Below are 144,179 nucleotides of genomic sequence, written 5' to 3'. Positions count from 1 at the left end.
CTGCATACGACCGAGGCACACAGGGCCAACACCCGGCATCATGGTGTGGGGAGCGATCTCCTACACTGGCCGTACACCACTGGTGATCGTCGAGGGGACACTGAATAGTGCACGGTACATCCAAACAGTCATCGAACCCATCGTTCTACCATTCCTAGACCGGCAAGGGAACTTGCTGTTCCAACAGGACAATGCACGTCCGCATGTATCCCGTGCCACCCAACGTGCTCTAGAAGGTGTAAGTCAACTACCCTGGCCAGCAAGATCTCCGGATCTGTCCCCCATTGAGCATGTTTGGGACTGGATGAAGCGTCGTCTCACGCGGTCTGCACGTCCAGCACGAACGCTGGTCCAACTGAGGCGCCAGGTGGAAATGGCATGGCAAGCCGTTCCACAGGACTACATCCAGCATCTCTACGATCGTCTCCATGGGAGAATAGCAGCCTGCATTGCTGCGAAAGGTGGATATACACTGTACTAGTGCCGACATTGTGCATGCTCTGTTGCCTGTGTCTATGTGCCTGTGGTTCTGTCAGTGTGATCATGTGATGTATCTGACCCCAGGAATGTGTCAATAAAGTTTCCCCTTCCTGGGACAATGAATTCACGGTGTTCTTATTTCAATTTCCAGAAGTGTACTTCGATTACCTTCCATTCTCAATCCGTAGTCTGAGCCCATTAGATGGTTCAGTCCACTCAGCACATTCTGTAATTCTTTTCCACTTTCACTGAGGATACCAATGTCATTAGCGACTCTTGTCATTGATATCCTTTCACCTTCGACTTTAATCCCAGTCTTGAACCTTTCTTTTATTTCCGTCATTGCTTATTGAGTGTATAAATTGAACAGTATGGGCGAAAGACTACACTCTTTTAATCTAAGCACTTTGTTCTTGGTCTGCCAGTCTCATCGTTCCCTATTTATTCTTGTACCTGTTGTATAATACCCTTCTTTCCCTGTAGCTTGCTCCTGTTTTTCTCAGACTTTCGAACATCTTGCGCCATTTTACACTGTCGAACGTTTTTTCCGGGTCGACAGATCCTATAAACGCGTTTTGATTTTTATTCAGTCTTACTTCCCTCATCAACTGCAACGTCACAACATTCTCTCTCGTGCCTTTACCTTTCCTAATGCCAAACTGATCGTCATCTAAAACATCCTCAATTTTCTTTTGCATAATCCTGTTCATTATTCCTGCCACGAACTGGGATTCATGATCTGTTAAGCTGAGTGTGCCACAATTCTGGCACCTGGCAGCTCTTGCAATCTTGGTAATGTCTAAGATATTCCCATTGCCTGTGGGCTGCCGGACTACCTCCTGAAGACAGATTCAAGAAAACCTGTTCAAAAGTACTTCACATGACCGTCTGTCTGTACACCAAGAAATCAACCCACAGATAACCAAGTCTATCCTCGGTAAGTCTCCTCCAACTACACTCCTGGAAATTGAAATAAGAACACCGTGAATTCATTGTCCCAGGAAGGGGAAACTTTATTGACACATTCCTGGGGTCAGATACATCACATGATCACACTGACAGAACCACAGGCACATAGACACAGGCAACAGAGCATGCACAATGTCGGCACTAGTACAGTGTATATCCACCTTTCGCAGCAATGCAGGCTGCTATTCTCCCATGGAGACGATCGTAGAGATGCTGGATGTAGTCCTGTGGAACGGCTTGCCATGCCATTTCCACCTGGCGCCTCAGTTGGACCAGCGTTCGTGCTGGACATGCAGACCGCGTGAGACGACGCTTCATCCAGTCCCCAACATGCTCAATGGGGGACAGATCCGGAGATCTTGCTGGCCAGGGTAGTTGACTTACACCTTCTAGAGCACGTTGGGTGGCACGGGATACATGCGGACGTGCATTGTCCTGTTGGAACAGCAAGTTCCCTTGCCGGTCTAGGAATGGTAGAACGATGGGTTCGATGACGGTTTGGATGTACCGTGCACTATTCAGTGTCCCCTCGACGATCACCAGTGGTGTACGGCCAGTGTAGGAGATCGCTCCCCACACCATGATGCCGGGTGTTGGCGCTGTGTGCCTCGGTCGTATGCAGTCCTGATTGTGGCGCTCACCTGCATGGCGCCAAACACGCATACGACCATCATTGGCACCAAGGCAGAAGCGACTCTCATCACTGAAGACGACACGTCTCCATTCGTCCCTCCATTCACGCCTGTCGCGACACCACTGGAGGCGGGCTGCACGATGTTGGGGCGTGAGCGGAAGACGGCCTAACGGTGTGTGGGACCGTAGCCCAGCTTCATGGAGATGGTTGCGAATGGTCCTCGCCGATACCCCAGGAGAAACAGTGTCCCTAATTTGCTGGGAAGTGGCGGTGCGGTCCCCTACGGCACTGTGTAGGATCCTACGGTCTTGGCGTGCATCCGTGCATCGCTGCGGTCCAGTCCCAGGTCGACGGGCACGTGCACCTTCCGCTGACCACTGGCGACAACATCGATGTACTGTGGAGACCTCACGCCCCACGTGCTGAGCAATTCGGCGGTACGTCCACCCGGCCTCCCGCATGCCCACTATACGCCCTCGCTCAAAGTCCGTCAACTGCACATACGGTTCACGTCCACGCTGTCGCGGCATGCTACCAGTGTTAAAGACTGCGATGGAGCTCCGTATGCCACGGCAAACTGGCTGACACTGACGGCGGCGGTGCACAAATGCTGCGCAGCTAGCGCCATTCGACGGCCAACACCGCGGTTCCTGGTGTGTCCGCTGTGCCGTGCGTGTGATCATTGCTTGTACAGCCCTCTCGCAGTGTCCGGAGCAAGTATGGTGGGTCTGACACACCGGTGTCAATGTGTTCTTTTTTCCATTTCCAGGAGTGTAGTAATGCACGATCTGGGCATTTTTGCGATACCGACGAACACGGTTTTTGAACGACTCTACAACTCACATAGCAGAATCGAGTGGCCGGTAAAAACATCCAACAATTAACTTGGTTTCACCTGGATCTGTTATATGTGACCAAATAACTTCACTGTCACACTCAACTTCGACCTCAAAAGAGAATATTTTTGGGACCTTTAATGAACACTCCCCCTCCTATGTCCTCTAATCTGTCTTTCTAATATACGTTCCATGTCAGGCTAAATACACTACTGGCCATTAAAATTGCTACACCAAGAAGATGACGTGCTACAGACGCGAAATTAAACCGACAAGAAGAAGATGCTATCATATGCAAATGATTAGCTTTTCAGAGCATTCACACAAGGTTGGCGCCGTTGGCGACACATACAACGTGCTGACATGAGGAAAGTTTCCAACCGATTGCTCATACACAAACAGCAGTTGACTGGCGTTGCCTGGTGAAACGCTGTTCTGATGCCTCGTGTAAGGAGGAGAAATGCGTACCATCACGTTTCGACTTTGATAAAGGTCGGATTGTAGCATATCGCGATTGCGGTTTATCGTATCGCGACATTGCTGCTTGCGTTGGTTGAGATCCAATGACCAATGACTGTTAGCAGAATATGGAATCGGTGGGTTCAGGAGGGTAATACGGAACGCCATGCTGGATCCCAACGGCGTCGTATCATTACCATTCGAGATGACAGGCATCCTATCCACATGGCTGTAACGGATCGTTCAGCTATGCCTCGATCCCTGAGTCAACAGATGGGGACGTTTGCAAGACAACAACCATCTGTACCAACAGTTCGACGACGTTTGTAGCAGCATGGACTATCAGCTCGGAGACCATGGCTGCGGTTACCCTTGACGCTGCATCACAGACAGGAGCGCCTCAGATGGTGTACTCAACGAAGAACCTGGGTGCACGAATGGCAAAATTTCATTTTTTCGAATGAATCCAGGTTCTGTTTACAGCATCATGATGGTCGCATCGGTGTTTGGCGACATCGCGGTGAATGCACATTGGAAGAGTGTATTCGTCATCGCCATACTGGCGTATCAGCCGGCGTGATGGTATGGGATGCCCTTGGTTACACGTCTCGGTCACCTCTTGTTCGTATTGATGGCACTTGGAACAGTGGACATTACATTTCAGATGTGTTACGACCCGTGCCTCTACTCTTCATTCGATCCCTGCGAAACCCTACATTTCAGCAGGATAATGCACGACCGCATGTTGCAGGTCCTGTACGGGCCTTTCTGGATACAGAAAATGTTCGACTGCTGCCCTGGCCAGCACATTCTCCAGATCTCTCACCAATTGAAAACGTCTGGTCAATGGTTGCCGAGCAACTGGCTCGTCACAATACGCCAGTCACTACTCTTGATGAACTGTGGTATCGTGCTGAAGCTGCATGGGCAGATGTACCTGTACACGCCATCCAAGCTCTGTTTGACTCCAAGCCCAGGCGTATCAAGGCCGTTACTACGGCCATTGGTGGTTGTTCTGGGTACTGATTTCTCAGGATCTATGCACCCAAATTGCGTGGAAATGTAATCACATGTCAGTTCTAGTATAATATATTTGTCCAATGAATACCCGTTTATCATCTGCATTTTTTCTTGGTGTAGCAATTTTAATGGACAGTAGTGTAGCGCAAAACTTTCCACGTCGTGTTTCAGCCAGCTCTCGGTCCCGAAAATAATTTGAGTGCGAGAACTTTCCTCGAGGGTAGTAAACCCGGAAACTTTGTTACGAATACTCTGACAGTTTAGTGATCAAATTTTGATAGTCGAAGTACTCTTAACGCGGTCTGGCCTCCCCCGCTGTGCAACAAGTGGCGGATGTTCATTGGAGTATGTCAAACTCCCGCCTTGCTTAAAAAATCCTCATGTGCACTCCACAAGTACTCTGCCACCCGAGTGGCTGCTTCCTTTGTGTAGCACTCACCTAAGATATCAAGAGGAATCCTACAAATCCCCAGCCAACAAGGCAGTTATATAAATCTGCAGCCAATGCCGCTACAAAGTCGGTGAGTCCTCTGGTTGAGACCCTCAGCTCCAAACCACTCTGGGAACAACGCTGAAAATTGCCAGCTCTGCTTGCAACCTATGCGTGAGACCTACAACCTTTGCCTCTTCCGTCAATCGCCTGTATGAACTGATGATGGTTTCAGAACCAATGCGACACGCGTCGTTGGTTCCGACGTGAGAGGCAACTTGCAGACGACTGCACCTGACCGCTCCATAGCCACACGCAAGGCTACTTTCACATCTCGGATGAGGTCCACATACCGATTGGACATAGGCTTTCTTTCCAACCTTGAACGCTGTTTGCCTAAGGGGCTCGATAATGAGCCTAAAGCAGGAGCTCCCAATAATTAGTTACGCTTCCCTCCCTCCTCCTTCAGTATGCCTGCTCGGACTCTGCTGAAGGAGCGGCCAGCTATCCACTCCACTCAGTAAGTGAATAGGCGGGGCCAGACGACCACTCTGGCCATCCATTTCGAGCAACGTGAACGCGTTACCTCCTGCCACTCCTTCTTCTATGAGAACGGACCACCTCGTCGGATGCTCTAGGAGGTGCCTCGGTGAAAGAGCCAGTGGGCGAAATAAATGATACTTGAGGTGTCCTTCGCGACGTGCCAGATCATCCGCCACCGCTACGTCCAGAGACAGCAGCCTGAAGGTGACTCACCACAGCAAAAGCACATTCATCTGTTCACAAACTGTGCCCAGAACATTTCAAAGTATATCTCTTCCTCTTGTGATTCTTGAACAGAATTTCGGTACTACTAGCTGAAATCTATCGCAGAACTCAATTAGAGTTCCTCTTCTCTCGTTCCCGTTCCTCTTCTCCAGTAAATCTTCGTCTATACCTTTCCCTACAATCACATTACATTTTCATCTCCCTTTACATAAAGTATTACAGTTTCACTACCCTCATATACTTCCACTACTTCTTCATCTTCGGCTCTCGATATCTGCATGTATACCTGACCTAATGGTATCGGTGTTTGTTTGCAGCCGATTATGACCAGAGCAGCCTTATCACTGTACTGTTCGCAGTACCTCACTCTCTGCCTACTTTTCTATTCATAACGAATACTATAGACGTTATGCTATTTTCTGCTGCTGTTTATATTACCCTATTCTCATCTAGCAGAAATCATTGTCTTCTTTTAATTTCACTTCACTTATCCCCACTGTATCTAGATTGGGCCTTAGCATTTCCCTTTTCAGATTTTCCAGCTTCCCCACTAAGTTCAAACTTCTTACACTACACACCACAACTGGTAGAACGCTATACTGCCGTTGGTTATTCAGTCTGTTTTTCATGGTCACCTCCCCTTGACAGAACTAAATGGGGGACTAGTGCGGAATCTTTTGCAAACGGAGAGATCATCACGACAGTTTTTTTTAATTACAGGCCACATGCCCTGTGGATACAAGTTACGTGTCTTTAATGCAGTGGTTTCCATTGCCTTCTGCATCCTTGAATCCTCATGTCGTTGATCATTGGTGATTCTTATGATTTTTTGCGGCAGTTTCCCATCTCTAGGGCAAGAGAGTGCCTTGAATCTCCGACCATTCCTCTACCCTCTTTCACAAGGCCGTTGACAGAATGAGGGTGAGTTTTTATGAAGGAACTCTTCCCCGCAATTTGTTGATGATTTTCATTCAACGTTCAGGCAGTAGTGTGGTACAAACCCAGGACACAGGGCGATATGAAATCTTATCAAAGATTTTAGTCTTAGACTACAGGTACATATCTAAAAAAGAAATTTATGGTAATTAATTTTCAATATATTCTTATGTGGTTAATCAGCTACCACAGTTTTAGTTCTAGAAGGGGCTCAGTCAGCAAGAAAATCACTGATGACACAGGTAGGTGGAAGTTCAGCACTTGCTCGAGCGACAAATTTCGTAGGTTCCTGATTTCCTTTGAAATGGAGAAACGAACCCTTGTGGATAGAGAAGCTATCCGGTAAATCTACAGAGCAAGAACCAGTTCGTTTTGCCTATTATCTTTTTTTTTACCAAGGGAACAACAGTACACCAGCTACAGCAACACACTTTTCCAAACTAAAAAACAACAAGCTCAAGGAAATAACAACTAATTCCTATAATCGGAGTTTCCTTCGACTATATCCGTACTACTGTTCCGCCTCGAGATCGGTATTTAGCAGCTGCAGCTGGTAGATAGCCTTAAGCTGCGACGTATCACAATCGTTGCGACAGGGAGGATGGACGAGATAGCACTCCGCTGGACCAGCCGATCTTCTCCGCACTCGGCGAGTCGAAAACTGCCTACTGAACAGCCCAGGGTGAGAGGATATTTCAGGGACTATTTGCACACACGTGGTCGCCAGGAAATAGTTCGTTAATCGTCGCACCTCCTTGCTCTGCTGCTGGTTCATACCCTCTCATGGACGTTGGCCACACTTACGTGTTTCTTGTCAACTGTGGTACTTGCTTGTAAACACTCTTGCGTCGGCCAGACTTCGCAGCGGAGTCAGCAATCCGCATCGCTGGTCTATTTGCGGTGATGCTGCTGCAGTAGGCGTCTGTGGTGACTGCAGCACTACCTTTCCTGGGACCGTCACGCAGAGTATAACTGGCTATTTCATGAATACTGCAGACAAACGAAACTGTTTACTGAAGCTGAACGTAATATCATGACAGTAACGTTAAATGTTGGCAGTTGCACCTTGTAACGCCGACAATGCATATTCTCCTATTTCCATCTATTGCACTGCAAATTTTTTTCCTTATTTACCTGAAGATATAACATTTCTGTGTCTTTGTATATTGTAATTGTTTTACTATTTGTATATATATTGTAACCTCCCCGTAAAAATGAAAAATAATATTCAAATGTTAATGGGAATAGAGCTAAGTGTAACCTTCCCACAAATTTTGAAAAGATAATTTTTAAATGTGAATAGACATCGTGCTAAGTGTAACCTCACCGTAATTATTTTTAAATGATATGAATTGAATAAAAAATGCAAATAGTGCCAAATGTTAGCTTCCCACAGTAATAAAAGTCAATGATAACAAAAATGTGCAAAAATGTTAAGTCACCACAAAATTAACGTTAAGATCAACCTGATAAATTTTATAAGGTCATCTGCGCTGACCTTTGGCCCTGTGCAATAATCAACCTTATCAAATTGATTCTGGGAGGAAAAGCAAAGGAAATATTGTTTCAATTGTAATGATTATTTTCTTAAAAAGATTGCTTTGAGAACAACATTATTATTGGGGCAATTCTTGAACAAATTAATTACAGTTAAGATACATTACATTATCAGATGTGCGCAATGCTGCTTCATTACCTTATTTAAAAATATACCTCGTCCCAAACCTTGACCAGAGGCCCATGTCGACGCCCGCCGACTCCTCACACACAACTCCGACTGTCTCGTGCGCGCTACTAGCACTGACTGAACTACATGCTCTCGCGACTCGCTACGTACAACTACTTTCTCGCAACTGAACTGAACTCTCGCGCGGTCAAGCGCAGACTAGCAACGATAAATAACTATCTGGTCAGAGATTCTGTCATGCCTCGCCATCGCTGCTACTGAATACATACGTGTTTCATAACCCTCCACTGGGGGGGGGGGGGGGGGGGGGGCAAAAATTTGGCAGCGATGGTGATTCATTTGAACTTGCCATGAGCAACAAATTTTTTCGTAACTAATTAACTTTACAATTACAGCATATATACAGATATAGAACATGAAGGAAATATGGTGCACATGCATCAAGTACAAAACATATTAGACAATAACAAAATGTGAGTACAAAACAAATGACATAAGTGCACATGTACTGCAGTTCAGCAAATCGAAAAAAAATGTATAGGCCATGAATATAAATGATATTAGCAAAAAATGATTTTCACTATGTTACAAGAATTAGGATAGGAAAGGGAAGGATTGCATCATGGTTGTAGCACTTTAGGTTGCACGCAGCTGCACTGAAAGTCCACATCTTTCCACAGAAGTACAACACCAAGTGAGACAATTTGAAGTTCTTTTCCCAGAAGTATTTATCAACGTAGCCAAGACACTGAAATGTCGTAGTAATATTCCATGTTTTCATTTTGGCAGTACATTAGGTACACCAAACAGTGGGACCATAATAACGTCTCCATCGCTCACGGTGGTGGACAGCATGTCGTGTCAACACCACGCTCTTACAAAGGCACTCCAACGTAGAATTAGTGCAAAAACCAAATATAGTGCTCCATGATCAGGAGGATGTACAGGACAAATGGATATTGCAGTAATTCAGGGTAGTGAGGTCAGAAGGTGAAGGACATTAAGTCACATACTAGTCTTCATTAGAAATTACATTATTAGTTTGCGGCATTCATAGCCCCGTTATGGAACATTTCTGTACCATGTATGTAGTATTACAGAAAAATGTTCATTAATCGTTTTACATAGAATATTTGCATCCATTCTCTAATTACAAATCATCAGAAGTCATTACTTAAAACAGGAGGTAGTCAGTAATAATGTCGATACTCAATCATTGGTCATCCAAATACAGTCATCATTTCTCAGTTACAAAGCATTATTAATTAGTAGCATTCATTAATTAATCATTTGTCATTTCAATATAGTAATAGTCAGTAGCCTTCTTTTCCTAATTACTAAGCATTATTAAATAATCGCATTCTTTTCCCAGTTACAAAGCATGATGTATAGCCTTCATTTTCTAGTTACAAAGCATAATTAGTAGCATTCTTTTCCTAGTTACAAAGCATTAAATAATCGCATTCTTTTCTCAGTTACAAAGCATAATGAATAGCATTCATTTTCTAGTTACAAAGCATAATTAGTAGCATTCTTTTCCTATTTACAAAGCATTAAATAATTATTGGTCATTTAAATACAGTAATTAGTAGTATTCATTTTTCAAGTGACATATTTTTCATAGCTGATCAGCATTACGCAGAACTCTTTTAAACTGGTATCATTATTTGGGACTTGCAATACATTTTTTTTGTTAGCAATGCATTGCGTTGAGTAATTATAGTGGAAAGCAAGAGAGAAAAATTTGCTTCTGGGTTGTTGGTGTAAATGAAAATGTGTAACGTCATTCGTCATAAGTCAGCTGTGGCAAGATTATGAAACAAGTAGAGTATATGTAATCACATTCATACATGACAATGATTTAATGAACAACTGCTTATAGCACATTAATTTCATAAATAATTTCTCCTGCAAAAATATACAAAAAATGGATTGTTAAGCTGAAAGAAGAAATGCATTTTATGCTGAAAAGTAGTGAACTTCGAATTAACAGGTAGTGAAACGTGTATAAAAATGTGTTCCATAGCTGTCCTTTCCAAAACCTTCTGTCATTATACTATGCAATACAACACCTGCTGTCAAAGCACACTGCAACATATACTTAAATAACTACATAGCATAAATACATAACTTCAACAATATCCTCACCTGTAAAGAAAAACTTCATTATCCATAGTAGCATATTCTTCATCATTATTCATCAGCATTCATTATCATCTGCAAAAAAATCACTTCATTACTCATTGCATAACTATTCCTTATCTCTAGCATATTTCATCACTAAAACTAAGATGTGTAGTTCTGTCTGACAGCCTGCATCAATCGCTTCGTATTCTGAAAGAAAAAATTCTACGATGTGTATAGTATATTCTTGTTAATGCTTGTTAATTCTGATCCATTTACTCTTCCTCATAAGGTTTTTGCATCTTCTTTCGTTTATTCCGTAGGTGAAATTCCCATTTCTGTTTAATTTATTTCCTTTACTCGTTATTTCCTTCTGAAAATGATGAACAAAGATTAATGTCTTGCATTTAAATCACATACCCATTAGATAAAACCTGGTTTATAGGAACATAATTAAGCATACAGCATAACATGACAGAAAACGTAATATGTCAAAGACATTGACAGTGTTCAGATGCAAAAAGTGTACACAGAATATCACAATGCAGCAGCAAAAAAAAAAAAAAAATAAATGTAAAACAGTCACGATCTTGAGATGTCATAGGGGAAAAAAATGTCAAAGTCTACTGGTGTTTGTTATATCTTAACCATTTCATAGTGCATACAAACAAAACATGAAAACAATCGTACATACATAAACAAATGATGAAAACTTGCCAAGAAAAAATGCGATAATCGTCAATAAGTAGTCATGTGAATATAATTGCATAAGTAGTCATAAAATGTGTAAGTTCATCTGGAAAAATTTGCACGGTCGGATGTGTAACGACAAGAAGAGCATAAAGGCGAGAATTAAAAACTTTAATGTAGAAAAAATTTCATAAATATTGATATGTCACTAGATAACATTGCATAATTATTCATAAGATACGTAAGTTTCTCTAAAAAAAATGTGCACAGACTGATATGTAACGACAAGAAGAGCGACCTGCTAACCTTACCTTGGCGGGCACTTGCCAAGAAAAAATACGATAATCATCAGTAATTGTTCATGTGAATATATTGCATAAGTGATCATAAAAATTAGTAAATGGCATTACAGTGTGATAAATCATAAAGTATGTTCATTCAATAAAGGGTTTAATGTTGGAGACATGGTGATTGCCTTTACTTTTTCTGGTTCTCAGAGTTTCGACGTGTACTACATTGGGGTGAGGAATGCTGCGAATCCGATATGGACCTGCGTATAGAAGTTCAAATTTACTGCACTTACCTTTTATTCTGCTGGATAAATAGTGTGTACGTACTAATATCTTCTGTCCAATGTGAAAGTCACGGCGTATACAAACTTGTTTTTGCTGTCTTCTCCGGCGCTCTGCGGCACGTTTGATGTTGTTCAGCGCAATGTCAATTATTTCGTGGTGTCGTAATCGACGAGATGTAGGAAAATTTACTAATTCTGTAATTTTGTTTGGTGGTTCAACGTTTTTCAGTATAACAGACGGAGATAGCATAGTGGATTCATTTGGAATGGAATTAATTACATCTTGGAATGAGAATATGTGTGTGTCCCAATCAATATGTCTTTTGTGGCAGTATATTCTACACAGTTTACCAATTTCTTTCAATAATCGTTCACAAGGGTTCGAAGAAGCATGGTACCTGGATATATAGATCGGAGAAATGTTTCTAGCTCGTAACATGCGTGTCCATATAGCAGATCGAAATTGTGATCCATTGTCGGAAATTACTTTCATCACATGCCCTACATGAAATAGAAAATGTTTTACAAATGCTTTCGAAACGGTTTTATCAGTAGCTTTGCGTAACGGAGTGAAGGTAAGAAATTTTGAAGTGAGTTCAACAGTGACGAAGATGTAGCAAAAACCTCTATTAGTTCTGGGAATCGGACCAATAATGTCTACAGCGACCATATGTCTCAATTTAACAGGTACAATGGGATATAATGGAGGAATATGTGAAGTTGTGTCTGACTTAGCTTTCTGGGAAATTTTACATGTTGGTAAAATAACAGTTCTGTCTCAGTATAAGAAAACATTTACTGGCTCCGTAATGTGCGTAACTTAAATGAGTGTACCAGATTAATTTGTTAACCAGTTCGTCAGGAATGCATAATAACCAATTGTTGCTGTCAGGATGAGAGCGGCGAAACAGAATGTCATTGCGTACAGTGTAATGGTTCCTAATCATAACATTATTCTTGTCTTGCCAAAGGTGTTTAATTTCTTTCCACACGTTGTCTTTATTTTGCTCTTTGCTATATCCTGTAATGACGATGAAATAAAATTTTCAAATGCAACTTGCTGAATGTACATGGCGCTGAAATTTGCTTTGCAGAAGTTGGTTGCGACGTCTTGCTGATTGTTGCTGAGTGAACGAGATAGTGCGTCTGCTATAACATTTTGTGTGCCGGGAATGTGAACTATTGTAAAATTAAATTCCTGTAAATAAAGCTTCCATCTGCTTAATCTGTCGTGAGTAAATTTAGCTGAAAGTAAAAATTGTATCGCTCTGTGGTCTGTGTAAACGGTGGTATGTCTGCCATAAAGAAAATGTCTAAATCTCGTGAAAGCCCAAACAACACATAATGTTTCCAAATCTGTAACGGAATAATTTCGTTCAGCACGTGACAGAATGCGACTTGCAAATGCGATGTTTTTAATTACTGTTGGCCATCTTCTTCAATTTCCTGAAAAATATGTACGCCCAAAGCGGTGTTAGAACTGTCGGTGGCAATGGAAAAATTTCTGGTAAGATCTGGGTGCGATAAAAGTGGTGCATTCAACAAAGCATGTTACAGGTTCATAAATTCAGAATGTGCTTGCTTATCCCAGGACCAAATAGTGTTTTTACCTGTTAATTGGCATAATCTAGGTGTGTCTAAAGCAGAATGATGAATAAATTTACGAAAAAAGTTAATTAAGTCCAAAAAACTGCGCAGTTGTTTCTTCGTTGTAGGAACAGTAATGTCACGTAGAGCTTGAAGTTTTTCCGGATCAGGCGCAATGCCTTCTGCTGAAATTACGTGTCCAAGAAATTTTATAGAAGTTTTACCAAAATGCGATTTACTGAGATTAACTGTGAGTCCTTGTGCATGAAAGGTTTGCAACAGTTGTTCTAAAATCAGATTGTGTTGAGACCAGTTAGCTTCTGCGATAAGAATGTCGTCTACGTACGTCGTGATTCTGTCTTTAAGTTCTGTCGGAAGTATTGTGTTCAAACCGCGAATAAAATCTGCTGAAGAAATAGTTAATCCGAATGGTAATTTGCAAAATTGATAACAGTCACCAAAACAGAGAAAAGCTGTATACTTTCTGCAATTCGGATGAACTTGAATTTGCCAAAATCCCGATTTCAAATCTAGTGTGGAATAAATAGCAGTACCATGAAATTTCTGTAGAAGTTCCTCTAGTGTCTGTGGTCGATTTGTTTCATGAATAATAATGTCATTAATGTGACGCGAATAAAGTACGAGGCGAAGTGAGCCATCTTTCTTCTTAACAATATGCAGCGGGTTTATGTACGGACTAACTGCCGGTTCAATAATTCCTTGGTCAAGCATATCCTGCAATTCTTTTTTAACCTGTTCTCGGTGGATATATGGAATGGGATAATACTTTGCTTTAAATGTGTCGTGCTGTTTGACTTGAAATTCATACATAAATCCGGACATAGTACCAGGAATGTTGTCAAAAACTGGAGCTTGCTGTAAAAGAATTTTGTGTAGTTGCGTGCGTTCGTCGTCTGTATTTGCACTGCTTTGTTTAACTTTATCAGAAATCATCTGCATTACGTCGTAGTCAGCTTCGTCTGGAGTATTATAGTTATGTACGTACGTATCAGTGAACAATGTGGAATTACAGTCTATGTTACGTGTTGCGGAAATGACCTCTGTACGATTAATTGTTTGTTCTTCCGCAGATAATGAGTGCTGAAATTCTAAAGCTAATTGCACATTTTCGTCCTTCAACATTAAATAAGAATTTTGAAAATCAATAACTGTGTCGTGTTGTGCCAGAAAATTCGTACCTAAAATAACGTCTGTTGTCAATAAAGGAACAATCCAAAAATTTGAGTGAAAAGTATGACCTGCAATACAAAATGATAAATGTGTCTGCAATTTAACGTCTACTCCTTTACTCGATACAGCTCCTTTTACTTTCGTTTTGCCTATTGGTAATGTAGGATAGGTATTCTCTTTATTACACTCGTTGAAAGTTTCTTCATTTATTACTGACATAGGTGATCCGGAATCGATTACTGCTGAAAATTTCGATGAACCAATAATTTCGATGACAGGGTGTGAAATAGTTTTCTGACCAACTGGACTTTCCTGTAAAAGAGTGTCTCGGATGTCGTCAAAAGTAATAACATTTTCGTGAACAACATTTTGCGTGTCAAAAGTAGTGCTTGTGTTACTGGAAGATGCGACCTGTACAGTATCTAGTCAGATTCTATCTGACGTGTTATTATTGTCAGGACGATTCTGTGGCATTTCGACTATTTGAACTGTTCTATTATTTCTTCCAGACGTATTACGCTCTGGGTGATACCTACTGTCGGGTTCATTCATGAGAATGTGTTGTTGCTGATCATTTTGCTGTTGGTATGACCGGCTGTTGTTAGATGTACGCTGAAAATTGTCCTCATTATTTTTACGTCAGTCGTAATAGTCATTCCTATACGGTGCATTGCGATAGGAATTAAAATACTGTGTTTTCTGTACGTAGTTTTTCCTTTGCTGCCGTGCGTTACTATTTGTTGTACCAGGGACTATACGTCCACGCGGCGAAACATTAAAGTTAGGTTGACCTTGTGCATTACATTGTTGGTTAGGTATGCTAACCGGCTGACTTTCATGCTGTTGTGGTGGAAAACGTCTATTGTTACTAAAATGTGGTTCCTGTTGCTGAAAATTTTTACGATATGGATAATTACAATTTTGCCTGTTATTAAAGTTCTGGTGGTTGTCGTTCCTAAACCGTCTGTTACTTTTACTATTGAAATTACGTGACTGATCGTAATTACTGTAAGTTTGTTGACCTTGGTTATTATGTGAAAAATTTTTGTTCACGAAGGAATAATCCGATTGTTGTACTTCCAAGAGCTGTAACAGATCTCTGAATGCTGAAATATTTTCCTTTTGCTGACCCATTAAAAGTGACACTCTTAATGATCGTGGCAATTTAGAAACACATAATTGAATGAGTGCAGATTCACTATATGGTTCACTTAAGTACTGGTTTTGTTGGACCATATGTTCAAAAAATTGCGTGACACTGGGAAAATTTGTGTTCTCATAATTCGGTAAACTAATTAGTTGATCTTTAATTCCACGCTGTGTCGTCTTCGACCAATACGCTGATAGAAAAGCATTCTGAAACTCTTCTACCGAATAGCATTGTCTCGCGATCGGTCTCATACGAGTTGCCGGTTCGCCTTCCAAAAAACTTCAAATAAATTCAAGTTTATGCGTTACGGGCCAAGTCGGTGGAAAAGCAAAGCTAAATTGTTGAATCCAATCCAGTGGGTGAATCTGTGTTCTGTCATTTTTAAACACTTTAAATTTTCTCACTGACAGAAAATGTTTGTAATCGAAATTATCGTCTCTGTATGATGGAACAGGTTCAGTATTGTAAGAGAATCTATTTGTCTGTGTCTGTTCGGAATCTAAGTCCCATACTCTCTGTAGATTACCCAAATTATACGTGCTGCGTGAGTCCGACAAATGTTCGCAAAGTGGCGTCTGCTGTGATGTGTTAAACCCTGAAACATTTTTTATCTCAGTTACTTCTTGCTGTAAACTTGACAATTTTCTACGCAATGTGTTATTAGATGAATCTATCTCATTAATTGTCTGCTGTAAATTTTGGAATTCAGGTGTTTGGTTAAACGAAATCGGTGCAGTATCGTCTGATTTATTGTCATTAGTACTTTCTATAACATCAATACGACTGGCCAATTCATCATATTTTTCAGTCAGTATTTTTACCTGATCATTGGTTTTAGTGTCAGAGGCATTAATCTGTTTTTGCAATTTACGTGTAGTTTCGTTCAGTTTTTTAATGTCAACTTTGACGACGTCGGAATCCTGTGTTAGTTCTAATTGTTCGAATCTGTCTGTCACTGTATGAATATCTGCTGTGTGTGTATCTGTTTTTGATTTAAGATCAGAAATTTCATCACGTAATTCTATGTTCAACTGTTTGATGGTATTAATTTCGTCAGACACTGTAGCAATATTGTTGTCTACGTATGTTTTTGCCTTCGCAAACAATTTACGTTTGTCTTCTTGTCTCTGTGCTGTGATTGTTTCCATTACTTGACGTTTTACTTTATTTTGATCCTGTATAAATTTGCGGAAACGCGTATCACTGTTTTGTATGTGGTGATTAAAGCGCTCGTAAATTTGAGTGTTCTGTTGTTCGAATTTCGCGTCTATCTTTGCATCCATTATGCGCGAAAGTTCTGCTGTCATTGCTTTAAACTCGTCGCGTAATTGCGTAGCCTTTTCAGAGCATTGTTTAGCGACTGCGCTAATTTCGTCTCTAAGTGTTTCTGTTGTAGCTGTTTGCATTTCCCTTAATTCTTGCGCAACAGATCTAATTTCTTCGCTACTTTTTCTTGAACTAGCCTCAATTTCCTCGCGTAACTGTTCCTTAGTGCCATGACACTGCGTGGCAATGGCTTTAATCTGTTCACTTAGCTGTCTGGAATTATTGTCTAATTTTTCATTTAACTGTTTGGAATTGTTGTCTAATTTTTCATTAAACTGTCTGGAATTGTTGTCTAATTTTTCATTTAACTGTCTGGAATTGTTGTCTAATTTTTCGTTAAGTTCGTCTTGTTTTTCATTCTGTTGTTTGAAATCTTCCCTAAGTTTTTTGAGATCTTCACTCTGTTGTCTGAAATATTCTTTAAATTGTTTATCTTCGCTATTTTCATTAAGTTGTTTACTCATTTGTAGCAACAATGCCATAATTGGATCCGACACAAAATTAGCATTTCTATTCTCTGTGCTGTTTAATGGTGGATCTGGAATTGTCTCGCTTTCTGTAACCATTTGGTTATTCTGGGATTTACAAAAAGGTTTGCCAGTCGAATGTACACTGTCGGTCACTATTTCGGAATTAAATGGATCTGTCGTACTTTCAGTACACTGTCCATTTTCATTAGAAAAATTTGTCTGTACGTTATTTGAATTTTCCAAACCGGGTGTGTTAAGCTGGGCAGCGCTCATTACAATAGGGCGCCCCGCGTCATCAATTGTCGTCAAATTAACAGAGGACACAATCGAGTTCGTTTGTTCATCATGAAGATAAAAATCATCATTAGTGGTTGGAACGCACTGATTGTTAGTGAACGCAGGATTGTCATCATTACACTGCGTATCACAAGTACTATCGGTGAAGTTGTTTAAGTCGGTAATTTCATTCATAATACCTCGCGATACACTATTCACAGTCTTTCGCGGCATTTTTTACAATAGTCACAATTATTCACAAATGAAATAAGCACAATACAAAAAGCAACAAACACAAATACAACAGAGCAACGAATTGCCGACGATCTGAGGAAAGAAAGTCATAAAATTAGTAAAAGCGTTGCGCCAAATGCTAATTATATTAAGTAAATAAGAGCAGATATCTGGCTACTTATCAGAAGATTCTCAAAGAAATACGATCCTGGTCCGGATGTCGCCAAGTGTAACCTCCCCATAAAAATGAAAAATAATATTCAAATGTTAATTGAAATAGAGCTAAGTGTAACCTTCCCACAAAATTTTGAAAAGATAATTTTTAAATGTGAATAGACATCGTGCTAAGTGTAACCTCACCGTAATTATTTTTAAATGATATGAATTGAATAAAAAATGCAAATAGTGCTAAATGTTAGCTTCCCACAGTAATAAAAGTCAATGATAACAAAAATGTGCAAAAATGTTAAGTCACCACAAAATTAACGTTAAGATCAACCTGATAAATTTTATAAGGTCATCTGCGCTGACCTTTGGCCCTGTGCAATAATCAACCTGATCAAATTGATTCTGGGAGGAAAAGCAAAGGAAATATTGTTTCAATTGTAATGATTATTTTCTTAAAAAGATTGCTTTGAGAACAACATTATTATTGGGGCAATTCTTGAACAAATTAATTACAGTTAAGATACATTACATTATCAGATGTGCGCAATGCTGCTTCATTACCTTATTTAAAAATATACCTCGTCCCAAACCTTGACCAGAGGCCCATGTCGACGCCCGCCGACTCCTCACACACAACTCTGACTGTCTCGTGCGCGCTACTAGCACTGACTGAACTACATGCTCTCGCGACTCGCTACATACAACTACTTTCTCGCAACTGAACTGAACTCTCGCGCGGTCAAGCGCAGACTAGCAACGATAAATAACTATCTGGTCAGAGATTCTGTCATGCCTCGCCATCGCTGCTACTGAATACATAAGTGTTTCAATATGCATTTATGTCGATTTGTAATTGGTTTGTTTTGTGAATATTATTTGTATTTATACGCTGGGTCTGGCCTAGGGAAAACTATACTATCGAACGATTACATCGATAGGTCGTGTGGCGAACCAAAGTGTTTAGGATCTTTGGTAGTGTTAACTCTGTCGCGTGGAGCGCGGGCAGAGGGAGTCTGGTCGGAGTAGTGCAGTGGAGCAGGTGTGTTGTGTGACGCTCCCGCGAGTTGCCGCGCGTTCGGGGTTGGGCAGCATGTAATTGCGCTCGACTGGCTATAATAGTTTCTAGCACGGTGTCGCGGACGGGAAGCATTAGCTGGCACACATCAAGAGCCCGTTTCGCCTGGTGACCGTGTCGAGAAGAAGGCGCGCCAGCATCCAGCTTCTGCAACAGCGACGGCCGACAATGAGTGACTATCGCCACCTCCTCGATCGACGACTTCAAACCTTCAATCAACCAACAAGGAAGACTAAAAGCACGTAAAGTTTCAGAACTGTATGGCAGACCTCAGCTTTTAAAATTGTTGCATCACAAAATTACAGCAACTTAGCATGAACCTTTGTTGCTCATTGTCCCAATTGCATTGTCAAGCAGGGTCCCTTCCTTTTCCGAAATGAACCCGAGTGTCGTTGAAATTCAAACGTCAGCATTAAAATAATATAACTCAATTTCACTGCTTTAATTTCAAAGTTCAGTTAAGGTATTCATAGGTGGCTACAATATTTAAATTACACGAGCACAAATTAAGACTGCGAATTTTGTTAGCATATTTTAGCTTGCCTGTGACTGCAGCTCAGCTTGGTACGTACTAAATTTTACTATTGTTAATTGTTCAGAATCATTTAATTCAAGTTCGAAGTTAAATCTCTTATTTCTAAATTGCGTAGATTCAAGTAGCTTTTGAAATGATTGTTGAGGTAGCCCAAGACTAACCTTAATTTACTGAATTTCGTAGTGCTTCAGAAACAAATCTCACTATTAATTTCAGTCACTAAATTAACTTTCAATTTTCCGGTTTTATTAATTCATTTGCTAAATTAAGTCAGAGTGTAGCGAAATTTATTACTTCTGACAAACTTTCAGTTTTCACACTACACGTGTCAACCTTCAGTTACCACGCTTCTAGTGCTAATTATATGTGTAATAACCTTTCTTTTTCTGTTACTATAGTAATTGTCCTTAGGACTGGCAACCGTAATTTCCCACAAATCTCAAATATCTAATTACGGCTAGTTAATTGTTAACGTAACGGCCGCACATTTACTTTCTTTATTAACTTTACCCCTTTTCAAAATTAATTTCCACCAGTTTCATTTGAATTTTTCCTCTCATTTAGATGTAACCCTTTCCTCCCTCTTTACCGACAGATTAACTTCGGTGACGATTGCTTTTCCCAAATTTCCATTAGGTACACGCGGTTTAATTTTTTCACTGTCATTAAGGTCGATAAGAGAGGGGGAGGTTACAACCTTTCAAACTCAAGTTTAAACCAAGTTTTCGCAAGCATTTATTATGATTTGTGGGTTATTTTGTTGAGGCGGGATCTAAGGGCTAGCTGGAGGAAATGGACTCACTGTAGTTACCCAAGTGTGAAGTAACTGCACTGTTCCATGGAAACTGAAGCTTTGGTTACAGTGTGGCTATCTGACTTTCATACCTTGAACTGCTAGCAGTATTTTCTTATGAGATTACCAAGGAAGTTGCAAGGACGTAAGTGGGCGTCGAATGTGGAACATTTGCGCTATTTGTTTTCAGTCCAGAGGACTGGAAAAGGAATGGACAAGGTACAGGGACACAGTACTAGAAGTGGCTAAATAAAGTCTTGGAACAGTAGTCTGTAAACGTAGGATGAAGCAAACAGCTTGGTGGAATGACACAGTCAAGGCAGCCTGTAAAAGGAAAAAGAAGGCGTATCAAAAATGGCTACATACTAGAACTCAGGTAGACAGAGAAAGTTATGTTGAAGAAAGAAACAAAGCCAAACAGATAATTGCAGCATCCAAGAAGAAATCTTGGAAAGACTTTGGAAACAGGTTGGAGACTTTGGGTCAAGCTGCTGGAAAACCATTCTGGAGTGTAATTTGCAGTCTTCGAAAGGGAGGTAAGAAGGAAATGACAATTATTTTGGACAGGTCAGGAAAACTGCTGGTGAATCCTGTCGATGCCTTGGGTAGATGGAGGGAATATTTTGAAGAGTTGCTCAAGGTAGGTGAAATTACGAGCAGTAATGTTCCAGATTTCGATGTAGAATGGGATAGGAATGATGATGGAAATAGGATCACACTTGAGGAAGTGGAGAAAATGGTCAACAGATTGCAGTGCAAAAAAGCGGCTGGGGTGGATGAAATTAAGTCGGAACTCATCAAATACAGTGGAATGTCAGGTCTTAAATGGCTACACAGGATAACTGAAATGGCGTGGGAGTCGGGACAGGTTCCATCAGACTGGACGAAAGCAGTAATCACACCAATGTTTAAACATGGAAACAGAAAAGATTGTAACAACTACAGAGGTATCTCTTTAATCAGCTTTGTGGGTAAAATTTTCTCAGGTATTGTTGAAAGGAATATGCGAGTATTAGTTGAGGACAAATTGGATGAAAATCAGTGTGGGTTTATGCCTCTCAGAGGTTGTCAGGACCAGATGTTTAGCTTACAGCAAATAATGGAGAAGTGTTACGAGTGGAACAGGTATCTATGCTTTATAGATCTAGAAAAGGCATATGACAGGGCTCCTAGGAGGAAGTTACAGTCTGTTCTACGAGATTATGGAATAGGAGGCAAACTTTTGCTAGCAATTAAAGGTCTTTACATAGATAGTCAGGCAGCAGTTAGAGTTGACGGTAAATTGAGTTCATGGTTCAGAGCAGTTTCAGGGTAAGACAAGGCTGCAACCTGTCTCCAATGTTGCTCATACTATTTATGAATCATATGCTGAAAACAATAGACTGGCTGGGCGAGATTAAGGTATGTGAACACAAAATAAGCAGTCTCGCAAATGCGGATGACTTAGTTGTGATGGCAGATTCGATTGAAAGTTTGCAAAGTAATATTTCAGAGCTAGATCAGAAATGTAAGGACTATGGTATGAAGATTAGCACCTCCAAAACGAAATTAATGTCAGTGGGAAAGAGATATTAACGGATTGAGTGCCAAATAGGAGGAACAAAGAACAGGTGGACAGTTTCAAGTACTTACGATGCATATTCTCACAGGATGGCAACATAGGGAAAGAACTGGAAGCGAGGTGTAGCAAAGAAAATGCAGTGAGCGCTCAGCTACGATCTACTCTCTTCTGCAAGAAGGAAGTCAGTACCAACAATAAGTTATCTGTGCACCGTTCAATCTTTCAACCAACTTTGTTGTATGGGAGCGAAAGCTGGGTGGATTCAGGTTACCTTATCAATAAGGTTGAGGTTACAGATATGAAAGTAGCTAGGATGATTGCAGGTACTAGTAGATGGTAACAATGGCAAGAGGGTGTCCACAATGAGGAAATCAAAGAAAAACTGGGAATGAACTCTATAGATGTAGCAGTCAGGGCGAACAGGCTTAGATGGTGGGGTCATGTTACACGCATGGGAGAAGCAAGGTTACCCAAGAGACTCATGGGTTCAGCAGTAGAGGGTAGGAGGAGTCGGGGTAGACCAAGGAGAAGGTACCTGGATTCGGTTAAGAATGATTTTGAAGGTATAGGCCATCAGAAGAGGCACCAATGTTAGCACTGAATAGGGGATCATGGAGGAATTTTATAAGGGGGACTATGCTCCAGACTGAACGCTGAAAGTCATAATCAGTCTTAAATGATGATGATGATGATGATGACATAGTCACCAAGATGACGAACTCATTGCTGCCAATAAGATGCCAGTTTCTTGACTCCGGCATTGTAGAATGTTGGTCTTTGTTGACAGAGTCACTACCTCACTTGTGCTTGCACCGCTTCATCACTATCAAAGTGAAGTCCTCGAAGTTGTTCTTTCAGTTTTAAAACAGCTGAAATTGGCTGGGGCCAAGTCGGGACTGGATAGAGGAAGACTGATGACAGTGGACCCAAGGCGTCGGATTGTTGCAGATTTCGCCGCTCTCTTGTGTGGTCTGGCATTGTCATGCTGAAGCAGAGGGTTCTGCATGTGTTGGCGAACAAATTTTAAACTCGATTACAGCACATTGTTTCTAACGCACCAAGATAGTTAGGTTACACACCATTAACGGCCACATAGCATGTGGCTCAGGACCAAACTCTTGGAGCAATGATAAAAAAAGAACTTTTTTAAGATAAGACCGCTTTTGCTGTTAGGCACGACCTGTTTCACAGAATTTTAGCTACATCGTGAGCTGCAATATGATCAAGTCATGTTCCGATAGAGAAAAGAGATTGGGATGACACAGCTTTCAGCGTCAACAATTTTTTACTACTTTCATGTGAGTCATTAGTCTTCTGACTGGTTAGACGCGAATTCCACGAATCCTTCTCCCGTGTCAACCTCTTCATCTTAGAGCAGCACTTGCAGCCTGTGTCTTCAATTATTTGCTGGATATATTCCCGTCTCTGTCTTCCTCTATAATTTTTACTCTATACAGCTCCCTCAAGTACTATGTCGTATCATCCTGTTGCTTCTTCTCGTCAATGCTTCCCACATAATCCTTTCCTCTCCAGTTTTGTGCAGAACATTATCAATCCACCTAATTTTCAACATTCTTCTGTACTGCACATCTCAAATGCATTGATTCCCTTCTGTTCCGATTTTCCACAGTCCATTTTTCACTACCATACAATGCTGGGCGCTAAACATACTTTCAGAAATTTCTTCTCAAGTCAAGGATTATGTTTGGCACCAGCAGACTTCTCTTGACAGGAATTCCCTTTTTGTCAGCGATAACCTGCTTTCGGTGTCCTCCTTGCTGTGTCCGTCATGACCTATTTTGCAACTTAAGTAGCAGACTTCCTTAAGTTCGTCTACTTCGTGACCATAAATCCTGATGTTAAGTTCCGCGCCCTCATTTCTCATACTTTTAATTACTTTCTTCGATTTACTCTCAGTCCACATTCTATACTCATTAGACTCTTCTTTCCATTCTGCATATCCTGTAGTTCCTCTTAACTTTGACTGCGGATAGCAATGTTATCAGTGAATATTATCATTGATATCTTTTCACTCTAAATTTTAATTTCACTCTTGAACGTATCTTTTATTTCCGTCATCGCTCTCCTTCGATGTATGGATTGAAGAGTTGGGACGAAAGACTACATAGTTCTTTTACACACTTTTTAACCCGAGCACTTCATTTTTGTCTTCCTCTCTTGTTATTCCTTCTTGATTCTCATACAAGTTGTATATTACCCGTCTCTCCTTATAGCTTATCCTTTTTTCCTCAGTATTTAGATCATCTTGCACCATTGTACATTGTCGGACACTTTCTCCACGTCGACAAATATTGCGAATGTGTCTTGATTTTCCTATAGTCTTGTTTCCATTATCAACCGCAACTCAGAACTGCCTCTTTGGTACCTTTACCTTTCCTGAAACCAAACTGATCGTCATATAACTCATTCTTAATTTTCTTTTTCCTTCTTTTGTACATTACTGCTGTGAGCAACTTGGAAGTGTGAGCTGTTAAGCTAACTGTGCGTTAATTCTCGCACTTGTCAGATGCTGCAGTCTTCTGAATGATATTTTTCCGAGATTCAGATGGTATACCACCAGAGTCATAGATTCTAATCACCAACGTGAATAGTCCTTTTGTCGCCACTTCGCCCAATGATTTTGGGAATTATAATGTACCGTTATCTATCCCTTCTGCCTTATTTAATCTTCCGTCTTCCAAACCTCTTTGATTTTAATACTGTATTCCATTTCCCTTCCATTTCGACTCCTATTTCTTCGTCCATCACCTCATCAGGCAGGTTCTTCTCCTCACAAAGGCCTTCAGCGTACTGTTTCCACGTATTCGCTCTCTCCTCTCCATTTAACTGTGGAATTCCCACTGCACTCTTCCTGTTATCACCCTTGCTTTTAATTTTACCGAATGTTGTTTTGACCCTTCTATATGTTGAGTCAGTCCGTCCGGCACTTATTTCTTTTTAGATTTATTCGCATTTCACCTTATCTTCCCTACATTTCCTTTTTATTTCATTTCTAAGGGCCCCGTACTTCCTTATTCCTGAATTTCCTGAAATATATTTGTACTTCTGTCTTTCATCGATCAAGTGAAGTATTTCTTCTGTTAGTCATGGTTTCTTCGCAGTTACCTTGTTTCCTAAGTTTTTCTTTCCCACTTCTATGATTGCCCTTTTCAGAAACGTTTATTCCTCTTCAACAGAATTGCCCATTCAGATACTCCTCATCGCAGTTTCTATAGCCTTAGAGAACTTAGGTGCATCTTTTCATTCCTTAGTAATTCCGCATCCCACTTCTTTGTGGATTGGTTTTCTTGCCTACTCTCCGTCAATATCAAACTGTGATCTGAGTCTATATCTGCTTCTGTGTACCTCCAGTATGTGATTTCGGAATCGTTGCTTGACCATGATGTAATACAACTGAAATGTTCCAGTATCTCCCGATCTTCTCCAAGTATACATCCTCCCTTTGTGATTCTCGAACAGAATATTCGCTATTGTTGGCTGAAATATAATGCAGACTCAATTTGTCTTTCTCCTCTCCCATTCCTAGAACCAAGCCCACATTCACAAGAAGCCCTTTCTTTTACTCCTTCCACTACAACCGTATTCCAGCTCCCCAAGACTATTATATCTTCATCTTCCTTTACGTACTGCATTACCATTGAATACCCTCACATACTTTCTCTGTCTCTTCATCTTCAGCTTGCGACATCGGCTTGTATACCTGAACTAACGATGTTGGTGCTGGTTTGGTGTAGATTCTGATGAGAAAAACTCCATCAATGTACACGATACCATACGATATAAACGATATTGCAGTGCCTGTGTTATTCTGATTACGAAGCCGATGGTAGTCCTTATTTGCGAATTCAGTCGATGTCCTTCACTGAATTGTTCACTGACCTGAATTCCCATTCATAACGTATCACATTCCCGTTATGCCATTTACTGCTACTGTTGATATTACGCTATAGTCATCTGACTAGAAATACTTGTCTTTTTTGCATTTCACTATATCTAGCTTCAGCCTCTGCATTTCCCTACCACGTTCAAGCTCCTGATATTCCTCGGCCCGATTCTTGGAACGTTATTTTTTCGTGGGTTATCCAATTTTTTTCTGATGTTCACATACCCCTTGGAAATCCCCTCCCGTGGTTCAGAATAGGGGATTATTCTGGAATCTTTTTGCATTGGAGAGGTCATCATGACACTTTTTTCAATTACAGGCTACATATTCTGTAAGTACATACCACGTGGCATTAACGCTGTGGTTTTCATAGCTTTCTGCGTCCTCATGCCGTTGATTGTTGCTGATTGTTCCACCTTTAGGGAGTTTCCTACCCCAAGTGCGAGAGTGTGTGTTGAACTTCTGTCAGCTCTCCGGCCTCTTTGACAAGGCAGAGTGAGTGTTATTTCTTATGCCGGAAGTCTTCGGCCGCCAGTACTAATTATTTCGTCCAAAAGTTAAGAGGTAATAGGGTTCGAATCCTGGGCAGAGGACATTTTATATGTTATTCAAAAACGCTATCACTAAACCACGCGCCGTTGTGGAGCAGACTTTACATGTGAAACGAGATAGAACACTCCCAAGATAGAATGAGTAACAATATCTGATGATTAGCGGAGCCCCATGTACCAAAATAGTGGTCAACTACGTCCCACATTTCCCCACAGCAAGCTCGCGCACTGGATTGTGTACTTACAGGCTGTGATTCAAGACCTAACTCTTCGTATCGCGGGAGCGTTCTATCTTATGTCGAAATGATGTATCCTGATTGTGGCTGTCCTGACTTCAAAGTCTGCTGGGTTTAAGTGAAGGAGCAAATATATGCCGTTATCGGGATCCTGTAATCTACATCTTTAACTAAAACATATTCTGGTCCAAATTAATAAATGAGCTTAATCACCTTGCGGGAAAAAGCGTATACAAATTTTAATAATAAATGAATTTCTTGACAATCCTTAAAAGAAAAATTAAAAATTAACGCTGTGGAGCCGCTCGGGATTAGCCGAGCGGTCTAAGGCGCTGCAGTCCTGGACTGTGCGGCTGGTCTCGGCGGAGGTTCATGTCTTCCGTCGGGCATGGGTGTGTGTGTTTGTCCGTACGATAATTTAGGTTAAGTAGTGTGTAAGCTTAGGTACTGATGACCTTAGCAGTTAAGTCCCATAAGATTTAACACACATTTTGAAGGCTGTGGAACGATCAGGAACAGCATTTACAAAGTCCTTAAATTGACTTTCACCCACCGGGTTGGTATAGGCAGACAGAACCGCACGTAACAACAGAAAATGGTGGTAATATCACAAAGGATCGATCTCAGCCGGTAGAAGCACACAAATTTAATTACTTAGCCAGCTGCTCTAACAACAGGAAACGGATACCTCTATTTGCCACTGCTTTCAGCAATGAAATAGTACGTCAAAGTAACCCTTGCTTTGAATTAGTTGTCAGTTAGCCGCCTGATACCAGGCATTTAGGACTATACAGCGAGGCCCAATGCACTCTTTATGACTTCTTTAACATGTACAATGACAATAAAATCTTACGTTCCCCTATAAAAAACGAAGTTGTATGAATAAAATTCTCATTAACGCAGGCGCACACACACACACACACACACCCACATACAGACACACAAATTAAACTGATTGCAAAGCAGCGACATGAAATGCAAACCCGCAAGGAAGATTTAAAACAAATCTCTCACAAACACAGCCCATTCCTACTTGGACCTCCATGAAGGGCAAGTATCCATGAGAAGCATTGGCGTCAGCTCTGATTCCTGTGGTAGGCGTGGTAATCAATGCAGCCCGGCTTTTCAGTCTCGAACGTTCTATAAGAATGGAGCATTTTTACTCCACGCCAACTGCTAGGTTATTGCTCTGTACATGTGTGAGATTACCCCCTTTTGTACAAGTATGGGAACGTCCATGTAAACCCAACAGGGGCAGGACACGAAATAACGCCGATTTCGATTTTAATAGTGTTTTAATAGTGTTTAAACGTGTAACGAGAGACATAACACGAATAGCACGTATGAGCACCAACGAGCCACGCACCTCCACTAGTTGGCCGGCCGGTGTGGCCGTGCGGTTCTAGGCGCTGCAGTCTGGAACCGCGTGACCGCTACAGTCGCAGGTTCGAATCCTGCCTCGGGCATGGATGTGTGTTATGTCCTTAGGTTAGTTAGGTTTAAGTAGTTCTAAGTTCTAGGCGACTGATGACCACAGATGTTAAGTCCCATGGTGCTCAGAGCCATTTGAACCATTTGAACCTCCACTAGTTGCCGCAGCTACTCACCTGGTACAGTTAACAACATATAACGCATACATACAGAAACCCACGATGCGTGATCAAAACAGCCACAAACAGTCCAATACAATTAACTGACGAGCGCCCTCTTTCCCGCTTGTATGCAAGGCATGGAAAGCCCGGTGGCAAGGTGCCACGTAACAAGAATGACGGAACTCAGGACACCTACCGTAACCTCTCTCCTATGCTGCTGCTCGGCGGCATATCGTTGCCGCCTTGCGAAGCGCGTGCACCGGTGCTCAGCAAAGACGTTCCCGAAGACAGGCTGTTACCAATTTCGCACACGTACCGCCTATATATTGCACGCGCTCGGTGCAGGTATATTACATATGTGAGTGAACCATTGCAACTTTCTGGTTGTCAATTCTTAGCCGAGATTATTCACCTATGTAATAATATTCCATATTAATGTGGAAAGGCAAGTAGAAGAAAACTTAATAACTGCTTATTGACAATTTCCATTCTGAAAAGATTAATAGTTATGAAACACTAATATCGGAAAATTACCTAACTAAAACTTGACTTAATTCCAGCAGCCAGGATATCCTGGTGGCTACTTGATTCACATTTTAGGCCTGAACCTTGCCATCTCCACATGTACTTGGCGGTTATTTCAAAACAGCTCACCTTTTCAATCCCTTGCATGGAGATTTGTATCTGTGATGTTCAGGGATCGAGTCCAGGTATTGTTTTTCGCAAAATTTTTTTTCCCTCGGAAATTTTCTGATATTCCAGCAGATACACATGCGTCTCATTACTACTATATATAGGAATTTGCGCCTGGGATGCTTTATTTCGGATCTAGCTTTTGGTATTTTTTTCATTTTACAAACATTTTCTGTACTCACAATTACACAAGCGTGTCATTACCTTTCTTCACTTCATTACATCCCTATTTGCTGATTTGTTTCTCAGTGACAGTGAAATTTTCGTTTTTTTCGTACCACAAGTCTCTCATGGATCCTATGACGAAACACTCGTCATTTGTATTCTTCTTTCCATTTTTTTCCCAAATTTCTTTATCTGCACTTGTTTCTGCTCCAAGATTCTTGCGTATTACACGTGCTTATTCACTTTTAAGATTCTAAGTTGAAGTTCACAGTGAGGCGTGATAGACGGGTGTTGAAGCGCTCTGGCGGCTATTGGGGGGAAAATGAGAGTTGGGCCCCGTGGCGATGAAGACGATAATTTGCAGTCGACACGGAGGGGAAGCGGATCGCTCGGTGTGTGGGAGAGGAGAGTCAGAAAGTGGCGTTGCTTGTTTGTCGAGAGTCCAGCAGGATAGCTTGTGCGGTTGGCACCTCACATCACTGAAGCATTGCTTTTGGTTTCAATAAGATTACTATATGCGGACCCTAAATCACACGTTTGGGTGATGGTGATTGCTTCTGTTTCTAGTAAAATATGTTCTCGCCTCTGTACTTGCAACCCCAGTGGACTTCTCTGCAACATAATTGCCACATTGGGAAGAGACTGTTAGTTGTATTTTGCAGTAAAAAGGAAGTGATTGGTACGTTACCCTGTTCCCGAGCAGTGACGTCAAACTTGACGTTCTCAGGCTTCAAGTTTGTCATTCTATTAATTTTCTGCTTGGCATGTGTTCTTCAAAGTCCTGGTTCAAATGGTTAAAATGGCTCTGAGCACTATGGGACTCAACTGCTGAGGTCATTAGTCCCCTAGAACTTAGAACTAGTTAAACCTAACTAACCTAAGGACATCACAAACATCCATGCCCGAGGGAGGATTCGAACCTGCGACCGTAGCGGTCTTGCGGTTCCAGACTGCAGCGCCTTTAACCGCACGACCACTTCGGCCGGCTCCAAAGTCCTGGTTTATACTGTTGCTGCCTATTTCGTGTACCGGGAATCAGGTTATATATTCTTTAATCCGTTTGCCCTGCTCAAAAGTTTAAAAAAATTGACTATGCTCCCTTCTCTGGTGGACAATAATAGTATGTAACATTTAATGTATAAGTGCTGTATGAATTTAATTACTCCAAGTTCGTAAATCTTGGCATTCGTGTGACTCTGCCGTAAGCCAGGATAATAATCAAGGCTTGTCATTTAAATGTTTTTAAGGTAAGGTTTTAAAATCATTTTTATATTTTTAAATGAGTGCTAATTTGCACTGCTGTAGGCGCCCCGGTGGTCCTGGTCGCCTACGGTGGACTGGAGGCCGAGCAGTGACCTCTCCAGTTGTCAGGATGCTAGGAAATGACTGTGGACGCATCAGAAACGCCAAAGAAACATTGTTAATTCATGACACATTTATTCCGAGTACAATGTGGCCCGCGTAACACAGGCTGGCTGAGCTTGGTGATATCAACGACCTTCCCCGAGTCCTCGCTGACCCGTAGCAATGACACCAGCTCCAGGGCGCACCAGTCTTGCTAGCCCAGCGCCGCGCTCTGTGACATAGCGTGGAATGCCCTTACTTCGGCCACGCGTGGCTGGCGGCGCTCGGCTGGCCGGACGGCGGACAGCCGGCCGCTGCACGTAGGAGGCTCCGGGTTGGAGACCCTGCACTGTCGGCGAGAGGCGTTCTCGTAGTGCGGAGTGTACTCTATCCCACCCCGTCTTCTTCCCTGCTCCTCCTGGTGGCTCGTCCGCGGTGGATGGACGGAACGGGCTGCAATCCCCCAGTGTCTTCGGCTCACCCGGTTGTGACGGCGGATGCACAGAGCCTAGGCCCCGCACGATCTCGACGACAGCTCACTGATGTGGTCAGCATTGGCGGCGAGCGAGTCTGCCGCGATGTCTGCTAATCCTGGGTTGATGATTGACAGCGGCATCAGAGAGGACCAGAGCTGGTACTGTCCCCTCACGTCTGCTTCTGGATGGGGTCCCCTTGCTGCAACATCTCTTTACTAAAGATTAACATGGCGATCATCGAGCTGAGCGCTACGCCGCGACCCAGTACACACCTAACTGCAAGTGTAACTGTGAGCGTCTTGTTGCTATCAAAGCTGGTGTATTTAAAGGAAGCACGAGCGAGGTCCTGACGTCATGCTCGTTTGTAATGAATGCATTCGTTCCACTTATACTGCTGATTCATCTGTCGTACTCGCCCCTTAGGTGTACTTGCAACAGAGTTACGTGTTGTTACAGCAGACTTACGCGAAGTTGTGAAATGCAGTACAGCTGACGCTATACCTCTGTCTTACACTCTACGAAAGTCTCCGTCTAACACAAACCCGCATGCTAAGCAATTCTCTCTCGCCTGTTGTGTGTAACCAGGCCATTGCCCCTGCGTGATGACACATTCTGATACATGTGAAATCCTCTTACCTCTTGGCTAACCTACTGCCTCTGGGTCTCAGCACAGGTACCGAAACTTTGACAATATTCCACGTTTCTATCTCTTTACTATTCCACGACACTACACATCCCCTCCTTTAAGAAAATTCGTCCCGAATTTTGCAATTCTTGGCTTACTGGTTGTGCACGCCATGCTTCCTTATACTCTACAGGTATATTACAACTACTCCATCAACACTGTCAAACTTTTCTTATCCGCTAATAATCTATTTACACTTAATACTGATTCCAATCTTATCACTGGTTATCAATTTATATTACGTTCCACAATTCTCAATCCATCCCATAGGATATAATGTACGGTTGTTTTTTAGAACGAGACATCTTTTTCCGTATACAACAGTAAGTTGCACAAATAAACACTAAAACTAAGATTATGTTAGTCGTTGACACACCAAATATAATTGTGGTTAGCTTATGTTTCTCCTGATATTGCTGCATGTGCTGCAGTAGTTGATTAACTGAGATCTGCTCTTTTTCTGAGATAATCAGGCTATCTAAAGATTGTAGCAATGTGGGATTCAAGGACTCGTTAATTAACGTTAGTTTCTGGCGAGGCAATATGTGTGGTGGTTCCTCTGGATAATACAAGATAGGCTGTGTCACGTTAATCATTGTTGTACCCGTAAAAGTAGCTGGTAGGTTAAAATGCTTCCCCACTATTTCACATCCAGTGCCATTAATCAATAACCCACTGCCCTGCAATTGAAGCTTTGATATGTCTGTCAATCTACCATTTCTGTAACAAGTGGCAACTACGGTCTCTAGTTCGAACACAGAGTAAATCCAATGTTCCCCAACTTTCTGAAATTTCGGTCCCAGAAGTAACACCTTCTTTTCGCATTCTAAGGTTCCCATATTCCCCAAGAACAACTGCATCTCACACGAATGACTTCGGAACATAAGGATTAGCCAACAATGCCCATTGACCAATTCTGTATTGCGGCAGTTTACCTGTTCTTTGCCCAATACTCTCTTGTTTCTCCAGCGCTTTAGTATTAGCACGCCGTACCCTTTGCCAAATCTCTCTCAATTTCTTGGCGAAATTCTTTACTGACTCATCCTGTGAACCTATCTGAGGTTTGAGCACACCAAATAGTTATGGCATTTTCCCACCATAAATTACCTCATACAGAGAGAGCTCCGTTCCTGTATGAACTTTCGTGTTATATGTGCTTGTCAACAGATTTGAATACACGTCCCAAACCGTGTGTTCTGAATTTACGTAATGACTAATCATCTTAACTAACGTCCTATGAACACGTTCTGTTCGTCCATTCGACTGAGGATAAATTGGGCTTGTCCGCAATTTCTTAACTTTCAATAAACAGCATAACTAAAAAATGGTTCAAATGGCTCTGAGCACTATGGGACTCAACTGCTGAGGTCATTAGTCCCCTAGAACTTAGAACTAGTTAAACCTAACTAACCTAAGGACATCACAAACATCCATGCCCGAGGCAGGATTCGAACCTGCGACCGTAGCGGCCTCGCGGTTCCAGACTGCAGCGCCTTTAACCGCACGGCCACTTCGGCCGGCAAACAGCATAACTGCTTCATCAGCTCCGACATAAAGTTACTACCCTGATCTGTAATTATAGTATCAGGAAAACGATTCTTCAGCAACCAGTTATTTACTAAGGCTTGCGCAACAATGCTTGCCTTCTGATATGGAATATCTACCATTACCAGGTATCGGGAAAAATGATCTAATATTGTTAACACGTATCAATTACCCGCTTGGGTCTTGTTAAATGCTCCGATTACGTCTAATCCGATTAATTCGAACGGACGATCCGCTTCAGGTAGTCTCTGTAACTGAATTTTCTGATGACTTAAATCTGCTCTCTGCGCACACGGTATACAATTTTGCACATACTGCTCTACATGAATGCGACGTGTCTTCCACCAAAACCTTTCAGCTACCCATCTGTCAGTCGTTATTTTACCACCATGACCCGACAATACATGGTCGTGCGCTTGTTTCAACACTTCTTCCCTCAGCGAGTCCGGTACTATGAGGCGTAGTCCACACTTCGTCTTCCTGCAAAGCAACCCATCCTGCAATTCAGACTGCGGTTGCGTTCAGAACAATTGACACTGTCAGTGGCTTGTGCCTTTATTCAACCTTCTCAGTTATGGCCACAACTTGTACAACTGCTATTTTTCTACTAAGCGTATCTGTATTCGTATGTTTTACCCCTGGTTTGTGAATTACCTCGTAGTCAAATTCACTTAGTTTCAGTGCCCATCTCGTTAAACGACTCGAAGGATCTTTCAAACCCAACAACCGCTTCAATGCTGCGTGATCTGTAGTCTCCTTGAACTTACGCCCATATAAATAACAGCGAAAATACGAGATACCGTAAATCACTGCTAACATTTCTTTCTCTGTATCTGAATAATTCTTCTCTGCCTTATTCAGTTGCCTGGAAGCATAAGCCACTGAATGTTCCTGTCCATTAACCCTCTGAGAAAGAATACAACCTACAGCAATATTACTAGCATCACAAGAGAATATGAACTCTTGTTCGAAATCAGGAAGTATCAACACTGAGTCTGATGTTAGTATCTGTTTGAGCTTCTCGAAGCCTCCTGACACCGTGCTGTCCATTCAAACTTAACACCTTTCTTTAACAATCTCGTTAATGGACGAGCAATTTCCGCGGACCCTTTTACATATCGTCTGTAGTAATTACATAAACCGACATATTGCTGAACTTGTTTAGTGGTCTGTGGTACTGGAAAACCACGCCAGCCGACGTTAGACGAGGATACGTTCTTACCCCATCCTGACTGATAATATGCCCAAGATGAGTCACTTGCGTCTGAGCAAACTGACATTTCTCGGCATTAAACGTAAGATTTTCCGCTCTTAGCCTACTAAATACTTCGTTCAGTCGTTCCACATGCTCTTCTATATTACGCGAAAAAGCAACAATATCATCGAGGTATACCATAGCAATCTTCGGTTTAAGTCCCCGAAGCTCACCATCTAACAGACGCTGGAAAGCAGCCGGAGAGTTTTTCAACCCAAATGGCATTCTGCGATACTGAAAGTGACCAAGGCTTGTTGTAAGGGCCGTCTTCGGTCTATCCTCGGGACTTACTTCTATCTGATGGTACCCACTCTTTAGATCTAGTGTCGAAAAATATTTACACCGACCTAGGTTGTCCAATGTTTCCGTGATGTTCGGTATTGGATACGCATCTGTTACAGTTCGTGCGTTCAAAAAACGATAGTCACAACAAAACCTATACTTTTTAGTACCGTCCAATGACTTCTTAGGAACCACCACTATGTTGGCAGACCACGGGCTTTCACTGTTCTATATAATACCGTCCCTTAACTGTTGATTAATAAATTCTTCCACTAGTGGTTGTAGGTGTTTCACTATCCTGTACGGTTTTCTATAGACCGGCGGACTATCGCCAGTCAGTATACGGTGCTGTGTAATAGGAGTTGCTGGTAATGGACCTTCTGAACTAAACAAATCTAAATACTCTAATAGCAAAGCTTCCATAGCTTTCCGATCACCATTCTCCAAATGACGAATCTTATCACGTAGTACAGATGCCTTGACGGTTTGCTTGACGTTATAATCACCTTGGGATTCACCTATATCCTCATCTTCGAGTATTTCCAAATTTGCTACCACTAAACCCTTTCGGAGATCCACTTCATCTGCCCCAAAATTATCTACACTGACCGGAATCATCAGTTCCCCATTTATATCCGTTACGCGCGCAGCGCTCCTCCTAATAAAACAATGCATTTCATCCAATGCTTCATTGGTCTGCAGTGGCTCCACCACACATAGTCTTTACTGTGGTACATCGGTACCTACTGACAACCAAACTAACTTCCCTGTACCCAAAGGCAGTTTGACAAGTTTCCACTAAGTTCAAATGTACGCTGTGAAAGACTAATTTTGGCACGGTGTTTATCGAGGAAGTCCAGTCCGAGAATCACAGAATATCCTTGTCCCACAGTTGGCAACACTTCCATTTGCTCTCCGAACTCTACAGTTACAATCTTAAAAATGAGCTGTGTTGTACACAATGATTGCAACTCATTATTCCCTACTCCACGTAATCTATACCTAGGAGTACCTAGTCTTCTCCTGCCCACGAGGTCTAGACTAGCAACAGATACATGTGCCCCTGTATCAATCAAAAACTTACATCTGTTATTCCTTACAACACCCATCAAGCAACAATCCCTCTCTGTACTAGGTTTCACCGTACTTCTGCTTACCTGGAATGTCTTCCGACGGACGAAACACTCCCGTTCCCGTTTAATACTTTTTCCTGTTTATTCTCGTTACCATACTGCTTACTACGACATTCATTCGCCTTGTGACCGTAGTGTTTACAAGCATAGCACTGCGGCTGTCTGCATTGAGCCTTCACATGACCTTTCCTCCCACAACGGTAACAATTCCTCTCCGACGCAAAGATGCGTTTATCATTGCAAACCCTTGTTGCAATGTCTATCTCCTGCAGATGCGTTGCAATACCCTACGAGAAAATTCTGCAGGAATTCCCCTGAGGAATACATCGAGGGCTCTGTTTTCTGCCTCTCGTAGTAATACACGATCCGCATCAGGATTACCCGATAATTCATAGGTCTCCGAAATAATTTTACGTATCCTATCTGAAAAAGACTCCACTGTCTCATTGACCTTCTGTGTCAAATTAGCTAACTTCTGCCTAAAAAATCTTGCACTATTCTGTTTAGTATATCTTTGTCGTAACCCATCTGCCAATTCTTCAAACGTGCTCGCCTTACTAAGCGTCTCATGGTACATCACGAACGTCTTGGCTTCCCATGCAGGTCGCAAATTTGCCATACGTAATGTAGTTACGTCCGACCAATTGCTCATTGCAGTTGTTGCCAAAATATCGTTACTGAACGCTGTGACATCCTCTGTTGTTTTACTCGAGAAAGGCGTGATCAGGTTAGCTACTAAACGATATATTGCAAGGTTGGACATTGCTACTGACTTGCACTCACTTGAACCCGTTTGCGACTCTTGCGCCGAACGCAAGGTCTCCATTTGCGTCATTAATTCTACATGACGTAACTTATGCTGCGCATTCTCTTCTAACAGTTTTGAGACTTGCTCCGTCAGAGCAGCTATACTCAATTCAGTACTAACGGATCTTGTTTCGGCATGATTTGTACAAATTACCAACAACTTACTCTACACTGAATTTACTCCTCAGAACAATAACTACACTAGCTACTCAACTCCTTTGTCACAGTTGAGCACTACACACAAGAAGACAAACAAGGCTCACAATGCACAACTAAAAAAAATTAATCCTTCCGCCTTGTTATTACCCAGCGACACTCTCTACAGTTGTGCGCTGCGTGACCAAACCGTCTACAAATTGAACATTCAACTGGTATAAACTTCGTGCATGGTTCCCCATGCCCCGTTAAATTACACATAGTACATCTGACTGGTACCAAGTATATTTCCCCAACTGTTTCCCTTGAACTCAGATAAATCTGCTGTTTCCGCAGGTCTCACAAAGTACACTAAAGTACACTCCCAACAAAGAACGTGCATCCATAGTTATTAACAAAAATCGCCTCGTGCACTTACCACAAGGCTGCGTAGAGTCGACAGTTCTGACCGCAACTCTGTGGTGTCAGTCCTGCAGTGGCGGTGTCGACGACTCCAGATACCATATCTGCAGGCCAGTGCTGTAGTGGGCGGTTCGAACACTTCTGATACCAAACCCGTAGGCGGTGGGCGCGAAGACTTGACACCAAATCTGGTCCCGGTCACCTACGGTGGGCTGGAGGCCGAGCGGTGACCTCTGCAGTAGTCAGGATGCTAGGAAATGACTGTGCACGCGTCAGAAACGCCAAAGAAACATTATTAATTCATAACACCTTTATTCCTGCCGAGTACAATGTGGCCCACGTAAGACAGGCTGGCTGAGCTTGGTGATACCAACGACCTTCCCCGAGTCCTCGCTGACTCGTAGCGATGACACCTGCTCCGGGCCGCACCAGTCTTTCTAGCCCAGCATAGCACGCTGTGACATAGCGTGGAATGCCCTTACTTCGGCCGCACGTGGCTGGCGGCGCTCAGCTGGCCGGCCGGCGGACAGCAGGCCGCTGCAAATAGGAGGCTCCGGGTTGGAGTCTCGGCGCTGTCGGCACGCGAGGCGTTCTCGTAGTGCGGAGTGTACTCTCTCCCACCCCGTCTTCTTCCCTGCTCCTCCTGGTGGCTCGTCCGCGGTGGACGGGCGGAACGGGCTGCAATCCACCAGCGTCGTCGGCTCACCCGGTTGTGACGGCGGATGCACAGGCCCCGCACGATCTCGATGACGGCTCACTGATGTGGTCAGCATTGGCGGCGAGCGATGTCTGCTAATCCTGGATTGATGATTGACAGCGGCATCAGAGAGGACCAAAGTTGGTACTGTCCCCTCACGTCTGCTTATGCATGGGCCGCCATTACTGCAATATCTCCTTAATAAAGATTAACACGTCGATCACCAGGCTGAGCGCTACGCAGATACCCAGTACACATCTAACTGCAAGTCTAACGGCGAGTGCCTTGTTGCTACCAAAGCTGGCGTATTTAAAGGAAGCACGAGCGACGTCCTGACGTCATGCTCGTTTGTAATGAATGCATTCGTTCCACTTATACTGCTGATTCTTCTGTCGTACTCGCCCCTTAGGTGTTCTTGCGATAGAGTTACGTGTTGTTACGGCAGACTTACACGAAGTTGTGAAATGCAGTACAGCTGACGCTATACCTCTGTCTTACACTCTACGATTGTCTGTGTCTAACAAAAACCCGCGTGCTATGCAATTCTCTCTCGCCTGTTGTGTGTAATCAGGCCATTGCTCCTGTGTGACGACACGTTCCGATACATGTGACAGCAGTCTCACTTGGGGTTATATTTAATGTTTTATTCCGCTCATCTTAGCGCTTAGGTAGGCCTTGTTTTTAATTATAATTCGGCTCTAGCGCGTTCATATATAAGCATACATTGCTTCTCAGTTTTCAGTTTGAATTTGTGATCAGTTATATGTCAGTAGGTCAGGGTGACTGAAAGTGCTGAACCTATGATAAATTGTCTAGTTTCTTCTGGTTTGTTACATCTGATCTCTGTGTGCTAACTTTAACCTTGTTTTTTCAATGTACTAATCTGTGGTTTGTATGTCACGTAGCCGCCTCACGATTGTTTTGACCATAGCCCTGACTGGTGGTTGCGCATCGCGTGACAACTTCCTTCATTCATTTCCTGTCGTGTTTGCTCTTTCGCGGCCGGCCAAACGGTATTTGAATATGACACGAGAGAGTTGTGCCCGCATTAGAGGTTTCATGGTCCTACGTTCGGTCACGGGACTTGAGACTGAGCCACGCCACATCATCCGGCAGTTACGGGATAAAAGTTAATACTTACCGGATCGTTCTCAGATTCTTTTGGCATCAGCCACTAGTGTCCAAACACCCCGAAGAGTCTGCTAGTCCTTAAGTACCAAGAGATTAATTTAAGCAACGCGATTAGTTTGTATACCTTTGCCGGCCGGGGTGGCCGAGCGGTTCTAGGCGCTACAGTCTGGAACCGCGCGACCTCTACGGTCGCAGGTTCGAATCCTGCCTCGGCCATGGATGTGTGTGATGTCCTTAGGTTCGGTAGGCTTAAGTAGTTTTAAGTTCAAGGGGACTGATGACCTCAGAAGTTAAGTTCCATAGTGCTCAGAGGCATTTGAACCATTCGTATACCTTTATTGGAGCCACTATTTACCTCGTTCCTCCTGTATGTCAAAATTCCCTTTGTGGGAGCTGTATTGGCGAACCTAGTATCCTGTTCATTAATGACAATGTAATATTCATGTACTGCTGAGTATTTGTATACCGGAAATTTTTTGTCTTGCTGCTTTTGCTACTAAAAGTTTAGACCCTGCTTTGTTCTGTAATGGGGTTCAAGCCTTAAGGTATGTTTTTTTATAATAAAATTCTGTTCCACGTTATTACCGAACATTAAATAAATTTTATAATTACTGTTAATTAAGTGGTTGGTTTTCATAGGGATTTAAGTGCCTTCCTTGTTAATTGATTCTTTCTTAACTTAGTACACACAAATTCTCTGTTCATATTTATTAATACTGTATAAAATTTTACGACGACGATTTTGCCAAAGGTATTTGGCAACTGAATAGATTGTTAAATTTAATGGTCCATAAAACTGTGTTGCAAAAAGTGATTGTCCTTCCAGAAGTTACCGGGAGTCACTGTTCAGTAAGATACAGATATAAGATGCTAACTTAAATACTTAATGTGATGAAACTAAAACGTGGCAAAGCGTTTTTATTTGTTCACCCTTTAGGTTTCACTTCCGGGCCAACAGGAGACAATCACACACAGTAATTATTGCAAAAACACGAGAAAATGGGCGAAAGAGAGAGAGATATTCTATAAAATAACGCTGTGACAGCAGCAGAACGCTCAGCGTCACTTTCGTGGGAGTGTAGGTGGGTCTGAGCTCCGGTTTCAGTCACGTGTTCGTACTTGTCTTCGAATCCATTCGTCGTGACAAGAAAGTAAAACTGCTTAAATAATTTGCTCGTCGGAAATCGACAGTCTTCCCTAAACCTCTGCAGCTTCACCACAACACTGTGCCTAAACGTTTGGTCCAAATTACCCAGTGGCTGACTGTACCTATCGTGGAATGCGTATAACTTTTTCATAGCGATCCAGAAAGCGTCAACTAGGGCTAGCTCTGGTTGCTCAGCTCATTCAGACAGTCTAGGCGACAATGGAGCACACGCCAAATTGATATGTATATTGGTAAAATAATTATTGACTTTTCTAAATTAATTTTTCGTCTATAAACGCATGACATTCCTTAATCTAAGAAATGTTATAATTTATTGCCATCCTTTGACGGTGTGGTATCACACACTATACCGTGATAACGGATGGGAAATCGTATTCCATACTGTCCCATTTCATTTTAAAGCAAAATAGTTTCGTAATAACTTAATTACTAAATGTAGCTACAAAATATTAAAGCAGTATGTTAAAGATTTTGTTTTGTTAATTCATTGGTCTTAGGAGCTGTAGTGAGTTGAGTCTATGCAGGAAAATGTGCAAAGACCTCAAAAATGTTGGGAGCAGACAAACCCTTCAAAACGGCATTCCTTCTTCGATATACGTAAAGCAAGGACCATTAAGAAGCATTGGGGCCAGCTCTACTTTATGTGGTAGTCGTGATACCGAATGCAGCCCGAATTGTCAGTATCAAACGTTCTACAAAAATGGAGCATTTTTATTCCCCATAATCTGTTGAGTTTACTACGCTATATATTGTGAGGTCACCCCTTTTGCACAAGAATGAGAATGTTCGTAGAATCCAGAAGGGGCAGGATACGAAATAGTGCTCACGTTTTTAACAGTTTTTGAGCGTGTGATGAGGAGACAGTACACAGTAGCAACGGTTACATGCTAAGATATACTTCCTGAAAAAAGTGTAAGGGCTGGGGCTAATAAAAGAGGGCTCATTGCCATAAACTGGGCCGCTTGGAGCAAATACGCTGGAATAGCATTCAGCCCTAAAGCAATAAATAACGATGACTTGTAACCCAACTATTTATTAATGAAGAGCAAGCACTTAACATTTGTAAAAGACGTGGCTTTTACGTGGCACGGTAAAGTGATGGGTGAAAATCCATTACTGACCAAAAAAACTCAGTGTCCGGTTCACTGGCAGTACGGCACTGTAACTAGACACGTTCTGCATGAACTGAACGGACAGTACTTTGTCAACAGACACTTGTTGACACTCTGTAGTAGCTCGCTAGAAAACTTGGACAGCGCATAGAGACCTGAGGCCGGACGCAACTAAAGGCCACATGCAACGGCGCTGCAGAGCGCCCTCGTATAAGTGGCTCTCAACCGCGTAGTTGATGGCCATTCCAACTGGTTGCTATGCTTCTAGTGCTGTCTATGGTGAGCCTCACCACGCGAAATATCGATGACACCACAGCTGTGTGAAACGTCACACGCTGCCAGTTACACTTCAGCACTTGTCATATACGAGCAGCAGCAACACGACAAGAAACCTACTTCGGTGCCTCTAAATACTGGCTGTCTTGGCAGGGCGGTCATTGGTCAGATCTGCTAGTCATGGCCCATCGGGGCCACTCCACAATCCACTTAATTGGACCGCTTTACAACGATTCCAGCCAACACCCGACGGGGCGAGAGTTGAACTGTGGCCTTGCTGACCACCAATCCACTGGGAGGGGGGGGGGGGTAGGGAGGGGGGGGGTCTTGCTGACCACCAATCCACTGTGGCGTTTACTAGCACCATCCGCCACTAGACAGCACTTTTATATTCGGCGTTCCGTGTCAGCTTTGGCTGTCTGCGGATGATGAATGTGCAAGGATACACCACGCCTGAACCGCGATATGCACGGCAGCGTCGCGTGACCTACTTCAGTTCTTCGGTGCCATAGGTTTGTAAAACTTATATCGATAAGTAGTAGTTTTATTTTATGTAACTGTGTATCTGTAATTACGAAGCGTGTATTCCTTTTGATTAAGGTCACTGATTTGTGACAGGAAATTTGAAGTATTGTAATGTATGTATGGAAAAAGCTAAATGATGATCAAAATAATGAAATTTTATCATATGTGTATATTTAAAAGAAAAAAAAATGATATTGGACAGTGGTTCATGCTTAGGGCACTTGTATTGTAAAATGTAAAAGATATAGGGAAGTCCCTCCGCTGCGGAAGTAACTCGGCTCGATGTAAAAGGTGGTTTTTGTGGTCGAACTGGGCGGCTACTTGGTGGGAACGATACGCAGTCAGTGGCTAGCCCTTGCACGGTGCACATCGACGGTGCCAAGGGAGGCCATTGGAAGCCGCTTTGCAAGGAATTCTGCCTCGGATGTAGATTTGGCTGTTGCATGGTACTCTCGGCGATAAGAAATAGCTCTAACACATTAAAATCCGATGCCAAGAAGAAATTGTTCAGAGCATTCAGACATCAAGAGCCGTGATTACAGTTAGCCGCCATGTCGCTTGCCACCAGAACTTCGCTCATGCTCCACCAACTTCATGCATACAGATATGTATCGGAGCATCGATCAGTTAATTTGTGTGAGTGATTTTAATAACAATCCAAGTGCTATAAATCTGTGTTTAGAACCACAATTTTTATCCTGATCATGAACAAATGCTGGATCCCCTGCTAAATGTTTATAAAACCGAGTATCCTGTTTCAAATGAACTATTATTGTTTATTTATATTTGTCAGATGTGCAAGGATTATTAAAAGTGAAGCTAGTTAGAACTTCAGAAAAACACTCTCAACTTATTGCAAGGTACCATTTGCAAAAATTCGGAGCCAGACTGTGTAAACGTTACTGTCTAAAATACCTGCTTCACAGGTGATAAAAAAAGGCAAATAAGCTATACTCGTTTTAAAATTAATTTAGCTTTTATTACTATCATGAACAAATTTTTGAAGTTATTTGAGCTCAGTATCGAATAATTTGATTTGAAAAGTAAAAATACAAACTATTCCAAGTGAAGTTAAGAGTTAATTTTGTATGAATTAGTCTTTGCTACTGAAGTAATCTTAGAGGTTGACTAGTGACACCATACTAGTTTATTGTTCGCCATCATTTTCTTCATATATTAAAAAGATAAATGGACTATGAATTCTACTAAGGAAATGTGATATATTTCGATAAATGGGAGTATAAACAGTGTGATTGTGGTATTAATTACCTTAATTGTGGTATTTATATGTCAGTTAAGTCAGAATCCCCTCGTGACCAATTTTAGTTCTGCACTTCTGGCAGGAACATTTCAGTACTGATCCAAGTAACAACATTTGAGTGTAGCTCTTACTAGTGTGAGTTTGGTACGAGTTTGCTTCCTATGTTTACTAGTATGTGCGTTATTGGTAACTACTGCTTCCCACAGCTTAGAGTACCCTGTGTCCGTTGTATCCCGTGTGTTATTCAAAGGGAATATTAATGAAAGTAACTTCAATTACTGATATTCAGTTTTCTTAATTTCTAAATTAATGTGCCTAATTAGGTTGGCGACCGGTCGTCTTTTTTCATTCACATATGCATTTTACTACTTTCATTAAACCCCAAAGTGAGAGCCTGTTTAGTTTTTCTGTTAATTGCAATATATTCAAAATTACTGACCAATACCTTTATCCGTTAGACAGACACGCACGCTCAAAATTCGCTTGCTAACGGAGAAGGCGTGGCAGAGAAACTGACAAAATCTGTATGTCCGACGGACATAGATATTCTGCAGCTCATTTCGCTAACATAGTGTGATTAGGGTGAAAAATTATATTGAGGTGCGATCGGCATATAGTGTTCATTTAATATGTCGTTTTGCGCCTACGTCAGCTAAGTCATCGTCCTTACGGCAACGTAACTTCTGAATTAACGCTGCTAAGGGCGTTAAACGTGCTTGCGTAGAACAGCAACTTGCTGCAACTGTCAAATAAGTCTTCATGACGCTAACACTTCGAATCTGTGACGTCTTGACGATAGTTTTCGGTTGCTGATAGTCCAATGGTCTGACTACAAATTGTATTGACTACAAATATGTGCTTGAAAAAAATGGCTCTGAGCACTATGGGACTTAACTTCTGAGGTCATCAGTCCCCTAGAACTTAGAACTACTTAAACCTAACTAACCTAAGGACATCACACACATCCATGCCCGAGGCAGGATTCGAACCTGCGACCGTAGCGGTCACGCGATTCCAAACTGAAGCGCTTAGAACCGCACGGCCACACCGGCCGGCTGTATGTGCTTGAACTCTTTTGTTTTTCGTATTGTATATTTCAACGACTTTTAGCTAGGTTTGAAATTATATTACGCAGATAACGTTCAAATCCCCAAAGGCACATACACAATTCAGTACGTAGAGTACTTTCGCTATGTCTTCCGTTTCTGCACGTTAAATAGTTTCGCAAAGGATTAACACTCCTTTGAAAAGCGTTTGTGCAAAGTCGCACACTTGAATTAATATCATCAGATTGACTGTCTCTGCTTTGGTCCCATGCATAAGTGCATTCAAGGAAGTGTTTTCATATAATGTGTTGCTCTATGGAAAAATGGCGCTTCAAATCAAACTCAGATACTTTTTAGTTGGAATATCAAATACTTATTTGGCTACCACAACAAATAATTTCGAAACTGAAGCGTGTTCCCATTCCTAATCAAGCGTGTAATTCAGTCAGTCCGTGTCGCTTTCGTATTTTGCAGCTTGCAATCAGCAGGTTGGTGTCACAGCCTTCGAGGCATCATGGCGTAATTAGTTACTACATTCACTTTCACTACATCACAATACCAAATCACTCATTCCATTAGAACATGTGCTAATATATTTTTTAGCATTCTGAACTCCAATATTCACGAAAACGCATTGACATAACATCCAAAACGTAATAAAAGCAAATTGTACCACAGTTCTGTTTCTGTATGATTTTGTGGAGGTGCAAGTTCGTAAATTCTCAAGATATGTAAACATGATTACATACAAAATATATAAATACAATTAAAACATCATGAATATATATAAATAATTTCATATACAAATACTTGTCACTGTACAAACAGGTTGAGGAACAAATTGATAAATAGATGTCGTGACATCAATTATTGACTCTAACAGGTAACTAGCAGAATTACACCACATCTTCGTAATGAAATACCACAAGATTACAAATACGCTGAAACTGCGACACCACTGATGGTGTGCATCACAATTACTGCGTAAGTTTCATCACTGATCAACAAGATGGCAAATGCATACAAAATACACCACCGCTGATGATATGCTAAAAGTTATTGCATTATTGAATAGTTTTGATATTGCCTATAGGCAAGACTTTAATATAGTCCTTGACAGATTACAAATAAAAGCACAAAACGAATATAAATGCACTTCACAGTTATCGTGCAAACACTCTGTTCAACACACAAATTTAGGTTAATAACGAGCATCAAAACCGATTCAGGGCTTAGTGAACACAGGGGTGTCTTAGCAAGATTGAATATTGCAATCCCCAAATCCTCGAAAAATAAGCGAAAAATATACCTATTCAAGAAACGAGATAAAAATTCACTTGACGCCTTCCTAAGAGACAATCTCCACTCATTCCAAATTAATAATGTAAGTGTGGACCAGATGTGGCTTAAATTCAAAGAAATAGTATCGACAGCAATTGAGAGACTTATACCAAATAAATTAACAAACGACGGAGCTGATCCTCCTTGGTACACAAAACGGGTTAGAACAATGTTGCAGAAACAACGAAATAAACATGCCAAATTTAAACAGACGCAAAATCCCCAAGATTGGCGATCTTTTACAGAAGCTCGAAATTTAGCACGGACTTTAATGTGAGATGCTTATAACAGTTTCCACAACGAAACTTGGTCTCGAAACCTGACCACAAACCCAAAGCGATTCTGGTCGTATGTGAAATGTGTTAGCGGCAAGAAACAATCAATACCTTCTCTGCACGATACCAATGGAGATACCATCGAAGACAGTGCTGCAAAAGCAGACTTACTAAACACAGCCTTTCGAAATGCCTTCACAAAAGAAGACGAAGTAAATATTCCAGAATTCGAATCGAGAACAGCTGCCAACATGAGTAACGTAGAAGTAAATATCCTCGGAGTAGTGAAGCAACTTAAATCACTTAATAAAAGCAAGTCTTCTGTTCCAGACTGCATACCAATTAGGTTCCCTTCGGAGTATGCTGATGCATTAGCTTCATACTTAACAATCATATACAACCGTTCGCTCGACGAAAGATCCGTACCCAAAGCTGCACAGGTCACACCAATATTCAAGAAAGGTAGTAGGAGTAATCCACTAAATTACAGGCCCAGATCGTTAACGTCGATATGCAGCAGGATTTTAGAACATATATTGTGTTCGAACATAATGAATTATCTTGAAGAAAATGGTCTATTGACACACAGTTAACATAGGTTTAGAAAACACCGTTCCTGTGAAACAGAACTAGCTCTTTATTGACATGAAGTGCTGAGTGCTTTTGACGAGGGATTTCTGATAGATTCCGTACTTCTGGATTTTCAGAAGGCTTTTTTTGACACTGTACCACACAAGCGGCTCGTAGTGAAATTGCGTGCTTATGAAATATCGTCTCAGTTATGTCACTGGATCTGTGATTTCCTGTCAGAGAGGTCACATTTCGTCGTTATTGACGGAAAATCATCGAGTAAAACAGAAGTGATTTCTGGCGTTCCCCAAGGTAGTGTTATAGGCCCATTGCTGTTACTTATCTACACTCCTGGAAATTGAAATAAGAACACCGTGAATTCATTGTCCCAGGAAGGGGAAACTTTATTGACACATTCCTGGGGTCAGATACATCACATGATCACACTGACAGAACCACAGGCACATAGACACAGGCAACAGAGCACGCACAATGTCGGCACTAGTACAGTGTATATCCACCTTTCGCAGCAATGCAGGCTGCTATTCTCCCATGGAGACGTTCGTAGAGATGCTGGATGTAGTCCTGTGGAACGGCTTGCCATGCCATTTCCACCTGGCGCCTCAGTTGGACCAGCGTTCGTGCTGGACGTCCAGACCGCGTGAGACGACGCTTCATCCAGTCCCAAACATGCTCAATGGGGGACAGATCCGGAGATCTTGCTGGCCAGGGTAGTTGACTTACACCTTCTAGAGCACGTTGGGTGGCACGGGATACATGCGGACGTGCATTGTCCTGTTGGAACAGCACGTTCCCTTGCCGGTCTAGGAATGGTAGAACGATGGGTTCGATGACGGTTTGGATGTACCGTGCACTATTCAGTGTCCCCTCGACGATCACCAGTGGTGTACGGCCAGTGTAGGAGATCGCTCCCCACACCATGATGCCGGGTGTTGGCCCTGTGTGCCTCGGTCGTATGCAGTCCTGATTGTGGCGCTCACCTGCACGGCACCAAACACGCATACGACCATCATTGGCACCAAGGCAGAAGCGACTCTCATCGCTGAAGACGACACGTCTCCATTCGTCCCTCCATTCACGCCTGTCGCGACACCACTGGAGGCGGGCTGCACGATGTTGGGGCGTGAGCGGAAGACGGCCTAACGGTGTGCGAGACCGTAGCCCAGCTTCGTGGAGACGGTTGCGAATGGTCCTCGCCGATACCCCAGGAGCAACAGTGTCCCTAATTTGCTGGGAAGTGGCGGTGCGGTCCCCTACGGCACTGCGTAGGATCCTACGGTCTTGGCGTGCATCCGTGCGTCGCTGCGGTCCGGTCCCAGGTCGACGGGCACGTGCACCTTCCGCCGACCACTGGCGACAACATCGATGTACTGTGGAGACCTCTCGCCCCACGTGTTGAGCAATTCGGCGGTACGTCCACCCGGCCTTCCGCATGCCCACTATACGCCCTCGCTCAAAGTCCGTCAACTGCACATACGGTTCACGTCCACGCTGTCGCGGCATGCTACCAGTGTTAAAGACTGCGATGGAGCTCCGTATGCCACGGCAAACTAGCTGACACTGACGGCGGCGGTGCACAAATTCTGCGCAGCTAGCGCCATTCGACGGCCAACACCGCGGTTCCTGGTGTGTCCGCTGTGCCGTGCGTGTGATCATTGCTTGTACAGCCGTCTCGCAGTGTCCGGAGCAAGTATGGTGGGTCTGACACACCGGTGTCAATGTGTTCTTTTTTCCATTTCCAGGATGATGAGGGTTAGTGTTTAACGTCCCGTCGACAACGAGGTCATTAGAGACGGAGCGCAAGCTCGGGTTAGGGAAGGATTGGGAAGGAAATCGGCCGTGCCCTTTCAAAGGAACCATCCCGGCATTTGCCATTTCCAGGAGTGTATATAAACGATTTGGGAGACAATCTGAAGAGCCGTCTTCGGTTGTTTGCAGATGACGCTGTCGTTTATCGACTAATAAAGTCATCAGAAGATCCAAAAAAAAACTGCAAAACTATTTAGAAGAAATATCGGAATGGTGCGAAAAGTGGCAGTTGACCCTAAATAACGAAAAGTTTGAGGCCATCCACATGACTGCTAAAAATAATTCGTTAAACTTCGATTACACGATAAATCAGTCAAATCTAAAAGCCGTAAATTCAACTAAATACCTGGGTATTACATTTACGAACAATTTAAATTGGTAGGAACACACAAAAAATTTTTGAGGAAGGCTAACCAAAGACTGCGTTTTATTGGCAGAACACTTAGAAAATGTAACAGACCTACTAAGGAGACTGCCTACACTACACTTGTCCGTCCACTTTTAGAATACTGTTGCGTGGTGTGAGATCCTTACCAGACAGTCCTAACTGAGTACATCGAAAAAATTCAAAGAAAGGCAGCACGTTTCGTATTATCGCGAACTGTGGGAGACAGTGTCACAGAAGTGATACAGAATTTGGGATGGACATCATTCAAAGAAAAGCGTTTTCCGTTGCGACCGAATCTTCTCACGAAATTCCAATCACCAACTTTCTCCTCCGAATGCGAAAATATTTTGTTGACACCGACTTACATAGGGAGGAACGATCACCTAGATAAAATAACGAAAATCAGAGCTCGTACGGAAAGATATAGATGTTCATTCTTCCCGCGCGCTATACGAGATTCGAATAATAGAGAATTGTGAAGTTGGTTCGATGAACCCTATGCCAGGCACTTAAATGTTATTTGCAGAGTATCCATGTAGATGCAGATGTAGAAATTGTTCTTACGAAATGTTCGACGCATGAAATAATACGTAACCGAAAGAGTTAGTGTTTATCATTTTTGTAGCTATTCTCCAGAAAGCACGACATGACTTATAAGTTATTAGCTCCTCCAAGTAACAGATAGTACACCTTGATTGCCATTAATGGCCTGGCTGTCATAAAGTATCATGTCCATATCCTGTTAGCTACAACAGTTGGTTATTTCTCTCTCTACATTCAGCGTCCATCATACATTCTGGAGTCTCGCGCTCCAATGCCTGGCTAGTCTCCAAGTAGATACTTTGAAACAGTGAAAGTTTATGTTCTTGACTCAGAAATAAGTTGATGTTGTTGCGAATGGCATAATAATGTTCATATTTACAAAGAAAGTAGGGGTTTACACAACAGTCAGATGCGTATTGTTGCCATATTTAGCATGACCTAGTGGACAACAACATGATGAGTTCATAGACAGACCTTCGTGCAACCATCAAACGCAGATTTGCTAATGGTTCAGATCGTCTTCCACCCTTCCTGCTCCTTAATGTTGTAAACAAGGATTTGATGTCATCTACAACGTCACTTCATTGTTATAATATCGGTTGACGTCATGGCTATGTTTCGATGGCGAGCAGACCAAAATCTGTGTTGGTGTCCTCTATGTGTGGTCTTGATTACCCGGGGCTAGAAACTGGTCGAGCAGGTACACTGCATGTGGTTGCAGTTCGGATCATGCTGACAGGTAAACGGCCTTCGAAAGCAGGCCCAGCTAAATTGGGGAAGGCAACGCCTCCCACGACAGGAGTCGCTCAGTGAGAAGTGCATCTTCACCGCACCAGTCAGTCAAGGTCACATCACTCACTCCAGACAGCTGTCTTCGTGGCCAGGCGCCTTCCTCACCATCTCGAGCAGATCATGTTGTGTCGACTGTATTGCCCACATACAGTGTTGCAGTGACATAGTAGACACACAGAAATAACATTTACATAATAAATATCACACTCAATATCCTTGCTTAATAAAACTATTAATAACACATATGTCATAGAGTATTATGGATCTCTGGTCTCTAAACGTGAAGAAGTAATAAAATACTATGGCTCTTTGTCCTTCAAAACCTAAAAAATATTTATGACAAAAGCCCAGTATGTTACAGATGTGTCTGGGCTCCATGGCCTCTGAAACGTGAGAAGGCTTAGCTCAGGCTTCTAGACCTTTTAGGAAATGAAAATAATTGAGAATTAAAGTGCCAGCATGACTTTACAGATAATCAGAGGGGTATCAATTCAACTTCTCAAACTCCTTACTTCTAATGGTCACTGTAAGACAACGAAAAATTAGTCCATGACAAGTCGTTAGTAGTTAGTGGACATGCACTTAATATACATCACATGCAATTGATGTTACAGTTTTGCGTGGCGTTCGCAGATGCTAAAAGGAATTCTCTCTGCTTCATTGAGCATCAATAACGCTTCAATTGTTGGCCCTCACTGTTGATAACTATTGTGCTGGAAGTGTGCGCAGACATATTCCCTTATTATCATGATAAGCTTTCTTTTCTCCCACGGATACTTCATAATCTTTACAATGCCGGAATCTTGGAAACAACTGATCATTCTATTTCACGGATGACTGTTCTGAAACACACATATGATGCATGAGCATAACATATGGTTGACCTGATAAGAAAATACATTACATTCTATTATGACACTCAGTAACCTTCTTCCAGATGACATTCACAGCCCGTGTGAAAAGTGTACAATTGATACACAAGAAAATCTTGCACCTTCAGTTGATCGAACTCACATACCTGTACATGATGTAGCTTGGTAGTAATCTATCTTTCCTTGGATAAAGGCTCAATGCCTCACACTACTGGTGGATTTAAATACATTTTTTTAGTATTCCTCACAAAGTCGGCACATCATTACATCCAGCGAAATATAGAAGTTTCGGTGCTCCATTACTACTGACAGTTACCACACAGTGCTAATATCAACTGTAATATGGAAATCATCGTAACAGGGTAGACCTATCCCATGTCTCATTCGATGCTTCCTTCACTGTTATCTTCTAATATTGTCTCAATTGTTTAAACAGTACTGGGAAGTTGTCCACACACAATTCACGAAAAACTCCACCATATCACTCTCCTCTGGCCAATCCTATGGTCTCATGTTCTGAGTGCTTGCCCTGGCGTTCAGATCTTTATATCACCAAAAAAGGTTCCTTCCATTGTCTCGAAAAATGCAGTTTTTATGGCATGCAGACACTCCTCCTAAACGCCTGCTGTGCTGGAGTACAGTGACTCCCCTGTCCTATACCTGCTCAGCAGCTGCTTTCAGTGCGGAACACGTTTGTGACAGCCTGGTCCTCCAAAGCTAACTTCCTGTATTGACATCTAACTTCCTGTAGTAACCCAGCTAAACAAAGCTTCCAAGAGTGCAGGAAATAACCGTCGCCATCACCATGATAATAGGAAATGAGAAAAAGAAGTAATCATCAATGTGATAATTGTAGCAGAGAACATTGTCTGCAGCTGTCATGCAGCGTTAAAGAATCGACTATACTGTCTAATGGGGTGTCAATATTACACTATAAAATAGGTTGCGCGACGATTTGAACACTAACGGTTACGTAATAGGAGGCAGACTTGGGAAATGCCGGAGACATGGGAAGATTCAAACTGGATTACATCATGATCAGGTGGTGATTCCGAAACCAGATTTCGAATGCTAAGGCGTACCCGGCAGCAGGTATAGACTCATACCACGACTTAGTTATTAAGAACAGTAGAATGATGTTTAAGAGAATCTTCTTAAAGAATCAATATGGAAATAAGTTCGATTCTGTGGTCCAGAGGAATTATGGGGTGTGTTCGAATTCCCCTAAGGCTGTAGGGAGTGCATTATAGAATACCACAGTAGGTAGTTCAGTTGAAGAGGAATGGAAATTTATTTAAAAAAAGCCCAATCACAGAAGCTGAACGGACTAACGTAGGTGCAGTTAAGGTAACGGTGAAGAAATTTTTGCTGACAGAAGTAAATATTGCAGCTGATCGACGAGATAAAGAAGCACAAAAATGTTCAAGGTAATTCAGGAATGTAGAAATGTATTGCACTTACAGATAAAATAAATAGGAAGTGCTAGGAAGCCAAGTTGAAACGGCTACAGTATAAACGTGAAGAAATCGAAAAGAAACGATAAGAAAGTAGTGCCAAGCGATTAGCATAAACCTCGTACGCCCCCGGTAGCTGAATGGTCAGCTCAACAGAATGTCAATCCTAAGGGTCCGGGTTCGATTCACGGCTGCGTCGGAGAGTTTCTCCGCTAGGGGACTGGGTATTGTGTTGTTCTAATCATCATCATTTCATCCCCGTCCCAAGTCGCCCAAGTAGCGTTAAATCGAAAGACTTGCACCCGGCGAAGTGTCTACACGACGGGAGGCCCTAGCCATCCACCTTTTTTTTTCTTCTTTTTTTTAAAAAAAAAAGCGTGAACCTCAATAGGAAAGTGCACTTGAATATTGACTACGTCGACGACTTGGCAGTACTAGCTTATTATTGTAGATTTTTATGTGAGACACTGTTTGCGGCTAAACATTTCTTCAATAAATTATATTTTGATCATCTGAATATGGGTTAAATCGAAAGACTTGCACCCGGCGAAGTGTCTACACGACGGGAGGCCCTAGCCACCCACCTTTTTTTTCTTCTTTTTTTTTAAAAAAAAGCAGCGTGAACCTCAATAGGAAAGTGCACTTGAATATTGACTACGTCGACGACTTGGCAGTACTAGCTTATTATTGTAGATTTTTATGTGAGACACTGTTTGCGGCTAAACATTTCTTCAATAAATTATATTTTGATCATCTGAATATGGGTTAAATCGAAAGACTTGCACCCGGCGAAGTGTCTACACGACGGGAGGCCCTAGCCACCCACCTTTTTTTTCTTCTTTTTTTTAAAAAAAAGCAGCGTGAACCTCAATAGGAAAGTGCACTTGAATATTGACTACGTCGACGACTTGGCAGTACTAGCTTATTATTGTAGATTTTTATGTGAGACACTGTTTGCGGCTAAACATTTCTTCAATAAATTATATTTTGATCATCTGAATATGGGTTAAATCGAAAGACTTGCACCCGGCGAAGTGTCTACACGACGGGAGGCCCTAGCCACCCACCTTTTTTTTCTTCTTTTTTTTAAAAAAAAGCAGCGTGAACCTCAATAGGAAAGTGCACTTGAATATTGACTACGTCGACGACTTGGCAGTACTAGCTTATTATTGTAGATTTTTATGTGAGACACTGTTTGCGGCTAAACATTTCTTCAATAAATTATATTTTGATCATCTGAATATGGGTTAAATCGAAAGACTTGCACCCGGCGAAGTGTCTACACGACGGGAGGCCCTAGCCACCCACCTTTTTTTTCTTCTTTTTTTTAAAAAAAAGCAGCGTGAACCTCAATAGGAAAGTGCACTTGAATATTGACTACGTCGACGACTTGGCAGTACTAGCTTATTATTGTAGATTTTTATGTGAGACACTGTTTACGGCTAAACATTTCTTCAATAAATTATATTTTGATCATCTGAATATGGGTTACGCCTGAAACGAGTAAAGCAATAAACGAGATCAACAATCTTGTGACTGTTATTATGGACCTATCAGCATTGGTAAAATTTTTTGTAACGATCTGCAGTATCATTTACTTGCTGACTAGAACGTTTCTCATCTGTGCGTCTATCACATAAAAAAACTGCTTCTGTTAATGGAGTGTCACTAATGCATACCAGTAGAAGCAGCTTTACTGTCGAACTGCACATGATGATTATTCTGTTCTTATTATTAACGATAGTACGTTGGACCATACGGACCAGTCTTTCTTTTTAATCTATCATACTCCTCTACATTCTTCAACGACATAATTCCTAACTCTTTCCGGAATACAGCCAGGATTTTACCTGTTGTTGACCAGTATTATGCTTCTGTCATATGTAGTTCTGTGATGGTAATATTTTCTTGCATTAAAAGAATTGGCTAATAATCCAGACAATGCGGCGCTTTTCTGATACAATTCCCTCCCAGCTAATAAGGGTGTGGAAACACCTGATACAAAGTCCGTTCTGTCCGTGTAGAGAGTACCCACCCCCACTCCCACACAGGCCTGACACAGTGGATCGGTGCTGCCCTCCCGCTCCAGGCACTTTCAGCCCTCGCTCCGTGACGCAGAAGCACCGCAGAAAAGAGCAATTTGCCGGCTGTATGAGCGCCGCTGTGATTGACCTTGTTCATCGAATTTTAATTACTTCGTGACCTGTTCGAGCAGCACAATAGCCGTCCCGGCCAGTAACCATTGCGCAGACCAGCGCTGGCTACAGCGGCCAATGGTCCTCTGCTCTTGCCCCACTTCCCCTCCCATATTCCCCACCCATCGGGCCCCTTTCCCCTGTCGCGGCCACTCTTTTCTCTTTGTCTTTCCCCCAGTCGCCCCCGACCCCTCTGACATCCTTCTCCCTTCCACAACTGGTTACGCCCGCCCTGTAGCTTCCTGCCGGACCCAATAACGGCGCATTCCGCGCGTGCTCGACCGGACGCTGTTTCGACGTTATTGCGAATAAAACACGATTGCTCAACGCTCGCTGCTCGCGGTCTCTCTGGGAAATTCCGGCCACTGATTCAGTGTGCTCCGCCGTTTTCTGAACAGTAACTGACGCCGACGATTCCACGAAAAATTTACTGCGTTCGTAATTACGCTTTTTCGAGAGGCACTCTTGGTGCTCGCGTTACACTGCGTTCGGAACATAGGATATTGAGCAGACGGAATTTGAACTGTGTCTATTTGCAGCTGGACTCTATAGTTTTATCCTTCGGCAATGGAGAGTATTTCAGAGGGGAGCTGCGCCGACAATTTAGAGCTAACAAGATCGTACAATAAACGACCTTTTCTCAATGTGTGTCGCAATACTGCTCATATAAGTTGACTGACAGAATTCCGGAGAGCGCCGTAATAATTCTGAAACCGAATATCCTCTGTGTAGCGCTCGAAGAATCGCGTCACGAATCACTACCAGTGGTCAAAAATATGGATTTATTTAGCACAACACGTTTCGGGACTACATTAACTCATTATCAACATATTGAAAATATTATGCCGTTCGGCATTATCTGTGATAAAAAGAGTTAATTTAATGTCGTGTGACTAGGGCCCAGCCGGCCGGAGTGGCCGTGCGGTTCTAGGCGCCGCAGTCTGGAACCGAGCGACCGCTACGGTCGCAGGTTCGAATCCTGCCTCGGGCATGGATGTGTGTGATGTCCTTAGGTTGGTTAGGTTTAAGTAGTTCTAAGTTCTAGGCGACTTATGACCACAGAAGTTAGGTCGCATAGTGCTCAGAGCCATTTGAACCATTTTGACTAGGGCCTCCCGTCGGGTAGCCCCTTCGCCGGGTGCAAGTCTTTCTATTTGAGCCACTTCGGCGACTTGCGCGTCGATGGGGATGAAATGATGATGATTAGGGCAACACAACACCCAGCCCCTGAGCGGAGAAAATCCCCGACCCAGCCGGGAATCGAACCCGGGCACTTAGGATTGACATTCAGTCGCGCTCACCACTGTTTTTATTTTTTTTATTTTTCATTGTTGAGTTGTGTTTGGTCGTTGCGGACGTCACATGACATCTGGTCAAGTTCCTTTGTTGATCCTTCTACACTGTTTTTTTATTACAGAGGCCAACCAGCTCTCTTACCGAACACGCTGAGCTACCGTGATGGCAATTTTCTTATTTTAAAATGGTTCAAAATGGTTCTGAGCACTATGGGACTTAACATCGGAGGTTATCAGTCCCCTAGAACTTAGAACTACTTAAACCTAACTAACTGAAGGACATCACACACATACATGCCCGAGGCAGAATTCGAACCTGCGACCGTAGCGGTCGCGCGGTTCCAGACTGAAGCGGCTAGAACCGCTCGGTCACACCGGCCAGCACTACTCAGCTACCGGGAGCGGACGGTAAAAAGAGTGTTACTTGCAAACAAGGGATGACTATGCTGTGGGTAGGACTCGTACCTATTCAGCCAGCGGACGGTAAAAAGAGTGTTACTTGCAAACAAGGGATGACTATGCTGTGGGTAGGACTCGTACCTATTCAGCCAGCCACGCAAACTACGTCCAAACTACGTGCAGCCTGCTCCTTTACAGAAGATATTTGTGGGCTGCCATAGTACATTCGACCATTACACGGCGACGACCAAAGCGCCAGTATATGTCGCTGGCATTACGACCTCTCTCTTACGTCAGTCACGTGACGCAAAGCAAGTCGGAATGTATCCTGGCACCGAGGGCTGTATTTAGGCCAGCGCAAGAGGCTCTGGGCAGACTCTTCCTGGGCCAGGTGCCGAATGCTTATTCATTTCTTCAATCAGGAAGTCACTTTGGAGACCCCGCGCCAACGGAGCCGTATTCTATGTTAGTTGTCAGCTACTGGATATGTAAGACTTCTAGTCTTTGTTTCGACCCATGACTTGACTATATTTCGTTACAGCGAACTCTGAATCTAAACTGTCCTTCTGAGACCTTAACTTGTACAGTGTTTAAGTATTCAGAACATTTACTTTAGACTGTCCCATCAGGACCTGAAATGGTTATTGTTGTGCATTACGTATTTAATACTTAGTGACGTTTTATAGCAGTGCCTACTTCAAGCCTTAGTAGATGGCAGTTTTTCTTTCAAAAGCAATGACGGTCTCGTCCATGCCTTTTGTCTTCCTATAAATATTGTTCTTTCTTTTTTCACTAATTGAGACCTTCTTTTCAATGCTATTTCTTCCTTATGGAAGAAACAATTGCCCTAGTCAGATAATTAATTCTTACATCGTACCAAACCCCATGTCGCAACAGACATATTTTCTTTTGTTAAATAAAACGTTTTCTGCCAGATATACGTGAACAATTTCTTGCATGCCAAATCAGGCAGGTAACTCCTATTACGGAGACACATCTCATTAATATGCTTATATATAATGTTCATAAGGAGTCTGCACCGTATATCAGGATGACACATACGTATCTGAAGTACGTGAAGAGAAGACGTGAGAGCTACAAACCTTAAATTTTAATAGTAGAGGTGTTTCATTATTATGTCATAACACTGAAGTTTCTTTTGCACTAATTCTATTACTTAGTCAGCTCTTCATGAAAATTTTAAATTCTGGTACAGAATCTAGCAATAGTGTTGTAGATTCCCTACCTCTTACAGATGTACTGTCAAGTACACATTTCAGCATAACTTTCCACTTATAAATTTATGAAGCCTTGCCGGTTTACAAACGATAACCGTAATTTCAGAATAAGAACAGTCTTGGTTGCTAACTAATTATTTCACAACCAAGATTGTTCTTGCATAAAAAGTTCTCGGTTTACTTGCCGCGTCAAATTTGGATAAAATCCAGGGCTTTCAATGACTACCTCTGTCACCTTCGTCAGGGGTAAAAGTGACTGTCAGACGAAGATGACGATCGAAAGCTCGGGATTGTATTCAAATTTGACGCGGCATGTAAACCGAGAACTTTTTATGCAGGGATTCCGTCGCGAAAGTCTTCGTAGTCAAGATTGTTCTCGTTCTGAAACAGTTCTTAACTGTTTGCTGTAGAACCCTGCCAAAATGGATTGGAATAATTTTTAATAATTGTAACTTTGGTTGGTACAGAGCTTTGGAAGTGACAAATTCAGAGGAGAAGGGCTACAACTAGTTCCATAATGAAAATTTGTAGATGCCGTTATTATTGGAATAGACACCTCAGATTTCATAAGTGTTACATAAACTGGAAAAAAAAGTCATATTGAAATATAATCGGAATTGTGAAAAATATGAGGTATTTGGTGGTGCTATTTGAGCAGGCAGTTGCAGGCAATAGCTGTGAGAAGTGGAATGCTCCCGGTACCATCTGCACGCAGAGACAGAAGCAAGGTCGGTGTAGGCAATGGGCTCTGTCTGCAGTAATCAGTCATTGTGAACAGTTGGTGACGGAGAGGGCGACGGGTGTAGAGGACGGTAAATCAAAAACGTAACCATCGCCTGTGAGGTAGCCGCTAAGGAGAGCCTATAGCGGCTGTATTCGAGAAACTTTACGTGTCGTGAGTGAGTCTATTTTAGTATTCCATTTCTATTTTAGGGATTTCAACTTCCGCATGGGGTTTATGAGAGAGTACTTGATACCTGCTCGTACTGCGTATCGCGCATTTCACTAACTTGTCAGTGTGAAAGTCGAGCTAGACCTGGCTTTAATCCTTGTAGCGGTTGAACGACTGTCCAGGTGCAGTAAACACAGTAGTCGCTTAGGCCAATGCTGAGCTAGTCTCCATTTCCCACGTCAGTAAATACGATATATGAATAGTTAAAGTATGAGCACACACGGAAAGACATTTATATAATTTAGGGCGACCACATGACTTTCTTCCCTTAGGCAACTCACGACTGTATCTCCACAGTGTTATTCCCCATGTAAGTTATCTGTTGTTGAGATCTAATGTACTTATACAGTATAGCTTGCAAATTTTTAATTAGAATATTAGAATGTGTGTTGTGACTGTTACATATAGCTGAGCGATAACTTGATTACTCTTCCCCGTATTTCTTGGTCTTTTTATTTATTTATTTATTTATATTTTTAGGAGAGTACAACAGTTGCTAACTCAGGAAGAAGGACTCAGGTGTTGACCTTGTGGTCTGGCTTGACCACAAGAGGCCATTCACAGGGCTCTAGAGCAGGGAAATGGGTCCCCCAGACACTGCAGTTAATGGATGTGGTTGCCATGAGAAATGGCCCCACTCTTTGGCGGTGAATGCGTTTTCCTACTTTGAAAGCAGTTGCCGCTAGGCCACTGCAAGTCCCTAGAGAATAACTGTGACTTTGTCACCGTGCTGATCCGACAATTGGCTGGCCGGCCGCGGTGGTCTCGCGGTTCTAGGCGCTCAGTCCGGAGCCGCGCAACTGCTACGGTCGCAGGTTCGAATCCTGCCTCGCGCATGGATGTGTGTGATGTCCTTAGGTTAGTTAGGTTTAAGTAGTTCTAAGTTCTAGGGGACTGATGACCACAGATGTTAAGTCCCATAGTGCTCAGAGCCATTTGAACCATTTTTGACAATTGGCTGCCAGGGCGCTGCTCGACCACCATGAGAAAATTCCCTGTCAATTTCACTGTTTCTCTGTGTCACAAAAATTGTCTTTATCTCATTCTTTTTCTCTTCCTCGCTGGCAGTCTGTTGTCTTTCTCTTCAGCCACCATCGTGGCATGGGCAGCTGTACCTGTACACGCCATCCAAGCTCTATTTGACTCAATGCCCAGGCGTATCAAGGCCGTTATTCCGGCAGAGTTGGTTGTTATGGGTACTGATTCCTCAGGATCTATGCACGCAAATTGCGTGAAATTGTAATCACATGTCAGTTCTAGTATAATATATTTGTCCAATGAATACCCGTTTATCATCTGCATTCCTTCTTGGTGTAGCAATTTTAATGGCCACTAGTGTGTAATAACGTTACTTGTAATATCCAAGGGCTTAGTTTCCACAGTTGACCTTTGTCTGTGTCGCAATGACGCTTCACTCAAAATACATATTACGAGACCACCATAACAACTCTCATTTCAAGATTACGACACCGGATGACTAAGCTTCCAACAATTAAACATGGCGGTTACATTCCCCATCTTTCAGATATCTGGAACTGTCTTGCAAAATCACGGGGACTTCGCCTAGGTGACTGTTCAAAGGTTTCAAGAATCTCTTCCACAACAGGTCAGCCTGTGAAATAAGGTGTCAGTGTGGTGGCATACGTGACATTCATCAGTCTGGTGAAGGCCGATGTGAAAAAGACGGTCGCCAGTCAGTATCAAATGATGAATCACCCCGTACCATGACAAAGCAGTCTCCAACGCTATATAGGGATAATTAGATGAGACCAGATGGTTTTCCAAAACGGTGACGTTGAAGCTACTTCAGCAGGGCAGATGCAAGATGGTTGACCCCAACGGGATAATAAGTTTACGGTAATAAGGCGCATCTTTGAAAGGATATAAGCACCATATAAATGAACAGTTATAATATATTTGCGAATAAGTCGCAATTTAGGATTAATTTGTCCAGTATCAACGGGAGGAGTCAGACTGACCGCCTGGAGGCAGGAAAGTAAACTAGATGAAATGGAATATGGCGCCTTTGTGCATACTAAGACTCTGAGTCCTACAAACAAGACGAAAGCCTTCACTTTAATTTCGGGAAGACCTAATTCTTCAAGCTTGCGGGGACCGACTATCATTTCATACTGAAGTCGAAAGATGTGTCGTCGCCACAAAAATCGACAAGATAGTCGTTCGATTCTGCGGGCCATCATTGCGGTAAGTGGGAATTATCTTTGCAACAATGTAATACACTTTACTGAATATATGGTTGCCGAAGACCCGCACTTGGTGAAGGCGGCTAAGTGAACGGCGTTCCCTAAACACGAGTCGTAACCTCTCGTCAGTTAAGTACTGCAAATTTAGCCGGATTGTGTCCTATTATGATTCCAAAAGCCTAGTGGCGATCGACCAACTTCGTTCAGGAATTATCACTTGATTAAAGCTCATCGTCGGCACGAAAGTGCGTTTGGGATCATTAATGTGGCACCAGCGAGGCGAAAAAAGGAATCCAAAGTAACATTGAGCTCGGAAATATCGTCAGCACTTCGTACTGAAACCACGACGTCTCTGGCATAAGTGCGGACCGAGAATCGTTCTCAAAGTATAGTCCTCCCACGTAGTTTCATGGCAATACGCGATGGTTCTAAGAACAAAACAAAGATTGAAATAGGACGCTTTCCTGGGGTAGACCGCGTCGGATGAAATCCGTGGGATAAGGTGCCCGTTCACAACCATTGAGTCATGGATACTAGTGAAATGATTGTCAAGGGCCTGACATTCATCGTGAGTAAAACCCAAAGCGGTTAACACACTCATTAACAAACAGTGACTGACACGGTGGAATACCAGCCGTTGTGACCGAGAGGTTCTAGGCCCTTTAGTCTTGAACAGCGCGACTGCTACGGACGCAGGTTCGAATCCTGCCTCGGGCATGGATGTGTGTGATGTCCTTAGGTGAGTTAGGTTTAAGTAGTTCTAAGTTCTAGGGGACTAACGACGTCAGATGTTAAGTCCCACAGTGCTCAGAGCCATTTGAACCATTTGAGCACGTTGAAATGCCTTGTAGAAGGACCCCCAAGATGATAGTGGCAGCGGACCGCAGAAACGACGTCTCGATATTCGATAGCAGAAGTTATAATCATGTGTCCAGGCACACAATTTTAGTGAACCAATGATTTTGTGAGAGACTTAGAGCAGCGAGCGACAATTTTATAGTCGAAGACTAGAGGATTAATCGGACGAGTTTAGTAAACATAGGTCAACCCTTGCATTTTGGGGTGAGAACCATTTTACCTTCCTTGAAAGGAGCATGATGAGTGACATCCCGTATCACTTCGTTGACCATGAACGGTACTGTGTCGTCGCTCTGGAAACTACTAAAAAAGAAAAATTTATTCAGGGGTGACGACATAATCCAGCAAAGACGAAATGTCGTTAGGAAAATTTTCAGGCGGTACTTGGGCATCATACAGTTCAGGAAAGAAGTTAAAAATTAAACTGAAAATATCACGGTGGGACGTTGACACTCGGCCATTGGCGTTAGCGAGTGGTCCAACCCAAACGCGTCTTCTGGGCGCCCTCATATGGATAACATAGTTCAGGGAAGTCAGTTCATCTTGTAAAATGCAACGTGGTCGGGATTCTTGCCTCTGCAATTGCTTTAACTATAGCAATTTGGTTTAAATTCGATGTATATCCATAATATGTAGAGGATCTTGCATAACGTTATTGTAAGGTTGACATAATACGAAATAATAGAAGGTTTAGGTCAACAGAAAGTCTGCTGTCCTTGCGGCACCAAATCGCATGAAAGCTTTACAAAGTTGTGGCTTGACATGCAGTGTCCACCGCACCACCGTTCCATAGCACGAGAGCCTAGGGCCCATACGTCATGAATGACAACACCGAGGGAATTCTCCTGTAGAGAGTTTATATTGAGAATCCAGGGAAGACCACAATTTTACCCGCTGCTGCATCTAATTAAATGTAAAGGCTGTTGCGTAATGAGCAGTAAAGCAGGCGGATATCACGCCAACCTCCAAAACCGCCCACACAAGAAATCAGAAAGGTAAAAGCGATCAAGTTGACTGCTATAGACGGCAGCCAAATAAGTATATCCGACAAGTATAGCATACTGACCAACCCATGTGCCACGTACTTGCATGGAGCGTAGCATGTCATCGATTTCGTTACTAAAGGTAAAATTATGAGACTAATCCACCGGCTGGTAAACACAACAGAAACTATCACCCAGTGGAATTCTTGCAGTGGATTTACGAAGTAGGTAAATCATTTCCTATTTGTAGACACGCAAACGTTCTGTAGGGCATCCGCCGGCCTGAGTGGCCGAGCGGTTCTAGGCGCTACAGTCTGGAACCGCGCGACCGCTACGGTCGCAGGTTCTAATCCTGCCTCGGGCATGGATGTATGTGATGTCCTTAGGTTAGTTAGGTTTAAGTAGTTCTAAGTTCTAGGGGACTCATGACCTCAGAAGTTAAGTCTCATAGGGCCCAGAGCCATTTGAACCATTTCTGTAGAGCAGCCAGAGCCAGAAGGAGCACAAAGAATAAGAAAAACAAAATCACAAAAGGTGAATCCTGTATACGCTTGCTAAACAATTGAACTGCAACAGAGACTACAATATTAAAAAACCGTAATGAAATGGAGCTACTTACCAGAATCTGTAGTAGAATCAGTGAACGAAAAAGAGGGAGAAGAAATGTGAATATCTCCCTCGCCTTCCAAGTGTTTTTTCTTCTTCCGTCATGCGACTCTATCAGGATGGATACGTTGTTTACTGCGGCTCCTCGGAATTTCCGCTACCTCGTGCAGAAAATCCGTTTCAGACTGAGAGGGAGAGATATCCAAACTCCACTCGTCGACGGGTAGGGACTCAAGTATGGGGATTTGTTTCGATTCCTTCGGGAATCAATCAAATTATGCTCTTCTGTAGGTTATGCGGTGGAGGTAGCGGAAGAACGTGCAGAAGTATTTTGGGAAGCTTGGACAATCGGAGAGGTATCCGGCAGAACGAGGAGAGACATGCGGGTTCCTGAAACAGATTCCTTAACAGGCGTCGCCGACGAGACGGCTTCGATGATGGAAGAATCGCCAGATGATTTATCAGTACCCACCTGACCATGTGCAGAAGCACCCATGGCTTCCTCACTCACCCACAAACAGCCGGCCGCTGTGGCCGAGCGGTTCTAGGCGCTTCAGTCTGGAACCGCGCGACCGCTACGGTCGCAGGTTCGAATCCCGCCTCGGGCATGGATGTGTGTGACGTCCTTAGGTTAGTTAGGTTTAAGTAGTTCTAGGTTCTAGGGGACTGATGACCTCAGCAGTTGCGTCCCATAGTGCTCAGAGCAGTTTGAACCATTTGTTTTGATTAATCGGCGCTGGCGCCTTGGGAGTGACGGCGCTAACGTCCCTGCGCGTGGGCAGTGGGGGAATATCACGAGCATTGTCTCTCAAAGATCCACTATGATCCTCCATTGGCTCAACTGCAGAATTCTGTGAGAGAACCAATTTTGTACGCTGTTTGTAAGCTGTTTTGTATACCACCACATGACGCGGACATTTGGTACGGAGGTGGGCTCTGATTACAAATGAAGCAGGTTCCTTCCTCGTCAGTATAAGTAATGTACACCCGACAACCTCATATCAACAAGTGCGAGGAAATGTTTTCTTAACCTCCATTTCTACCGACCTAAAATCATTACAGACCTGTAAGCGGTCGTGAACAGACCAGCGTTCCCTTCGAATATGTCGTATATCCTCATAAGGCAGCAGGATGGACCTCATAAAACTTTCATCTACGTCGGGAGAAAGATTAAAAACTCTAACATATGCACGGGGCCTCAGCTCAAAAATGGTTCAAATGGCTCTGAGCACTATGCGACTTAACTTCTGAGGTCATCAGTCGCCTAGAACTTATAACTAATTAAACCTATCTAACCTAAGGACATCACATACATCCATGCCCGAGGCAGGATTCGAACTTGCGACCGTAGCGGTCGCGCGGTTCAAGACTGTAGCGCCTAGAACCGCACGGCCACTCCGGCCGGCAGGGCCTAAGTACCGTGACGTAGTAATATCCTATCGACCTGAAGCAAGAAATTTAGCAAAAAAATATACAATTTCGAATCAAAATAAGCAGTATACACTTCACCTGTACTAACCTTATTCTTGTCCACGAATCACTCGTATACCTCTTAAGAGCTGAGCTGTACATGCCACGTGAATTTACCAAAACTGAAGCTGACAGTACCGGTACGTGGAATAAAGGTGGGAAGCACGTTGGACATCATGGCACGAGACAGCGCCGCGACAGGAAGGGCTGCACAAACACCAGGCACTAGACTGAAAAATGGTTCAAATGGCTCTGAGCACTATGGGACTTAACATCTGAGGTCATCAATCTCCTAGGCTTAGAAATAGCTAAACCTGACTAACCTAAGGACATCACACACATCCATGCCCGAGGCAGGATTCGAACCTGCGACCGTAGCAGTCGCGCGGTTCCGGACTGAAGCGCCTAGAACCGCTCGGCCACCGCGGCCGCCTCACTAGACTGAAAACAGCAATGCGACGCTCAATAGGACTCACACGACACTAAAAGGAAATTAATAATGTATGTGGCGCTGACGGTAAGAGAAGGAACTAGGACAGCCTACTGTAGGACAGCCTACGACTCCGGCATGCTAAGTGGGAAAGTTGTGAGCTGTGATGCCCGGTACGATATTTTGGGATGACACATGTTAGAGCACTGCATACGAGTCCCGAATCCGCGTGGGTTGGGCTCGCCCACATCACTCGCTCTGCAGGCACTCGCGTAAGCACGCTGTTGGCAGTTCACTCACTCGGTGTCACGCAATGCTCTATCACAGAGTAATGGGCAATAGCCGCGTGCTCATGTCATGTGAGTACGGAAACAGAGACACTACCTATACAGTTTCGACACAACGTAACGGCAATAATCAGCACGGCAAACGTTCAAATGCATTTAGAATTGGAACTTCTTTTTAGCTGTTGACCTTTCCATGTTTTTTTTTTTTTTTTTTTTTTTTTTTTTTTTTTTTTTTTTTTTTTTTTTTTGTGGAGAAGGCGTGTGGTGTATGCCTTAAATTCTCCAAGTGTTACCGCAGTATAATGAAAATTAAAGTGTTAACCGAATATTGAATCTTATCACAGGTCGTTCATTCAGTTGCAGAATTGCTTATTTCCGTGAAATAATAGCTGATGAATTAATCCATTAAGTGCCAGTGTCCTATTTTGAGGACAGAACACATATTTATTTATAAATAAACAATAAATTATTAATTTGCAACTATTACTGTTCTACGTTATTTTTGATGCTTTTTATAACAAATGTATGCTTACAGGAAATTAAAAGCAATAAATCATACCATTAATTGGTTATTGAATACTAAGGCACACTTTTCGTTATTACATGTATTTACTCTATCGACACTTTAGTAATATTTGAAAAATGTGGCAAAGATCTTTTTGTGATTATTTATAGTCAACAATGTGTCTTTTAAACTACTTTCATTGTTAGCTCAATTGGAGTTATATTCATTGTATTCCATTGTTATAAAATTTGGTGTACTCAAAATAGGACACTGGGACTTGGTGTTATCGTTCCAGTTATTTGTATTGCTGCACATTCGAATATGAAACTCTGCTACTGCGGATGTATTTTCTTTTTATAACGTGGTAACTTTCCCAGAATTTGTTGCTGAAGGAAGTAATGACCCCTCATTTATATACATATATTACAGGATATGAAGTTACTTTGAAATTTACAGCGTATTATGTAAGTATATTTATGAATATGTTACCCATTAGTAAATAATACAGTTCCAGATGGACAGAGGTATGAAGATGTTGGCATACCAATTATAAAGATAGCTATGTCAAGGAATAAATATCAGAAGCTGAAAACATTGCTTCATTTTCAAGATAATGACTTACCCAATAAAAACAAACACGATCGCAGATTCAAAATTAGACCTGTCTCGAAAATGATAAATGAATCTTTTCAAAAATTTGGAATATTTGAGGAAATTTGTCAGTTGACGAAATGATAGTCAAATACTATGGACGAATTGGGCTGAAACAGTTTATCTGAGGCAAGCCTATTAGATTTGGCCATAGGTTGTGGTCTCTTTGTGGAGCAAGTGGCTACTGTTTCAAATTTGATTTATACTGTGGAAAGGATTCAGAAGATACTGCAAGGGATGACATACTATTGGGCTCAAGAATAGTCCTAAACATGCTGGACTGCATTGAAAAACCCAAGAATCATTGTGTGTACTTTAACAATTTCTTCACTAGTAGAGATCTTCTGATTCATCTGAGAAATTTGGGTCTTCGAGCAACTGGGACTGTCAGAGAGAATCGAGTTGGTGACTGTCCACTACTGAGCAGCAACGAACTGAAAAAGACAGTTCGAGGAAACTATGACTACCAGTTCGACAGGAATGGTGAAGTCTTATTTGTTCGATGACACAACAACAGATGCGTTACAATTGGTACGAATTTTGACAAAGTTGAACCTCTGGGAGCAGCTACGCGGTACAGTAGACAAGCAAGTAAGAAGACACAAGTGCAACAACCAGCCATTTTGAAGTCGTATAACGCGTACATGGGAGGTGTTGACCACCATGACTGGTTAGTTGAAAATATGCGACGGTAATTAGATGGAAAAAAATGGTACTGGGTTCTATTTACACATATGCTGGAAATGGCCCTCGTAAATGCCTGTCTCTTCTACAGACTAGTACATCGGAAAAATGCACTGGATTTACTGGATTTCAGACGTGCTGTTACAGTTACATACCTGAAATTGGATACTGAAAGACCAAATATTTGACGTCCAATGGAATACCCATCAAGTCAGTTGAGAGTGATACCAGACATCAGGTTTGATGGAATTGGTCATATGATTGACAAAAGAAATAGGCAAAAAAGATGTGTAAGAGCTAAATGCAACGGGAAACCAAAAACATATTGTGTTAAATGCCGTGTAACACCGTGTGTGAAGTGTTTTGTGTCATTTCATAAGAAATAAATAGTTAAGACTTTAATACAGTTTAGTATGCTACACGATACTGTTGGATCCCAGCGTCCTATTTTGAGGACGGCCATTATATCAGTATGTATAAATATCCTTTGGCTATTTTTGTACTTATTGTGTTTCATACACTATGTACATTATAATTAAGGAATAAAAAATTCAATTTAAAAAAAATAATTAATTTGGGACTTAATGGGTTAATATTGTAGGAAATGAGGTCCGCCAGTTACGCAAAACTCCGTTTTTTCTGAGTACTCAAACATGTTTCGGCACCAATGTGCCATCATCAGTGGGTTTCTGTTTTATTTATTCCCTGATATGAACATTTTGGACAGATGATTACAAAACTATAGGGGGGGGGGGTGTTGTTCAAACAATAGTACGTTTCTTTTTGCTAATACCTTTACACTGGGTGTGCATGATTTTTCGGATAACTTGTGTGTTATTTAAAACCGGTATCTTGTCATCTGCAACCAAACGATGTTGATGAGAAAATTTTTTGCTGGGAGTTAACGTACCATCTAGAATTTAATTTAGTTTGTCGCGACGTTTTCGCGCCTATATTCGTTTTTACTTGCGTTTCCGTGTGCCGAGCACTTTTATTCTCCGCAACATGGTGCGGTGCCGTGATGCACACGTAAATATAACACGTGTTTTCCACAAATAAGATCGTAAAACACTTTTCACTTCACCAAAACACAGTGTGAGTGTGGTTTGTTGTGTGTCCCAACCCAGATAGTTTTCATTTGTTCACCAGAGAATACAGCGCCAAATTTGAATTTTGTTTACATTTTACCATGGTGTGTGTGTGTGTGTGTGTGTGTGTGTGTGTGTGTGTGTGTGTGTGTGTCTGTGTGTGTGAGTGAGTGGGTGGGTGGGTGAGCGGGGGGGTGAGTAGACTTTATCTGTTTGTGTTGTCTTTCTTGTAAAAATACCTTAATGTGTTAAATATTGTGCCCTTGCTGAGTGTAGTGTATTCACTTAAGACCTGTTGTCTTTCTGGTATTGCCTTCTGTATGCGGATGTTTCCCTCAATAGTCAGTTTGCTGTATAGGCTGTGGCTGGGTTTTAGTATTCTTAAACCTGTTTCTATAGTGGTTGGGTGGTGATTGTGAGCTATAAAGTGGTCATCTAATGTGCTGTGGGAGCTGTTGCTTTCAAAGCTGTGAGAAGTTCTGAATATCTGGGTTTGAAGTTTCTGCATGTTTTTGCTATGTACACTGACTAGCCAGTACTGCTTGTGAATTCATATATTCCTGATTTGAAAAATTTATCCATGGCCGTTTCCTGTGTGTGATCTTTTTCTGAGTTTTATTCACCGTACTGGATCCTATTTGGAGTCCCTGTTCCTGTAATGAGTTGCCTATTCTGTAAACGATCTTGTTATTGTAGGTGAGTATGTGCGATTTGGTTTTGTGTATGTGTTGTTGCTCTGTTGTGTCTTGTGTGTTATCATTGTTTGTGTTTTGTTCAAATGGCTCTGACCACTATGGGACTTAACTTCTGAGGTCATCAGTCCCCTAGAACTTAGATGTACTTAAACCTAACTAACCTAAGGACAGCACACACATCCATGCTCGAGGCAGGACTCGAACCTGCGACCGTAGCGGTCGCGCGGTTCCAGACTGTAGCGCCTAGAGCCGCTTGGCCACTCCGGCCGGCTTGTGTTTTGTGTTGTTCTGTATTGGGTGAGGATTTGTGTGTGTGTGGTATGTCAGTTCTGTACTGTTTACGTATTTTTTGATTTAATGTGTCTACCATTTGGGTATCGTAACCATTTTCTACTGCATTTGTTTTATTGGTTTTCGTTATTGTGTGTAGTTCTGTTTGTTCATGGGTGTTCTGTTTAATCTATGGAGCATGAATCTGAAGTTGGCTTATGTGTCAATGGGTGACGTGATAAGTTGTGAATGGTGGTGCTTGTGGTTGTCGGTTTCCTGAATATTGTGAAGTTGTGTGTGTTGTTTGTTTTATGTATGGTGAGATCTATAGAATGTAGTGTGTTATTAGTTTCTGTTTCTAATGTGAAGTTAATTTTTGGGTGTAAGTTATTTCATTTTGTAGCTGTTTTATGTGTGTATGTGTTTCATCAATCAGGCATATTATGTTATCGACATAACAGTAACAGTATATAACTTGGTAGTTTTTTGGTTTTATTATGTGTCCCAAGATCATTTTCTTCAGGTTGTTCATCAATATGTTAGCTAGGAGGCCACTGATTGGTTGAATCCATTAGCAGTCTGTGTTGAGAATAAAATTCTTTGTTGAACACTAAATAATTTTGTAATGTTATGGTCTTGAGTACAGTTGTTATATCATTGATGCGTGTCTCTGGTGTGTTTCCTTGTTAATCTTTGTGTGATGATGTTCATTGTTTCGTTTATTGGAATACTAGTGTACACTGATGTGGTGTCGTATGATATTAGGATTGCTGTGTCCAGTATGTGTATGTTCTTGATTCTGTCGATTAACTCCTTTGAGTTTGCCAGGTTCCTGTTGTTATATAAAGAGTACAGTTTTTTAAGTAGTGTGTGTCTGTTGGTCTAGGTGGTAGGATGGAGAATTTTGGAAATTAATGACAGCCTTAATGGGATATTGTCTTTGTAAACCGTTGGTAGGGAATTTAGGGTGGGTACTCTTAGGTTTTCTGTGTCATCCTCTTTACCTGGCCTTTTGAGAATGTAATTTTGATGTTTTTCAGTGTCTGTTGAATGGTTTTCTGGTACCTTGCTGTTGTGTCACTGATCAGTTTTGTGATGTTATTGTCTTCGAGAAAATCTAATGTTTCCTCTATGTATTCTTTTTCATCCATAATTTCAGTAATATTCCCTTCATCTGCCCTTGTTACTATGGCATTCTTCTGTTTTAAGTTTTGTTTTACCTTGTTGGCTATGATTTCGTCTGATGTTTTATGATTAGAAATAATTGTGGATTTGTGTTCTGATTATTTGTGTTATATCTGCAGTTGCTAATTCTCGTGTCAAGTTTGCATTATAATTTGGTGTACTCAGTCTTTCTTGTTCCTTTATAATGTGTTCTACTGCTGTTATAACGTGTTCTATTGTTTTGTGTGATACATTTGTGTAAATTTTGTGTTTTGGTCCTTTTGCTAATACTCTCTTTTCTTGTTTGGTAAGATTTATGTCAGTTTGGTTAATGACTCTGTCATGGAATTTATATTGTTGATTGTGATGGTTTTTAGTCATTGTGTTTGTGCTGTTGATTATTCTGTTGACTTTTCTGTTTTGTTTCTCCTGTTTTTCTTGCATTATCTTCTGTATGTATGCCATTTCTCTCTCTGTTATTTCCTCAAAGTGAGCTGTTATTGTAAAGTTGTTGGCCAATTCTAAATGAGTTTGGTAAAGTTCAGTGTTGAGCGACTGTTTTTTGGCACATAATTCCCTAATTTCCTGCTTTAGCCACAAAATCTCCACTTCCTTTTCCACTTTCTGTGGTGCAGATGACATGATATTCACAGAGTTCTTGATATAATTCGGAATTACATTATTAGCTCGGCCATTTTTATTAAACTGTATACTGAGAGTTGTCTTGTTAAGCTTTGTTAAGGTGTTCATGTATTTATTGTGGAGCTTGCAGAGGAATTCCTGACAGGGCGACGAAATATTGGTCATTAGGATTTGCAGCTCCTTGTGTTGACAGTGTTCCAGTTAAAATTGTAGGATGTGAGGTCCGCCAGTTATGCAAAACACCGTTTTTCCTCAGTACACAAACATGTTTCGGCACCACTCTGCCATCATCAGTGAATTTCAGCTTTATTTATCGCATAATGTCAACATTGTTGTTAAATTATTACAAAATTACGTGGGTATTTAGTTCAAACAGTTGTTCGTTTCTTATTCTTAATACCTTTACACGAGGTGTGCATGATTCTTCCAGATCATTTGTCTGTTATTTACTACAGGTAGCTTGTCATGACTGATGATCACATACACACATAGAACACTAAAAATGAAATAAACAACTTACAACCAAAAATTAACTTCACTTTAGAAACAGAAACTAATAACACACTACATTTTCCACATCTCACAATACATAAAACAAACAACACACACAATATCACAATATTCAGGAAAGTGACAACCCCTTGCACCACCAACCACAACCAATCAAGTCACCCATTGACACATAAGCAAACTTCAGATACATGCTCTATAGATTAAACAGAACAACCATGAACAAACAGAACTACACACAATAACTAAACACAATAAAACAAATAGCAGTAGAAAATGGTTATGATACCCATATGGTACACATGTCAAATCAAAAAGTATGTAAACAGTACAGAAATGAACATACCACACTCACACACAAATCCTCACCCAGCACAGAACAAAACAAAACACAAACAATGACCACACACAAGACACAACAGAGCAACAACACATACACAAAACCAAATTACACATACTCACCTACAATAACAAGATCGTTTACAGAATAGGCAACTCATTACAGAAACAGGGACGTCAAATAGGATACAGGACAAAGAACACAACACAGAAAAAGATCAGAACACAAGAAATGGCCATGGATAAATTTTTCAGATTAGGAATATATGAACTCACAAGCAGTACTGGCCAGTCAGTGTACATAGGAAAAACATACAGAAACTTCAAAACCCGATATGCAGAACATCTCACAACTTTAAAAAGCAATAGCTCCCATAGCACATTTGCTGACCACCTTGAAGCCCACAGTCACCACCCAACCACAGTAGAAACAGACTTAAGAATACTAAAATCCAACCACAGCCTCTACAGCAAAGACTAATGAGGGCACCATCCACACACAGAAGGTAATACACTACTCTCTACAAGGCCACACTGTTTTACACATTGTAGGAACTTTACAAAAAAGACAACACAAACAGATAAAGTCCACACACACATATTCATACTGAAAGTTAAAATAAACAAAATTCAAATTTGTCGCCGAACTCTCTGGTGAACAAATGAACACTAACTGGGCTGGGACACACAACAAACCACAGCTGCGCTGTGTTTTGGTGAAGTGAAAAGTGTTTCACGACCTTATTTGTGGAAAATAGTGTTATATTTAAATTGCTGATTTCAGGAACAACACTAGTCCACAGAGACTGATTCTCAAAAAAATGCACAAAAGATTTTAATTTCATACATTGATCTTTAATTGCAAAAACATAGTACACAACCTCAGTGGTGTATATGTATGTGTTTTTGGGTGCCATTACAAGGATCTTGCTTAAAGAGAAGTGTTTTTTTTTAATGGTTAATGACAGCGAAACAGGTGATTTCTGCAGAACTCGTCGTGCACAAGAGATGGGCAGTAAAGTTTTCCTCTCGCATTAGTGAAATTAAGGCATGATGCAGTGATGAACTTCACCTAGACATTTTGTTTCTGAAATGTTGTTTCTGAAATGTGTACTAATTTCAAAGGAAAACAACGCAATTATTTAATACAGAATTCATTCAGTTATTAATGAGTCTTTAGTAGTGGTGTAATATGAGATTATATTATTGAATAATACACAATAGCATGCAAATAGTATACAATTTGCCCATGTTTTCAATGTTTAGTTTCTAACTTTATGGGCTTTATGAAGTTGAACGGTCATATTTTAAGTCAAACCTGTCATCACATTGTTTCACATTGTCATGCTCTCCTTTATTCTATCCACAGTCCATACGTGCATGTTCAACTGATGGCAAATTGTAGATTGTGATATAGAATGCCTGGAATGTATCTGGAATGTATCCTTCTAATTTCTTTATGTCATCAATCTTTTCCTAACTTATTGGCACACATTTGTTATTCACTCTCTCTGTGGAAAAAGGAACAGGAGAGTTGCAGTCAATACCAAGGCGGAAAGTGTGCATGATAGCAATTTGGATACACACCTATCCAATCACAGTACCAGTAGTGTTACTTTCGTATTCATATTCAAAGAATTGGGAGACCTCAAATGACGGCTTCTGATCTGTGGGTGCCTTTCTACTGACACTCTCCAGAGAAAGGGCACCCTTTTTGTAGAAACTATCGCCTATCTCTTATGATGTTTAATTTTTTATTTCTTGTTGTTTATTCGTAAAAGTTTTATTATTGCTTGTTTGTTCACATTTCTTGGTGTTATATGTAAGTTTTGTTAAACTAAATGTTCTTTGTGCAGTAATTTGATTTAATTATCAAGTGTTCTTGGATTTACCAATTGATTTAGTATTGGCATAATTAGTGCCAGCAGCCGCAGTTATATGATTTATACAAGTGAGTATTATTGGTTAAAACAGTTGTTTATATTATTTGGGTTAAAATATAAATTTGTAAGGTGAAATGTTAAAATTTATTTATAGCTCTTTTTATGAATCTTTGATATTTAAATAATAAACTAGGATTAGATACCCTACTACTTTAAATATTTATTATACTTACCAGGGTACTATTAGTAAGGTCTTTAAACCCAAAGAATTTGGTGGTATCTCATTCCATTCAGAGTAACCTACCCTGTGCTTGATAATATATGATTTACTCTACGTAATATACTTGTTTGTATATCACTATTATCAGAGAATCTTTTTAGTCACAATTCTCAGGATTTATATTTATAAAATATTTCAGGCCAAGGTGCAACTTCTACTTAAGAGAAGGTAGGTTACAATAGATTTTTGTTAATAACGGATTCGATGGTGAAATACTGTTGATGAAGGTGGATTTGATAGTAATTTGATATATTTAATTTTACTGATATTGGCTCTGAGGTGTGTACACATCAGCTGTCACACACACTATTGATTATTCTATTTGATTATTTTAAGGTAGCTTCAATTTAGATGAGATTAGTCGTAACATAGTAGATGTAGTGGAAAGTGAATATAGGATGAGGTTCAAGATATAACCTATTAGTGAAGTATTTCAATGAAAGAATATCGTATGTTGAAACTACGATCACGTGGAACTTATTAATTTTTCAACCTGATTTCGCAGTCAGTTCAATAAATTGCTTGATGTGATACACCTTATCCACTAAGCGGACTTTTCTCTTCACTTCCGCGAAGTCCCTATCACAGGAAAAAAACGAATGACCACATATAGGGAAATAATGAATAATAGTGAGGAATCGCTCTCAGACTTCCAAAGCAAGGAACAACCTTACGACAGTATGGTTCCTATTTTCCAATGGGCAACCATCTAAAAAACATGTAGATGTTTAATGTTTTTGGGGTGTTCTATGTGATGAAATCTAATAAGAATGAGCACACCTTATTGTGGGTCTCCTTTGCCGTTCCCTCATAGTAAATGAAGAATTTTGATTCACCGGTCTTCAGGTAGTGTATACTGAAGACACTCACAGTAAGCTGACGATAGTAAATACCTCTTGAACTGGTATCAGAGAATCTTTTTAGAGTTATAATTTTCAGGATTAATATATAGGTATAGATTTTGCATAACGTCAACAGATTCTGCATGACGTCATCAATGCATTGCGCCTTAATTTCACTAATGCGAGAAGAAAACTTTACTGTCCGTCTCTTGTGCACGACGAGTTCTGCAGAAATCACCTGTTCCGCTGTGTCGTTAACCATTATATTTTGCGTTTTAGTGTACAGTTCTTCATCGTTGCCACCCTGTCGACCTGTGGTCTTCCGAAACACAGTGAAAATCTCTCCCTGAATATTCTCAGAAAATACTCTTATTTTGCAACCAAGTCGGGATATTTCACTTGATGCTGTTCATGCAAAACTTTTATATTAAACTGTTCGTGCAAATAATGGCGCTCAAGAGAGCCATTGAGGGTTACTTTTTGCGGGTAGGAGTTAGTACGTTCAATAACAGCATTGATGTCTCCACCCCTTTTCGCATTGGCTCTTTGGTCGCTAGGTGACTTGCCGAGTGCGAGTAGTTTGCTGATCTTTCGTATTTCATGTTCGTCACGCCATGCATGACTAGGAATGCTTGATTACATACCCCCACTTTTCCCATACTAGAATACAGAGAATACCTGATTTGCTGTCTAAGTTTCTTATTAGAATCATTTTCTCCTTTTCGCGAACCTCTTCTTCCAATACCTTCGACAGTAATTAGATAACAGTCTCGTTCGTCCTTTGAGTCCATATCATAAAAATGTGTGAAGAACTCTGTCCTTGGTTTTCATTAATTTTCTCAAAGCACCGTCGAGAACATCTGTAAAATGAGATAAATATTCCATGTGGACCAGCAATACCAGCAGTTTGCTTATTACTAACTAATGCAAAAAATATGTATAACAATGTATAATGGGTAGAGTAGCTACTTGCAATCATCACCAATTTGTTTCTCCAGCTCTATTTTCCCATTGACGTTTTCGTACTCTTGCGCCTTAGTAGCAAGCCATTTAATCTCCTTGTGTTGATGATATCCTACATTCCTCCCTCCCTTCTTTCGTTTTAATGTACAGCAATTCCGAATTGATTCATCAGAAAACATTTTGCACGATAAAAATCTACATGCGGTTTACCCTCTTTGCGCGCAGAAAAGTCACTGCGAGAGCTCGTTTGTCATTTCATTCACTTCTAACAACGCTGCGTACAGAAATTACACTTCTCAAGGACAAGTTTTCTTTCTGTGATCACTGTAAATTTTGAAAGTCTAAAACTCCTTTATCAAGTGCGGGACAAGTGCTAATTCTCTTACCATCTGCTCAAGCTATCCTCACAAAACAATACTGCTCCCTTACCTCAAAACCGACAATTTGTATGTTGTCTCTGATATCAACGATTCATTTCAGTGTGCATCACGACATCTCACCATGATGCAGAGAATAAAAGGACTCGGCAGACGAAAACGTAAATAAAAACGCATACAATCGCGAAAACATCGCGACAAACTAAATTACATTATAGATGATAGGTTAACTCCCAGCAAAAGATTTTCTCATCTCGGCCGGCCGAAGTGGCCGTGCGGTTAAAGGCGCTGCAGTCTGGAACCGCAAGACCGCTACGGTCGCAGGTTCGAATCCTGCCTCGGGCATGGATGTTTGTGATGTCTTTAGGTTAGTTAGGTTTACCTAGTTCTAAGTTCTAGGGGACTAATGACCTCAGCAGTTGAGTCCCATAGTGCTCAGAGCCATTTGAACCATTTGAACCATTTTCTCATCTACGTCGTTTGGTTGCAGATGACAAGCTACCTGTAGTAAATAACACATAAGTGATCTGAAAAAATTAAGCACACCAAGTGAACGTATTAACAAATACACTCCTGGAAATTGAAATAAGAACACCGTGAATTCATTGTCCCAGGAAGGGGAAACTTTATTGACACATCCCTGGGGTCAGATACATCACATGATCACACTGACAGAACCACAGGCACATAGACACAGGCAACAGAGCATGCACAATGTCGGCACTAGTACAGTGTATATCCACCTTTCGCAGCAATGCAGGCTGCTATTCTCCCATGGAGACGATCGTAGAGATGCTGGATGTAGTCCTGTGGAACGGCTTGCCATGCCATTTCCACCTGGCGCCTCAGTTGGACCAGCGTTCGTGCTGGACGTGCAGACAGCGTGACACGACGCTTCATCCAGTCCCAAACATGCTCAATGGGGGACAGATCCGGAGATCTTGCTGGCCAGGGTAGTTGACTTACACCTTCTAGAGCACGTTGGGTGGCACGGGATATATGCGGACGCGCATTGTCCTGTTGGAACAGCAAGTTCCCTTGCCGGTCTAGGAATGGTAGAACGATGGGTTCGATGACGGTTTGGATGTACCGTGCACTATTCAGTGTCCCCTCGACGATCACCAGTGGTGTACGGCCAGTGTAGGAGATCGCTCCCCACACCATGATGCCGGGTGTTGGCCCTGTGTGCCTCTGTCGTATGCAGTCCTGATTGTGGCGCTCACCTGCACGGCGCCAAACACGCATACGACCATCATTGGCACCAAGGCAGAAGCGACTCTCATCGCTGAAGACGACACGTCTCCATTCGTCCCTCCATTCACGCCTGTCGCGACACCACTGGAGGCGGGCTGCACGATGTTGGGGCGTGAGCGGAAGACGGCCTAACGGTGTGCGGGACCGTAGCCCAGCTTCATGGAGACGGTTGCGAATGGTCCTCGCCGATACCCCAGGAGCAACAGTGTCCCTAATTACTGGGAAGTGGCGGTGCGGTCCCCTACGGCACTGCGTAGGATCCTACGGTCTTGGCGTGCATCCGTGCGTCGCTGCTGTCCGGTCCCAGGTCAACGGGCACGTGCACCTTCCGCCGACCACTGGCGACAACATCGATGTACTGTGGAGACCTCACGCCCCACGTGTTGAGCAATTCGGCGGTACGTCCACCCGGCCTCCCGCATGCCCACTATACGCCCTCGCTCAAAGTCCGTCAGCTGCACATACGGTTCACGTCCACGCTATCGCGGCATGCTACCAGTGTTAAAGACTGCGATGGAGCTCCGTATGCCACGGCAAACTGGCTGACACTGACGGCGGCGGTGCACAAATGCTGCGCAGCTAGCGCCATTCGACGGCCAACACCGCGGTTCCTGGTGTGTCCGCTGTGCCGTGCGTGTGATCATTGCTTGTACAGCCCTCTTGCAGTGTCCGGAGCAAGTATGGTGGGTCTGACACACCGGTGTCAATGTGTTCTTTTTTCCATTTCCAGGAGTGTAGAACGAACTATCGTTTGAACTATAACTCATATAATTTTGTTATCATTTAACAAGAATGTTCACATTACAGAATAAATAAGACGGAAACCCACTGATGATGGCACAGTGGTGCAGAACATGTTTGGGTACTGTGAAAAAACGATGTTTTGCATAACTGGCGGACCTAAGATCCTACAATTTTAAATGCAAACAAGGTCAACACAAGGAGCTGCAAATCCAATTGATGAATATGATGAATTAATGCTCGCCTTCAGTCATCTGCTACAATTGCACTTACATTTAGACACATTCTGAACAGAACAAATATGAAAGATTTAAGTTGAGGAACGTGACAACAGACTACAATTGCCAGCTTTGTTTGTAATTAACAAAGATACGTTAGTATAGTTACACTTAAGCTTTTGTGAGTAAATCTAGCAAATGAAATAGTAGGACTCGCTACAATTGATAACATGATCAGAAGAGAGAGGAAGCATAAAATGTAATGGAGAAAAGAGATGGGTATTATTCGAACAGATTTCCATCCGGACAATTATTCGAATAAGCAGATAACTCACACAAATTAATTCGCCAATAAATTATCTCTAAATTAAATAACGTATAACGCCACTCTGTTTTCTTTGTTTACTTGTTTTACAGAATAGCTATTTGTTCCCTTGGCTTAGTGAAGTTTCTGTTTGATAAATAACTTAATTAAAAAACTTCCTGGCAGGTTAAAAAAAATTGGGCCAGACCGAGACTAAAACGCGGGACCATTGCTTTTCACGAGCAAGTTCTCTACCAACTGAGATATCCAAGCACGACTCAGGGACGATCTTCAGTGCTGTATTTCCGCCAGTACCTAGTCTCCGACCTTCCAAGCTTCGCAGAAGCTCTCCTGCCGATCTTGCAGAACTAGCTGTGTCTTCGACTACGTCTAGATGATTGGTCTTAAAATCAAAATTAACTGTATGGGACACTAAAGTACCACACTGACGAGAACATCCTTCCAGTTGAGTACAGGATTAACTGATTTACGGTGTAACAAATGAAACATAGAAATGCTTATAGGGGGATGGTCTCAGCAGCCAGTTAAGTGAGTCAGCAGACCGCCAGTCGTGACTGATCAGCCCAGCGAGATAAACCTGGAATATGTTATGCATTTTTCCTCATAACAAACGTACTTGACTATAATTACAAAAGATATTTTGTCATTTCACTTGCTTTACGTGAAGTGTATTACCAGTTCACTAATATATACGCACGTTTGAGCATACTGAAAATATAGTAACTCATCTATTTTTATGCAATCAGTTTTTTGTACAATCTCGTTAGTAAATATTTACGTATATATGAAAGAACCTTTAAAAACTTACTGTCTCGGACTAGGCGGTTTATAGAGTGCAGTTTGGCACTACGGCAGGTAAGTGGAGAACGGAGAATTTTTCATCGCTCTATAAGATGTTCGAGAAGAATATGCAATTGTCATAATAAATGCAAGCTGTGTTTTACAAAATAATGTGACAGAGAGGGCTGGCTATAAATCTGAAGACATAATGTACGCCCCTCCATAACTGGAAATTCTCACATGTTCAAGCTGTCAAAAGTCATCATGAAATTTGTTACAGGATGCAAGCAAGGCCTTGCTGCTTCCAGTAGCTCACGGGGACTGAAGGCAGCCATGGACAGTCCGCTCACACTGCCAGGGCGGTGCCATCTGGCTGTCGCAGCGGCACAGTGTGCGGTCTTGTCTTCAATGCACGCCACTCCTTTTTTGTTTTTATTGGCAGCAACAGACGGCCTGCCTAGTGCGTCACAGCCTTACTACACTACCGAATCAGCCCCTTCAACTGTCACTCTCTGTCTCTCCGCCTGCCAACACGCCTTTCCCTGCCACTGTTAATACGACGAGTGAACTATACGTAAGCAGCCAACGATGAGAATTCAACCAATAAAAACTCTCAGTGTTCAACTTCTTTCCTTGATATAATTACGCTATTCGTGGTTGCAGTGCTACAAAATGAGTATACCAAGGAAAAACTCAGTGTTTCCTAACGAATAACGTCACCAGACATTTAAAGTCTCCTGAAACGATTATGGAGTGTTACTGGACGTCCACAGTCATTCAGAGTGTTTTAGGACTAACTCTGAGTGAGCTTGCCGTTAGAATATGGAACAGTTTTTCGATCCAACATCCGTCCATGCAAGTACGTAAAGGTTTGAGATTGAAAAGTTTCTTAAGAAACTCTGGGTTAGAGTATATGAATGAGTTCTTAATATTGCTGCACACTTACAACTTGTGTATCGTGGAATTGTCAAGAGACGGTTGGAAGACGTTCTTCGCCTTTGTATACCAACTTTAATTATTGCAAGAGGCTCTTATCCCCAATTTAAGACAAGTAGTTCACCTCTATTGCTGTCCATGAACAATGGAGGCTTACCTCAAACGTCAGGTATATAACACCCAAAGAAATACCAAATAAATCGGATCACCGGTTTCTAATGACATTATGATGTAAAAAGATTTCATTTGTATTGTGATTTGAGAAGTTAAAGTGGAATAACAAAGAATTTTTTTCTAAAAGCTGCAGTGAAATTGAAGAATTTTAAATTTTTCATAAAGATTGTGCACTGAAAGCCATACATCGAATTTATGATTAACAACGAATTCATAATTGAATTGAATATGTAGAACATATTTTTTCTTTAGTATCACAGCGATAAATCTCCAATAATCAAATATTGTAATGAAACACTTCTGTAAAGGATTCCTGACAGCTAATTTAAAAGAAACGAAAAATACATTTCTTTATTAGTTATACATTCAATTTTATTAGAGTATTATCTATTACTCGTAACACTTTTTATTTACAGATAACTAGTAAGCATTTTTGTTCATGTATTCATTCAAAGTGCAAACCCGAAGCAGGAAGACAGCACTTTTACAAGTAGACTGGAAAAAGGTACAATCAGGTGACAATGAGTGTCAATAGTTTTGAATGCAGCCTCAGTTTGAAATGCAAGATGGCTTGTCTTGCAGATCGACAAGTGCAGAGCTTGTGTTATATTTCCTACAGTGCTGGGAGCAGAAGGACTATGTTAAGTACATGACAACATCTTTTCAGGCTACAGAGAGAAAAGAACAACTAACAGACATGTAGCTGCAAGATCTTGGTGGAAAATGCATTGCAGTGATGTACAACAATATGTAGGAAACTGCATCCTGTGTGCACAAAGACCAGATAGGAGTCATCAGAAAATTCGTTTACAGAGACTACCAAAAACTGACAATCCATTTTCTACGCTAGTATTGGATGTTTTAGGATCTTTTAATAGAGAACAAGTGGGTAATAAATATATCCTTACTACGTTAGATCATTTTTCACAATATATACACTCCTGGAAATGGAAAAAAGAACACATTGACACCGGTGTGTCAGACCCACCATACTTGCTCCGGACACTGCGAGAGGGCTGTACAAGCAATGATCACACGCACGGCACAGCGGACACACCAGGAACCGCGGTGTTGGCCGTCGAATGGCGCTAGCTGCGCAGCATTTGTGCACCGCCGCCGTCAGTGTCAGCCAGTTTGCCGTGGCATACGGAGCTCCATCGCAGTCTTTAACACTGGTAGCATGCCGCGACAGCGTGGACGTGAACCGTATGTGCAGTTGACGGACTTTGAGCGAGGGCGTATAGTGGGCATGCGGGAGGCCGGGTGGACGTACCGCCGAATTGCTCAACACGTGGGGCGTGAGGTCTCCACAGTACATCGATGTTGTCGCCAGTGGTCGGCGGAAGGTGCACGTGCCCGTCGACCTGGGACCGGACCGCAGCGACGCACGGATGCACGCCAAGACCGTTGGATCCTACGCAGTGCCGTAGGGGAACGCACCGCCACTTCCCAGCAAATTAGGGACACTGTTGCTCCTGGGGTATCGGCGAGGACCATTCGCAACCGTCTCCATGAAGCTGGGCTACGGTCCCGCACACCGTTAGGCCGTCTTCCGCTCACGCCCCAACATCGTGCAGCCCGCCTCCAGTGGTGTCGCGACAGGCGTGAATGGAGGGACGAATGGAGACGTGTCGTCTTCAGCGATGAGAGTCGCTTCTGCCTTGGTGCCAATGATGGTCGTGTGCGTGTTTGGCGCCGTGCAGGTGAGCGCCACAATCAGGTCTGCATACGACCGAGGCACACAGGGCCAACACCCGGCATCATGGTGTGGGGAGCGATCTCCTACACTGGCCGTACACCACTGGTGATCGTCGAGGGGACACTGAATAGTGCACGGTACATCCAAACCGTCATCGAACCCATCGTTCTACCATTCCTAGACCGGCAAGGGAACTTGCTGTTCCAACAGGACAATGCACGTCCGCATGTATCCCGTGCCACCCAACGTGCTCTAGAAGGTGTAAGTCAACTACCCTGGCCAGCAAGATCTCCGGATCTGTCCCCCATTGCGCATGTTTGGGACTGGATGAAGCGTCGTGTCACGCTGTCTGCACGTCCAGCACGAACGCTGGTCCAACTGAGGCGCCAGGTGGAAATGGCATGGCAAGCCGTTCCACAGGACTACATCCAGCATCTCTACGATCGTCTCCATGGGAGAATAGCAGCCTGCATTGCTGCGAAAGGTGGATATACACTGTACTAGTGCCGACATTGTGCATGCTCTGTTGCCTGTGTCTATGTGCCTGTGGTTCTGTCAGTGTGATCATGTGATGTATCTGACCCCAGGAATGTGTCAATAAAGTTTCCCCTTCCTGGGACAATGAATTCACGGTGTTCTTATTTCAATTTCCAGGAGTGTAGCTATGGTAGCCCTACCATATCAGAAGGTGAGTACAGTAGCACAGGTCATGGTAATCAACTAGATTCTGAAATTTGGCATGTCGGAAACAAATGAGTGTACTACCTTCCTATCCAAACTTAATTTTATTTACTTGTCATGTTATGTATTTTAGTACTTGTGTAGAGGTGGGAATGGGTTGAAGGTAACTGCTTTTCTCTCAGAAATTAGGACTCTCATATGATAAACTGAGGGGACAATTGCAACAATTAATAGAAATGGTACCACTTAAGCTAGTATGTAAAAAAAGAGGTCGACTTGATGCAGGAGGGAAAATGTCAGAAACTGTGTTTGAAGCAGCGAATAATGAAGATATCAAGAATTTAAACAGTACATTTCGGAAATAGATACCGATACTAACTCACAAAATGTTATCAGTTTCTAGCTCGAGAGATGCTCATAAAATTATACCTTTAGCAGAGTTAAAAGATTGCATTAGACAAAATGTTAATATTTGCTCAGAGAGGGTGAAAAACCAGTGATGTTAAATGTAGTTATTCCTGTCTCATTCGCTCCCACTGCTACTGCATCCATCTCTCTTTCTTTGTTACTGTCTCTATCTCTCGATGAACATCACTATCTCTCTCTCTGGCTCCCAATGCTATTGTCTTCATCCACCTGTCGCTCTTTCTTACCGCCGCTTTCTGTCTCCCACCGTCACCGTCTCGTCTCTCAGTCCATCCCACGTGCCCGTCTCTCTCTATCTTCCACGGTCAGTGTCTCTCTGTCACTCTCTTTCAACACATAAAAGGCCAAATACTTTCGCAGGTCAAACATTTTTGTGAGGAAGGTGGAATGACAATTGACGCAGCTAGTTCCCCACTTTTCTGTCAGAGCCTCCAAAAGACGAACATAATCGCCATTTTGTGCTCCGGCAGGAAGATTTTTTAGCATGTTACTTTCTTGTTTCTATTACAACAGGTTGTGTTGCTTATATAAAACCAGTTCAGTAGGTCGCTGAAGTTGTGTATTTCGACACATTTACATACTTTGACACATATAGATTAAAAAAAAAGTCACACTTTCCTGTCTGCATGTGATTCCTAATCCAAATTCAAAACCGAAGTGTCTCTTGTAAAACGAAATCCCACCAACAGATTCAATAGAAATACGATTTAAAAAACGAGGCTCTGGCAACACTGCAACTGCGTGCAGCGTGGCCAAGAACAGTAGCATGAACTCTGCACTGCGCCGTAGGTGTCCCATCACCTCTGTGAACAGATGCTCTCATTATCGTTCTTCGTAGCGTTGCTGACGTCAGCGAGTCACTGGCATGGGTTACCACATACAGCGAAGCTTCTGGTAGCTGCATTCACGTCCGCAAATCGAGCGCCATGGCTATAAGTGCTGGACTTCCTGCGTACAGTGCTGCTCCTTTACGTGTAGGTGATACTCTCCGATGCTTGGGACTCGATTTCGCAAGTGATCTGCGGCGGACAATTGATCTCATCTTCAGACATCTACTTTCTCAACTACGAGCTGGGCTCTTAGATCACCGTTTACGAGCATTCGATCTTCTGCAACGCACACAATACGTAAACGTATATTTGGCGTGACGTACTCCCAATGTGGCACAGAAATGTCCTATTCCATCACCCAAGGCCCGCCGCATGCTAGAGGCATTGGGGTTCGTTTGTTTGCCATGTTTTCCGTACTGCGATACTGCCGAAGGAGTTGACATCCACGAAGGGGATCTGTGGTTTCATTCAGCAGCACAGGTCACCAAATGTGATTGAGGAGAAGCTTCCCCACGTAGACAGGTGTGCCGTTTGGCTATCGGGGTGCGCTCCTTATATTGACACTGACGTCCAGTTGGAATGATACCTTATTGTCAATGGGAAGCAAGTATACCAGTCACGCCTTCGCAGGATTCACCTCGCAAACACCCCGTTGTTGGTCGAATGTGACGTTATGGACACACACGACCACCACCTGGTGTGCAGATCGGCGAGAGGAATCTGGTTCCTGGTGCAACATGTGTTGTCCCTAATTACCCGTATGACTCTTCATCAGATATCTACTCAACTGCTCGACTTTCCACATGCAGGATTCTTCCCGCAAGAAAAGACGAACTCTGTGAATTTGATTTGTGGACACGCAGCACACTACTTGTTTGCTGATGGCGAGAAAAGTATCCTTAACTTTTGGCAGTTTCTTAGTGAACGCCGTTGTGCAAATGTCCGCAATCCAAAAGGCAAACAATTTTTCTCCAGTTTCTTCTGCACTGTCTTCCTTAACCCACCCCAGAGCTGGGGTGTTCCTGTTATGAACAGATAATCCCCGCCTCTTCCATACTTTGAACCGATATATTCACTGGTAATCGGAACGTTCTTTCGGAATAGGTGTACGTTCGTAGTCTCCATGAGTCTGAAGTCTTGGTGCGCCCTCCTTCTCGCGTGTCGACGGTTTCTTGATATTCTCTGTGGTATTCATGACAAAAATACATAAATTCATAAGTAAAAATAAGAAATAAGAACAAAAAGAAAAATAAATAAGTAAACTATATCCATTGTGCTTCTACTCCACGTTCTCTGAGCTTTTCTTGGTTCCTGTAGGGTGGGGACGAGACATGGTGGCCAGGTCCAGGCCTCGGGTTTAGATCCGCCCACTTTGCCCCCACAACTCGTCGGGAAGGTTCCTTAAAAAAAAGAAAGAAGGGAGACAAGGCACTACCATGCGAAATAGCATTCCAGGCTCCCACTCTACATTGCTGTATCGTGTGTATTTTTTCTGTTACTGTTACCTTCATTTAAACATTAAGACATGAAATTCTTACCGAGGTAAACAACCACTTTGTTTAGTCCACAACACAAATAAAACCAACTGACAATGGGGACAGTAAACAGAAAACAAAATACGTAGGCTACACTAGGTTGCACATTCAGTTACGCAGAAGAACTAAAATCTGTACGTTTCACATCCAGGTTTATCTTCACAGAGCCGGCACGTTCACTTTAGAAAAGATGTTCAAAGCGACCGCCTTGCATATGCAAATACTGCGCCATTCGCAGAATCATACTTTGCTGGGTCCTACACACCACAGCTGCATCTAACATTGCGAAGCAACATGCAGGCGAGCTATTAGGTCGTGTACATCCATGGGGAGCACTATAAACTTGTTCCTTTAACTGCACCCACAAATATAAATCTACTTGAGAAGGTCTGGGGAATATGGAGGTCAAAACATTGGTCCTAAAAAAATAATCCATTTCCGTGGAAACGCTTCATTTAAATAGTTACGCACTTTCATTCTAAAGTGTAGCAGTATGCCGTTATGCTGAAGCCATAGCTGTCGCCGAACACAAACTGGAACGTTTTCTAATAGTTCAGGCGGAGTATTGCAAAGAAACGTACGATACAGTGACCCATTCAGTTTTTCTGACAAGAGCCAAGGTCACAAAATTATTCCTCACACGATTTCAGTACACGTACTCATGCCAAAGCGTGCCTGAAAGCCACGTTCACTGGTGACATGTGGGTTGTGTTCCGACAAATAATGACTGTTGTGGTGGTTGGAAACAGCTTCACGAATGATGTTAGATTCGTCAGTCCGTGTAACGTTACTCGTAAAGTGTTCGTTATTATCCACTTGTTGCAAAAGCCTTCAAAGAACTATAATAGTCGAACGCGGTTTTCTGGATGTTGGTGTTGAGTTAACGTGTAATGATACGGATGCAGTTCTTCCTTTAACAATCAGTCTTTGAGATATCTGGAACTGACCTAGAATCTCATGGGTATTTCCCCGACGTGAGTGGTGTACTGTTTCAGGAACCGCGTCCTCTGTTTGTAGAGCACATCTAATCCTTGGACGATCTCCGTCCATTCTTTGTGTACGAAGATTACCGGTATCCCGAAGGCGTAGCTCCAGGAGATGAAAAATATTCTTTATCAAAACTAGACATGATTGTGTCAATGGGAACTCCGCGATCGTTCATTAAATAAAATATGGCGTTTTAGTCTTCAAAAATGGCTCTGAGCACTGTGGGACTCAACTGCTGTGGTCATTAGTCCCCTAGAACTTAGAACTACTTAAACCTAACTAACCTAAGGACATCACACACATCCATGCCCGAGGCAGGATTCGAACCAGCGACCGTAGCAGTCGCACGGTTCCGGACTACGCGCCTAGAACCGCGAGACCACCGCGGCCGGCTTTTAGTCTTCGATCGCTATTCGAATAGCGATCGAAGACTGTAACGCCATATTTTAAAAATATTCTTAACTTGAAGGCGCCTTTGAGAGTACCGGGCATCATCTGCACGAGCAGCAGCAGCAGCTTGGTTATCGGACGCACCAGCCCCAAAAGCACATCGTACTATTCATCGTTTGTGTAATCCATCGGGAAGCCTCCCTACACGAACTCAGGACCAGTTATGGTTGTGCACTGCGTGGTTTGTAGACATGGGCATGCAGTTGGTCCCGGTCCCACTGTTAAATGATAGTGTGTTGATATGTGACAAAATGGTGTCCCGATTATAAACGACGAGAACAAGGCGCGGACGTGTAAGGAATACAAAATCGAACCTGACAAGGATTCGAGCTATATACCTTCATTCCTTTCAAAAAAATAAAAAAATCCAGGGAATGGTTTCGGGGTTCGAGTTTTCAGGGGGGGGGGGGGGGGCAGGGATCGTTTTACGGGATATGGCCACAGTGTCTCTGTCGCTAAACAGGAAGAAATTGAAGGATTAAATGGCCACAGGAGAATATTTATTTACTGGCAAATGGTAAATGCAATTTTTCCATGACGGTATCTGTCACTACCGGTGCAAAAAATACAAATTAAGACTTCTAGAACACCCACATGCGGCGTCGATACTCTACGGACGCCGCCGCCCTCCTTCATTGCATGTCATCCCTTAATGTCGTGAAGGTACCGTTGTCTGCTCAGTCATCTGCGCGTGGATGTATGAAATTCATCTGCCATGAATGGTCCAGCTGCGGGGTGGATCGTGGAAGATGCTCCGCTACGTGGCACCCATTATCAGCGAGCTACGGTAGCTGGTACCTTATTCGGGGGTAGGGGGGGGGGGATACAAGTTCCTCTGTACATTCCGATGCGCTGCGTGATGTGATAGTGTAGCCAGCTCGTTTTCATAAAGAAGTTTTCAAAATGCACCCGATCTGAGTTTGCTAAATAATCTTTTGTCTTGCATCTGGATGAGGAATCGGATACGAACCTCCAAGTGCGGCAGTTCTTCTTCACCCTGTATGAACAACAAATAAGAACGCGTAATACAAGGTTAACATGATATCTTCTCCCATCCAACGCAAGTTTTGATACTGTTTTACATATAAAGTGGCGACTTTTTTTGCCTACGTCTACAGCGTACCAAAAAATGCGGTGCTTCATGCCAAGGTCAAGACAACTTGTGTAAGCATGAAGAGCCCATCACGCAAAGACAGCGCGTCTTGAAGTTTTACTGCTAAGGAAATGGTGACTAAAAGCATAGTTCGATGACCGCACAACCCTTGTGGTGATCCCACAACCTTGTCATTTGTTCACTACATCAGTTAAAACTACGTTTTCGGGTCAAATCGGATATTACGCGAATATTTTATGTGCCTAAGTACGCTAACTTTGAACTTCTGGATACCTGTAAAAGATAATTATGTCGAAAAAAGTGTCAACGTTCCACGACCACATTATCTGATAAAATTATGGTAAGACTTTCGACCATTTCCCGGGAACAGAAGTTATATAAGTGGTCATCCCCACCACTGGTACTCTTGCTACAGAAAAATCATGATTTTTTGAAATCTCCTCACGAACCGCCCATGAACAAATGGTGCTTTTATAAGGCCTCTAAGGCCCACCTCACATCACACCCATTGCAAAATAACCAACAGATTTTCTCAATTTTCCGGAGGAATTATGTATTGTTTACATTTTGAATTTCTACTTAGCATAGGTACAGATTCCCAGTTCTTTCGATGGACATACAAATGGTCGGTAGGCCAAGAGCTGTTAAAATACTTGACCACTTACCTCTCTGATAAGTAGAATCTGGGATATGACCCCTAGGAAAATCGCTTTTTCGTGTGTGGGTTTTGGGAACATATTGGTAACCTGCACTGTAGTGCATGGGCCGGTTAGTATTATTAGCTTTTAATAATTGTTTCTCAATTTAAATGAGTGGACTGTCCCCATCCTTCATTACACACGCCCGCATGTTCAGTCCTACAATGCTCTACAATCAGGTAGATAAAAAATCAGTTTACTGCAAAGTAAAAAACAAAGAGTCTTTGGTTCTTGTACTCCTGCGGTTTCGTAGCTGCCGGTTTCTTATATCATGGTCACACATCTCCCTTTTTCCGTCTTTCTGAAAAGTTTGCTCATCCTGATTATTCATTCTTTAACTCGAAACCGTATTATTGGCACCTGAAAAATGTTGTGTTCGTTCCGAAATGCTTCGTTTGAGATGTTAATGCTAACGAAAACAATGAAAATTTCTACGTTCAAAACTAGTTTTCTAGGTTGTTTCATTATTCTTGCGTTGGTTGCTAGTAGAGTGTTACGCTGCAAGTGTTTGAGCTAGTGCACTCAACTGGGCTAATGTGCTGCCGAAATGTTGTGAAATGTAACAACAGTAAAGGAGATTTCGCGAGAACGAGAAGTGAGAACAGGAACTACGACACTACCTGAGAACGTGAGGTGACATTTTGTTTCAGGTAGTTGACGACAGAATGGAAGTTAATGCGAGTTAAGAAACGACGCAAGGTGCGTTCGTACTAAGCGTCCTGGAGGATGTAATATCCCCACGGAAAATTACCCTCTACCACGCACTAATTAATAGTGATCAATCAAATCATCCACATTTATTTACGTTTGAAAAGTATCTGATCAGATTTTTCTAGTAAAATATGCGCCGACAGCTAGTCGACGCCAAGGTATTTTTCTGGTACGTTTATTCTTTGGAACAACAGAGGTACAGATATGTATGCTCCATGGTTATTATAGTATAGAGAGAGAGAGAGAGAGGAACAGTTTTCGGAAATATCGGTGGGAGGATTTTTGGATTCCTAAAGAAGTTTAGGTACTCTTCTTCGCACTAAAGCGAACAAGGGAAATTTGTGCCGCTAGCGGGATAGATAAAGAAATGATAAACCTATAAAAAAAATAAATTTCCTGAGACTTAAAATACACGGAAACGGAACCTGTAATTAAAAAGGATTCAATATACATCTTTCATCAGAAATAAGGTTTGTGACCATTTTATTACAGAGTGAATGAAGAATGAGTTCTCTGTCTGAATCATTGATGATTGTCTAGGCCCTGTAATTAATTGGGAAGTTTCAGCTGTGACGAAGAGAACCTGCAATCTATGAGTTTTATAAATCGTCCAAAAAGGCTTCGTCCACATCTGAAATATTAGATCTGTCGTAAACTGAACGAATTGTTCAAACGATCGATTTTCCCAACTGAATGCAGCGCTTAATAATAATAACAAATGTAAAGATTTTTTCTAGCAAGACAGCCGCTGGATATTAAGACGAAGGGCTCTACCAAAGATTCGACCAGGCTGATCTCAAGTAATTTATATTGGCATTGTACACATATAAATTAGAGAGAGAGAGAGAGAGAGTGAATGTAATTCTAGAAATTACTTAGAATCCTCCAGTAGTATAATTGTTTGTCTGTCCTTTTACGGATCAGCCAATCATAATACACGAAGCCCTGACTTTACTGTACTGATTCAGGTGTGAGATTGAAGGAACTATAAAGACGACAGATACACTTCTGTACAGACAAACATTACACCAAGTTAGCGGCAAGCTGCATTCACACACAAAGACTTTCATCAGAAACAAAACCACAAAACAAAGTAGTAATCAGAATTCATTAGAATGGCCAATCCGTGACAGGACACGTTTTTGGACGTTGTTAAAATAATTTTGTTCTTTGTTTCATGTGAACGACGACGAGACAACCTAACTTGAAAAAAAAGAGAAGAAATACTCGCAGTCGAATTATTTGGATCCACAGATAAACAGCACGCAGGGCGCAGACCAAAGGCCAGACCTATAATTTTTTAATTAAAGCTTGCTAGTAGTCTGGAAGTAGACGTAGATATGAACATTTACTAATTGTGTTCATACAAGACGTAGTTTGCTTGAACTGCCCTAGTTGCATTTAACCGTATAAGTACTATACGAAAGTATTCTTGTGTGAAGGGAGATATATATAAATCTTGACTGTAGAACATTTATATGGTTTTAACTAGGGCAATGTTTAAGATGAGTCAAGCAGAGCAGAGCAACACGCAACAACCTTCAGCTGTGAGCACCGATGATAATGAGGTAGTAAGAAGTGTTGTAGAACCGATAGCTACAGATAGCGCAATAGAACGCCCGGTAGACACGGCTGGAGATGTAACAGCAGGGATGCAACATGGATTAGATCCATTAGTAATTATAATGAGACAGATGCAAATGATAAACGAGAAATTAGCCGCAGTTACGGAAGGTCAGGAAAAGTTGAAAACCGACATTAACGCGAAATTAGCCTCAGTTACTGAAGGGCAAGACCATCTGAATACAAAATTAGCCTCAGTTACTGAAGGGCAGGAAAATTTGAAAGCTGAGATTAAGCAGCAGTTACATGATAGTTTTTCCGAATTAGAGCAGTGGATAGAGGAAAAGACAAAGGAACTAAAAGATCAGGCCGAAGAGACGGAACGAAAATTAACTGCACAAATCGAATTGGTTAAAGCTCAATGTGAGGAATCTACTCAACGTGTTCGTGTAGAAATGAAGGAGTACGTGGCTATTAAGATAGATACCGTACGGGAACAGGTGGAAATGGTTCCGCAGTTAGTACAAAAGCAAGATGCCATGTCATGTGCAATTGCGCAACTCCCTGAATTGGCACGTACGCAGACGAACCTAAAGGAAAGTGTGGAACATCTGACAGAACGTCAAGACGTTATTGACCACCAGATTAATGTATTAACGGGTAAATTATCCGAAATCACATTAGAAAACGAAAGGCTAATGTGTGAAAACGTTGAGCAAAATGTTAAAGTAGCATTCCAGAGTCTATGCGGCAAACAGGAAGAGAATTTGTTTGCGAAAGGACTTGAGGAAGTGCGACAGCAGTTAGGTGCTGATTTCGAGCATTGGAAACAAACGATCGAAGAGTCGATACGCGTTTCACAACAAGGCTCAGAACAAATGAATACAGGCCGACAGCAGAAGTTGTCAGCGACTACAGCCAGTTACTGCACATTCGCACACAATACCGACATGTGTAAGTAACTCGAATATCAAATTGCCACGAGCTAGTTGTTCGCGTGACGTTTTAGCGGATGGAGATTATGAAAGCCTTTGTCATGCAGAAGAAAAAATGATAAAGCATCGGCAATTTCAGATTTTTAACACTGACAAAAGGGGGGTCCATCCGATTGTTTTTATTCGAAGTTTTAGAGGAGTGCTACCCAGAAATTGGTCGGAGTGGCAGAAGATCAGTTTCGTTACTGGGTATATACAAGGTTCGGGGGCGATCTGGGCCTCGGACATGACTTCTGTTTGCTCGACCTATGAAGATTTTGAAAAAGCGTTTTTAGCAAAATTTTGGTCAGAAGGGGTACAGGAACGCCTAAGGCAGGAGGTGCTCTACCCAGAGCCTTTCTCTTTTTCGAAAGGAAGCCTTAGGAAGTATTTTGAAAAATATATAAATAAAACAAGATATTGGGACAGACCTATGCCTTTGCCAGATATAATAAACATACTTAAGGCAAGACTACCAACTAGTATACGGAATCAATTAATTTACGGCAATGATAAAGACTTGGAGTCGTTCCTCACGACGTTAGATCATATAGACATTATAGAAGAGAACAACCAGAAAGCCCGCAACAATAGATTCCAATATAGGGAGATAGAACCTCCGGCAAATGGTAGGCAAGGGAACGCACAGAGATCGATAAATAGTGGAGAAACCCCTCAAAATCTCAACAATAATACCGGCAATAGTCTTGCGAGGGGCTATCCAAGGAATAACAGGAATGGGAAAAGATACAATCCCGTATGGGGAAACGAAAGGAATTTTAGACCGCAAGCTTGGAATAATAACGGTAATAGAAAGTGGAATCAACCGGGGGGAATAAACTCCAACAACCAACATCAGTGGGGACGGACATCTACGGATCAACCGGTAATTACCGAAGTAACGGACGATGTCAACAACCAGGCGAATCAAAATCCAACAAACTTGTAAGGACCCACTCGTGCCCCGGAGGAGCGGTCAACAATAGGCTGAGGGGCAACAGGATATGTGTACCAATGCTAACGTATAATGATGGACGATTACTGGCAGATGAATTGACCGAAGACTTAGAACCCCAAGATGAGGATAAGGAACAGGTGGCAGTAGCCGAAGTGCAAGTAATTTTGGAGACTGTACCTATAGTGGCGGTTTTAGACACAGCTGCAACCACGAATGTTATTTCGGAGGCTCTATTCAACAAGATCAGAAATATAAGACGAGTACCAATTTTTCCAGTTCAAAATTGTAGAATAATAGGCGCCGTTGGGGCTCGATCGGCGAATGTAAAAGTGCAGTCACTACTTAGTGTAGAAGTAGGAAATGTAGCAATATTAAGCACATTCCTTGTTGTGAAAAATTTGGTGGTAGACTGCATTATCGGAGTCGACAGCCTACGTCAATACGGATGCAGAATAGATTTTAAAACAGGAAAAATTTGGTTAAATATAAATAAACAAGAAATTGAGTTGGACTTGTTGAAAAAGGAAGGCCTTACCAGAAAATATAATAGTGGGATCAGTGTGCAAGTAATCAGGACTGCACAGAATTCTAAACAGCACGCAAATAATGAGTTCCAAGTCAAAGGAGATTTCAGTCAATTAGTGTATGAGAAGTTAAATGAATCCAACTGCATCACTGAAGATCAGAAGAAGCAGCTCAAAGAATTATTATTAGTTTATGAAAACGTGTTTGATGAAAGGCCAGGAGTGATTAAAGGATACATATGCCATCTCTACGTTAAGCCGCACGAAACATATTGTCGAACTTTCTATCCTGTTCCCTGGAGGTTAAAGGCTCAAGTTCAAAAAGAAATAGATCGTATGTTGAAATGGGGTTTGATCGAACCCTCTACAAGCCCATACTGCTCCCCATTGTTGGTAGTGCCAAAAGCAAATGGAACTGTGAGACTGGTACTCGACGCCAGGGAAATAAACAAAATTATAATTCCAGTGAGGACACATCCGGAAAACATAGACGAACTGATACAACGGTTCCAGGATGTCCAATATTTGACGAGCATCGATTTGCGGAGCTCTTATTGGCAAGTCAAGCTGGATGAGGTATCAAGGAAATATACAGCTTTCATTTATGCAGGAAGAAGTTACCAATTTACTGCAGTTCCTTTCGGACTCAACATTAGTGCTGGAATCTTTATAGCAGCGCTAGATTATGCATTAGGCCCAGAACTAAGAAGCAGGATAACAGTATTTGTGGATGACATGCTTATTGCATCGAAGACCTGGGAGGAGCATATTTCCTTACTGAGTCGGGTATTGAACGTGTTCAAAACCATGGGAATAACTGCTAACCTACAGAAATCCCATTTTGCACTAAATAGAATCAAGTTCTTGGGGCATATGATTGACGCAAAGGGAATTTTACCGACCAAGGAGAAGCTAATTGCGATTAGTAAGTTTCCAACACCAAGAAATAGGAGGCAATTAAAAGGGTTTATGGGTCTTGCCTCATTTTTTAGAAGATTTATAACGAATCAGGCCATGAATGCAGCAGCTCTAAATAGTTTGCTGAAGAAGGATGTGCCCTGGCTCTGGACATTAGAGTGTCAAGAAGCCTTTGAAGAGATAAAGAAGCAATTAGTAAACGCACCGCTTTTGTACCATCCGGACATGCAAGAGGAATTCTACTTGTCAACAGATTCGTCAAATGTGGGTCTTGGAGCGTGCCTTTTCCAAGTACGCAAGATAAATGGACAGCTTACCTTTTGTCCTATTGCGTTTGCTAGTCGTGTTTTGTCCAACTGTGAACGAACGTACACGACGACAGAATTAGAGGCTCTTGCGGTCGTCTGGGGATTTAAAAAATTTCATTATTATTTATATGGATCGAAGACTATCGTATATTGTGATCACCAATCATTAACATTTTTACAAACGTGTAAACTGTTACACCCCAGACTCGCTAGATGGACTCTCGCTCTGCAACAATACCAATTTAAGATCGTACATGTCTCAGGGCAGCAAAACATTATTGCGGACGCTCTATCAAGGTCACCACAGGGTTTAACCAAAGAGATTGAAGTAAATAATTACTCAGAATTCCCTGTATTGCTGCTGCAGGAAAATCCCTTTAAGACGTACTATGTCAATCTGTGTGTTCATACGGCCCAGTTACAGAAAAAGGATGCTCAGTGGGGAAGTGTCATTCAAAGGTTACAACAGCAACCTTCGGATCAGATCGTAAATTATTACAAGCTAGTAAACGGCGTATTATTTTTCCGCTGTGGAAGGCCAAACAAAGCCCGTTGGTGTGTTTGTATACCGGAGGCACAAATAGAGAAACTTGTATGGTTCACTCATTTAACCTGGGGACATTTTGGTACGACAAAATGTGCAGACAAGATAAGTGGATACTGTTATTTTCCCAACATAAACCGCAGAGTGCATGAGATCTTACAGAGGTGCATAATATGTCAAAAAACAAAGCCAGATTCAAAAGGGACTAAGCTACCCATTATGCTCTATATTAGTACAAGAACCAAAAGGATTAATTTCGTGCGATCTGTGTGGACCGTTACCGACTTCAAGAGGTGGTGTTAAATATGTGTTAGCATTTCTCGATGTGTGCACGAAATACGTAAAGCTATACCCAATAAAGACGGCCACAGCCAAAGTAATTGTATTAAGATTGATAAGAGATTATATTCCACATGTTGGTACACCAAAGGCGATCATAACTGACAATGCTAAAATATTCACGGGACTCCGGTGGAAGCAGACTTTGTCTCAAATCGGTGTGAAACACATATTAACATCATTTTACCACCCACAAGGCAATTTGGTGGAGAGGATTTTTAGAGAATTCAATCGATTTATGAGGACGTATTGCCATAATAAGCAAACTGCGTGGGCAAATTATGTGGAAGAGTTTGAGCAAATATACAATAACATGCCCCACTCCTCAACTGGATATACACCTCGTGAATTGATGTTCGAAGCAAAAGAGGAAAACTTCTGGACTGACCATATCCCCAAAACTCAGGAAACTGAGATGCCTTGGGAAGAAAAAATAAGACAACCCATCATAAATATGACGAGAAAGGCTGATCAAAGAAAACAACGATATGACAAGTTAATCAAGAGGGTACAGACATACCATGTCGGAGAGAAGGTACTAGTTAAACGACATACCAAATCATCCGTAATAAAGAAAAGCATAAAGAAATGGGAGTTACTATATACTGGACCATACCTTATCCTACAAATTCCGAATCCTGGAGCTTATTTGTTAGCATACACGGGATCGAACAAAATAAAAGGGTTATTTCCTCATAATGACTTAAAAAGATATAATGAAGAATAGGAGATAGGGAGGAATGGTGTTCCGAGTGACAGAGATGAACGCTCGTAAAAAATATAACAATAAACTGTGTGGTGTGTAGTGTTAAAAACCTTTAAAGTGAAGTAGTTAATCAATGACATAGAATATAGAAATAGTGACTAATTATTACTATTGAGTGTTGTAAAAAGGATAGTGGAGATAGGCTTCACCTGTGGTTTGAGTGAACATAGAGCTTTAGCTTTGCTAATGTGATCAAGATGTATAAAGTATCTGACTGACCTGCGAGAAGAAGAAAATGTTTCCCGCAAATGACGCTGAATAATCAAAAAGGGTTTAAAGTGAATATTCATATATAATCTCGTGTGAACGCTTAGATGGGTAAACGTGTGAAGGGATGTGTTGTGGTAGTGAATCGTGAGGGACGGTTAACGCCGCAAAAACAATTTCCCGTGCAAAACAGTTGACGTCGGCGCGAGAATTAAAATCGATAGAGACGACACAGATATGTTTTATAAGAGACTCGCACCAAACGAGAGGATAAACTGATTCATGTTGAACTTTAAAAGGAATAGGTGTTATAATTTGAAGTTAAGAGTTTTTAATTTATTAATGAATAATAAAAAAAAGTAATATTCATAGAATTAATAGTTGTTTAATGGTTTGTGTTCGTTTGGGAATTATGTTTGAAAAATCCATTTCCATAGATGAGCATGGATGAACGCAGTATGAATCAGAGAGTAAATGAAAGAAGCGAATCCGCATTCCTCAATGATAATAACTTTTACATTTCAACACTAAAGCGAAGAAATATATGTGTTTAGAATAAAAAGTTTTTGACGATAGCTAAATTACATGACTTATTAAGGAAATATGGATGATGTCTTGGTATAAAATGAACTACACTTTCCATTATTCGATGATTTGAAACCAAAATCTATAGTAAGTTACATGAATCCTTTAAATTACGAGGAACAAATCAGTCATAGAAAATTTGTTAAAGCGTTTGGACTTCTAAGTACAAGTGGGGAGGCAAAGTAAAAAGGAGTATTCAAACGAGAGTAAATCGTATGATGCTTTTGGCAACATCATTAATTAAGAGTGGAATTCATTGAAATACGTCGTAACAAAAAGGATCCATGAAGCCATAAGGATTTTGCTTTCAAAAAGGAGAATCTTGGATGATGCAACCTAATCAGTTCTCTTACAGGAAGAGTCTTCCTTTTGGTCACTGCTAATTCTTTTGGGAATTAATGTTGCATGTGAATTCGAGTATCCCTGTTCCTTCTACTCTTCCCAATGTGGGCCGCGTAGAAGATCAACTACAAAGGGGGCCGCGGAGAAGACCGACTACAAATGTGGACGTCGGGGACATGCAAGACCTGGGGGAGTTTAGCACCGCAAGATATTGTACTAGGAGCAAGATTGTAAAACGCAAATTCACGTTATTTATTGTAAAAAGTTTTTTTTTGCTAGAGGCACAAACTACCCTTCTCCAAATCGTGATACAAATTGATCCCTATTTTTTCTTTAGAGATAAATTTCAAAATTATTTTTGTTCTTCTATAGGCTTTCCTATCTTCTATGTACCGTAGGCTGGGGGTCTAAGCTTAAGAGGTTTTCCAAGGTTTCCCTGCTTAAGAAAGTTCCCGAATGGGTAGACCCTGACAACAGTTCATGAAAGATCATCTTCCTTGGTTGTGCACAGCAAACATAACAACGAGATGCACGTAAAAGCAATACAGTCGCGGTACCTGTCTCTTCATTTCTTCTGTTTTCCACATTTCTTTTCTTCGTCTGTCTCAAACAGAATATTCTTTTTCAGTCGGAGGACTGACAATCATCACTTCCGGGTTATCCACGCTAATAGATAGCTCGCGAAGTGTGTTCGGTGAATCAAAATTGAGCTCACAAACTTCGCTCGCTGCGAGGGGCATTGTAATATCCCCACGGAAAATTACCCTCTACCACGCACTAATTAATAGTGATCAATCAAATCATCCACATTTATTTACGTTTGAAAAGTATCTGATCAGATTTTTCTAGTAAAATATGCGCCGACAGCTAGTCGACGCCAAGGTATTTTTCTAGTACGTTTATTCTTTGGAACAACAGAGGTACAGATATGTATGCTCCATGGTTATTATAGTATAGAGAGAGAGAGAGAGAGAGAGGAACAGTTTTCGGAAATATCGGTGGGAGGATTTTTGGATTCCTAAAGAAGTTTAGGTACTCTTCTTCGCACTAAAGCGAACAAGGGAAATTTGTGCCGCTAGCGGGATAGATAAAGAAATGATAAACCTATAAAAAAAATAAATTTCCTGAGACTTAAAATACACGGAAACGGAACCTGTAATTAAAAAGGATTCAATATACATCTTTCATCAGAAATAAGGTTTGTGACCATTTTATTACAGAGTGAATGAAGAATGAGTTCTCTGTCTGAATCATTGATGATTGTCTAGGCCCTGTAATTAATTGGGAAGTTTCAGCTGTGACGAAGAGAACCTGCAATCTATGAGTTTTATAAATCGTCCAAAAAGGCTTCGTCCACATCTGAAATATTAGATCTGTCGTAAACTGAACGAATTGTTCAAACGATCGATTTTCCCAACTGAATGCAGCGCTTAATAATAATAACAAATGTAAAGATTTTTTCTAGCAAGACAGCCGCTGGATATTAAGACGAAGGGCTCTACCAAAGATTCGACCAGGCTGATCTCAAGTAATTTATATTGGCATTGTACACATATAAATTAGAGAGAGAGAGAGAGAGAGAGTGAGAGTGAATGTAATTCTAGAAATTACTTAGAATCCTCCAGTAGTATAATTGTTTGTCTGTCCTTTTACGGATCAGCCAATCATAATACACGAAGCCCTGACTTTACTGTACTGATTCAGGTGTGAGAGTGAAGGAACGATAAAGACGACAGATACACTTCTGTACAGACAAACATTACACCAAGTTAGCGGCAAGCTGCATTCACACACAAAGACTTTCATCAGAAACAAAACCACAAAACAAAGTAGTAATCAGAATTCATTAGAAGGACCAAGATCAGAAACCCAATAATCCGGAGATCGCACACTCCAAGTAAATGGCATGTTGAAGGGGATAATTGCTTCTTTTGACTTGTAACGCTGTCGAGCATTACACTACCGATTACACAATTTCCTGTTACGACCTCTTGGAGCACAGGTATTTGAGTTAGGCGCTTATCGAATCCGGGCTCTAGATTAACAGCGGCCTGGTACAATGCGAAGGAATGCCTCGTTTCCATAGACATCTTAGGGAAATGCAGGATAGATATTTCTGCAACATCGTCAACAAATAACACATAAAAACTTAAAAAACTAAAACACGTGATGCTAAACTTCCACAAATCGTCCACAGGTAGGTGCCGTGCATGTATTTGAATCCAAGTTTGCAGTACATGACGATGTATTGATAGAAATAAGACAGTGTATTGAATGATACTAGATATTTTTTTTCTTTATTGTTATTTCACACCCTCACGAGGAGGAAAAGATGACAGTGGATAAAACCACTCTTCCGCCAAAGTATACATATATTGTATTTAAAAGATAGTTAAAATATACAATAATATGATATTAACAAATGATTTTGTAAAAACGTATTGTTGGACGTTATATGCCGTATTTACACAAAAACAAATGACAATCAACGAATTTTTGTGAAAACATGTATGTGGAAAATATCTTTGGTTTTTAAAACTTGTTTGACGATGTTATATTATAGTTAACATATAATCACTGATGAACGTGAATGACGCCATGCTGTAACGGTGATTCAGGTGATACATGAAAATTGTCATAATTAGGGTGCAATGCTGTCATCATGAAGCCCGCTAGAATCCCAAGTAGCGACCAAAACGAAGCGAGGTGGATGAATGGGAAAGGAGCAAATGGAAGGATGGTGAAAATTGGAGTGTTATGTTTGAGGTTAGAAAGAGGAGTGTAGGCCTATAGCGTGAAGGATTTCGTAGCTGTGAAGCGCTAATTGGTTGAAATTTCGCCAGAAAGGGATGGATAAATCATGAATGAGCGTGGAAGGTGGAATACGTGTGTAGTGGCGAAGCAGGGTACCTGGATTGATGCTGGGGCTGGATTTTTACGCTTAATGTCCGGATCTGAAGGTGCTCTGAGAAGAGATGGAGATATGGGAAGTGGACAAGTTGGCACATGAGGCGATTTGAGGAAGATAGGCGAATGCTGAAGACGAGGTGGAATGCTTGTCTTCCCAGGATTTAACGGGGCTTACAGAATTTAGGGGAGGCAGAGATCCAGGCAACGTTGGCGATTGGGTGGGTGAGGAATTTAGAAATTAGGATAATGGTATAAGGTGAATCCTGTTAGTGGTTTTAATCATTTTGGAGCTTTATGCTGGATGGTAAGGAGATGAGCGATATTGTGAAGACTGCTGGCGATGGGCGTAGAAGTGCGGTGACAGTCTGATGCGATAGTACAACACTTTTAATTAACAAATTCCAAATCAGTCACTGTGAGCTAAAATTATTGTGTAAGCAACACGAAAGGACCTCCATAAATGTCAGAAAGCCCTCGTTAACGTAACTGCCAGTATGATCGACATAATCTCAGGAACTTCTGTAGCGATTTTGATATGGTTTTCAGTAATAGCCTGATCCACGAGGAAGGTTTGTGTGTGTAATATATAACCGCTAAATAATGATGGATGTGTAATGTATGTATTTTTATCTGTTCCACATTTAATTGGCGTTTCGAGTGACATCTCGTGTCAATGATGAGAGATCAAGCTGGTCAGCAAGAGAAGAGGCAGTATCTGACAGGGAAATCAGTAAAGTTGACAGCCGCTGCAAATCCAAAGAGCACTGGAGCTTGAGCAGAATTTACATATATTATAAATTAAAGTACACCACTGTGTTTTTCTCTCTAAATATGAAGGCTAATTGCCGCAGATACTGTAAGGATTTTGATACGGTTTCCACTAATAGGAGGACGTGATGAAAACGATTACCCCCGAAATAATTTTTGTGTTCTCAGTATCTGTTGAGGTATGAAATGTCGTGCATGCTTTTCCAACATCCGTATCTGTTGTCTGTATAGTTTTTCATGTGCTATCAAGACTTAGTTCTGTTGTGTTCATTTCCTTGTGTATCATTGTTTTACTGTCGCCACCTCCGTCTTGCTGCACGACCACCGTCGCCACCATTGCCACTGCCGCCAACCTCTGCATTCCCGCACCTGTCTCCACTTGTCCTTGTCTTTATCGCCACTGTCGTCACCGCCGCCGCCACAGCCTCCTCACCAAGTCCATCTACTCGCCTTGATCTCCACCACCGCCACTCCTTATCTGTCATCATCACAACATCTTCGAGGCTATCCTTTACCATCTCGGCGACACTCCATCGCCGGTACATATCGACCCATTTATTAAACTCCTCAACACATGATGGGCACTCCACCTTTCCCACAGTTTCTTTCCCATTCACAGTCACATCAGCCACGTACCCACCCCTCCTGTGACACCTTCCTCAACCCCACAATTTCATTTGCTTATCCTCCACTCCCAATCTTCATCATACTCACCATTGCTACACCAGACGCCACAGCACCATCCACCAGCAGCTTCATGGACTGTCATATCCAATCCTCTCCAATTCGTCAACCCCACTACATGGTCACCAAAAACCCCACAAGCGACCCAACACAGACACCACAACCAGCACTACCACTGAAAAGCCCAAAACCAATCCAAACCCCACTGGAAACTTGGGCATGGCTCCCTCTCCCACAGCTTCTCCTCTACCTGTCCACACCCTTCTCTTATCTTGCCCTGACCTTCAAAATCAGAAATTATGTCTCCATCATTCTTATCACACAAATCATCGGCCACAAAGACTCTCCTCATCAAACGTACTAGTCCCAACTTCCACACAGACCTACTCCTCAAACTCCCCCACATTGCCTTTGGTCTTGATGTTTCTCTTACTCCCTTCAACACCGTTCCCCCCACCCAAACAACCCCAGACCCCACCCCATCTTACACCCTCACTGCCATGATTACAAAGCTTATCACCAAGGTCTCTGGAGAAGAGGAGGTCGCTGGGCTCAATTGCAATCCTTCCATAGAAATCCGATATGCCCGCAATATCTTCAGTGACTCTTCAAGCTCATATTCAGAGACATATTACCACCATGGATTGCCTTCTCAAGGAGGGAGTCGTCACCTACAACAACCATCACAATATAGAAACCTCCAAATCTCCTCCTACATATGATAAACATGCCTCCTGTATAATCTCCTCTGTACCTCTGATTATAAGAACCCTCCCACCTACCGCCAACAAAGCAATCTCACTTTCTGAAGAAATGTTCCAACCTAGATCCTCCCCTTCCTGCCACACCTCCAATGATCCTCACCCCATCTACTTCACCAAGTACAAGGTCAAAGTCCTTCCCATCAAATCTGAACTAACTGTGCCCATCTGTTGTATTGACAATCCCATCCACCAAAACAAGGCCCTCCACCAACTACTAGGACATCATCCATTTTCTTATTGTCCTCCAAAATATCTACCCCTTCCAACCAACACATAACCTTCAGCAAATCTCTGTTGCTGCCTGTTCAGTATTACACTGCAACACCCAAGCCACATACTCCTAAAAGCAGGTTCACTTAACCTTCACCCATCTCAACACCTGCATATAAATCTCTTCACTCCTAACCCATACAAGCGACTTCCTAGCCTCTCATCATAGTGTGACACCAATACAGCGTCCTATGCAGCACAATCCAACCCCTACCCACCAAGAAGCCTCTTTTTATGCATACCCTGTCCCGACCTTGATCCATCATTCTCAGTGAAATATTCCTCCAAGTACACCACACCATCTGTACCTTTCTCTCGTTGTTAATTTCATTCTCTATGACTTACTACATATATCGACTGCACCCTTTCCAACAATGTTATTGCCACTGACATCAACATTTATAGTAGACCCCTTGCAGAACCCTAATGGTGGTGTTACTTTACAGACACCCTCCCAGATGATATTGTTCCCATCCCTCAGCACACCTGTCCTGATAGCAACACCACCACATATGTTGTCCAAGCATCTCCCAATCTCCTTGTACGCCTCACTGAAGGTGCTCTTGATCGATTTCAAAGTGATGACCCACCTGTCTTCCTCACTATATCCTATGCACTACCCCATCCTCATGCATGACTACTCCCACATCAACTGGAATGATTACTGGGGCTCCATAGATATCCAGATGGGAAGCCGCCCCCTAACCTGTCAGCAACCCAGTAGTATCCCCCAACGTCACAGCCTTCCCATAACAGACGTTTTCCGATGCTGTTGCGGACTATGTTTCTACTACAGCCATACATCCTCATTGTCCCACTCACCCACTAAAAGCTGTACACCTTATGCATGAATCCCATCGCTTATATGACTCCTTGTGACCAGGATACACTCAAAAACTACCAGCAAATACAGCAACGCACTACAACTTTAGTCAATACCAAAACACAGCCGGGACTGGCGCCAGATATGCACCACACTCAATGCTACACTCCCAGTTAATGCCTCCAAGTACGGGAAAGAATTCCACCGTCTTACTGGCACCCATCTCATCCCTCATTACTCCACCCTTCACAACAACACTCCCTTATCTGACTACATGAGGACTTTCGGTCCAGTGTTCCAAGATCTCATCCATCACTGAAGACTCTGAGTATTCACAATTTCACACTGCCCACGAATGCACAAATACCACAGCCCCGCCCCTTTTGGTACTTGAACAACATACCAGAAACAGAATTTAACTCCCAAATTACAGCACAGCACCTATGCCCTATCTCCTTTCTCATCACCCATACTGAGCGAATTAGTGCAGTGGTTAGCACATGGTACTCACATTAGGGCAGACAACAGTTCAAAACCTCATCTGGCCATCCTGATTTTGGTTGGTTCAAAATTCAAATGGCTCTGAGCACTATGGGACTCAACTGCTGTGGTCATCAGTCCCCTAGAACTTAGAACTACTTAAACCTAACTAACCTAAGGACATCACACACATCCATGCCCGAGGCAGGATTCGAACCTGCGACCGTAGCAGTGCTGATTTTGGTCTTCCATAATTTCCCTAAATCGCTTCTGGCAAATTCCAGGCTGGTTCCTTTGAAATGGCACAGCCAATATCCTTCCCAATCCTTCCCTAATCAGATGGAACAGATGGCTTTGCTGTTTGGTCCCCTCTCCGAAATAAACCAACCAACCTCATCACCAATGCATTCCTGTTTACTATTGCCCTCTCCACAGGCAAATTCCTTGACCTGTGGAAATCCTCTAGAATTCTACGTTTTCTAAAACTGAACAAATACCACCCGATGCCTTCCAGTACTGCCTCATCTGCCTCACCTCAGTGTGTAGCAAGGTTTTTGAATCCATCCTCTCCCATTGCATCCACTGCCATCTACACAAACACCATCTGCTTGTATTACCAAGTGTGGCTTCCATTCCTGTTTCTCCACTAATTATTAACTCCTCAACTTTACAGATGTATTCCAACAACTCAACAACTGTGAATTCGCCATCTGTGACCCTCTTCTCCTAGAGAAAGCATCGATCATTATGGCATTCTGGTCTCCTTTTCAAATTCCAGACATGCACTTCAGTCAACTATGTCTGTCTTTTACCATCCTTCCTCTCCAATAGCCCATCCTATGTCTATGTAAACAACCCCAATTTCTGTACCTGTCAGCCCACTGCAGGAGTGCCTGAAGGTCCATTCTTTGCCCTCTCTTTTACTTCGTCCACTTCCTTCAGTATGATGATGACACTGCATTCCTCGCCCTGTATCCTTTGCTCCAGATATCCCGACGATCCAGCCGAATCCATGTCAATGAATATGTCTCCTGGTGTAACCACGATAAACCCCTTCAAAACCCAGGCAATAATTATAGGCCACATCACCCACACTTTCCATCTCCTCGACTTCTACCTCACCATTTGTGTCCTTCCTATCCAGCAACCAACACACTAAAATACCTTGGACCATCCTTCGAATGGCAACTAATATGGAAACCTCACCTGCTAACTGTCCAACAGAAAGCTAATAACAGATAATACTATTGAAACTACTAATTAGCTTAGCCTAGGGACTCACCTGTCCATTGTCCTTAACACTTACAAATCTCTGATCCACTGCATGCTTTTCTATGTTAATGTTTCTTGGGTATCCACCCCACCCACGTTCTGTAAGCACGTCAAAATCCTCAAACACAAGGATCTCCGTCTTGCTTTCTGAATATGCTTACCTGCCCACACGAAGTTCCTTTACCAACTAATCAAATCCGCAACTCTCTTCAATCACAGTGAACCTACACCATGCGGAAACACGACTCCAACAATCTTATTGTGTACCCTTTCCAGTCCTCTACCTACAAATACCAGCAACCATCCAGCTACACAATCTCCATGTCCTCTCCCAAGGAAAAGACAACAGTCTGCCTCTTCTGTACCACGAACTCTGTCTCAGCATTTACACAGCCTAACAACTCTGAATCCATCCCACCCCATTCACCCCTTGAATGGCTTCTGGCTCGTCCTCTTCTCATTGCAGACTTCCTACTTTTCCTGTTCCCAATCGGCCCCACCCGCTTTTCCTTTCATATTTATAGACCCCACCACCAGATTCTCCTCTCTCTTTGTCCGCTAGAGCCACCCCTGTCTCATCACCGCCTCCTAGCATTTCACTACTTAGCCGTCTCCCTTTGTACTAGCCTCTCTTTTCATCAACAATGTACGATCCAAGGGCAGGTCTTTCTCCAATTTTAGGGAAACTGTACAGTGCTACGTGTTCAGTGTTTTCGAAGCTCTTAGTGTTCTTCAAGTACTTCTAACTGTGCTTTCTGTACACACATTTTATCACTGTTTTTTTCATGAAGACGGCATTATTTCTTACATCTATCCACTAACATCATCTTTTGAAACAATTTTAAATTCATGTAAATATGTCTCCTTGTTTGTTTTTAGCATCTGAGATAGAGCATAAGATTATACCGCTGCCTGTCCTCCCCTTCCCCCCCCCCCCCCCCCCAACCAACACGGAGCGAGGGAGGATGAAATAACAATAAAAGATAAAAAAGCTTTCCCGCTTCGTTAACGCACGTTGTAACCAGCTGCCGTTAGAGAGCTCGAAATTGTAGTACGTAATGCGGCGGTGTGCATGAGACATTCAGAAAACCAGAAGCACGATTTCGAGTAGTTTTTCCACACATAGGGCACAGTTTCCTCCAGCTCAACAATTCTAGACCACACACCAGCGCTACGACATCTGCAACAATCAGACGCCCTGCGTTCAATGTGTTCGACCAACCTCAGTACTTCCCTGACTTGAACCCATCCGATTTCCGTCAGTTTCCAAAAATGGTTCAAATCGCTCTGAGCACTATGGGACTTAACATCTGAGGTAATCAGTCCCCTAGAACTTAGAACTAGTTAAACCTAAGTAACCTAAGGACATCACACACATCCATGCCTGAGGCAGGATTCGAACCTACGACCGTAGCGGTCACGCGGTTCCAGACTGAAGCGCCTAGAACCGCTCGGCCACACCGTCCGGCGTCTGTTTCCAGAACTAACAGAATACCGTCGAGAACCTTACGTTTGTAGTGATGAAGCGCTAAAAGCAGTGGTGAGGTTCTAGTTCCGTCAACAAAGTCAAGCATTCTACAGTGACGATATCAACTAGCTAATCTCTCGTTGGGAGATGTATAATGTTAATATCACGTGTTTTAATTTAAAAAGCTTCAAGAATTTCGCATAAAAATTTCGGATATATTATTTTTTCAGCACGTCCTCGTAGATAGATTGACTAATGAGACAGGTTTGTGGGTGTCACCACATACTATTAAAACAGTATAGTGACACCTGTCTGAAGTCGCGACCAGTCGTTAGTAACTTATAAAATCATGGTACGAGATTTTTCATCAAATGTAGAATCTGCAAAGAGACCAACGCAGAAAAACGAGAGGGCCCGCATTGAGAACATTCAGCCAACTATGAGCAACGGCTGCGGTACGCCAAACACTCGATGCGCGGCCGGCCGCGGTGGTCTCGCGGTTCTAGGCGCGCAGTCCGGAACCGTGCGACCGCTACGGTCGCAGGTTCGAGTCCTGCCTCGGGCATGGATGTGTGTGATGTCCTTAGGTTAGTTAGGTTTAAGTAGTTCTAAGTTCTAGGGGACTTATGACCACAGCAGTTGAGTCCCATAGTGCTCAGAGCCATTTGAACCATCTCGATGCGCGATCCTGCTGCTACATCAGCTAGTCGGAGAACGGTTTCTTGAGTACTGTGCGCGGTACAATTTTATGCCAACAGTGCATTTTCGAAGCGATCCACCAGAATAATACTAGCATCGAGACGGAACTTGCGTATTGTACATGCCAAAAATTTAACTAAACCGCCTTGCCAAAGTACAGTGGACGTATTTTATCATCGCAAGCGGAGTAAAGCCGATATCATTCACCAGTACAACGGATACGTTTCTGAAATATCAGTGGTGGCATGAGTTTAGGTTCGAAAGTGGTCAGTTCCATGCAGGGCATGTGGGCGTTATGTACCTCTTTATCACTAAGACCTATGGTTCAAATTTCGTTGCAGCATTCTGATACAGAACTCCTGTAACTTTCCTATATCATTTAAGGAAATTTTCAGAACGGTTCTCTTGATAGAGGCATGACCAACGGCATTCCCCACCCATCATAACCAATATCCTCCCTTTTATTTTTTATGTCACTGCATATGTGACGGCTTCATTCCGGAAAGCGATGACGCTGAACTACAACGGGTTCGTCACACGAACGAATACAACCGGTAACACACAACCTGACGTCTGAAATATTCATCTCGTACTCTTGACATTACGAAACACAACATGCATTTATGACTCCCGGGAGCCGTATTTCCCCTTGCAGTCCTGCTTCCCAGTCCCTTGCTGCATTGTAAGCTGCACAGCGTGTCATTAAAACAGTACAACGCTATATCTGTGCCTGCATATACGTCGCAAGCCATCATACGTTGAATGACAAACGATGCCTTACACCACTGGGACTCATTGTCTTTCGTGCTCAATTCGCAAATGTAGTGAGGGAGAAGTGACCGCCGGTCATATGATCTGACTTCGCTTATCAGTCATTACGAGACATTTATATTGGTGTCGATAGGATCTTTTTGCAGTCGGTTGCGTATGCCAGTTCTATAAGCTTACTCAAAGATGTGCCGTGAAAAGAACGTCCTCCAACCTCGTAGGATTCACATTTGAGTTCAGAGTTTCTGTAACCCTCGAGAGTTGATCGAACCTGCCGGTAACAAATATAGCAGCACTCGTTTGAATTGTTTCTATGTCTTCCTTTAATCAGATATGGAGAGGATCACAAACACTAGATTAATACCCGATAGTGGATCGCATAATTGATCTGTACGCGGCCGTCTTTAGAGAAGAGCTATACTTCCGTAAAATTCTCTCAATAAGCCGAAGTCAATCATTCGCCTTTGCTACAACTGACTGTATTTCCTCGTTCCTTTTAGTGTCGCTTTCAGCATTACGCCTAAGAATTTAATCGACGTAACTATAGCAAGCAGTACACCAGCAATACTGTTAGAGCATTATAAAACCGTTGTTCCTACTCATCTACGTTTAAATTAAATGTTCCCACATTTAAAGGAAGTTGCCACTCATCACACCAAATATGTATTATGTCCAAGCCATACGGTACGCTCTTACAGTCACCTAAAGTGGACAGAGTACCACACACTACATCAGAGCAAACAGTCGCAGACTGCTCCCCACGTTATCCTTCAGAACAACAGCTATCACATTACTCTTCCCTGGAGCACTTCTGACGATACTCTTATCTCCGATTCGTCTGTACACGGAATTATATTAATAGAAAGCTCTTCGAGCCATTCACACCAAGAACCTATTCCGTATGCTCGGACATTTGTTACGGCCTACAGTGTAACAATGTGTCAAACACTTTCGAGAAATTGTGAATATAGAAACTACCTCCTGCTCCCATTCACTGTTGGCACAATTCTCGAGTGCTAAGGCTAAGCTGAATTTCTCAACAGCCATGTTTTCTAAATCCATATTTGATAAGTAGAGGAAGGCGAAATGTAGTGGAAAGTGTCAGAGATAAGTTTAATTGCAAGGAATGTCGCACAATATGTTATTTGTAACTGTTTAATCCACATTTACAAAATTTTTTAATCAAAATTTCAAATAGCAAACTTTTTAAATTAACTGAACAAAATTCAAACAAGACAATGGAACTCGCAGGACGCGGCCAAAGGTGCCAGAAGGCAGTGCAATTTACATAGCAATCACTTCTTTCCAAGGCTGCACAGAATGCGATTTTTGAATTTAAAGCATAACACACATAACATTTTTAGTCAAAGTGCATCCTTAATAAAAAAACAATTTAACAAATATAGAAGCTCATTAAAAGAAAACCCAAGAACTGAGCAGCTGAATGCTCTTCAGTAAATGGAAGGCACTGTATGGAATTACAGTTGTTCAAGGAATACTACACTACAGCCCAGTAAAATTGCTGCACCACTAAGATGTGCTGCAGACGTGAAATTCAACCGACAGGAATTAGATGTTGTGATATGCAAATGACTAGCTTTTCAGAGCTTTCACACAAGGTAAAGGTCGGATTGTAGCCTATCGCGATTGCGGTTTATCGTATCGCGACATTGCTGCTCGCGTTGGTCAAGATCCAATGACTGTTAGCAGAATATGGAATCGGTGGGTTCAGGAGGGTAATACGGAACGCCGTGCTGGATCCCAACGGCCTCGTAGCACTAGTAGTCGAGATGACAGGCATCTTATCTGCATGGCTGTAACGGATCGTGCAGCCACGTCTCGATCCCTGAGTCAACAGATGCGGACGTTTGCAAGACAACAACCATCTGCACTAACAGTTCGACGACGCTTCCAGCAGCATGGACTATCAGCTCGGAGACCACGCCTGCGGTTACCCTTGACACTGCATCACAGACAGGAGCGCCTCAGATGGTGTACTCAACGACGAACCTGGGTGCACGAATGGCAAAACGTCATTTTTCCGGATGAATCCAGGTTCTGTTTACAGCATCATGATGGTCGCATCCGTGTTTGGCGACATCGCTGTGAACGCACATTTGAAGGGTGTATTCGTCATCGCCATACTGGCGTATCACCAGGCGTGATGGTATGGGGTGGCATTGGTTACACGTCTCGGTCACCTCTTGTTTGCATTGGCGGCACTTTGGACAGTGGACATTACATTGCTGATGTGTTACGACCCGTGGCTCTACTCTTCATTCGATCCCTGCGAAACCCTACATTTCAGCAGGATAACGCACGACCGCATTGCAGGTCCTATATGGGCCTTAATGGTTACAGAAAGTGTTCGACTGCTGCCCTGGCCAGCAAATTCTCCAGATCTCCCACCAATTGAAAATGTCTGGTCAATGGTGGCCGAGCAACTGGCTCGTCACAATGCGCCAGTCACTACTCTTGATGAACTGTGGTATCGTGTTGAAGCTGCATGGGCAGCTGTACCTGTACACGCCATCCAAGCTCTGTTTCACTCAATGCTGAGGCGTATCAAGGCCGTTATTACGGCCAGAGGTTGTTGTTCTGGGTACTGATTTCTCAGGATCTATGCACCCAAATTGCGAGAAAATGTAATCACATTTCAGTTGTACTATAATATATTTGTCCAATGAATACCCGTTTATCATCTGCAATTCTTCTTAGTGTAGCAATTTTAATGGACCATAGCTTATATAGCACAATGGAAATTATCTTGTTTGCGGACAGTGTGTAGTGGCACAGTGTAGTAACTACCGGAAATGTTAGCGAGTTCACGTTAATATATTGGAAACTATTCTTGGTAAACTGAGCTTCATAAATTGACTTTCCTTTGGTGAGCTAACTGGGAGAACTTTGCTGATCATTTTCTGCGTGACCTTTGGTTAAATAATTTGTTATCAAGCGCTCTCGTAAATGCTTTAGGTAGACTGATTTAACTTGTGGAAATTTAACAGTAAGTGTCTTCTGGAATTCGTGGTTCACTTTATATAGCTTATTGTAAAAAGTGTCTTTTGATATTGTCTGCGTTTTTTTTTTTTTTTTAATTTCATCGTAGAGAGTGGAATGCAACTTCGTTCAGCAAGATTGTTTTAGAAAATTGTTTTTCATGTTGTAGTTTCAATTTTTTGGGGTATTGTCTTTGCATAAGCTTTTATAAGTGAATGTTAGAACACAAAACTAAAGGATTTCAGTATAATATTAAACTGATTAATTAAAGATTGTTCGATCTTCAATTAGGGAAGAGACTAGCACTTGCGTTCAACAAAATAAATGAAATGGTAGGCTCGCTGTTGGTTGTTTAGCCAATTTGTTGTTCGACTACGGTAAATTAAAAAACTTCTGTAACAAACCGTGTTCGACTTTTCAGTGTACAATTAGTCCACACCACTTTCCCACTAAACCCGTGTCTCTGCCTGTCACGAGGTACTGTACGATTGGCATTTGTTGGAAAACAGTGTCATGTATCCCTGCCATTTTAAAGTGTAGTGCAGGGTTCAGTATAATTACAATAAGAACAATGAGCAATTTACTTTCTGAAGACGCCTCATATTACCGTTAAATAACAATGTGCCATTTAATTTCTGAAGACGCCTCATATTACCGTTAAATGACAGTTATCTCTGATTTTTGAAAGATGATACGCAACGCGCTAAATATCCTTGAGTGAACTGTCGTTAAGTCCTATGGCGTGACAGCATTAATAATGCATCTCGTTGCTGTATTAACTATATTTCTATGGGTAATCATACTGTGCACTGCCGTATCCATTTAGGGATTTGCAACATACCAAATTTCTAAGTACCATTACTGTCATGTACGACACTGTTTACGAACTGAGTAGGCCCCTATCACTTGTACTCGCACCTGGTAATCTAAAATTCTTTCAAAAATAAACAGCCATTTCACGTAGATGTCAACATTCTGTTTATTACAACGTATTACTATATTTATGCGAGTGGATTACAAATGCGAGAAGTTGTTCACATAATGTGTCACGATATTGCGCAGCTTTGTAGCCGTACATAGTAACTTACATGGTTGTCTTTCTTTTAAGTGCTCCTTGAGTGCCTCCTTGCAGATTCTGTATACATCGATCCAGTAATTCAATTACAATCTACACTCGACGCAACATCCTTCGCATCGGTCAGCTTGAATATACTGTTAATGTGGAACGTAGACGTGGCAGGTTGGAAGGTCTCTGTTGGATTCCTTTCATGTTAATTTCTTTGTTGTCATTTACGGCATAAATTCCTCTTCTAAATTTACTGTGGTGTTTCTGACTATCTGGGAGGAGACTGAGCAGTGAAACGTGTTACTTTCACACATAAACAAGAACGATCTGTCACACTACTACACTTTAAAACACAGTTTATATGTAATTCATGTCACACAGTCTCATACAAAATCTACATCCGCTTTCTTTTATATACTGTATATGATAAGATACTATCATCCTCTTTCCCTTCTGTGTGAGAGGATGAATAAGCAAATGTATTTCTAGTTGCATGCTTGATGGTAGCAGACAAGCCTGTCTGCTAGAGAATAGTAGGACCAACGTCAGAACAGGTAGCTACGCTTTCTAGAAGCAAAGAGGTTTCGATTCTTAGTATGGTCCTGTCCATCCCTTGTCATGTTGGTATAGGAAGCTGCCTCTCCGGTCACTTCCGTTTGTATTTGTGAGGCACCCCTCAGGAGGGACCCACGGCAGTCTGTCCACGGCGAGCGTCTGAAGTGGTAAGATCTCCGGCTAAGTGCGTGTCACTACTTTGTGAGTAAAGTGGAACCACATATTGATCAGTAACTCTAAGATCATCAATCTTAAATGCGAATGTGCGTGAGATTATAACATCTCGTCTTGACAATATTTTTCAATATAGCAACTTTTCTTTATGTCCAGCGCACGTGGGCTGTACTTTGTGAGACCAGTACCACGTGCTTATACAATTGTTTGACCCGTCAGGTTAATAGGAAGACGATAGTAACCAGTTCGAGGTTTTTCTTTTGTAAATTGCTTTTCGATCGAATTTATTTGAATTATCAAAATTATTGTGGAGTTACACTCTTTGTGTAAACCAAGTTGACCACGTGAAGCATGTGGTGTAATCATCAAAGTAGCCCTCAGCTATTCTTTTCGGGAAGATTTCACAGATAGTTAGTATGAATTTAGTATACCAGTGTGTGGTAATTTCATGACGGACAGGATTGCGCTACGAACGTAACTTCTTTGGGTGAAAATTGAATCGGTTGGTTGTGGTTAATTTCCTCTTGGATATGTTTCAACGTTCTTCGTGTGTTATTTTATGAATGCAGTGTTGTATGTAGTCTCCCAATCTTGGCTCCCTATTTGATGTGTTCCGTAAGATTACAAACTCACATTTTCAAAATCCTAAATAAGGCACCAGTTTAGTTATGAATCAAGTTTGATATGCTGAAATCTTAACGGAACAATGATCAATGTTAAAATAAATGTCCAAATATAAACTGATTTATTTCTTTTTATTTAAATTGCCTTTATATATATATATATATATATATATATATATATATATCACCGGTTATCGTAAGATGAATACTAAAAGATCATAATTAATGTTAGTCTGGTTGGGAATTTGGTAAGCTAGACTGGATACCTGGTGATACAGTTGCGCAGTAATGCAAGGTTAACTTCCTCACATAGCTCACAGCTTTTAACCCACTTTTATGGTCTTGAATATCAGCACCGCTTACACTTCAAATTAATGCAACAACATTACAAGGTCTCCTGGCAAAGGTGGTTCAAACACACGTCTTCTATAGAGCCCCACAAAATAAAAAGCATTATGTTAAAACAGATGGGTGTGGAAATAAAGATAAGAATGTGTGACCATAGTTACCGATTGATGCTCTTGAAAATTGACAGGCTGCTCATGAACTACACACTGCCAGCTGTTTTGTAGCATGCCCTGTTAGGTGTGTTCCTGTTTCATGAAAACATATGAAGTCGTACACTTCATGCAGGTAAATTGGACAAAATACACTGGTCAGCCACAAGTGTACTAATGAATAATGGGGGAAACGCTGTGCCCATGATTTCATAGCGAAACCAATCTAATTCCACATTATGTCCCATCTGTGCAGAAATATGAAAGCGCCTTCCTATGATCTCGGGCTACGCAAATTGTGGTAACTGCCAGAGGTCCGTTTACTGCTCATTTCGTTTCCAAAGGGTCTTCCACAAAGATCAATCGTTTCTTCAGCCACTGTGGGCCATTCTACTGGCTTCCCCCTGCTGACGCATTATGTATTTGAAAATTGTGCTGATTATAGCCGAATGAATTTCATACAGTTTATAGACACCACGTTCTAAAGGATTGCTGACAGGATTCAATTCAAACACATGATAGATTTCCTAGTCTCCTCTCCCCATCGTTACTGAAGATCTGCAAAGCTCTAGGAACAGGTGCCACAAAATGTATCAGCTCTTGGTCTGTCTGTGTATTTCTCTATACAAAACCAAAATAGTCCCGTACTCATGGAATAGACATAGGGAGAGCATATGAAGAAAACATGCACTTCCGTTCTAGGCAAGGTCCTAGCTGAGGTGGTCCGCCGTTACCTTCGTCTGATGTATTATAAAATGTCAAGGGTGTATCTTTACCGTATGGATTACTTTGATGAGTCCGTGCACAGTATCGAATTTTGCTGTTACGGCTGCAGGGAAGGGAAAGAGTTAAAACCAGTACCAGCACATAGCCTGGTCCACTCTAATAGCAACAAGGGGGACGTCGAGTTTAACCTCCTTAGCTGAAGGATGGAGAACCATCAACAGTGTAGATGGTAGCAGCCAGTCAAGGCATATTTTAGGGAATTGGTTCAAAAAATTTATTTCATAGACCCAATCAAATCTTTACAAGTTTACTCCTAGAGCAACTTACGCTGTGCCTATGTGACACAAGTTGCCTGTCTTTCAAAACCGAGGCAGTACTGTCCAGTTAAAGCTGCTGACAAGACGCGCCCTGATACCTGAAACTGCTAGCGAATTTAAGCAATCGGTTTTAGCCAATAGCGTGCGTGGGATACAGGTCACGTGTGTGGACGCTGGAGTGTTCTGCGGTGCGAAACACAGTTGCCTCTCTCTCTTGTAATCCAGATCTCGTGCAGAAGAGACACCTTTTCGGAAGGCAGAGTCTCTGGCTCTGCTTTTCACGACCGGTCACCAACATAAGTTAACATGAACCGCTTCCCCTTCCATTGCCCATCAGTTAATAGTTCGACCTCCTAGACTGGCCTAAACCTGATAACTTCCGACCCTAGGCGCGCCCCTTGTATGCCATACACTGAAATATATATTCTCTTTATTGTACCTAATTTCCTGTTCTGTCATTTAACGGCAGCTTTGGATACCCTCTCTGAGGTCCTGCCCGCTCGACCTCCTGCACACTGTCGTCACGAGGCATATGTAACAACCTTTTCCCCCTTTCCTGCCCATATACAGTACAACAATGGCACATGGCCTTATTTGATCAGACATTGAGAAGAAGTTTGAAATTTAAGGACACTGGTGCAATAGTTGGTGATCAGGAACATTATGCAAACACCTCTCCTCCCTTTGCTGGCGAAATAGTGCGAGGAAAAATTTTCCACCTTCAGGATTCGAACCGTCTTACCTCCAAGCCGAGCGCCACTACATAGGATCGCATTTCGACCTTGTATTCGGAAACGGGTACGTTCTGCAATATTACTTCAAAAAACAGCTATGATACATTAGTGAAAGAATTTAGTAATTTGCAACAATTACGTATATAACGTATTTCTGCCAGTATATAAATCCCCAGTGCAAATTCCTAACCTCCTATTTTGTTTGTGAATGTATACTATGTAACTGTTTCCCAGAAGCAAGAAAATGGCTTCATTCTATAAGGCGCTACTAAGACTTTTCGAATTTCGTGAATGAATAGGGCGAGCTAACAATGACAATAGCGAGCGAAGCTCTGAGTTACACTGCAATTAAATTCATAGTACATCATTCCACAGCTTCAGCACGAACTCAGTGAATACATGGAAGGCCGTTTGACCATGTCAGTTTTCTGCTCTCGTGAAACAAAAATGTACGGTAATTACGAGCAGTAGTCATACGTCACGCTAAATGGATATTACCCGACAATCGTGGCTGGTCTATTCAATGACTACTTGTTGATGACGCCCATTCACATTGAAGAAAATTAATGAATGCTGCTGCCATTATTCGCCATCCACAGTAAAAAGAGTATGATGCAATAAATAAGCTACAGAGAAGTGCTAGCACCAACCTGAATTTCGTACAGGACCGATGCAGTACACACTACTCATGCGAAATGAAATTTCAATACGTATTGAAATCAAAAAACTCCCTTGTGCCAATATAAACAAAGCAAAATCAATTGGAATATTCCTCAATAATCATCATTTTAGCAATAAATGATGATTTTATTCTGATTTATCTTGGGGTGAGGAGGGGCAGGTTTTATTATTTAAAATTTCTTTTTGAGGAATGATCTACTGCCAAAATGTAGGTATATACACGGTGATACTTTGTTAACAATGACCGCAGTATGTTTCTAGCTGATTAGTATAAATCAGACTAATTTTCCTTTTAATATTTTAACCTCGCCCACTGCTCTGTTTGAGTAAATTCTTAAAAGTCGAAGGCGAAGAAATAACTGGCAGAAAACACTGAAATCTTTTGCTACTTGGTTCGACACATAAGGGAAGAGAACTCTCACAACGTATATCAGATAAATCCGCCTAACATGTTCATGGACACGTTCACGGATTGCATTGTTTGCGTAACGTATTATGCATCGTAGCACTAGGTCGTACTCTCCAAAATCGACGAAAATCAAAGTACGTTTAAAGGTATGCAATTGCTAAATAACAGTGAAGTATTGCTCTTGGCGGTAAAGGCGTTAGCTAGATGTGGATTTTTTATCTTCGCAAATCTCGTTTTACTGTTTTGAAAATATTCCGGAAGATGTGCTTTAATTTGCTTTAGGACGCCAGTAAAGACATAAACGTAACTACTCGCGTACTCGTATTTGAGTAAATTAATACTCCAAAACGCTACCCGAGTCCAAAAACAGATCTTTATAATTGCAATATGTTGTTGTTGTTTTACAAAACTAGACGTAGCAGACAGTCAGCTGGCTTTGATATAAGTGAAGTTAGCTTCATCTGACAGTCTCATAGAAGACGTTTAACACTGTATATAGACTACCGGATAAAATGCAACACCGTCAAGAACAACGTCATTTTACTGAACAAAAAATGGTTCAAATGGCTCTGAGCACTAAGGGACTTAACATCTGAGGTCATTAGTCCCCAGACTTAGAACTACTTAAACCTAACTAACCTAAGGGCGTCACACACATCCATGCCCGAGGTAGGATTCGAGGCTGCGACCGTCGCAGCCGCGTGGTTCCGGACTGAAGCGCCTAAAAGAGCTCGACCACAGCGGTCGATTTTTACTGAATAAATTCAGACCAAATTAAACACATATTTCACGGTAAAGGTTGTCCAGTCGCACCGGTACAGAGCTTACTCCCTCTGGCGTCACCTAAAACGTGTATTCGCACATAAAATTGATCAGATAGGTGCCGAAGGGCTTCCTGCAATAGATTGGCCCAAGCGACTTGTGCCTTTTGTTGCAGCTCGGTAATGATTTTTGTAGACATTAGTGAACGAGTAAGTTCCAGCTTGATCATGTCCAAAGCGTGTTCGACTGGAGAGAGATATAGTGATCTTCACGTCCGGGGCAGTTGTTTTTTTACACCACGAAGAGTGATGCATTACAGTAGCTTGACCTGCTGGAAAAGCACATTACCTTCCTTTCGCAGAAGCGGCAGTAGCACAACGGATAGCAACAACAGCAATGGCACTGCTTAGTGCCATTGGTTACTTTGCCCTGCAGAAGCACCAAATCTGACCGCGAGTTGTAGCTAATGTCTCCCCTCAATACGATGCCTGGGATGGTACCTGTATTTCGTGGGCGAGTGCGCTATGGAATATGCAGCTCACCATGCTTACGCCATACTCGTGTACGTCCGTCACTCGCGTACACACAGAACTTATTCTCGTCACTGATGACAACAGAGCACTATCCCACTCGCCAGTCAATTCTTTCACGACACCAGAGTAGCCATGCTCGGCAGTGTCGTACTGAGAGTGGTAGTCTGGCGTGACGCACACGCGGTCTTAATCCTGCTGCAAGCAGATGGCTCCCAATGGTCCCTCGTGACACACGAGGCGCAACGTGTAACCGGACTTCTTCCCCGGATGATGTTCGGTCGGTCACGGCGGCTCGTACAGTACGATGGTCTTGCGCCTGTGTATCTGTGCTACATAGCTGTCCAGAACCTGGTCTGCGGGTGTGGGAATGTTCCAGGGACCACTGCTTAAACCAACAACACACGAGTCATAAATTGTGCCCAACAGGTGCAACCCGCCTGTCGATACGTTCTGCCAGCTTCCTGCAGGCCCACATGTGATCCCATTCAATTGGTTGAAGCTATTCAGCACGTGCAAGTACCCATAGGTGGGGCTTTGTTGTACCACAGAATGACCGTTGCAAACACTGTTTATCTCTAGACTCAGCACACTTACTGCGTGGAGATGTGAAACAGAAGAAGCACAGACAAACCTCCTGAGCCCCCTGTGACAGCCGATGACCGCTAAGAATTAGTCGCTCGACACTAGAACCTCTCAGAATTCACATACACTACTGGCCATTAAAACTGCTACACCAAGAAGAAAATGCTGTGATATGCAAATGATTAGTTTTTCAGAGCATTCACACAAGGTTGACGCCGGTGGCGACACCAACAACGTGCTGACATGAGGAAAGTTTCCAACCGATTTCTCACACACAAACAGCAGTTGACCGGCGTTGCCTGGTGAAACGTTGTTGTGATGCCTCGTGTAAGGAGGAGAAATGCGTACCATCACGTTTGCGACTTTGATAAAGACCGGATTGCAGCCTATCGCGATTGCTGCTTACCGTATCGCGACATAGCTGCTCGAGTTGGTCGAAATCCAATCACTGTTAGCAGAATATGGAATCGGTGGGTTCAGGATGGTAGTACGGAACGCCGTGCTGGATTCTAACGGCCTCGTATCACCAGCAGTCGAGATGACAGGCATCTTATCCGCATGGCTGTAACGGATCGTGCGGCCACGTCTCAATCCCTGAGCCAACAGATGAGGAAGTTTGCAAGACATCAACCATCTGCACGAACAGTGCGACGACGTTTTCAGCAGCATGGACTATCAGCTCGGAGACCATGGCTGTGGTTACCTTTGACGCTGCATCAGAGACAGGAGCGCCTGCGATGGTGTACTCAACGACGAACCTGGGTGCACGAATGCCCCAAACGTCATTTTTTCGGATGAATCCAGGTTCTGTTTACAGCATCATGATGGTCGCATCCGTGTTTGGTGACATTACGGTGAATGCACATTGGAAGCGTGTATTCGTCATTGCCATACTGGCGTATCACCCGGCGTGATGACATGGGGTGTCATTGGTTACACGTCTCGGTCACCTCTTGTTCGCATTGACTGCACTTTGAACAGTGGACGTTACATTTCTGATGTGTTTCGACCCGGGCCTCTAACCTTCATTCGATCCCTGCGAAACCCTACATTTCAGCAGGATAATGCACGACCGCATTGCAGGTCCTATACGGGCCTTAATGGTTACAGAAAATGTTCGACTGCTGCCCTGCCAGCACATTCTCTATATCTCTCACCAATTGAAAACGTCTGGTCAGTGGTGGCCGAGCAGCTGGCTCGTCACAATGCGCCAGTCACTACTCTTGATGAACTGTGGTATCGTGTTGAAGCTGCATGGGCAGCTGTATCTGTACACGCCATCCAAGCTCTGTTTGACTCAATGCCCAGGCGTATCAAAGCCGTTATTACGGCCAGAGGTGGTTGTTCTGGGTAATGATTTCTCAAGATCTATGCACCCAAATTGCGAGAAAATGTAATCATATGTCGGTTCTAGCATTATATATTTGTCCAATGAATACCCGTTTATCATCTGCATTTCTTCTTGGTGTAGCAATTTTAATGGCCAGTAGTGTATTATAGCCAGGTTCTACTGAACACAGTCGTTGAGGGTCTCGTATTTTTTTTTGGCTCTGTGTGTCGCCAGAACATATCGTACGCTTCTGAAGAAATAACTGGGAGAGGATGCCTGTAGTATTGCATGGAAAAATGTATTAGACCATTCTGTTCTTAAAAGACGATTGGTACATATACTGTACTCAACGTCGGATTGTAGTAAGTTGTAAGAATACGAGAGCTGTAATTAGGAACTGCGTCATGTGTGAGGCAATTTGTTTTGTAATGGACTCGATTTTCGAAACATTTCTGGAAGAGTGAAACAATGAAGGTAAATGAAACAACCAATGTGGAATCATTTTTAGGTGAAGAACATACTGTAATTTCAGAGTTGAAAGTATTATTTACCTACTGAAGATATTCCGATGGAATTCCCTAACTTTCGGTCTGAAAATGAGCAAAAGATATGGAAACAATCTGACAGACGAGTATTGGTACCTCATGATTAAGCTCTTTTATAAAAACTCCAAATGTTAAACTTAATATATGAATATATAAGAGTAATTCAATTATAAAATACTGTTTTAGGTGGAATGGGAGATATTTATTTCTGATAGAATTTTTCAATTACAGTTTATACTACATTTATTAACAATAAAATTTTTCACTCAACATCGGCATTTGCCGTCAGTATCAAAGAAAAGAGGTGCGTGAAAGGGGAGCAGCTATAGAAATTACGAACATTATAACATATTATATTCAACATTGATTCCAAGTATCGTTGACAAATCTTGTTCTTATATAAGTGACGTTTTTCACTGACACATTAACATTAAACAGAAAACGATAATAAGCCTAGTATAAAAATGGTTCCCAACGTGTTTTTTGTGTGAGACGAACAGATCGTTCCACTCAAGTGATTTATTGTTTGTTATAATAGCAGCTGTGTGGGTGATTTTCTGGCGTTGATGATGGCTGTGTGTCTGAGTCAAAATGCAGCGTATCAGCATGCTGACTGTTGTATGATCACATTTAGCAGCTGTGGCGTTACTGCATGAAAGGATTGTCACTCTTCCGTTGCTACGTTTGTTGTAGCCTGGCGCTGCCTTTTCGGCCTTTGACGCTAATGTTTTTTTCGGTAACATTTTGTAATTGAGACCAGTCTCGCCGCAGTTAAAAATTTGATCGCCTGTTAAGTTTTCCTTGTCCAATACCTCGTGAAGTTTATTCCTAAACAATTGAACAGCTTCAAAATTTGCTGAACATGAAGTTGCCGAATTCCGTATATTTTCTTCCATCCATCGAGTGAGCCTACACTAGCTGTGAAATCAGGTTGACCTTCGTTTAGCTCGTTACGAAACTTTAACGCTTTTTCCTTCAAAATAGGTCCCGACCTGGGTACAACTTTATCTCTACGTTGAATAAACCGCTTCACTTACTTTTTCATAATCACATTTTTTTCATGGTTTTCCGATCTTCCAAAACAGCCGAGGTTGCTCGCTGAGAACACCACTTCTCAGTTTCGTTGCGGTTCCTTTTCCAGTCTCCTACTGTTGTTTGCCCGACGTTACAATCTTGCACCACTTTTAATAAAGTTTACCATTTCCTATTCTTTTTAAAGCTTTTCCTTCCATTTAAACGACCACCTTTTTCGTTTTGAAGCCATCACCACAAATTTTTACAATAAACGAAGTGCAACACGTCCACTCCACTACAGATCTAAGTTAGCACTGAGGAATGGGTAGTAGCAGACGGCGACAGTGAACTGAGTATCAACAAACAACACGTTAGTCACTGACCTGTCGTCGGCTGGAGCACGGCCGGCGCGGTAAAACGGTCGGATAACACAGAAGGTCGGATAACAGAAGATCGGATAATCGAGACTCTACTGTACTTCTATTTTTTTATTTTTATTTTATTTATTTTTCTTCTTTGTTCCGTGAACTGTTTCTACTGTATGGATGACTCAGTTACTGAGGAGCAACGTTCGATGCATAGCGTGGTACCTAGCCCATATGTGTTTGCTGTATGCCGAGGCCAAATGAGCTTTAGAGAAGATGCTAAACATGTAATACTTGATGTCTTGAAGTTTTTCACGAACTTGCTCATGACGAAGAAAATAGGTTCACTAATTTTGTCCAAGAACAAAGGTTCATCCCAGAATAATGTGGAGCCTCAGAAAGAACAGTGCAACGTGTTAGTGGCAACGTAACTGCATCAGAGGATGCAGGCTGTAAACGCTGCCTAACATTGCGAATGTTCTTTCTTATTTTGAATAAGATGACATTTTTCTATTCTCACACATCAAAGTAAGATTTTTTAATATCTGCCTGAGACGGATGAGCATGAGACAATTTGAAATAGTGTATTTGGAGATGTTAAACTCCTGCAGTGATAATGGTTCAGCAGCATTTTTAAAATCAAAGACGTCAGTTGCATGCATTGAAATTTCGTAGAATGATTTCATAGCTTTAGCTGACTCAACAGCCTTGTGTATATCTTGACTAAATAAAGACTTGCTTACCTTTCCTCTAAAATTTTTGAAACCTAGATTATGTCCTTCCATTACGATTTTTTATTCACGCAGATAAAAGGTTATTTGCCCGCTGCTTACTACATTAACTGAACATCAACCACGTAAATCGAGAAGACGTTGGTTCACTTGAAACTCCGAAGTGAAGCATTGTTTGACACAAAGACTATGCGCCAGATAGTAACGGTTTGGCATTTGGAACAGACTACGCAGAGGACAACAGCAACAAAATCACATTTTGTGAAAGAAGAGCACTTAGAATGTTTGGTATTTCCATTCTTCAAGTGAATAACATACTTTGACTTATACAGCAATATGCTGCCACATGCGAAGTAAAGGGCTGAGCTCAGAAGTTCATATAAGGCGTAAGGTGGGTTAATGATGTCAAACGGACGTACAGTTCTGCCCAGCGAAACAGTGGAAACGTCACACGATGAGAAGGTCTTCACACCCCTCCTTACCAAAATCCCACGCCTTTGTCGCCTCTGCGATAGAGGTCAGAATCGCGACGCCCAGCATTGAAATCACACGGTTTCCTTTTGGCCGCCCAAGGAAAAGTTTGTCATGTCACTGCTGAGAATCGACACGGAGAGGGCTCAGAAGGTGCACTGCGATGTGCAACAGGATGAGTTTCTCGGCAATCTTTGACACTACTGACTCTCTCCCTCCCCCGAACAACTCGTCTCTATGGACATGGGGCTGCAACCCCATTGAACGTTATCTGGCTCATTTTCAGAGTGGCGCGACCGCAATTTTTGCTGTGGTGTACAGATTCGAACCACTAGGAACTATTCACAAGCTTTCGACAAAACTTGAATGCGATCCGAAGCCGAAAAGTGAATTTATGCTTTTTCAGACCTTCTGGTGATGGGGTGTGTGGGAGGGGACCGTGGCGGGGTTGCTGGGGTTGCCTTTCGAATTCCTGGAGCCACTAGCTCGATCTGTCGTGTTATGTCCCTCTAGTGTGGGGATGGGGCGTGTTGCGGCGTTGCGAGTTGGGTAGTGATAACGGAGCGAAAAACACACTGTGAGAGGTCCGTAAGATTCGTAAGCGTCTTTGGCACGGAGTCAGGCGAATACTTGCTGGGCATATTTCTGGTCCGATTTGAATCCGTGGTTGACTTCGAGTGCCGTCTTCGTGCGTAGGCTGACCAGCCAGCTATGATACGTGACACACCGATGCGAGAATAAAAGCCAGTTTTGCTGTACTGAATTCTGAGCCGCCTTTAGAACCGGCGAGCTTCAGTTTCAGCTAAATTTTGGATTCTGAGGTTTCAATTGTTATTTTATTATTGAAACCTATAGGTCTTCAGCGATCATTGCAATTTTTGAGCTGATGTACTTCACCACCAGCTGGTTCGTTGAATTGTAGCTGTTGCTTTTTCTGAGTGGACACTGGCCTAGGTTGTTTGTCAACAGGACATCTTAAATTGTGTGAACCGATCGTGTTAGTTTCCTGAGCCGGAGTGATAACGTTTTCTCCTATGCTTTGGCTGGACACCCCTCCCCCCACCCCGCACTATCGTCACACAGTACTTAGATAGCCGGCCGGAGTGGCCGTGCTGTTCTAGGCGTTACAGGCTGGAACCGAGCGGTCGCTAAGGTCGCAGGTTCGAATCCTGCCTCGGGTATGGATGTGTGTGATGTCCTTAGGATAGTTAGGTTTAATTAGTTCTAAGTTCTAGGCGACTGATGACCTCAGAAGTTAAGTAGCATAGTGCTCAGAGCCATTTGAATCAAGTACTTAGATAATTCGGTTTTAGCCGACCTCCCTGCCAAACGCCTTCGAACATCAGATAAGTACCTTTCTCTGGTAATAGGTTTCGAGATACCTTCGGGCATAGCGGACGTCAGTGCTCTGGTATGCAATTTCTGATACTATGTAATTGGATTTGGCAGCCTAGATTTCTTAATGGCGTTTCACCGTCGTTGTAGAGGCGGTATCTTGCGGTGAGGCGGGTATATCGTTTGGATAATTATTGTTGCTTTCACACAATTAACCTTACTGTGTTAATATTTCTTTTGCCCGTCTGTATCCAGTGAAAAGGGTCTCGAAGACTGTCCCTCTCGTTCTAACCTTTCTTGAGCTTCCAGTTTGGTGTAGTTTTGTGCTCCTCGCGTTTAAGCCTCCTTGTGAGCAGGAAATTCAAAATCTAGGTTACTTAACTGAAGCAGTTATTCATGAGAGCCTACCTGTTTCCTATTTGGTAGTCCTACTTAGCTGAAGCTGTTATTAAAGAAAATCTGCCTGTTGGTATCTGGTAATTTTATTTTACTGAAGCTGTTATAGAACGCCTGCGCTTTCTCTGTTTGGCAGTTCTACTTAACTGAAGCTGTTATCATTGAAGACCTGCCTGTTTTCTTTTGTAATTTTGCTTAACTGAAGCTGTTATTACTGAAGGCCTGCAGGTTTTCTGTTTGGTAATTTTGTTTAACTGACGTTGTTATTATTGAAGGCCCGCCTGTCTCCTACTTGGTAATTTTACTTAACTGAAGCTGGTGTTATTGAAGGACTGCCTGTTCCCTTTTATTTAAATTAATAGCTCTTTCGTAATTTGGGTTAGCCGAAGCTCTTATTAATCAAGACCTACCTGTTTTTATTGCCCTGTTATTGAGATCTAACATCTTACTCTATCTGTGATGTAATTAACTGTAATTGTGATTGCCAAAGGCCTACCTGTTTCCAAGTTGTGTATGTAAATAAGGTAGTAACAGGAAATGACACATTATGGTACATGGAACGTAACCTTTCATCTTATATTTCTATATCCATAATTGCTGATTTCAACTGGTAAAGGAAAACAAAGAAGGAAGCGTCGTGGAAAGGAGTGACATGTTGATAAATGGTGTGACATAGTGATTTCTTGGCGGTGGCCAGAATTGTGGTGAAATTAGGTGCCAGTGTGACATCACTAACCCACATTTCACCTCACTTGAACTGACGTCTGGCCTATGAACTGACGTCTGGCCTCCTTTATGGCTCCAAACCTCCTCCTGCACAAACGGAACCCATATAGGTTCTCTTTGTTGTCCATCTGTCTGTCTCCCGACTGCCAAAAACTCTCTTCCTCGGGAACAGTTCGACGTCTCACAGACGAAGGAATGAAGTCCCTGGGCGGTTTAAAAACTTGAAGGTTCTAAGCCAGTGCAGTCTAAGGATACGTCCATTTACAATGATTAGCCACCTTTGTCACAGATAACAGCGGCAACGCGTCGTGGCATGAAAGCAGTGAGGCCTTGGTACATCGCTTGAGGAAGTTGCCACCACATCCGCAAACATAAGTCACATATTTCTTGTAAATTCCTGAGAGGGAGTGATGAGCATTATCTTACAGAAAAATGCTGCTTTCGTCGGGAAGCATGATCGTCTACATCGAATTTACAATATTACGTGGCCGTGCCTTGCACGAGCTCCATTGGACCCATGGATGCCCATGTGAATGTTCCCCTGAGCGTAATTGAGCCGTCACAAACTTGTTTCCGTCCGCAGTACAAGCGTCAAGGAGCTGTTCCCTTGGAAGACGACGAACTAGTGCCCTCCCGTCGGCATGGTGAAGAATGAACCTGAATTCATCAATGCATCCATCGCTCTGCCACTGCGCCAACGTGCAGTGCCAATGGCCACAATCCCATTTCAATCGTAGTTGCCGATGTCGTGGTGTTAACATTGGCATATGCATCGTTCATCAGCTGCGGAGGTCCATCGTTAGGAGTGTTCGTTGCACTGTGTGTTCAGACACACTTGCACTCTGCCCAGCATTAAAGTCAGATGTTAATTCAGCCACAGTTCGACGCCTGTCCAGTTTTACCAGTCTGCCCAGCCTACGGCGCCCGGCATCTGCAAAGAGGGGTGGTCGCCCAACCCAACGACGTCTGGACATGGTTTCGCCTTGGTTTCGCAGCGTGCTGAAGACACTCCTCACAGCACTCTTCGAACACCCGACAAGTCGTGCAGTTTCCGAAATGCTCGTGCCGAGCTCCCGGGCCACCACAATCTGCCCCCAATCAAATTCGGATTGCCCGCCTTCCCCATTCTACACACTGACAGCACACTCACTGATACTACATGCACCTTGCGTGTGTCTCAATAGCAGCTATTTCTCGCCGGGTGACGCTGCTATCGCATGGACGGGTTTATATCGATAGTCGATCGGTGGTTATAATGTTCTGGCTGATCAGTGTATTTAACATATTTTGATACTCGTAAATCCTCTCATCAGAGCTATACTGTACTTTCCTCTGCCCTGAAACTATAAAATTCCAGTAAGCTTTCACTGCAAAAGCAAAATAGAAAACCCGAAAATTGTTAATTTGTAATTATGAAAAATCATTTTTGTCATTTGTTCACCCACTGCCTGTCCGTCTGTTAAGACCACTTTTTGTCAAAAACGGGTAGAGTTATCGACTTGAAATTTGTCACATCTAAGGTCTAAGGTGTGCCGACGGGCTTACCGCAGTGGTAACACCGGTTCCCGTCAGATTACCGAAGTTAAGCGGTGTCGGGCTGTGCTTGAATGGGTGACCATCCGGTCTGCCGAGCGCTGTTGGCAAGTGGGTTGCACTCATACCTTGTGAAGCAAACTGAGGAGCTACTTGACGGAGAAGTAGCGGCTCCTGTCTCGTAAACTGGCATACGGCTGGGAGAGCTGAGTGCTGACCACATGCCCCTCCATATCCGCACCCAGTGACGCCTGTGGGCTGAGGATGACACGGCGGCCGGACGATACCGTTGGGCCTTCCAAGGCCTCTTCGGACGAAGTTAAGGTCTGAGGTCCACTTGTGCTGTATAAAGTTGGAACTTCTAAGACAGAGCAATTCGAAGATCATACGTTTTGATACAAATTCATTCATCAAAGCGCACTTCCTGTTCACCAATAATCACGAAATGTGTACAGGAGAGAAAGTTTCATAGTACAAGTGAAGGTAAAAAATCTCAAAATTTTTGATTTCTAACTACACCACAAAACATTTTTTTGTCATTTCTTATCAGACTTCAAACATAAAAATGTAATACACCTAATGGAGAGACTGCCTACGCTCCACTTGTCCGTCCTCTTTTGATGTACTGCTGCTCGGTCTGGGATTCTTACCAGATAGGATTAACGGAGTACGTCGAGAAAGTTCAAAGAAGATCATCACATTTTGTATTACCACGAAATAGGGGAGAGAGTGTCACTGACATGATATAGGGTTTGGGGGCGTACATCATTAAAACAAAGGCATTTTTCGTTGTGGCGGAATCTTGTCACGAAATGTCAATCACCAATTTTCTGCTCCGAATGGGAAAGTATTTTGTGGACACAGACCTCCATAGGGAGAAACGATCACCATATTAAAATAAGGGAAATCATAGCTCGCACAGAAAGATAGAGGCGTTCATTGCTCCCGTGCGCTGTTCGAGACTGGAACTACTACGAAGGTGGTTCAGTAAACTCTCTGTCAGGCACTTACGTGTGACTTACAAAGTATCCCTGTAGATGTATATGTAGATGTAAACGAAAATTAAGACATTGTCGAAAGTCTTGGAATTTTCAGGACTGATGTACTGCCAGTTTCAGTGTCGAAAACAGGCAAAAATCGTAGAGAGATTCCATTCCCGGGATATATGAACTGTCTGTATACGCTATTAAGTTTGTACTGAAACCTCAGAGCGGGGGTCCTGATGGTCCTTGGGCAGTTTTTTCGGATGTCGACTCTTTGCTGTTTGAAGTGTCACTGAGCCCAAGGGTAATGTCGCACAGCTTCACGCTTTTACACCGTTACTGAGAAATATGGTAGGTGTCACTGGAGTCGTTGCTACTGGATAGCGGGCTCATCTCCCATGTTACCAATAATTTTCCTGTATTGTCTTGTGTAATAATAAGATAACTCATACTGTCGAATCGTATATTCTTTGTTCTATTAACTTGACTTTCAGGTGTCCATCTGGATATACTATGGAGCTGGGAGAACAATTAGGAAAATTATTAACCGTGAGTTTTCTCGATCTTCTCTCTGTCTCTCGTTTGTTTGAAGTCACCTTATCCATGAACATTACACATTCAAACAACTGTTGTAGGTATTATATTTGTTTCAAACCAATGCAGTGTGCCAGCGGGTATTTTGTACGTTACTTTCCGTGAGACATGAAACAAAATTTTTTTCACGTGACTGTCAACATCATCGATGTATTTGGAGCAACACATGATAACAAACGGTGCTGTCTTACAGTATTTTTATTCCTTACGGGTTTCGATCATCGATCACCTTCACAGTGGAAAAATATCTATCGTGACAATATTAACCAGAAAATTATATACCATTGCTGACCTGAAAAGATTAAAATTATTCTTAACGTTACACTACCGGCTTAAGTAAGCAGAAAAAAGAAAACATATAACAACAACAAGTGCACATCATCGTTTCTTAGGCACATTCGATGATGAGTAAATGTACTGTAGGACAGCACAGTACAGTACGTTCTCCAAGTAAATCGGAAACATTTTGAACGAGGTATGTGGATTATATTAAATCTATAGACCATTACGATGGAATTACCGTTGAGATACAGAAGCCAAATTGGCTGTAAATGTTTTGCAAGCTTTCAGGTTTACAGTTTAACTCTGCTACCTGTGACAAACTGATTCTCTTTAGCCAGTGAAATATTACACAAGTACGCAACTGTGTAATCATTGGGCGAGTGGGAGACGTATTAGCGCGACCTGTAGTGATAACACTGTCGATGCTGATATATTTCTAGCGTTCAGATATTTTTTATTCCGCCGTAGATATTTTGTTCAGAATTGTTTGAGCTATGCAGAAACTATCAAAAATTGTGATCGCAAGCGTACGTCAACTTTCAGGTAAACCACTTCGTCAGTAGACACACTTTTGATCTTCACGCTAATTTAATGTTGCTAGCTACCAAGCTGGCGTCTCATGGTCCTAAAGATTTCTCAGGTGGTATGACGTTACTGTGGCTCGAGTAAACTTGATATCCGTCAGTCTGTTACTGGAGATCAGAGTAAAGCTTTCAGACTACCAGGTCACAATATTCTGCCCTCCAACGAAGCGTGGTCGTTCCTAATGGCCACCACGTCACGGACTTATAACAGAACCTGCAAGTGACGTGCTACGGTTGGTCACGAAGTAATTATGCACAAAGCAGTGTCTCGTGCGAAATTCGCGTTTATTTGCGCAAGCTACATCAAGATCATGAGCATGAGCTTTACTGCTAGGGTTGTCGCAAACGAATAGTGTTCTGATATGATGGTCATTTAGTCTGAAACCAACTCAAAGGATAAAAATTGAGCCAATAACGATCATTTGAAAGTGGTAGTGAAGTACTGCAGCGCTTCACTACTCTCGTCTGAAGATAGCTTCAAAATTTTTATAGTAACTAATAATACATTATAAAACAGAATACTTCCAGACAGGTTAGTTAGTTAGTTAAACGATCCACAGTTCATTTTAATGATTGGTTTTTCGAAACGATGTGCAACCAATCAGATCATGAGGTTTACCGCTAGCATAGTCGCAAAAAAATATTATTCTTTTACGATGGTATTTAGTGTATAATCAACTCAAAAGATAAAAAGTAAACAAATGACGATGGTGTGAAAGTGATATTGATATAATGTAGCGCTTCACTACTCTCGTCTGAAGATAGCTTTAAAATACGTGTAGCAGCTAATAATATGTTAAAAAACAGACTACTTCCAGACAAGTTAGTTTGTTACATGTTCCTTAGTTCATTTGAACGATTCGTTTATGGAAACGCTGTGCAACTACTGAGTTTAGAGGATATTTATACACCATTAGCGTTAGCATTTTGGAAGACATTACTATTTTAGTGCTACTTATGCAACTACGGCTTCATGAAAAGAAGGTCCAATATTGAACAGATTTGGAACCTGCGAACGTTTCTGAAGGTCTTACAGAAGAACAACATTGTAGTCACCTTTTTTTTTTTTTTTTTTTTTTTTTTTTTTGTCATCAGTCTACTGGCTGGTTTGATGCGGCCCGCCACGAATTCCTTTCCTGTGCTAACCTCTTCATCTCAGAGTAGCACTTGCAACCTACGTCCTCAATTATTTGCTTGACGTATTCCAATCTCTGTCTTTCTCTACAGTTTTTGTCCTCTACAGCTCCCTCTAGTACCATGGAAGTCATTCCCTCATGTCTTAGCAGATTTCCTATCATCCTGTCCCTTCTCCTTATCAGTGTTTTCCACATATTCCTTTCCTCTCCGATTCTGCGTAGAACCTCCTCATTCCTTACCTTATCAGTCCACCTAATTTTCAACATTCGTCTATAGCACCACATCTCAAATGCTTCGATTCTCTTCTGTTCCGGTTTTCCCACAGTCCATGTTTCACTAACATCCAATGCTGTACTCCAGACGTACATCCTCAGAAATTTCTTCCTCAAATTAAGGCCGGTATTTCATACTAGTAGACTTGTCTTGGCCAGAAATGCCTTTCTTGCCATAGCGAGTCTGCTTTTGATGTCCCCCTTGCTCCGTCCGTCATTGGTTATTTTACTGCCTAGGTAGGAGAATTCCTTAACTTCATTGACTTCGTGACCATCAATCCTGATGTTAAGTTTCTCGCTGTTCTCATTTCTACTACTTCTCATTACCTTCGTCTTTCTCCGATTTACTCTCAAACCATACTGTGTAATCATTAGCCTGTTCATTCCGTTCAGCAGATCATTTAATTCTTCTTCACTTTCACACAGGATAGCAATGTCATCAGCCAATGGTATCATTGATATCCTTTCACCTTGTATTTTAATTCCACTCCTGAACCTTTCTTTTATTTCCATCATTGCTTCCTCGATGTACAGATTGAAAAGTAGGGCGAAAGGCTACATCCTTGTCTTACACCCTTCTTAATACGAGCACTTCGTTCTTGATCGTCCACTCTTATTATTCCATCTTGGTTGTTGTACATATTGTATATGACCCTTCTCTCCCTATTGCTTACCCCTACTTTTTTCAGAATCTCGAACAGCTTGCACCATTTTATATTGTCGAACGCTTTTTGCAGGTCGACAAATCCTATGAAAGTGTCTTGATTTTTCTTTAGCCTTGCTTCCATTATTAGCAGTAACGTCAGAATTACCTCTCTCGTCCTTTTACTTTTCCTAAATTCAAACTGATCGTCAACTAGGGCATTCCCAATTTCTTTTCCATTCTTCTGTATATTATTCTTGTAAGCAGCTTCGATGCATGAGCTGTTGAGCTGATTGTGCGATAGTTCTCGCACTTGTCAGCTCTTGCCGTCTTCGGAATTGTGTGGATGATGCTTTTTCGAAAGTCAGATGGTATATCGCCAGACTCATATCTTCTACACACCAACGTGAATAGTCGTTTTGTTGCCACTTCCCCCAACGATTTTAGAAATTCTGATGGAATGTTATCTATCCCTTCTGCCTTATTTGACCGTAAGTCCTCCAAAGCTCTTTTAAATTCCGATTCTAATACTGGATCCCCTATCACTTCTAAATCGACTCCTGTTTCTTCTTCTATCACATCAGACAAATCTTCACCCTCATAGAGGCTTTCAATGTATTCTTGCCACCTATCTGCTCTCTCCTCTGCATTTAACAGTGGAATTCCCGTTGCACTCTTAATGTTACCACCGTTGCTTTTAATGTCACCAAAGCTTGTTTTGACTTTCCTGTATGCTGAGTCTGTCCTTCCGACAATCATATCTTTTTCGATGTCTTCACATTTTTCCTGCAGCCATTTCGTCTTAGCTTCCCTGCACTTTCTATTTATTTCATTCCTCAGCGACTTGTATTTCTGTATTCCTGATTTTCCCGGAACATGTTTGTACTTCCTCCTTTCATCAATCAACTGAAGTATTTCTTCTGTTACCCATGGTTTCTTCGCAGCTACCTTCTTTGTACCTATGTTTTCCTTCCCAACTTCTGTGATGGCCCTTTTTAGAGATGTCCATTCCTCTTCAACTGTACTGCCTACTGCGCTATTCCTTATTGCTGTATCTATAGCGTTAGAGAACTTCAAACGTATCTCGTCATTCCTTAGTACTTCCGTATCCCACTTCTTTGCATATTGATTCTTCCTGACTAATGTCTTGAACTTCAGCCTACTCTTCATCACTACTATATTGTGATCTGAGTCTATATCTGCTCCTGGGTACGCCTTACAATCCAGTATCTGATTTCGGAATCTCTGTCTGACCATGGTGTAATCTAATTGAAATCTTCTCGTATCTCCCGGCCTTTTCCAAGTATACCTCCTCCTCTTGTGATTCTTGAACAGGGTATTCGCTATTACTAGCTGAAACTTGTTACAGAACTCAATTAGTCTTTCTCCTCTTTCATTCCTTGCCCCAAGCCCTTATTCTCCTGTAACCTTTCCTTCTACTCCTTCCCCTACAACTGCATTCCAGTCGCCCATGACTATTAGATTTTCGTCCCCCTTTACATACTGCATTACCCTTTCAATATCCTCATACACTTTCTCTATCTGTTCATCTTCAGCTTGCGACGTCGGCATGTATACCTGAACTATCGTTGTCGGTGTTGGTCTGCTGTCGATTCTGATTAGAACAACCCGGTCACTCAACTGTTCACAGTAACACACCCTCTGCCCTACCTTCCTATTCATAACGAATCCTACACCTGTTATACCATTTTCTGCTGCTGTTGATATTACCCGACACTCATCTTACCAGAAATCCTTGTCTTCCTTCCACTTCACTTCACTGACCCCTACTATATCTAGATTGAGCCTTTGCATTTCCCTTTTCAGATTTTCTAGTTTCTCTACCACGTTCAAGCTTCTGACATTCCACGTCCCGACTCGTAGAACGTTATCCTTTCGTTGATTATTCAATCTTTTTCTCATGGTAACCTCCCCCTTGGCAGTCCCCTCCCTGAGATCCGAATGGGGGACTATTCCGGAATCTTTTGCCAATGGAGAGATCATCATGACACTTCTTCAAGTACAGGCCACATGTCCTGTGGATACACGTTACGTGTCTTTAATGTAGTGGTTTCCATTGCCTTCTGCATCCTCATGGCGTTGATCATTGCTGATTCTTCCGCCTTTAGGGGCAATTTCCCACCCCTAGGACAAGAGAGTGCCCTGAACCTCTATCCGCTCCTCCGCCCTCTTTGGCAAGGCCGTTGGCAGAATGAGGCTGACTTCTTATGCCGCAAGTCTTCGGCCGCCAATGCTGATTATTTATCAAAATTTGGGCAGTGGCGAGGATCGAACCTGGGACCGAAGACGTTTTGATTATGAATCAAAGACGTTACCCCTAGACTACGGGTACAATGTAGTCACATTAGTGGACTCTAAGAAAGCCTACGACTCCATAGACGTAGGAAGACACTCGTTGACACACAACAAGAATACGCAAGAGACAGAAAAACTACGACACTCGTAAAACATACACCTACGGACACCATATCCAAAATAAAATTTATGGACAAATTAGACCCATTTGCGATACGTACAGGGGTGAGACAAGAAGATGGAGTCTCATCGCCTTTATTCAAAATGTGCTTGCACAAAATTATCAAACAATGTGAACAATAAAATGAATTCACTTAGGAAGAACATAAGTAAATAAGAAGTTCATAAAATGCGTGGAATTTGCAGATGACCTGGCAGTGCTGAGCAACACCAGACAAGAAGCGCAAAAAGCCCTGAAATACTTGCGTGAAATCTCTGCCAAAATCGGTCTCCACATATCATACAAGGAAATGCATTACATGAAAAAAACTACAGCACCCAAGCCACCTACATAATATATGGAAAGGTTATCAGAGAGGAAAAATTCAAATATCTTGGGGAATATAAACAGACAGGAGGATGAAGCAAGGCATCCAACATAGCAAGTACAGAAAGAAACTTGAGAAAGCGTACAAAGTGACATGGACGCACTACAATAAAAGAAAACTCAAGGAATACAATACAGTTGTACTGTGAGAAGCACTCTACGCATCAGAAACGACCCTAATCTGAGCATCAGGCATCACAAAAATAGAAAAAATAGATGTAATATACTTTGAAAAACACACATAGACGGTACGTTGAAGAGACCAACCAAAGAATTATACAAACGCACAGACAGACGCACCGACAGACTCACAGACATGATCAGATAACGCCGACAAACATCCTATGGACACATATATAGAATGCACAACCACAGACTCGCAAAGAGGGTTTTTGATGTAGTAAACAGTTCAATCAAAGACAACAAAGTGGTTTCAAGAAATAGAACAAGACCTAAAACAAGCAGGGATCAATGTTGAAATGATAAATGAAGGAGACAAGTTCCGAAAGAAAATTATGAACACGAAATTTGAAGTGAAAGAAAGGAAAGAAAACAGGAAAAATATGGACAGAGCAAAGGAAATACGAACAAAGACAAAGAATGAAGAAAACTGTTAACAAGAAAAGGGATGAATAATGATGTAACAGTCTAGTTGACCACAGTCCTGGAGGCAAAGATGTGTGATAATATACATTATAATATGTTCATTAACGTTGAAACAAGCCATATAAACTGTATAAATACCAGTTTTAATAGAAATTCATCCAATGAGTACAAGGCGTTGTCAAGGAGAAATTATTTCAGTTTATATTTACAAAATTTTCTGATGGCTATCAGAGATTCTCTGTTACTGGGAAATTGCTCAAAGATTTTTGATGCTTTATATTACATTCCTTTCTGAGGCCAATGGCAGCTGCAATATGCTGAGATGGAAACGTCACGGAATAGCGATATGCACATTTAGATGACAGTATTATCGCGTACACAAAATATAAAAGAGCAGTGCATTGGCGGGGCAGTCATTTGTACTCTAGTGATCCTTGTGAAAAAGTTCCGACGTGATTCTTACAACACGACGGGAATTAAGAGACATTGAACGTGGAGAGGTAGTTGGACGTAGAAGCATGGGACGTTTCCTTTTGGAAATGGTTAGGAAATTTAATATTCCAAGATCCACAGTATCAAGAATGTGCCGAGAATACCAGATTTCAGGCATTACTTCTCACCATGGACAACTTCGTGGCCGACGACCTTTACTTGATGACCGCGAGCAGCTACGTCTGCATAGCGTTGTAGGCGCAAACAGACAAGCAATACTGTGTGAAATAAACGCAGAAATCAATGCCTTACGTACGAAGAATATACCTGTTAGGACAGCGGGGCGAAATTCCTCCATTAATGGCTATGGCATCAGATGACCGGCTCGACAGCTTTTATTAACAGCACGACATCGCTTGCAGCACCTCTCCTGGGCTCGGAACAATATCGGTTGGACCCTAGACTACAGGAAAACCATGGACTGGTCAGACAAATTCTGGTTTCAGTTGGTAAGAACCGATGGTAGAGTTCGATTGTGACGCAGAATCCACGAAGCCATTAATCAAAATTGTCATCAACGCACTGTGCAAACTGTTGGTGGCTCCATAATGGTGTGTGCTGTGTTTACTTGGAATGGACAGGGCCCTCCGTTATGTTCGGTTACTTGGAGACAATTTGTAGCCATTCATGGACTTGATGTGACCAAACAATCATGAAATCTTTATGGAAGATAAATTGCCGTGTCGCTCGGGCACAGCTGTTTGCGACTGATTTGAGGAACATTATGGACAAACGGAGCGAATGATTCGGCCTCCCATATCACCCGACAGGAATCCAATCGAACATTTATGGGACATAGTCGAGAGGTCAGTTCGTGCACAAAATCCGGCATCGGCAACACTTACGCAGTTTTATACAGCAGTTGAGGCAGCATGGCTTAATATACTACTGGCCATTAAAATTGCTACACCAAGAAGAAATGTAGATGATAAACGGGTATTCATTGGACAAATATATTATACTAGAACTGACATGTCATTACATTTTCACGCAATTTGGGTGCATAGATCCTGAGAAATCAGTACCCAGAACAACCAGCTCTGGCCGCAATAACTGCCTTGATACGCCTGGCCATTGAGTCAAACATAGCTTGGATGGTGTTTACAGGTACAGCTGCCCATGCGGCTTCAACACGATACCACAGTTCATCAAGAGTAGTGACTGGCGTATTGTGACGAACCAGTTGCTCGGCCACCTGACCAGACATTTTCAATTGGTGAGAGATCTGGAGAATGTGCTGGCCAGGGCAGCAGTCGAACATTTTCTGTATCCAGAAAGGCCCGTACAGGACCTGCAACATGAGGTCGTGCATTATCCTGCTGAAACGTAGGGTTTCGCATGGATCGAATGAAGGGTAGAGCCACGGGTCGTAACACATCTGAAATGTAACGTCCATTGTGTAAGTGCCGTGAATGCGAACAAGAAGTGACCGACACGTGTAACCAATGGCACCCCATACCATCACGCCTGGTGATACGCCAGTACGACGATGACGAATACACCCTTCCAATGTGCATTCACCGCGATGTCGCCAAACACAGATGCGACCATCATGATGCTGTAAACAGAACCTGGATTCATCCGAAAAAATGACGTTTTGCCATTCGTGCAGCCAGGTTCGTCGTTGAGTACACCATCGCAGGCGCTCCTGTCTGTGATGCAGCGACAAGGGTAACCGCTGCCATGGTCTCCGAGCTGATAGTCCATGCTGCTGCAAGCGTCGTCGAACTGTTCATGCAGATGGTTGTTGTCTTGGAAAGCCCCCATCTATTGACTCAGGGATCGAGACGTGGTTGCACGATCGGTTACAGCCATGCGGATAAGATGCCTGTCATCTCGACTGGAATCCAGCAATGCGTTCCGTATTACCCTCCTGCACCCACCGATTCCATATTCTGCTAACAGTCATTGGATATCGATCAACGCGAGGAGCAATGTCGCGATACGATAAACCGCAATCTCGATAGGCTACAATTCGACCTTTATCAAAGTCGGAAACGTGATGGTACGCATTTCTCCTCCTTACACGAGGCAGCACAACAACGTTTCATGAGGCAAACGGCAGTCAACTGCTGTTTGCGTATGAGAAATCGGTTGGAAACTTTCCTCATGTCAGCACGTTGTAGGTGTCGCCACCGGCACCAACCTTGTGTGAATGCTCTGGAAAGTAAATAATTTGCATATCACAGCATCTTCTTCCTGTCGGTTAAATTTTGTGTCTGTGGCACGTCATATTCGTGGTGTAGCAATTTTTATGGCCAGTAGTGTATTTCTGCAGGGGACGTCCGACGAATTGTTGAGTCCATGTCACGTCGAGTTGCTGCAATACGCCGGGTAAAAGGAGGTCCGACACGATATTCAGAAATATCCGTTGACTTTTCTCACATCAGTGTAGTGGGTAACAAAGGTAATTTTCCACTAGTGTTGTAGGCATGGCCTTCACTGTTCTGAAAATTCTGGTGGTTTGTTTATGACGGATTTCAGTAGCGAATATGTGTATTTTCAGACCACAGTTAAATGCCTATCTCCTTGTAGAGGTAGCTACATGACGAATGTGAGTGAATCACATGTAACTCTCACTGGTCTCTTACGTGCAATCAACAGTTCCTTTCTAAATGCTGATTTACCCTAGAAAACCATTCCATAATACGTTATTGAGTGGAAATATACAAAATGTGTCAGGGGGTATGTTTACAAGATTAGCAATTATATGAAGAGCAAAAGTAGCTGAACTTGATTGTTCCAGAAGCTCAGAAATATAAATCTCTCAAGTTTTCATCGATATTAATACTTAAAAATTAGGAGCTAACAATCATATTTATTGACTCCTGCTCGTGTACTACATCATTTGTTGGTATGAATATTGGTTGTACACAACTGATTCTCAAAGTTTAGGAAGAGTCTCTTTCCTGAGAACTACTCTGTGGTGTCACCGCCAGACACCACACTTGCTAGGTGGTAGCCTTTAAATCGGCCGCGGTCCGTTAGTATACGTCGGACCCGCGTGTCGCCACTATCAGTGATTGCAGACCGAGCGCCGCCACACGGCAGGTCTAGAGAGACCACTCGCCCCAGTTGTACAGCCGACTTTGCTAGCAATGGTTCACTGCCTACTTACGTTCTCATTTGCAGAGACGATAGTTTAGCATAGCCTTTAGCTACGTCATTTGCTACGACCTAGCAAGGCGCCGTATTCAGTTACTATTGACATTGTGAATCATGTACCGTCAAGAGCGACGTTCATCATTAATGGATTAAAGTTAAGTATTCCACCAGCTACGTCCGTTTTTCTAAATTCTGATTTCCTAGTCCTGTTTTAGACCTCACGCCAGCCTGCGTGAGCTAAAACGCGTGCATTTCGGCCTCCTCTAGTAACACGGTGTTGGCTCTCCTGCCAACCACAACATACTCAATAATTTTTAGATAATACCATTTACAATGTATTCTCTTACTTTCTCTCTAATTGGATTCACTATAACACTAATATCGTTTCCTTAATTTACCAATTCTGCTTGCTACGTGGAAGGCCATTCACGTAAATATGGAATAGGAGAGGACTCAAAGTTGAACACTGTGTGATTCCCATTGTGATTTCTTCCCAGTCACATTTTTCTTTTTTTTTACCTTTCTGGCATTGGATTATTGAAGTACAAAATTTTGCATTCTGTTTAAGAGTTATCCAAACCAAGCCATCAATTGCATAAAATTTATGTCTTACCAAGACTGCTAAACAGTCAGGTGCCTAGGTAAGACCACAAAAAATACCAACTTGTCATATTGTATAATTTAACGATGGCACTATTTAATGAGTGTGCAACGGCCTTGCCACAGCGAATCCACCGGTTCCCGTGAGATCACCGAAGTTAAGCGCTGTCGGGCGTGGCCGGCACTTGGATGGGTGACCATCCAGCCGCCATGCGCTGTTGCCATTTTTCGGGGTGCACTTAGCCTTGTGATGCCAATTGAGGAGCTACTCGACCGACTAGTAGCGGCTCCGGTCAAAGAAAACCATCCTAACGACCGGGAGAGCGGTGTACTGACCACACGCCCCTCCTATCCGCATCCTCAGCTGAGGATGATACGGCGGTCGGATGGTCCCGATGGGCCACTTGTGGCCTGAAGACGGAGTGCTATTTAATGAGTGAGATTATAAATGACAAGCTCAGTTCAGCAACGCTTCTAGAATCCAAACTGCGATACGGTAAGTAAATTGTTTCTACCTAAGTAAATTAGTCATTTGAAAATGATGCCAGTAAGGGAGCTGGAAGATATTATTTAAACCTCCTAGTACCAAGATCGTTTTGTCTCACTGGGCACCACTGGGGTCATGTAGACCCCGAGTAAATTACATCAGGTAAACTGCCAGTATTTTAATGAACTAACATAAAACAGTACGATACAGTTGTTCAGCATACGAGTAATGACTCTATTTTCTTAAATATTACGTTCAAGAAGCAAAATGAAATTTATATTGGGGTCATATTGAACCCAAGTGGTACATAGTGGAAAAACCATGAATAAATTTTAATATTTTATGAACATAATAATATATAACACACCATTGGGTACAACTGACTCAGAGCGGGAAAGTTACAAAAAAATGGTTCAAATGGCTCTGAGCACTATGGGACTTAACATCTGTGGTCATCAGTCCCATAGAACTTAGAACTACTTAAACCTAACTAACCTAAGTACATCACACACATCCATGCAAGAGGCAGGATTCGAACCTGCGACCGTAGCGGTTGCGCAGTTCCAGACTGAAGCGCCTATAACCGCTCTGCCACTGCGGCCGGCAAAGTTACATATTTTGAAAATAACAACTTTGAAAAGAAGCGAGATAGATATTTCCATTGTGATTATGGGTGACACTCCCTGCTAAGCCTGCAGGACAGGACAGGTAGTTTAAATTGCGGAAAGGGGCCAAAATAAGAAGCTGTCCCTTACACTCGAACATACAACTTTATTTATTTGACCAAACATTACAAGAGCCAAGAAAATTTAAAAAAAAAGCACAGAATCTATTTTTAGAATTTAACTACCTGCTGAATGCGACATACAAGTTCATGCCTTAAGGGCAAGACAACTATAATTTAAAATCGGCTGAAAGCCAATAATTTAAGACTCGAAATAAAATCAGAAATTTAAAAGACAGAAGGCCTTATCTTAAATATGTTCTTTAAATGCCTTAAGAGCAAAAAAAACTTTAATTTAAAAAAAAATCGGCTGAAGGCCCATCGCTTAAAACTGAAACGAAAATTAATTTTTTAAAAGGCAAAGGGCCTTATCTTAAAATAGTTCCTTACTTAGGCTGAAGGCCAAACAATCTGACACCTTAAGAGCAAAACAACTTTAATTTAAGAATCGGCTGAAGGCCCGTCACTTAACACTCAAACCAAAATAAATTTTTAAAAGGCCAAAGGCCTTACCGTAAAACAGTTCTTTACACTAGGCTGAAGGTCCAAACAATCTTACGCCTTAAGGGCAAACAACCATAATTTAAAAATCGGCTAGAAGCCATACAAATAACAAGAACAAACAAGAAAAGACACAATGGCGCTCAGAAGTTTCCGAGTGTCGGCCTGGAAATCAAATACTAACGCTCGCTTAGGTGGGACACAAACTCGGCCCAAGCACTCTCGGTCCGGCTACAACCCAACAGCCAGAGAGTCAACGAACCCACCGACAAGATAATTTCCGCTCCACTCGACCCGCCCACAACCAATTATACATTGAGCTGTCAAACTACACACCGTGCTGGACAGCGGCAACATGATGAGGAAAATACACTGCTTGAATTTACGTCAGCGGCCAGGGCAGGTAAATGGAACGTTAACGGCCACAAGGCAGAAGATTCCGCTGGTGCACTTCAATTCGAAATAACCAAGTACAGTTAAATTCCACAGGGGGGTGGCTAAATGTGCCAACTTGAAAACACACGTTGGTGCTCGCGGGAATATCCCAACAGCCGACAAGGAAATCCAAACAACACAATGTGAACAGTCGTGACTTGCTTAAGCCATCTCCAAAGACCGCCGAGATTCAGCAAACATTAGTACTTACAAACCCGGAAACGGCTGTAAAATACAACGCCATTGTGTCTTCTCAATGGGCCACGCTAACCGATAACTCTGACGCCCATGGGTCTGGACAGTTCAATATATCTCCCAAGTGTCAATTAGCACACCTACCTTCTCTTTATCAGCCAAAGAATGTAATATGTTTAGCAATCGATAACCTGGGTACGTAAAGTCCTTGCAAAAGTTTTCAGATTCATAATACTCGTAAGAACGCGTAACTTTTAATTTCACCCTATAACGAACCATTTTCAACGTTTCTTCGCAAGTTCGTAGTCTGACTCCTTATGTTATTTAATGTGTCTGTTTAGACAAGCAGCTCATTCGCTTCGTAATGGCACATGTTATTCTCATATTTTCTGCTTAGTATTTGTGACACTGTATGCTAATGAATGCCTTCGATCCGCAACTCCAGACAGTTCACCGAGCGAGATGGCGCAGTGGTTAGAACACTGGACTCGTATTTGGGAAGAAGACGGTTCAAATCCGCGTCCGGTAATACTGATTTAGGTTTTCCGTGATTTTCCTAAATCGGAGGCGCGGGGGTAGCCGCGCGGTCTGGGGGGGGGGGGGGCTTGCCACGGTTCGCGCGGCTCCTCCCATCAGAGGTTCGAGTCCTCCTTCGAGCGTGGGTGTGAGTGTGTTGTCCTTAGCGTAAGTTAGTTTAAATCAGAATAAGTAGTGTGTAAGCCTAGGGACCGATGGACCTCAGCAGTTTGGTCCCATAGAACTTACCAACAATATCCTAAATTTCCCTAAATCGGTTTAGGCCAGTGGTTCCCAAACTTTTAGTAACGCCATCCACTACTTTTCTGGAAAGATTTTCCCGACCCAGTGTGTGCATATGCATACTCTACCACTACAGTCACTACGTAGTAGTTCATAGTAACATAAAAATTATATTTAATAAGAAATTGAACATGGTATTGAATGAAAAAGCTGAGTAGTAATTTTGAAAAAGGTGAAGAAAAGTTAATTAAAGAAAAGAAACAACATTTTGGCCCAAACGAATTTTATTTCATGTATATTAAATGGTGAACTTAATGAGATTTGTGGTATTGTTTAGTCTTAGTGTTGAAGACACTGTCTGGATTGAAGCTTGTTAGTTTTAGTCGTAAAGTTTGTTTCTATATTGGTTTTTCTTTTTTTAAAAAACCGAGATAGAAGAATCATGTTCTCATAAGTAAGTAGTCGCGAATCCCATTAGTTCCTTCAAAGCTATGTTTGAAAGTACTCGATACTCTCCCTTTAATTTGATCCAAAATGTGATTAGGCTTAGTTCTTGAAATAAAGGAGAATCTCACGATAGTTCTATCAGAGAGTCTTTCGCAGATGCTGACAGTTTTAACATGGTAAAACTGATTTCTTACCCAGAGTAGTTCATCAGGAATTCTTGGAAAGTAATGTCTACAACAAGAAATCAGTATTAAGTAACATTCTTGAATAAACAAAGAACTATCAGTAGGATTAACGTGAAACTATCAAATTCTTTTGAGTTTGCTATGGGAGAACGGTCGAACGACCATTTTGAAAATGGATGTGGTTTACTTAATTGTCACTTTTCTGTATTGGGTGAAAAACAATAGCATCAAAATGTAATAAGGTAAACTTTAAATCTAAGTGATTACTAGTAAAATTATTTCGGAATATTTATCTGAAACTAGAGGCCAGTGCTCAAGATGTTCCTTCATGCCGGGCGGAGTGGCCGAACGGTTCTAGGCGCTACAGTCTCGAACTGCGCGACCGCAGCGGTCGCAG

This window comes from Schistocerca nitens, chromosome 2 (assembly GCF_023898315.1).
Source record: "Schistocerca nitens isolate TAMUIC-IGC-003100 chromosome 2, iqSchNite1.1, whole genome shotgun sequence".
In the NCBI taxonomy this organism is placed as follows: domain Eukaryota; kingdom Metazoa; phylum Arthropoda; class Insecta; order Orthoptera; family Acrididae; genus Schistocerca; species Schistocerca nitens.
Note: the sequence above shows the minus strand (reverse complement) of the source record.